General features: G+C 39.1%; 2 protein-coding genes across 6 annotated transcripts; one reads left to right on the top strand and one right to left on the bottom strand.

Annotated features, from left to right (window-relative positions):
• Positions 1 to 29,305: 29,305 nt before the first annotated feature.
• On the bottom strand, positions 29,306 to 93,735 carry XKR9 (XK related 9). Of its 4 annotated transcripts, XM_025393553.1 has the most exons (6): positions 93,562 to 93,702; positions 89,638 to 89,719; positions 80,170 to 80,280; positions 77,005 to 77,554; positions 51,802 to 52,022; positions 29,306 to 30,001 (listed from the first exon to the last, which is right to left on the bottom strand). In XM_025393553.1, exons 4-6 carry the CDS (start codon positions 77,274 to 77,276, stop codon positions 29,373 to 29,375), a joined length of 1,122 nt encoding a protein of 373 aa, XP_025249338.1. In that variant the 5' UTR covers positions 77,277 to 77,554; positions 80,170 to 80,280; positions 89,638 to 89,719; positions 93,562 to 93,702; the 3' UTR covers positions 29,306 to 29,372. The 4 variants fall into 4 exon arrangements, with proteins under 4 accessions (XP_025249338.1, XP_025249336.1, XP_025249337.1 ...); XM_025393551.1 differs by lacking the exon at positions 80,170 to 80,280 and having other exon boundaries at positions 93,562 to 93,735; XM_025393552.1 differs by lacking the exon at positions 80,170 to 80,280 and having other exon boundaries at positions 93,626 to 93,653.
• On the top strand, positions 93,727 to 127,698 carry LACTB2 (lactamase beta 2). Of its 2 annotated transcripts, XM_025393556.1 has the most exons (8): positions 93,727 to 94,091; positions 101,501 to 101,664; positions 105,543 to 105,669; positions 118,395 to 118,573; positions 121,499 to 121,647; positions 123,613 to 123,694; positions 124,339 to 124,427; positions 127,194 to 127,698. In XM_025393556.1, the coding sequence occupies exons 1-7, from the start codon at positions 93,970 to 93,972 to the stop codon at positions 124,380 to 124,382; spliced, it is 867 nt and encodes a 288-aa protein (XP_025249341.1). In that variant the 5' UTR covers positions 93,727 to 93,969; the 3' UTR covers positions 124,383 to 124,427; positions 127,194 to 127,698. The 2 variants fall into 2 exon arrangements, with proteins under 2 accessions (XP_025249341.1, XP_025249340.1); XM_025393555.1 differs by lacking the exon at positions 127,194 to 127,698 and having other exon boundaries at positions 124,339 to 124,692.
• The last annotated feature ends 14,526 nt before the right edge of the window (positions 127,699 to 142,224 follow it).

Here is a 142,224-nt window from a genome sequence, read left to right as displayed (position 1 = left end):
AAAATTCTTTTCTTTAAGAATGTTGAATATTGGCCCCCACTCTCTTCTGGCTTGGAGAGTTTCTGCCGAGAGATCTGCTGTGAGTCTGATGGGCTTCCCTTTGTGGGTAACCCGACCTTTCTCTCTGGCTGCCCTTAAGATTTTTTCCTTCATTTCAACTTTGGTGAATCTGGCAATTATGTGCCTTGGAGTTGCTCTTCTCGAGGAGTATCTTTGTGGCGTTCTCTGTATTTCCTGGATTTGAATGTTGGCCTGCCCTACTAGGTTGGGGAAGTTCTCCTGGATGATATCCTGAAGAGTGTTTTCCAACTTGGTTCCATTTTCCCCCTCACTTTCAGGCACCCCAATCAGACGTAGATTTGGTCTTTTTACATAATCCCATACTTCTTGCAGGCTTTGTTCATTTCTTTTTCTTCTTTTTTCTTTTGGTTTCTCTTCTCGCTTCATTTCATTCATTTGATCCTCAATTGCTGATACTCTTTCTTCCAGTTGATCGAGTCGGTTACTGAAGCTTGTGCATTTGTCACGTATTTCTCGTGTCATGGTTTTCATCTCTTTCATTTCGTTTATGACCTTCTCTGCATTAATTAGTCTAGCCGTCAATTCTTCCACTTTTTTTTCAAGATTTTTAGTTTCTTTGCGCTGGGTACGTAATTCCTCCTTTAGCTCTGAGAAATTTGATGGACTGAAGCCTTCTTCTCTCATCTCGTCAAAGTCATTCTCCGTCCAGCTTTGATCCGTTGCTGGCGATGAGCTGCGCTCCTTTGCCGGGGGAGATGCGCTCTTGTTTTTTGAATTTCCAGCTTTTCTGCCCTGCTTTTTCCCCATCTTTGTGGTTTTATCTGCCTCTGGTCTTTGATGATGGTGATGTACTGATGGGGTTTTGGTGTAGGTGTCCTTCCTGTTTGATAGTTTTCCTTCTAACAGTCAGGACCCTCAGCTGTAGGTCTGTTGGAGATTGCTTGAGGTCCACTCCAGACCCTGTTTGCCTGGGTAACAGCAGCAGAGGCTGCAGAAGATAGAATATTTCTGAACAGCAAGTGTACCTGTCTGATTCTTGCTTTGGAAGCTTCCTCTCAGGGGTGTACTCCACCCTGTGAGGTGTGGGGTGTCAGACTGCCCCTAGTGGGGGATGTCTCCCAGTTAGGCTACTCAGGGGTCAGGGACCCGCTTGAGCAGGGAGTCTGTCCCTTCTCAGATCTCAACCTCCGTGTTGGGAGATCCACTGCTCTCTTCAAAGCTGTCAGACAGAGTCGTTTGCGTCTGCAGAGGTGTCTGCTGCTTTGTTATTGTTTTCTGTGCCCTGCCCCCAGAGGTGGAGTCTACAGAGACAGGCAGGTTTCCTTGAGCTGCTGTGAGCTCCTCCCAGTTCGAGCTTCCCAGCAGCTTTGTTTACCTACTTAAGCCTCAGCAATGGCGGGCGCCCCTCCCCCAGCCTCGCTGCTGCCTTGCCGGTAGATCACAGACTGCTGTAATAGCAATGAGGGAGGCTCCGTGGGTGTGGGACCCTCCCGGCCAGGTGTGGGATATGATCTCCTGGTGTGCCTGTTTGCTCAAAGCGCAGTATTGGGGTGGGAGTTACCCGATTCTCCAGGTGTTGTGTGTCTCAGTTCCCCTGGCTAGGAAAAGGGATTCCCTTCCCCCTTGCGCTTCTCAGGTGAGGCAATGCCTCGCCCTGCTTCAGCTCTCGCTGGTCGGGCTGCAGCAGCTGACCAGTACCGATCGTCCGGCACTCCCCAGTGAGATGAACCCAGTACCTCAGTTGAAAATGCCGAAATCACCGGTCTTCTGTGTCGCTGGCGCTGGGAGTTGAAGACTGGAGCTGCTCCTATTCGGCCATCTTGCTCTGCCTACAATTCTCTTATTGCCATACTCTAAAAGATTCATGCTACAACAGGATTGGATCATCCACTTCACCCAAACCTCAAGAAACAGCTTGACAAGTGAGACTGGGTTCTCAAGAGGTGGAGCTACAAGACATCATTAGTGGACAGCATTGAGGAACATTTCAGCTATTACCACCCTACCAAAGAACATAGACCACATTTTCTTTTGACCTAGACCAACCCAATCGTCAATTAATGTCATATGCAAGCCAGAATGACTAAAACAGTCACTTGATCTCTGGAGAAAAAAGCATAATATTTTTTGAAGTATATTAACAGGTTTTTCTCTTTTACATTCCTTACAGACATACTAAGGTATCTATCTTCCTTGGAAAGTGAGGTGAAGAGATCAGTGTTGTCCCATTAATATAAAGAGAAAAAAAATTAGTAATCATTTGGACTACTAAATAAAAATTTCAAGTCAAAAAGGATAAAAAATAGTCTTGAAAGTCAGGCTTTGTAAAAATAACTTTCTAGATGGCCAAACAGGAACAGCTCCAGTCTGCAGCTCGCAGCAAGACCAATGCAGAAGGCAGGTGATTTCTGCATTTCCAACTGAGGTACCAGGTTCATCTCATTGGGACTGGTTAAGCAGTGGGTGTAGCCCACAGAGGGCAAGCTGAAGCAGGGTGGGACACTGCCTCACCAGAGAAGCACAAGGGGTCAGAGAACTCCATCCCCTAGCCAAGGGAAGCTTTGACGGACTATGGCATGAGGGACAGTGCTATCCAGCCCAGATACTATGCTTTTCCCATGGTTTTTGCAACCCACAGAACAGAAGCTTCCCTCAGGTGCCTACATCACCAGGGCCCTGGGTTTCAAGCACAAAACTGGGCTGTCGTTTGAGCAGAAACTGAGCTAGCTGCAAGAGTTTTACTTCTGTACCCCAGTGGTGCCTGGAACCCCAGCAAGACAGAAGTATTCACTACCCTGAAAGGGGGCTGAGGCCAGGGAGCCAAGTGGTGTTGCTAAACAGGTCCCACCCACACGGAGCCCAACAAGCTAAGATCACAGGCTAGAAATTCTCACTGCCAGCACAGCAGTCTGAAGTCCACCTGGGACACTCCAGCTTGGTGGGGGAAGGGATGTCCACCATTACTGAGGCTTGAGTAGGCAGTTTTCCCCTCACAGTGTAAACAAAGCCACCAGGAAGGTCAGACTGGGTGGAGCCCACCTCAGTGCAGCAGAGCTCCTGTAGCCAGACTGCCTCTCTAGATTCCTTCTCTCTGCACAGGGCCTCTCTGAAAGGAAGACAGTAGTCCCAGTGTGGGGCTTATAGATAAAAGTCCCATCTCCCTGGGACAGAGCACCTGGGGGAAGATGCAGCTGTGGGTGCAGATTCAACAGACTTAAACGTTCCTGCCTGCTGGCTCTGAAGACAGCAGCATATCTTCCAGCACAGTGCTCAAGCTCTACTACAGACAGACTGCCTCCTCAAGTGGGTCCCTGATCCCCATGCCTCCTGACTGAAAGAGACCTCCAAGCAGGGGTCGAAAGATACCTCATACAGGAGAGCTCCGACTGGCATCTGGTAGGTGCTCCTCTGGGATGAAGATTCCAGAGGAAGGAGCAGGCAGTAATCTTTGCTGTTCTGCAGCCTCCACTGGTGATGTCCAGGAAAACAGGGTCTGGAGTGGACTGCCAGCAAACTCCAGTGGATCTGTAGAAGAGGCGACTGATCATTAGAAGGAAAACTAGCAAACAGAAAGCAATAACATCAATATCAACAAAAAGGTCACACACAAAAAAAATCCAAAAGTCCTCTGCATTAAAGAGCAAAGGTAGATAAATCCATGATGATGAGGAAAAAACAGGGCAAAAAGTCTGAAAATTCCAAAAGCCAGAATGCCTCTTCTCCTCCAAAGGATCACGATTCCTCGCCATCAAGGGAACAAAATTGGATGGAGAATGAGTTTGACGAATTGACAGAAGTACACTTCAGAAGGTGGTTAATACCAAACTCCTCTGAGCTAAAGGAGCATGTTCTAACCCAATGCAAGGAAGCTAAGAACCTTGATAAAAGGTTACAGGAAATGCTAACTAGAATAATAAATTTAGAGGAGAACATAAATGACCTGATGAAGCTGAAAAACACAGCATGAGAACTTTGTGAAGCATATGCAAGTATCAAGAGTCAAATCAATCAAGGAGAAGAAAGGATATCAGAGATTGAAAATCAAATTAATGAAATAAAGGATGAAGACAAGATTACAGAAAAAAGAATGAAAAGGAATGAATGAAGCCTCCAAGAAACATGCGACTATGAACAAAACAAACATACAATTGATTGGTGTACCTGAAACTGATGGGGAGAATGGAACCAAATTGGAAAACACACTTCAGGATATTATCCAGGAGAACTTCCTGGATCTAGCAAGGCAGGTCAACATTCAAATTCAGGAAATACAGAGAACCATTAAGATACTCCTCGAGAAGAGCAACCACAAGACACATAATTTTCAGATTCACCAAGGTTGAAATAAAGAAAAAAATGTTAAGGGCAGTCAGAGAGAAAGGTCAGATTACCTACAAAGGGAAGCCCATCAGACTAACAGCAGATTTCTCTGCAGAAACCCTACAAGCCAGAAGACAGCAGGGGTCAATATTCAACATTCTTAAAAAAAAAAAAGAAGAAGAATTTTCAACCCAGAATTTCATTTCCAGTCAAAATAAGCTTCAAAAGTGAAGAAAAAATAAAATCCTTTATGGTCAAGTAAATGCTGAGGGATTCTGTCACTACCAGGCCTGCCTTACAAGGGCTCCTGAAGGAAGCACTAAATATGGAAAGAAAAAATAGGTACCAGCCACTACACAAACATACCAAAATATATAGACCAATGACACTATGAAGAAACTGCATCAACTAATGTGCAAAATAACCAGTTAGCATCATGATGACAGAATCAAATTCACACATAACAGTATTAACCTTAAACGTAAATGGGCTAAATGCCCCAATTAAAAGACACAGACTGACAAACTGGATAAAGAGTCAAGACCCATTGGTGTGCTGTATTCAGGAGACTCATCTCATGTGCAAAGACACACATAGGCTCAAAATAAAGGGATGGAGGAATATTTACCAAGCAAATAGAAAGCAAAAAAAAAAAAAAAAAGAAGCAGGGGTTGCAATCGTGTCTCTGATAAAACAGACTTTAAACCAACAAAGATCAAAAAAGACAAAGAAGTGCATTACATAATGTTAAAGGGATGAATGCAACAAGAAGAGCTAACTATCCTAATTATATATGCACTCAATACAGAAGTACCCAGATTCATAAAGCAAGTTTTTAGAGACGTACTAGACAAAAATAGACTTAGACTCCCACACAACAATAGTGGGAGACTTTACACCCCACTGTCAATATTAGACAGATCAATGAGACAGAAAATTAACAAGTATATTCAGGCCTTGAACTCAGCTCTGGACCAGGAGGACCTAATAGACATCTACAGAACTCTCCACCCCAAATGAACAGAATATACATTCTTCCCAGCACCACATAGCACTTATTCTAAAATTGACCACATAATTGGAAGTAAAACACTTCTCAGCAAATGTAAAAAAATGGAAATCATAACAGTCTCTCAGACCACAGTGCAATCAAATTAGAACTCAGGATTAAGAAACTCACTCAAAACCACACAACTACACAGAAACTGAACAACCTGCTCCCAAATGACTACTGGGTAAATAACGAAACTAAGGTAAAAATAAATAAGTTCTTTGAAACCAATGATAACAAAGACACAACATACCAGAATCTCTGGGACACAGCTAAAGCACTGTTTAGAGGCAAAGTTATAGCACTAAATGCTCACATCAGAAAGCAGGAAAGATCTAAAATTGACACCCTAACATTGCAATCAAAGAACTAGAGAAGCAAGAGCAAACAAATTGAAAAGCTAGCAGAAGACAAGAAATAACTAAGATCAGAGCAGAACTGAGGAGATAGAGACATGAAAATCCCTTCAAAAAAATTAATGAATCCAGGAGCTGGATTTTTGAAAAGATTAACAAAATAGATAGGCCACTAGCCTGACTAATGAAAAAGAAAAGACAGAAGAATCAGGCCGGGTATGGTGGCTCATGCCTGTAATCCTAGCACTTTGGGAGGCTGAGGCAGGCAGATAACCAGGTCAGGAGATTGAGACCATCCTAATAACACAATGAAAACCTATCTCTACTAAAATTACAAAAACAAAAATTAGCCAGTCATGGTGGCGGGCACCTGTAGTCCCAGCTACTTGGGAGATGAGGCAGGAAAATGGCGTGAACCTGGGAGGCAGAGCTTGCAGAGCCAAGATCATGCCACTGCACTCCAGCCTGGGCGACAGAGTGAGACTCCATCTAAAAAAAAAAAAAAAAAGAAAGAAAGAAAGAAGAGAAAAGGAAAAGAGAGAAGAATCAAATAGACAGAATAAAAATGATAAAGGGATATCACCACTGATCTCACAGGAACACAAACTACCATCAGAGAATACTATAAACACCTCTATGCAAATAAATTAGAAAATCTAGAAGAAATGGATAAATTCCTGGACACATACAATCTCCCAACACTAAGCCAGGAAGAAGTCAAATCCCTGAATAAACCAATAACAAGTTCTGAAATTGAGGCAATAATTAAAAGCCTACCAACCAAAACAAAAGCCCAGGTCCAGATGGATTCATAGCCGAATTCTACCAGAGGTACAAAGAGGAGCTGGTACCATTCCTTTTGAAACTATTCCAAACAATAGAAAAAGAGGGACTCCTCCCTAACTCATTTTATGATGCCAGCATCATCCTGATACAAAAACCTGGCAAAGACACAACAAAAAAAAGAAAATCTCAGGACAATACCTCCGACGAACATTGATGCGAAAAGTCCTCAATGAAATACCAGCAAACAGAATCCAGCAGCACATCAAAAAGCTTATCCACCACAATCCCAGTTTCATCCCTGGGACGCAAGGTTGGTTCAACATACACAAATCAATAAGCATAATTTGTCACATAAATAGAACCAATGACAAAAACCACATGATTATCTCAGTAGACGCAGAAAAGGCCTTCAATAAACTTCAACCCCCCTTCATGCTAAAGACACTCATTAAACGAGGTACTGATGGAACATATCTCAAAATAATAAGAGCTATCTATGACAAACCCACAGGCAATATCATACTGAATGGGCAAAAGCTGGAAGCATTCCCTTTGAAAATTGGCACAAGACAAAGATGCCCTCTCTTGCCACTCCAATCAACATAGTATTGGAAGTTCTGGCCAGGGCAATCAGGCAAGAGAAAGAAATAAAGGGTATTCAAATAGGAAGACAGGAAGTCAAATTGTCTGTGTTTGCAGATTATATGATTGTATATTTAGAAAACCCTGTCATCTCAGTCCCATAATTCCTTAAGCTAATAAGCAACTTCAGCAAACTCTCAGGATACAAAATCAATGTGCAAAAATTACAAGCACTCCTATACACAATAATAGACAGAGTCAAATCATGAGTGAACTCCCATTCACAGTTACTACCAAGAGAATAAAATGCCTAGGAATACAACTTACAAGGGATGTAGAGGACCTCTTCAAGGAGAACTACAAACTACTGCTCAAGGAAATAAGAGAGGACACAAACAAGTGGAAAAACATTCCATGTTCATGGGTAGAAAGAATCAATACCATGAAAATGGCCATACTGCCCAAAGTAATATATAGATTCAATGCTATTCCCATCAAGCTACCACTGGCTTTCTTCACAGAATTAGAGAAAACTACTTTAAGTCTCATATGGAACCAAAAAAGAGCCCATATAGCCAAGACAATCCTAAGCAAAAAGAACAAATCTGGAGGCATCACGGTACCTGACTCAAACTATACTACAAGGCTATAGTAACCAAAACAACAAGACTGGTACTGAAACAACTATATAGACCAGTGGAACAGAACAGAGGCCTCAGAAATAACACCACACATCTACAACCATCTGATGTTTAACAAACCTGACAAAAACAAGCAATGGGGGAAAGAATTCCCTATTTAATAAATGGTGTTGGGGTAACTGGCTAGCCATATGCAGAAAACTGAAACTAGATCCCTTCCTTACATCTTATGCAAAAATTAACTCAAGATAGAGTAAAGACTTAAATGTAATACCTAAAACCATAAAAATCCTAGAAGAAAACCTAGGCAATACCATTCAGGACATAGGCATAGGCAATGACTTCATGACTAAAACATCAAAAGCAATTGCAACAAAAGCCAAAATTGACAAATGGGATCTAATTAAAATAAAGAGCTTCTGCACAGCAAAAGAAAGCAGAGTGAACTGGCAACCTACAGAATAGGAAAGTGAACATCATCATAGTAAACAGGTAACCTACAGAATGAGAGAAAATTTTTGCAATCTATCCATCTGACAAAGGGATAATATCCAGAATGTATGAGGAACTTAAATTTACAAGAAAAAAAAACCATTAAAAAGAGCAAGACTCCGTCTCAAAAAAAAAAAAAAAAAAAAAAAAAAAAAAAGTAGACAAAGATATGAACAGACATTTCTCAAAAGAAGACATTTTTGCAGCCAACAAACATGATAGAAAGCTCACCATCACCAGTCACTAAAGAAATGAAAATCAAAACCACAATGAAATACCATCTCACGCCAGTTAGAATGGCGATCATTTAAAAAGTCAGGAAACAGCAGATGCTGAACAGGATGTGGAGAAATAGGAATGCTTTAACACTGTTAGTGGCAGTGTAAATTAGTTCAACCATTGTAGAAGACAGTTTGGTGATTCTTCAAGGATCTAGAACCAGAAACACCGTTTGACCCAGCAATTCCATTACTGGGTATATTCCCAAAGGATTATAAATCATTCTACTATAAAGTCACATACACATGTATGTTTACTGCAGCACTATTCACAATAGCAAAGACTTGGAACCAACCCACATGCCCAACAATGACAGACTGGATAAAGAAAATGTGGTGTTTACACACCATAGAATACTACGCAGCCATAGAATCATGTCTTTTGCAGGGACATGGATGAAGCTGGAAACCATCATTCTCAGCAAACTAACACAGGAACAGAAACCAAATACCGCATGTTCTCACTCATAAGTGGGAGTTGAACAACAAGAACACATGGACACAGGGAGGGGAACATCACACACCAGGGCCTGTCAGGGGGTAGGAGGCAAGGGGAGGGATAGCATTAGGAGAAATACATAATATAGATGATGGGTTGATGGGTGCAGCAAACCACCATGGCACATGTATACCTATGTAACAAACCTGCACATTCTGCACATGTACCCCAAAACTTAAAGTATAATAAAAAGATAATTTTCTAAATGTTTTTATCCTCCTCTTTAACAAATGAAGAGGCAGTTCTGGTCATCTTAATCATAGACTTTTATATAGAAGATGTATACATAGAAGAAGTCCAAATAAGACAGAAAGAAATGTGACAGCTTATTCTTTTGTTTGCCAGTGAACTTTGGGAAGAGAAAGAAAACCGAGAGAGAGAAAGCAGCAAAAGAAACAGGTACATTTTCTGATCTACCTTCTCCAAGCTGAAGTTCCAGAGAGGAGAAACTTTTAGATAAGATGAAAGGAATGTTGAGAGTAAAAGAGGTTTTGGCCCTTTGGGACTCAAGAGCAAAACTGCTGTGCAAGGCAAACCTGTGCTAATATGGTATAGTCCCCGCAGAGTAAAGAGGGCGGAGAAGGAAAGTTGAGCAGAAAAAGGCCTAATTGTCATTATCTCTCATTTGGTGGAATAAACCTAAAGTTGTCCAAATATCCCTAAGAAAAGAATGAGAAGATCCCAAGACAGCAGTCATGACATAGGTTATCTCATAATGGGAAGCAAGGAGAGCTCATCAATAAGGCTATAGACTCAAAACTATCTGCCGTACTTGGCAAAAAACTTGAGACAGACGCAGCATCAGTGGGAGTCAAGATAAATCCATGTCACACAGGTTGGCCTACCAGGGCCTGAAAAATCTGAATCTAAACTTCCATCAGGAATTATATCATTTGCAGACTCCAGAGGCAGATGCCAATATATTGCCTAGGAAAGCAGTCTACTAATCCAGCTCACCAGTTATCAGTATTTATATACCCAAGGACCAGCAACAAGGCCAGGGAATAAGTTCCCCTCCACCAGTACACTTGAATAATACTTTGAAGAGGAGCAACACCACTGTTTGCATTTCTGCTTCAAATAGGGGATGGAGACAATTCACTGCCCTTATATCTACTATAATATGAAAGGGAAAAAAATAATTTCTTCAGAAATTAGTTTTAGATCTGCTTTTTAATTTGAAATTTCCTTTTAGGCCAAGAAGTTCAAACACCTGTAAACTGAATATATACATTGTTTATGGAAATGATGTATTATAAATAGAAGAATTATATTAATGAGAACTGCCAAAGGCCAAAGCAGTCAACCATGAATTCTCAAATTCTATTTCAGTTGAAGTCCACAGGGGGATTCTTACCTCACACCCAGATCTCTAGGAATGCTAAAAAGCAGTAGAACATCAACCCACAGACACCTTAGAGTTATCTGAAAGATGTTAGCTGGATGATCCCTGCTGTATTCTACAAAGGCCAAAAGAGTCCACAAACATGTAGACTAAGTAAGCAAGGCCACCGCCTCAGGATATTTTTCAAAATTAACCATCATGCTTCTGAAGTAGAATGAATCTCATTCTACCCACAGATGTATTGAGCTCTTACTCAAATTCTAGGCAGAAACTATACTACCAAAGACCCCTTAATCCATTTTATAGCCCACAATTTTCCCTCTTTTCATCCCTTTCTCACAGACTACAGCCTGAGATTCCTTTTTGCTTAGATCATATAAATGGTAGGAATTACTATACAATTAAATCCCTTTTTATATCCTCTAGTCACAAAATTATTCAGGATCTGGTCACAAGACTATTAGATCAACCTTCCTTTACCAAAAAAATCCACCACATACAATTCATGATTTCAATAGTGTCTCTATATATTTTATTGGAGGAATAACAAAAGTATGAAAAACCTATTTCTGCTTTGTAACACGAATAAATAAAGTTCATTGAGTTTTACAGCAGACTTGAAACTATTACTAGTGGCTGAATTATTAAGATTTGGGAACTGCAAGGGTCCCTTAAAATTTAGGGATTATATCTTATTTATCTTTATGACATCACTGCACCTAGAACACAATTAGTTCTCTTTAAATATTTGTTGACATGAACAGCTGAAACTAACCTCTTTATATATCATTATTTTCAAAAAATACCATAACTTAAGATGACTGTATTACTGAACAGAAAGAATGACACTTTTAATAAATTCCATGGATGCAGGGGAGGTGAGGGAATGGTTTCAGGATAAAATTGTTCTACCTTAGATCATCTGGCATTAGTTAGATTCTCATAGGGAGCACACAAACTGGATCTGTTCACAATACAGTTCATGCTCCTATGAGAATCTAATGCTGTGGCTTATGGGACAGGAGGTGGAGCTCAGGTGGTAATATTCACTTGCCCTCTGCTCACCTCCTACTGTGCAGTCCAGTTGCTAATATGCCACAAACTGGCGGTCCATTGCCCAGGGGTTGGTGACTCCTGAAACAGAAATTACGAGGAGCTGGAAAAAGAGGGGATGGAAAATTACTGTTTAATGATTATATAGTTTTTGTTTGGGATGATTAAAAATGTTCAAGTCTAGAGAAAACTATTTTAAAATTCATGTGGAACCAAAAAAAAAAAAAAGCCCAAATACCCAAGGCAATCCTAAGCAAAAATAACAAAGCTGGAAGCATCACACTACCCAACTTCAAACTATACTACAGGGCTACAGTAACCAAAACAATATGGTACTGGTGCAAGAAAAGACACACAGACCAGTGGGACAGAAAAGAGAACGAAGAAATAACACCACACACCTACAACTATCTGATCTTCAACAAACCTGACAGAAACAAGCAAAGGGGAAAGGATTCCCTATTTAATAAATGGTGCTGGGAGAACTGGCTAGCCATATGCAAAAAATTGAAACTGGACCCTTTCCTGACACCATATACAAAAACCAACTCAAGATGGATTAAAGACTTACATGTAAAACCCAAAACTGTAAAAACTCTAGAAGAAAACCTAGGCAATACCATTCAGGATATAGGCATGGGCAAAGATTTCATGACAAAGATGCCAAAAGTAATTGCAACAAAAGCAAAAATTGAAAAATGAGATCCTATTAAAGAGCTTCTGCACAGAAAAAAAAAATTAACAGAGTTAACAGACAGCTTACAGAATGAAAGAAAATGTTTGCGAACTACATCTGACAAAGGTCTAATATCCAGCATCTATAAGGAACTTAAACAAATTTACAAGAAAAAAAGCAAACAGCCTCATTAAAAGGTGGGGCGAACAGACACTTCTCAAAAGAAGACACATGTGACCAACAATCATATGAAAAAAAGCTCAGTGTCACTGATCATTAGAGAAATGCAAATCAAAATCACAGTGATATACCATCTCACACCAGTCAGAATGGCTTTTATTAAAAAGTCAAAAAATAACATGCTGGTGAGGCTGTGGTGAAAAAAAAGAACACTTTTACACTGTTGGTGGGAGTGTAAATTAGTTCAACTATTATGGAAGACAGTGTGCTGATTCCTCAAATATCTAGAGACAGAAATACCATTCAACCAGGCAATCCCATTACTGGGTAAATACCCAAATGAACATAAGTGTTCTACCATAAAGACACATGCACGCGTATGTTCATTGCAGCACTATTCACAATAGCAAAGACATGGAATCAACCTAAATGCCCATCAATGGTTGACTGGATAAAGAAAATGTGGTATATAAGCACTATAGAATATTATGCAGCCATAGAAAAGAATAAGATCATGTCTTTTGCAGAAACATGAATAGAGCTGGAGGCCATTATCCTTAGAAAAGTAACACAGCAACAGAAAACCAAATCCTGCATGTTCTCACATATAACTGGGAGCTAAATGATGGGAATACGTGGACACACAGGGGGAACAATGCACACTGGGCCTACTGGAAGGCAGAGGGTGGGAGGAAGAAGAGTATCAGGAAAAATAACTAACGGATACTAGGCTTAATACCTGGGTGATTAAATAATCTGTACAACAAGCCCCCATGACATACATTTACCTATGTAACAAACCTGCACATCCTGCACATGTACTCCTGAACTTAAAATAAATTTTTTTAAAAGCTCAGGAAATAGATAGTGGTGGTGGTTGTATAATTGTGAATGTACTTGAATTATACACTTAAAAATGGCTAAAATGGGCCAGGCATGGTGGCATTTGCCTGTACTCCCAGCTACGGGGAAGGCTGTGTGGCAGGAGGATCATTTGAGGCTAGCCTGGGAAACACAGCAAAACCCTTCAAAAATTGTTAAAACAGTAAGTTTAGTTGCATATATTTTACCACAATAAAAAAGGCATAGTGACTACTAAATATTAAAATAATACCTCACAAAGTGCTACGTAACAATTCACTCTACAAGTGTGAAGACTCTAAGGTGTACATACTGTATAAATTACCTATCTTATTTACCCCAAAAGAAACAAATACTAATCAGTAATGAGCAAATAAGTAAAATAGCTGAATATTAAAAATAAAGATGGACTACAATTCCCTTATCAGTAGCCTTACCACTTTACAAAGTAGTTTGAGAGCACTGTGTGTTTTATTCTTACTTACAAGTAAACTGAATAAGAATGGGTAAAAATATGTTGTCCTAACAGAATTTGAAATAGCTATAGAATAATGACTGCTAAAGATACGCTAATTTGATAATTGAACAAATATTTTTAAAGGTCATTAGATTCATTCTGTAACAAGTCACATGTGAATATTAAAATCTACATTATTTGAAAACAAAAATATAAAGAATATGGTTGAAACAGACAAGTTAGAACTCTAAGTCCTCCAAAGGGTTAAAATAAGCTGTAGTCTTTGACCAATCACCCTCTAGAACCATGTCTTCATAAATTTGATTCATTTATAGAGTGTTTTTGATGATAGGCAATTCTTTGTTGAAAGTTAAGTGCTCTTTTATATGAATAAATAAAAAAGGCTTTGGTTTGAACTAATACATTATTTTGACAAATGTTTATTGGAACCCCAGTTATGGGTTCATAAATCAGAGTTCTTTGTGGTCCATCAGGTGAGCTCAGCAATGCCACCAGATGTCACGGCAAATACCAATAGGGTAATTAAAACAAGTCCATGGAATGCAGTCCCTCTCCTACACAATGACAGTAGTCAAAACAAGAAGAAATAGCTTATTATCTTTAATTTAACCTACTGAAAATACTTCTGCAAGATGTCATAACCATACCTTCAAAGAAAAAAAAATTTGTTTTCTATTTACTATTGTATTAAAATGACAAGGCCAGGCATGATGCATGATCTGTCAGACAGATTATTTCCAAATCTATCTCACAATAAAAAGGAGGAAAATCATCTGCATGCAGTAACTAAACTATATACTTAGAAAAATTATTCCTCTTTTTTTCTTTCTTTTCTTTCCTTCCTTTCTCTCTACCTGCTTTTCAAAATAGCTCTTATTTCCTGAAAAGTGAGTCCTATTAATAATACCTAATGTACCTGGCCCAATGCACATCCAGTTGCATATTGCATGGGCCTGAATTGTTTTTAAAAATTCCATGATTAAAAGCTTGCATTCTTTTCTATCAAATAGAAAACATTTGGCAAGAAAATTCTAGCAAAACACCAAACCCATTTATGACTAAAAACTGGAAAGACTTTTTACTCTGGAGACTTTTGAAAGTCTCTGTACAGTCCTGGCACTACCAGCCATAAAAAGGAAGGGGAACAAGGCTTTTAATTAAAAGAGTCATTTGCATAATATAGCTTACAGTGGGAAATTTTCTTGAAGGATCCCTGCCTGTCGGAATGATAGGTAGACCTCTGCATAATTCATCCTAAACAGTCACAAGTAACACAGCGAGCACATTAGAGATTGCTTCTAAACCAACCAGGCAGCTCCATTTAAAGGGCCAGTATGGTAAGGCCATATAAGGAGAGCTTTGCTATTACTCTATAACTTCACTGCCCATGCCTGCTGGCTTCACTATTGATGATAATATAAATAGACAGCGAGTGACAATTTAAAATGCTAGCTATTGAACTACTCTAATCTTAAACCAAAGAAATTATGTCATCAAGACTGACTTAAAAGAGCAATGTCTAAATACAGCTGTTATTTGTGAACAACAAAAATGTTGCCATTATATCATAGGATAATGTTTAGAAAGAACTGAACTGGGACCTGGGTCTTCCAGAGCATCTCTGATTCCACATTATCTGGGTAATCCCATATTTTTAAAAAAGTTTCTATTAAATGGGTGCCTAAACTATAAAGGCAGCTAATTTGCAAGAAAGAACTGGGGAATAAGACAGCCGGAATGAGCTCTGTCAACATCAAAACAAATATTATACATTGACCTCAGAAACTTTTCTGTCCAAAGAACCACAATTTGATGGGATTAGTGTATAGAGAAATTTATATTCCAAGGCATTATTATAAACAATAGAGCAATAGTCCGGCAATTACTGGAGTTTAACAGCTAAGTGTGGTCAGGGAAAGAGTGAGAGAGAGCACTACCAGTGCTGCCGTCATCCCAAGCTAATTGTGGGCATACTCAAAGCTGTGTCTCCCTAAGGAACAACATCAGAGGCTTAACAACGTAGGGGTGGGAGACATATAGCAGAGAGAACAAGGGAGGGACTTTAATAATCTAGCCAATCACTAAACAAATAAATAAGAAAATAACAATAACCAGCCCCAGGGTAGTGCCCAGAGTAGCTATATTATCAAAAATAGTTACCAACAAAAAATGATGAGGCAAGCAAAGAAACAGGAAAGTAAGATCCATTCTCTGGGAGGTGGGAGAGCAAACAACATAAATTTCCTGTCAAAACAACCAGATGTCAGATTTAACAGAAAAATAGTTCAAAGTAGCCATTACAGAAATAAAGGAAAGTGGCCGAGCACAGTGGCTCACACCTGTAATCTCAGCACTTTGGGAGGCTGAGGTTGACGGATTACCTGAGGTGAGGAGTTTGAGACCAGCCTGGCCAACATGGAGAAATCCTGTCTCTACTAAAAATACAAAAATTAGTCACACGTGGTGGCATGCGCCTATAGTCCCAGCTACTTGAGGAGGCTGGGGCAGGAGAATCACTTGAACCCAGAGGCAGAAGTTGCAGTGAGCCAAGATTGCGGCACCACACGCCAGCCTGGGTGACAGAGCAAGAGTCCATCATAAATAAATAAATAAATATATAAATAAATATATAAAAGCATGATTAAAGAAGTAAAGAAAGATGTATTGACAATGTTATACCAAATAGAGAATACCAATAAATATAAATTTTTTAAAAAAGGAACCAAATCAAAATTCTGGAGTTGAAAAGTGTAATGACTGAAATAATGTATTTGCTAGAAGGTCTCAACAGGATGTTTGAACTGAAAGAAAAAGGAACTCGTAAACTGGAAGATAAATTGACAGAGATTATGAAAGCAAAGGAACAGAGAGAAAAAAAAATGATGAGGAAAAAATAAACGGGCCCTCACAGAAATATGGGACACCATTAAATGCACCAACATGCACATAAAGGGAGTATCAGAAGGAGATGAGAAATGAGAAAATTCATAACCAAATGAGATTTCACCAAGAATTCAAAGTTAAACATCCAAAACTCAAATAATGTAGTATGTCACATAAGTAAGCTAAGAAACAAAAATCACATGATTGTCTCAATAGACACAGAAAAAGAATTTGAAAAAAAATCTATTACCCTTTCATGATAAAAACATTGAACAAATAGGAATAGGAAGAAATTTCCTCAACCTAACAAAGAGCATCTATAAATATCCACAGTTAACATCATACTTAGTGGGGCAAGACTGGATGGTTCCCCTTAAGATAAGCCACAAGACAAAGATGTCAACCTTTACCACTTCCATTTGACATTGTACTGATGTTCTAGACATGGCATTAAAAAAGGAAAAGAAATAAAAGGTACACAAATTGGAAGAGGAGGCAAATGATCTCTATTTGCAGATGACATGATCTTATATGCAGAAATCTTAAAGTAGCCCAAAAAACTATCAGAGCTAGTGAATAAGTTCAGCAAGACTTCAAGATTAATATACAAAAATCAACAGTATCTCTATACATTTGCAATGAGCAATCCAAAAATGAATTAAGAAAACAATTCTATTCACAGTAGCATCAAAAAGGATGTAACACATAGGAATAAATTTAATAGAAGTACAAAACTTATACTCTGAAATCTATAAAAACATTGTTGAAAGAAACAAAACATTTAAATAAACAGAAAAGACATTTTATGTTCATGGACCAAAATATTCAACACTGCTTAAATGGCAATATTCCCCAAACTGATCCATAGATTCAATGCAAACCCAATCAGAATCCTAGTTAATTTATATGCAGGAAGTGACTGATTCTAAAATTCATATGAAATTGCAAGGGACTCTGAACAATTAAAATAATGCTGAAAATTGATAATAAACTGAGGAATCACACTTCCCAATTTCAAAACTTAGTATAAAGCAACAGTAATCAAAATAGTGTAGTACTGACAAAAGAATAGATATATAGAGTAGTCGAACAGAATTGAGAGGCCAGAAATAAATCCATGTATCTATGGTCAACTGATTTTCGATAAGGGTGCCAAGACTAGTCAATGAATAAAGAATAGTCTTTTCAACAAATGGTACTGGAGTAACTGGATAGCCATAGGCAAAGGAATAAAGAATAAACACTTATCTCACACTCAAATCAACTCCAAATTGATCAAAGACCTAAATGTAAGAACATATAATTATAAAAGTCTTAGAAGAAAACATAGGAGCAAATCTTTATGACCTTTTTTCATATGAAACCAAAATCTTGAGCAGCACATGAAAAAAAACTGATAAATTGGACTTTGCTATGGTTTGTCCCCACCAAAACTCATGTGGAGGCATGGTCCTCATTGTAGCTATGTTGGGAGCTTGTGCCTTTAAGAGGTGATTAGGTCCTTAAGAGGGATTAATGCCCTTTAGGGGTAAATTCTCACTCTCACAGGACTGGATTAGTTATCATGAGAGTGGATTGTAAAGTGAGGTTGCCTCTCGTGTTTGGTCTCTGCACATGCTCACTTCCCCTTCATCTTATCTGCCACATTATGATGCATCATGAGGCCCTCACCAGAAGCCAACCAGATGAGGCCACTCAATCTTGAACCATTCAGCCTCTAAAACTGTAAGATAAATAAACCTCTTTCCTTTATAAATTACCAAGACTCGGGTATTCAGATATAACAACAGAAAACAGATTAAAACAGACTTCATCAAAATTTTTAAATATTGTGTTTTAAAGAAGCCAGTCACAAAAGACCACATCCTATATGATTCTATTCATATGAAAGTCCAGAATAGGGAAACCAATAGACAGAAGGCGGATTGTGGTTGCTTAGGACTGGAATCAGTGAGAGGGAAAATGGGGTGGAGGAGCAAGAGTTGTATTAATCATGGTTCTCCAAAGACAAAAAAATCAATGGAATGAATATATAGAGAGATTTGCTTCAAGGGATTGACTTACACAATTGTATTAATCAGGGTTCTCCAAGGAAACAGAACCAATATGATATAAAGACAGATACATGAGACGGGCTTTATTATGGGAATTGGTTCATGTGATTATGGAAGCTGAGAAGTCCCACAATATTGTGTCTGCAAACTGGAAAATCAGGGAAGCTGGTGGCATAGCTCAGTCCAAGTTCAAAGGTGTGAGAACAAGGGAAATGGGTGGTATAATTTTTACTTCGCGACTATGGGGTGACAGAGCAGGTGTGGAGGTTTTGTTACAATTCTGAGTCCAAAGGCCAGAGAACTTGAAGTTCTGGTGCCCAAGGGCAGGAGAAGATAGATGTCTCAGCTCCAGAAGAAACGGCAAATCATCTTTCCTCTGCCTTTTTGTTCCATTCAGGCCCTCAAATGATCGTATGATACCTACACATTGTGGAGGATGAGGGCACATCATCCTTACTTAGTCCTCTGATTCAAATGTCAATCTCTTCAAGAAGTATCCTCACAACCATACCCAGAAATAATGCTTTACAAAGTATCTGAGTATCCCTTTACCCAGTCAAGTTGATACCTAAAATTAACTATCACAGGCCAGGCACGGTGGCTCACACCTGTAATCCCAGAAATTTGGGAGTCTGAGTTGGGCAGATCACTTGAGGTCAGGAGTTCAAGACAGCCTGGCCAACATGGTGAAACCCCATCTCTACTAAAAGTAGAAAAATTAGTAGAAAATGGTGTCAGGTGCCTGTAATCCCAGCTTCTTGGGAGGCTGAGGCCGGAGAATCCCTTAAACCCCCGGGAGGTGGAGGTTGCAGTGAGCTGAATTGTGCCACTGCACTCCAGCCTGGGCAACAGAGTGAGACTCCGTCTCAAAAATAATAATAATAATAACTATCACAATTATGGAGGCTGGCAAGCCCAAAATCAGCAGGGTGGGCCAGCAGGCTATACACAGCATGAACCAATACTGCAGTTCAAGTCTGAAGGCCAGAATTCTCTCTTGCTTGAGGGAGATAAGTCATCTGTTTTTTCAGGTGTTCAGCTGATTCGATAAGGCCCAACCACACTATGGAAGGCAAAATGTTTTGCTCCAAGTCCATTCGTTTAAATATTAATCTCGTCCAAAAACATCTACACAGAAATATCCATAATAACATTTTTGACCACTTACCTGGGCACCATGACCCAGCCAAATAGACACATAAAATTAACCATCACAGAAAGGATAAAAGTAAGAGTTTATTTTTTTTAGGTGATGAAAATGTTCTAAAGTTGATTGTGGTGATAGTTAGAGATTAGAAAAGTTTAATGGTTTTAGTCTATTTTGATGACTAGGCTAAAAACCATTGTATTAAATAAACAGTTGAATTGTATTAATTATATATCAAGAAAGCTGTTTTCTAAAAGGAAGAGCAGACTCCAATGGAAATCTTCATATCCTTGGAGAATGAAAAAAAGTTATTTTACCTGCATTTTTTTAAAAAGCTGCACATCTACAGATACCATGAAAACTTAAATTACTCCTCTGGAATGGTAACCAATCAGTTATTTAACAGGTATTTATTAAGACTTATCCCAGAACATTGCTGAATACATAGACAGCCCTCCAAAGCACATGCTGATGGATTGATTTATTGCTCCCATAGTGGAATCGGATGATTTTCCTAGGGAAAAAAATATACTCCATTCAATTATCTAGGAGCTTAGAAAAAACTAACAGTATTCTGCTGCTAATAGTAACCCTTGGAAATTCCATGCAAAGTTCACTGAGCAACACAGAAATGCAATCCCTAATCTATATGAGCTTATATTCTAGTTAGCAAGACACACTACCAGACACAAAACAAAACTATAAATAAAACCATTGTTTAACCTTAAAGCGACCATAGCTAAAGGGGCTCCAGTCCAGAAAAAATAAGAGAAATAATATTTATCATTAAATACTTCATGAAATCCTACCATGCACATTAGTGGATTCATGCATATACACACCATACACACACGCATTTATACATACTTCCAAAGCCCAGAAAATAATTTGCAACTTAAGCCTTATTCCTGATCTAATCACTACTACTACTTGTATTTAACAGTCTCTGTAGATTATATTTTCTAAATATCAGGAATAAATACAACACACAACAGTCTAATGAAAAACTAAGATGTTATACGCAAAAGGATTCAGCTTATTTGTTATATAGTCACAATGACACCCTAGGGTGACTGGTCTGTCACCAGCCAGAAACCTCTGTGGCCAGTAATGCCTCTGCTTGGGGTTTGCTTGCACCTGCTGGGCTCATCCACCCAAACGGCCTGGCAGGCTGCGCTCAACTCGCACTACCGGCCTGGATCCAATGCCTGCCAAGGGTGAGTCAGGCATTGAGTGGTGAGAGGTGTGTGACTGAGCAAGCATGGGTCCAGCCACTGTGCACAGCCAGGCATGCCAGCTGTGGCAGGGGGGCAGCTCCAGGCACTGGCATAGATGCCGGCTCCATGTGAGGCTGTGACTGGACCAAATGTAACACAAGTGGCTTCTGCTGCAGGCACCAACATCTAGATAAAGGAAATGTGGTGGCACCTGAAAGCTTGGAGGCATGAGTAACCACGGAACTCCAAAGAGGGTGTTACAGTGTGTCACAGCCCTAGACTGGGGAGCCCTGAGGTCTGGACTCCCGGAAGGGCCACAGCTCTTCTCTCCTTCTCATCACCCACAATGTGGCAAGCATGGAACATGTTTCAGCCCCGTTTGTATTACAGCTCTTTCAGTCCCACCATTCAGCAGGCCCCAAGTTTTTGTCCCACATCCAGGAAGAAGGAGATACACAAACAACTGGAGGGTGAGCGATGCAGAGAGGATCTTCATTGAGCAACAGAAAAACTCTCAGGAGACCTGAAGTGGGTCACTCCTTTGGGTAGCTCCTTTCTGTAGCCAGGTCATTCTGATGAATGTCCAGCTCTCAGCAGAGAGGAGACCTATGGTGGGTAGCACCTTTCCACAGGCAGGTCATCCAGGTAAGTGTCCAGCTCTCAGCAGAGAGCAGAGCTATGGTGGGTAGCTCCTTTAGGCAGGCAGGTCATCCTCAAGAGTTGAGGAGACCTGAAGTAGGTAGCTCTTTCTCACAGCTTATAGTCCCAATGTCTGTGTTAGTCTGGCTGAGTCTGGGGTTTTTGTGGGCTCAGAAAGGAGGAAGTGCATGCTGATTGGTCCATGGGCAGCCATGGAAAAAAGCACCATAAAGTTCTCATCTGGGCAGTGGATTCTACCCAGAACTCACAGCCTGACCTCCAGGCTTCAAGCTGTCCCTGGTTAGATGGCGGGGTTTCACTGGGGACTTGCCCTTTTCCACCAGGAACCTGTCTGCCTCCTGCCATCATTGACATGCCATCCACAGTGCCCAGGCTCCTCATGCCAAGGGGCACCTGCAGGCCTGCACAGAGCCACCCTCAGCCCCTACCAGCCTCCCTCCAATGCTCGTCAGCACCCAAAGTCTAGAGGGAGCCAAGGTTGCAGGGGGCTAGCATTTTAGTGCCTCTCTGAGTGCTCACACATGCAGCTAGGTCACAATAGCACCCAGGCTTGGCTACAACTTTGCTCCACACCAGAGAAGGTGCCGGGAGTGGGGAGAGACAAGGAAGCAGGAGTGGGCACTTCCAAGCCTGTGGGGGGAAGGGGGCTTCCTGGGCCCCTAAGAGTGCAGGAATCCCCAGGTCTAGAGCCACAGCTGGGAAGCTACAGCTGCACCCAGGAGCACAGGTCTCCTGCCCTACTGACTCAGTAGAGGGCAGGGCTCTCACCTGCTCCTGCCCCCGCTGGCTCTGCAGAACAGGGCAGCCTCAGCCACACCTCCCCCGCTGCAGCCCACATCTTCACAGAGACCATTCCAGATGGGCTGCCACTGTCATTAATTTAATTCTAAAATTTTTTATATAATTATTGCTATCTTGTACATGTGGAAGTAATTTTACAAAGATATAATAACAACATCAAAATCAAGTTCAATAATACTATATTGGTGAAAGAATATCAAAAACATAAAATTTCAGGGATAGTAACAGTCTGCAAAACACCATCACATACAGGATCTCACTGATTTTTCACAACAGTCATTGGAGACATTATTATTATTATTAAATATGTAATTCTTATTTTACATATGCAGAAACTGGGACTTAAATGACTCATCATCCAAAAAATAATGTCAAATCTAGGAATCAAACTCCAGTCTTTGGACTTCAAATAAAAATTTCTACATTGCAACTGAAAGTAATTGTTGCCTCAAGCCAAGAATTAAGACTACTCAGAAAGGTGTCTAAGACTCTACTTATCTATCTTAATCTGTTTTCTGTTGATTAAAACAGAATACCTGAAACTGGGTAATTTATAAAGAAACTAATTATTTCTCACAGTTCAGGAGGCTGGGAAGTCTAAGGTCAAGGGGCCACATCTGGTGAGGCCCTTATAGATGGTGGGAACTCTCTGCAGAGTCTCAAGGCCATACAGGCATCCCATAGGAAGGGTGCTGACTATGCTAGCTCAGGTCTCTCTTCTACTTCTTATAAAGTCACCAGTATCACTCCCATGATAACCCATTAATGTATTAACCTATTAATCCACTAATCCATGAATGGATAAATCCATTCATGAGGCAGTGCCTTCATGACCATCAATCCTCTGTGGAAAGCAGTTTGGAGATTTCTCAAAGAACTAAAAATAGAATTACCATTCAACCCAGCAATCCCATTACTGGGTACACATCCAAAGGAAAATAAGCCATTCTACCAAAAAGTCACCTGCACTCATGTTTATCTCAGCACTATTCACAATAACAAAGACATGGCATCAACCCAGGTGTTTATCAATGGTGGACTGAATAAAGAAAATGTGGTAAATACACACCACAGAATACTACACAGCCATAAAAAAGAACAAAATCATGTCCTCTGCAGAAATATGGATAGCTGGAGGCCATTATCCTAAGTGAATTAACACAGAAACAGAAAACCACATGTTCTCACTTATCAGTGGGAGCTAAACAATGGGTACACATGGACACAGAGATGGGAACAATAAACACTGGATTCCAAAAGGGAGAAGACAGGGAGGAGGGCAAGCGTTGAAAATTTACCTATCAGGTACTATGTTTACTACTTGGACAATGGGATCAATAGACACTAAAACCTCAGCATCACACAATATACCCATGTAACAAATCTGCACATATACTGCTGAATCTGGAAAAAAAACAAAACAAAACAAAAAACCGGCCCCACCTCTCAGTACTGCCACATTGGGGATTAAGTTTAAGAATGAGTTTTGGAGAGGACAAACATTCAAACCGTAGCACTATCAAGAGAGAGTTTTTAAAGTGCAGCAACAGCAGCAGTGAAGAAACTTTCAAGTTCTGTACCAGTCTAGGCAAAAAGAAAATACAACATTTCTGCAAACTACATCTTTTCATTTTCCTCTAGTCCTTTCCTACTATCAAAGCAATATATCTAAAAGAAAGAAACTGCAAATTCCCTATACTCTGTGATCTTTATATTCGATGAAGAATATAATTAAAATATATAATTATATTTTATATATTATATTTTATACATTTTATTATATATTTGTATATAACACATTTATAATATATTTTACTTTATGTTTTATATATAATTATATTTTATATTATATATAATTATATTCTTTATATTCTACATTCTTTATTCTGTTTCAATAAGCACTTCAGGTGATTCTGAGGCACACTAAAGGTTGAGAACCACTAGTCTATGAGAAGCATAGTATTCATATTTGAAGATATGAATGTATAATCATATTCTTTATGGAATATAATTATATACTACATGCTGTTTATTTTACTGTATATAACATATAATTATGTATTATATTCTGTTTAACATTTTTTAAAAGTACTTAAGTCCCACTTTCACAAAATAAAAGGCACAAATCTTAAAACAAAGGATACCATTTAACTACATAATCATCTCTATAACAAACTAGATCTAATAGCAAAATATAGCCTCTTTGGGAAACCACAAATGGTTCATGTTAACTCCAAAGACTACTATGTATATGTGCAAATGCTCACCTAGAAAAGTCCAACTTTGAATTTATTATAATCATTAAGTGGGGCATCAGCCAGCAGAGTTAGAGACGTATTATATATCTCTGACCCCCACAATTACAAGGACAAGATTTACAATTGGAAATGAGCATCAAGATATTGTGCTAGAAATTAATGTTTGGCTTTGGTGTTCTCCTGGCTTGCAGCAATATATAGTTGATCATATAAACCAGGGAACAAATTAAGCAGCACGTCCAATTTCTCTGTGGTTCCACTGCCCTCTAGTGGCTGTTTTGAAACTAGTTATTAACTGATAGCCTTCAAAAGTCAACGTGGATTCTCAAAGAAGGGAGGGGAGAACACCAGCATCAGCAACATCCGGGAACTTTTTTAAACATGCATATTTCAAGTCCTACCTAATGCCTGCTAAAAAGAAACTCGGGATAGGGGCCAGCAATGTGTTTCAATAAGCACTCCATCTTCATATTTAAAGATGTGAATGTATATAGGTGCATATGAGCGTTCTTTTATGAAAATATTGCTCATAATTATTTTTCTGCTTTTTTAAATTTCAAAAGGCCTCTTATATGCACATAATAATCTAGAAAAATCTCATAATTTAGTTGTGGAAATTTAAGTGTTGTAAAGCCATGACCGAACCATATAGAACATAAGAGGATAAAATTAATTAAGTTCATTCTATATTAAAAGTTCATTTTAAAAGCTTACTATTTAGCCAAAACATCTGACCAGGATCTTCCCCTTTATTTCTTGGCTATAAAACCAATAAGAAAACGTTTGTTGGATGGAATGAATACTTAATCTATGTTTCTGTGGGATACTTAGCATTCGAACTCCTTAGTAGATGTATAATATATTATTTCCTACCCTTTTTCCCATTACATATATTGTTAACGGGATTGTTCAAGCTAACAGAGACACAATTCCAGCTCTACCTTGAGCTAAAGCTGGAAAATATGTAGGCTAAACGTTTTTAAAAATTATATCATAGGCAAATAAATAATTTAGGCCTGGCATGGTAACTCATGCCTGTAATCCCAGCACTTTGGGAGGCCAAGGCAGGTGGATCACTTGAGGCCAAGAGTTTAAGACCAGCCTGGCCAACATGGCAAAACCCAATCTCTACTAAAAATACAAAAATTAGCCAGGCATGGTGGTACACACCTGTAGTCCCAGCTACCTGGGTGACTGAAGCACGAGAATCACCTGAACCCAGGAGGTTGAGGTTGTGGTGAGCCACGATCACACCACTGCACTCCAGCCTGGGTGACAGAGCAAGACTCTATCACAAAAATAGTAATTTTTAAATCATGCATAACTTAGCATAGCTCTAGGTAACCTACTCATCAGATAAAGACAGCATGGTTTCACAAAAAATAAACTGGATTTGAGGTGAAAAATCCTGAGATTTGATCTGTGTGAACTTTGGCAAATTATTTAAACTCTATGAACCTTGGTTCTCCCAGTTAAAGGGTAGTGATGATAATAATATCTATATTGCAGTTTTTATCAGGGTCATTAGAGATGAGAGAGAACCAAATGTTAAATTTAAAAAGCTTTATACATCTTGTCCAAGTAAATATTACAGAAAGATTTTACTTTTGAGGTGAAGTCTCGCTCTGTCACCCAGGCTGGAGTGTAATGGCATGATCTCTGCTCGCTGCAGCTTCTGCCTCCCAAGTTCGAGTGATTCTCCTTCCTCAGCCTCCCAAGTAGCTGGGATTAGAGGTAGCCGGGCTAATTTTTGTATTTTTAGTAGAGATGGGGTTTCACCATGTTGGCCAGGGTGGTCTTGAACTCCTGATATCAGATGATCCACCTGCCTCAGCCTCCCAAAATGCTGGCAGAAAGACTGGCAAATATTACAGAAAGATTACTGAAAATGTTATAGATTAATAAGAAGGTAGGTATATCTCTTATTGCACAAATCCTCTCACAAATAACCACTATGAACTCTGGACAAAATACTGACAATTACCTGAAAGCACTTGACAGCAAAAAAAAAGCAAGCAGACACTAGAGAGTGGTCGACATCTGGAAGAAGGAATGGCACTGAGTCAGAGCAGACCCCACTCAGCACATCAACTACACAAAATCCAGATTTAAAAACCTACAGTTTTAGTGGTTTTAAGGCCCAGAGAATGGAGTATGCGATGACCACAACTGCTGAAAAATGAGGTGGAAAATCTAGGAGAAAAATAGAACCAACAGAAAGGAAGTCTCACTTCATATATTAATTCTGCCCAAATTTTAGGCTGACCTTGAACTATGCATATAAGGGAACACCCTATGCAGCCCACTGAAGGTTAAATAAAGATTGTTTAGAATTCAGAGCTTAAAGTTCAAGTTACTGCCTGCTGAAAAGAAAAAAAAAATGTTCCTCTGAAGAACAAAAATAATCAAGAGGATCTAAAATGTATCAGTCATACCATCAAGGACACAATTCAAAAATAGTAGCCATATGAGCAAACGTGAAAATGTAACCCATACTCAAGACAAAAGGCAATCAATGGAGACCAAGCAGCTTAACTTCTTTTCTCACCTTCACCCCACAAACATACATGCAAACATATACACCAAACATGCAGAAAACAGGGAGCTATGTAATTATACAAGAATTATGTGCCCAAGGTAAACCAAAGATTTCCTGCCTCCTACAAGAGTATATGGTTCACACTGATTAACTTTCTCAAAGAGTAGTATAGGGGACATATTACTGAGTTTTTGCCCAGTTTTAATCAGGTTATTTAGGCTTTTTTGTTGTTGTCCAGTTATAGAAATTATTTACATACTCTTAGAAATAGACAGTTCTCAAAGAAGATATATGAATGGCCAATAAGCACATAAAAAGATGCTTAACATCACCAATCATTAAAGAAATCCAAATCAAAACTACAAAGAAATATCATCTCATATTCATTAGGGTGACCATTATCAAAAGAAAAAAAAAACAGAATACAACATGTGTTGGTGAGGACATAGAGAAACTGGGGCATTTATGCACTATCGGTGGGATTGTAAAATAGTGCAGCCATTATGGAAACAGTATGAAGGTTCCTCAACACAACTAGCATATGACCAAGAAATCCTACTTCTGAATAGGATTTAAAACAGAATTACCATGTGATCAAGTAATCCCACTTCTGAGTATATATCCAAAAGAACTGAAAGCATTATCTCAAAGAAGTATTTGTAAATCCAAGTTCACTGTTGCACTATTCACAATAGCCAAGAAGTGGAAGCAACCCAAATATCCATTCGTCAATCCATTCATCAATGAATGAATGGATAAAGAAAATGTGGCACATACATACAATGGAACACTATTCAGCCTTAAAAAAAAAAAAAGTAAATCTTGTCACATGCTAAAATATGAAGCTCAGAGACATTATACTCAATGAAATAGGCCAGTAACAAAAGACAAATACAATATGACTACACTTATATGTGTCTTAGTGTGTTTTCTCCTGAATACCAGGGACTGGGTAATTTATAAAGAAAAGTTTACTTTACTCATGGTTTTAGAGCCTGGGAAGGCCAAGAGCATAGCACTGGCATCTGGTGAGGGCCTCTTTGTTGTATCATAACATGGCAGAGGGCATCAAATAGTGAGGGCAAGAGTGTGCTAGCTCAGGTCTCTCTTCCTTTTCCTATAAAACCACCAGTCCCATCATGGGGAACCCATCCTGATAACCTTATCTAATCTAATCTTAAATACTGCCCAAAGTCCCCACCATTTCCAAATGCCATCAACATACATATTTGGAGATTAAGTTTCAAACACATGAAATTTTGGGGGCACATTCAAACCATAGCAATAAGGTATCTAAAGTAGTCAGACTCATAGAAACGAAAAATTATAATCGTGGTTGCCAGGGACTTGGGAAAGGAGCAAATGGGGATTTGTTCAATAAATAGAGAGTCTTAGCTTTACAAGATGAAAAAGTTCTTGAGATCTGTTGCACGAGGTGAATACAGTTAACACTGGTGAACTATACACGCAAAAGTGATTAAGATGGTAAATTTTATATGTTTTTACCATAATTTTTTAAAAATAAAAACAATTTAAAAATATGACTTAGATACAACTATTCTAGCACAAATAGGAATAATATAATTATGTTAAGAGTGCATTAATTCAGACAAGCTAGGAAATCAGTAAATAATGAAATGTCAAACCTCTCAAATGCATACCAATTCTCTTTCATACTTATGAATTGGAGATTTCATGGATGAAAGCATAGCAGATGCTAAAAATTTGTTTTCTTCTTTCCCTTCCTTCCCTTTTCCTCTACTCAACCTGTCCCCAACTGCAAATATATGCAGTGAAGACAATAAAGGAAAAAATCATAAAGTGTTCTGCTTTTCTCTCCCCTTTGCAGTCCTCCACAACAGGTACAGTAGTATTAGTTCAGGAACAAGGAAGAAAAATGGGAAGGAAGCTCAATTCCAGCCTTCTCATTATGAAAACCAGACCATTTCTTACATTTCAGGCTCAAGATGGCAGCTCTACCAGGCAGCAGAAAGATATCTGAGTACCCAAGATCTTCAAAACCAAATGAGAAATTAATTTTAAAAATAAAATACTACTATGTACCTCCTATTTCACAGAATTAATTTCAAATTAAAGGTGGCAAAAATAAGAGACAATACACTCACATAATACACATTTTCTTTACTAACCAATGAAATAAAATATAAGAAAATACATATCATAAATGAATAGCTTATTCCATTAGGAAATATCTCATTCTACATTCTCTTAGAACTGGTTTTCCATCAATTTCATCACATTTTGTTTCTTCACTTCTGTTGGGGTGAAAAGTCCCATAATAAACAATAAGAAAAAGAATTCCAAGAAGAAGAGTAAGAACTATAGTGATACTGATAGGTATAAAATAGTCTGAATTAAAAATAGTGAGAGGGCAAACCCAGAATACAATCAATATGCCCAAAGTGCCCAGTACCCTAACAATATAATAACAAGACATTGGACACTTGGTATTCTGTCCCTTAATATTAAAAAACGTAAAGATAAGAATGAATCCAACAACAATCCTATATAAGAATTCCATACTTACAGAAGTACAAAACTGGGTGTTCTTTTTAAATGCCCATATTACACCTAACAACCAAAGAAATAACAACATAAATAAAGCAATCTTAACATTTAAGAATAGTAGAAGTACAACACTCAGCATCCACGATAATAATGTAAAAAACTTGTAAAAGAGATATGTGATTTTGGGACATAATCCATTAAGAAGCTTTTTGTCAGGTAAGGATTTTCTTAAAGCTACTTGATAATCAACAGTTGACCAAGAAATAGCACAGCAAGAGACCATGGTAGCCGCATCTACAAAACAAAAAAATAAAAAAGATATTGTTATAGGAATAATAATAAAATATTAAATTACTATATCCCATACATGCTATATCTACATACACACACCCACAAACACGTCAGGTACTTTACTCATCTCATCTAATCTTCTGAAGTAGACATTAATACATCATATATTACATATGAGGGAACTGAGGCTTGGAGAGATACACTGCTTGACCCAAGCTGCGAAGCTAGCAAGTTGCGGAACTGAGATTTGAACCTGATTCCAAAATGGATAGATTTATCCACTATATTAGACTGCTTTATTATGATTTTTTTTAATTCATGGGAAAAATTTTATTGAGCAACTGATATGCTCTGTGAGTTAAGAGACTACACTTATAATCCCAGTTTTTCTAGGTTTTTTGACCGCGATTTTAGGCATACACCCAATTCACTAAAAGATAATAGCTTCAAGCAGGGGTAAGGGAAGGAGAAGAGGAGGGGTAGAGAGAGAGAAAGAGAGTTAAACAGAAAATTTAATATGAGATATTAAACAAGCCCAACTTCCCATATCCTGAAGATATTGAAACAAGTGAATGAGTATGTTCGAAAACTTACAAATTTCTGTAGGATTTACATCTCCACCCCATTTTTTCTCAACAAATAACAGAAAAGTAAGTTAATTGCCACTTTGTTTCTTTCTTTCCTTCTTTTTGAGATGGAGTCTCACTCTGTCACCATGGCTGGAGTGCAGTGGTGCAATATCGACCTCCACTTCACAGGTTCAAGTAATTCATCTGCCTCAGCCTCCTAAGTAGCTGGGACTACAGGCCCACACCACCACACCCACCTAATTTTTGTATTTTTAGTACAGATGGGGTTTCATCATGTTGGCCAAGCTGGTCTTGAACTCTTGACCTCAAATGATCCACCCAGTTCAGCCTCCCAAAGTGCTGGGATTACAGGCATGAGCCACTGCACCTGGCCTACCACTTTCTATATAATATGATTGAAAGGCAGACTTACAAAAATTTATCTATTGATGAAGAAAATTAGGACAGGACCTTTACAAATGCATTTGCATGCTCTCTTGGTTTTAGCATACACCACTGTACCTCATTAGTCAAACTTTATTGGAGACTGATGTGAGTAACAATAAAACTCCAGTCTACTGCAAAGAAGGCTCTGCATGAATTACTCTTTCTCTATTGTAATTCCCATCATGATAAATTGGTTCTGTCCACACAGCGGCAAGGTGAACCCACTGGGTGGTTACAAATCTGGGGCCTCATCCAGCAATGCCCTTGTGACTACCAGCACATGGTTCAGTAGTCCCACTCTGGCAATGGATCCAGAGGCCAGCCCAAGTGGCTGCCTAGTTCTCTTGGACTGGGGGCTGACTCTACTACTCTTGGCAGTGCTGCCCACCCAATGTGCATGGATTTAACTATAATAAAGAAATAGTCCTGGTAAGACATCCCATTACTGTAGCCCCCTCACAGGGTATCTATAGCTCCATGGCAGAGTGTCTGTAGCTGTAACCCCATTACAAGGTGTCTGGTTTGGTGAGTATCCTAGGCACTGCCAATGCCTCCTTCCTTCTCCCAAATGGTTCTGTAGCCCCATGATGGGGTGTCTGTCCACAGCCCCATTGTGGGGTATCTGTTTGTAGCTCCACCATGGGATGTCTATCTCAATTCAGCTCCTTCGGGGGTCTTGGTTTGTCTATAGCCCCACTGGGGGGTGTCTGTCTCAGTTCAGCTCCTGGGGAGTCATGGTTGGCTCTCCCTAACTAGTAGGAAGTCTTGGTTCAGGAGACTTCTCCTCAGTCAGGAAGATTTCAGGGAGATTTCTCAGACTGAGAATAGGAGGATAGTTTGGATGAGATACTCTTGGAGTTCTTGATTAGGAATCTGATTTGGAAGGCCTTCTGTCCTTCTTGTCTTAGCGTATGTTTGTACATGTGGAGGGGATCTCAGAAGGAATTGTCTACAGAAGTTCCACAGTCCTAACTCAGAGAACTTTCCTTGTCTGGTTACATTCCATGAGCCTGAAAGAATGCTCAACAGGCCTGTCTCAGGGTGACTATCCACTCTTCACCTGCCCAGAGACCACCCGTTGTGAATTACCATTCAGAGGTCATCCTTCCCCACCTAGAGCAGATCAAAGTCAACAGGGGACCAACAGGAGAAAGTTTGAGCTTTGACAGGTTGATATTGGATGCTGAATGAGGTGACTGGTGTCTGTTTTGTTATGTGTATTTTGCTAGAATGGAAAATGTTAATTCGGTTCCTCATGCAGCCCATTAGGCAACATCTTGCAAAATTGAGAATCTTTTGTCTATGATTCCATAAGACAGAAAAAGTGGCTTTTGTAAAGTGGCTGGAACCCCACAGCTATGGCACATCAAGCAGGATCATCAAAAGTTGCTCCATTCTTCTGGAAGCTGCAGAGAAAAGGAACCTGGAAACCTGGTATGCCAGCAAAAAAAAAAAAAAAAAAAAAAGCATATGAAATTCTTACCAGCCAAGTTTCTGGTCTCTTTCTCGCTCCTTCTCTATGTGTGTATGTAAATGGTAGAAATCACTATTTGTCTCCTCTGCATGAGTCTGATTGATAGAAAAAAGGATTTGTGAAACTAGCCTTAGGCTGTAGCAAATCTGGTGTGCTGTGTGCTAAGAATTTGTCTTTCTGTGTTATTCTGTAATAGGTATCACAGGATACAATGAGGGTTTAGGGCCCCTATAAGGCTGCTTTTCAAGCCAGCCCCAGCAGGCTGGTCATTTACAAACTTTGCTGTGGGTCCCTGAAACCAATACTCGATGAAATTTCTCTATCTTGTTTTGTGTCCTTAAGAACTTAAACCTTGCAACCATGTGGGGATACTTTCCCTTGGTTTCTGCCATCCAGAGGACAGAAATTTTACGGTTCATATCATAGCCCTAAAATTATCTTAAGCAATCAAGAGCCTTTGCAAGCTTGAAATTGACTGCTCTAGACTTCTTCTGGGAAGAGGAATAGAAACTGCTCAATGCTGTGTAGCTCAGTAGCTAAGGCTTTGTTTTTTTGACAATGGTAGTCCAGATTCAATTCTTGGCTTCCAGAATAATTTCTCTCCGGTTTATTATGTGTGTAACTTTGCCACATATTAAGGTTTTTTTTCCCCTCAACAATCACTTCTGATTTCCTGTCTTGAATTTTCCTTTCTCTGAACTATCCTTGGGGAGATTATAAATCTTCTTTTTTAAAAAAATGCTTACCATCTCTTTAAAACACTTTATGCATCCATGGTTAAGTTATAACCTTAGTTAAAAGTTATTAATTTCATGTGGAAAGTTACTTGTGGTAGAATTCAAAAGCCAGAAATATTGGCTCTTCTGGCTAGAGTCTGGTAACAAGAAATTTAAAAGAATTTTTCTTTAGAAAAAAAAGAGCTCTATGGAGAAAACTGTAAAGGGTTCTAAAAAAGTTTATAAAAATATTACCTTATGGTCAAACTAATTTAAACTATATAGATTTATAATACTTTATATAAAAAACTAGCTTTAACATTGAAGATGCACTAATGCAAACATGAAATTTCGTTTTCTCATTTGAAAAAGATTTTTATGTAATATTAAAAGATAATGAAAGGGGGTTTTTTGCCCCTTTGGGTAAATGGCAGGGAAAAAGGGGGAGGAAGGACAAGATATTAGTTGGCCTCTTGCTATCTCCATTGGGTCTTGTTTGGAAAACTAAAACTCTTCTATCAGAGTAAAGGGTTTTGCTTTAAAAATATTTTTTTTGAGTTACCACCTCGGATAAGTAAACAAACTGTGATCCCATTTTGTGATATCCAGTGTTTTATGCCTTTGATATCTGACAAACTTTCCAAATCAAATTATAAAGTATGTCACTTTCTGACCTAATTAATCCTTTAGACATTAGGTCCCCTGAAGTCCAAAAATGATGTGTTGGCTTATTTGGTATAAAAATCATACAGGAAGCACTGTCAAATTTAAAATGGTGTTTGGCTTTCTTTGGGCTATATTTGTGTAAATGTGTTATAGGTATATGCTCCAAAATTATGTGAAACTCCTACACTTCTGATATGACTTAGTATATGATATCATTAATAATTATAATTATGTTAAATTATTGTGTGCCACAGAGGTAACACATTTTCTTGTCAATTGTGTCTTTAACTATGGCTGCCTTAAGATTTTTTGTCATCCATAGGCAATTGTTGCCTTATTTTGATCCTCTTTAAATGGTGGTTTCCTAATCAGCTATAAAACATTGACAGGTGCTCTTGAATGCAAGTTTCTTATAACTTTGGGGATTATGACATTAGAATAAAGAGAAAAAACTTCCAAGACTCCCATGGAGAGCTGAAATATTCATAAATATCAAGCAGAACAGGGGTTAACTGAACTATTAGAAGACTAAAGTAATCTTTTTCTGACTTTTTTGCATAAAACATTGCTGATCCTTTTTGTTTCCAGAGCCAAGAAAACTTTTGAGCTATTTACAGCTTTTAACAATTTAGTAAAATATATTCCTATGAACAAAATTTGGAGCATATTTGTTTCTCTACCTAATTTATCCAGAATTTGGAAACTATTTGTGAGTATTCTCAACTTATGGCAGTATAGTTATTTGCATAAGTGCAATAAGAATCTGTTTTCTTTTGTAACAGGACACAATTGGAGAAACTGGTTATTTTACCAAGACTTTGACTGGAATGGCATACTTTCTTTAAATAATCAAGGTTGACTTATAGAGCCAATAACAGCCCCTAGGGAAATCTGGCCTCATACTCTGTCTACACAGTCCCTGTACAAGGTTCCTGACCTGTGGTAAGAAAAGAATGTCACTTTCTAACAGGCCTAGGAGCCCCAAGTTATCCTGGGACCTCAAGAGGAGAGGAATTTTCCCAGCTCATAGGTATTTGAGGTACAAGACCATGGCTGGGCTCGGCTTTAAAAAAATCTTATCTGAGATTCCCTATGGAACAGAGTTCCACCAAAGCCAATTTTAAAAAGCCTATGTGAAAAATAATCTTGCCGCACTGTATGCAATAATCAGGCCAATTACAATAAGACTAAAGTTCATTTTGTAAACAAATTAGTTCTATTTTGATTTGTTTTTCATAAAAATGGGGACTGGAGAGAGAAAAATTATGCTTCAAAAGAAAAAACTATAGAACACCTGCTGTTAACTGTTCTTGAGTTTTTTTCTGCAGTTTGGACAAAATCCTAAATTCTTTGTGGGCTACAAGTTCCCAAACTAATGCTCCCAGATTTTTACTTTTAAAACTGGGAACTGCACTCCTTATCTTAGAGCTCATCATTTAGCTTATAGTATGCTACTCCCTTAAATGCTGTACTAAAACTATAGATGACAATACTAACGCCTTTAACATGCAACCCTTGGAAGCCCAGCCTGCTCTGTGTGAATATGATCAGACAGTTGCAAAGTGGTTCCACTCCTCTCACCTTGGGGTCAACACCTACCACCACTACGCCCCTGATCAGCAGGAATAAGTTAGAGAAGTCTTCGCCCTTTTTCCATCTTCGTTAGCCAACACCTTAAGATTAAGAGGTATAAAACCTAAAGAGAGGGACTGAAATTGCCACTGCAAAATTACACCTTAGACAGTGAAAGAGACCTGACGTAACCAACTCCATCTTGCTTCTAACCTCCAAGCTCTCCTTGTTCATTCCTAGGCATAGGTTGATCTAACTTTGGGAGGAGCATAGTTTCTAGTTTTTAGTTTAAAAAAAGATAACAGGCCTTTCCCAAAACAAGCCTCTTTCTTGCCTGGGGACTAAACAGCCTTTGTAGGACTAACAAATTAGCCATGAGATTAGAAATTATGGTTTAGGAGTCATGCAGCTGAAGGTGACAAGATTCTGACCCTACCTGAACTGCTCCTAAGAGCAGTGCTTGAGATATTTTGCAGACCCTGCACTTGATGGATCAGGTGGCACTACCCAGATCAATAAACTGGCTCATCTGATCTTGTAGCCCCCACCCAAGAACTGATTCAGCACAAGAAGACAGCTTCTACTCCCTATGATTTCATCAGTGACCTGACCAATCAGCACTCCCAGCTCGCAGGCTTCCCCTACCCACTAAGTTGTCCTTAAAAACCCTGATCCCCAGGCCAGGCATGGTGGCTCACGCCTGTAATCCCCGCACTTTGGGAGGCCAAGGCGGGCAGATCATGAGGTCAGGAGTTTGAGACCAGCCTGGCCAATATGGTGAAACCCCATCTCTACTAAAAATATAAAAATTAGCCGGGCATGGTGGTGTGCGCCTATAGTCCCAGCTACTCAGGAGGCTGAGGAAGAAGAATCAATCGAACCCGGGAGGCGGAGGTTGCAGTGAGCCAAGATCATGCCACTGCACTCCAGCCTGGGTGATAGAGAGAGACTCGGTCTCAAAACAAACAAACAAAAAACTCTGATCCCCAAATGCTGGGGAAGACTGACTTGAATAATAATAAAACTCTGAAGTCCTGAAAAAAAAAAAACTTGTCTTTTTAATTCAAAAACATTTTAGTTAAAACATAATTTTCCCCTAAATTGCCCCATGATATCTTTTTTATAATCAGTTTTAATTTTTATCAAATTAACACAAAGGGACTTCCAAAAGTTCATGGAAAATGGAACTAAAAGATAAAAACAAAAAATATAAACTTTATTTTTTAACATAAGCTCCATCAAGATCAAGACATTTCTATAAACCATGATACCAGCCACATAGTCCATCCCTAAAGAATCGAGGGTCCTGGAAATTTAACCATGTCAATGCAGTCTTTTTTTACATTATTAACTCAAGAAAAATGGGTACCTTTTAACAGATTTTTTTAAGGAAACAAAAAGAAATCAGAAAAAGCCAAATCAGGACGGGCGTGGTGGCTCACACCTGTAATCCCAGCACTTTGGGAGGCCAAGGCCGGTTGATCACCAGGTCAGGAGATCGAGACCATCCTGGCTAACACGGTGAAACCCCGTCTCTACTAAAAATACAAAAAATTAGCTGGGCGTGGTGGCGGGCACCTGTAGTCCCAGCTACTCAGGAGGCTGAGGCAGGAGAATGGTGTGAACCTGGGAGGCGGAGCTTGCAGTCAGCCAAGATCGCGCCACTGCATGCCAGCCCATGCAACAGAGCAGACTCTGTCTCACAAAAAAAAAAAAGAAAAGAAAAAAAGGAAAAAAAGCCAAATCAGGACTGTAAGGTGGATGTCTAATGCTTTCCCATCAAAACTCTCACAAAATTGCCTTTGTTTGATGAGAGGTGTAGGAGTATTGCTATGATGGAGATGGACTCTCTTGTGAAGCTTCCTTGGGCATTTTTCTGCTACAGCTTTAGCTAACTTTCTCAAATACTCACCATAAGCAGATGTTATTGTTCTTTGGCCCTCCAGAAAGTCAACAAGCTAAATGTCTTGAGCATCCCAAAAAACTTTGGCATCTTTGCTCTTGACCAATCCACTCTTGCTTTGACTGGACCACTTCCACCTCTTAGTAGCCATTACTTTGATTGTAATTTGTCCTCAGAATCATACTGGTAAAGCCATGTTTCATCTACTATTACAATTCTTCAAAGAAATGCTTCAGGATCTTAATACCATTTGTTTAAAATTTTCATTGAATGCTCTATTCTTACCTGCAGCTAATCTGGGTGCAACAGTTTGGGCACCCACTGAGTGAAAAGTTTGCTCAACTGTAATTTGTCATTCAGAACTCTGTGTGCTGAACCAAGTGAGATGTCTGTGGTGTGGGCTATAAATGTTTCTGCTGTTGTCAGTCCTCTGCAATTCAGGAACAAACAAAATAATTTTTTCTTCATGTACTGACGTGGATGATCTGCCACTAAGGTGTTCAACATTGTTTCATCCATTCTTAAAATGAGTTATCTATTTGTAAGCTGCTGATTTCTTTGGGGCATTGTCCCCATAAAGTATTCATAAGTATCAATGATTTCACTATTCTTCCAACCAAGCTTAACCATAAATTTGATGTGTGTTCTTGCTTCAATTTGAATATTAACAGAATTCATATTGCTGTGATGGGGCACTTTTCAAACTGCTATCTTGTCCTTCTTAGTGCCTCAAATTGGATTCTGCTTAGACACATTATAACAAGTTAGACTGAGTTTATCTGGGGAGAAAGAAAATGTAAAATCCATTCGTAGTTTTTTTTCATAATATGCATTTCCCCAAACGTTTTGTTGTTTTTTTGTTGTCGTTGAGATGGAGTCTCACTGTGTCACCCAGGCTGGAGTACAGTGATGCAATCTAGGCTCACTACAACCTCCACCTCCTGGGTTCAATTGACTCTCCTCCTTCAGCCTCCTGAGTAGCTGGTATTACAGGTGCCCACTACCATGCCCAGCTAATTTTTGTATTTGTAGTAGAGACAGGGTTTTCCAGTGTTGGCCACGCTGGTCTTGAACTCCTGACCTCAAGTGATCTGCCTGCCTAAGCCTCCCAAAGTGCTAGGATTACAGCCATGAGCTACCACACCCAGCCCCATGAACTTTTTTAAGTCCTCTCGTACATCGTTTTTAAAAGTCAAAAAGTTCTACAGAGTATATAAGAAAAATGGTACCTTGCTCTACATCGCCTCACCCCTCAATTGTAAACCCCAGAAGAAATCACTATTAACTCTTCTAGCTTTTCTCCTGACATCTATTGCCATATTTATGAATAAAATATATATTGTGCTTAATGTATTTTGTACACTGTTTATTGATTTCCTATTTGGAAAAGGAAATGTTAACATATACACACATATATTCACACACTTCTTCCATTTTCCTCTCCCTCCCCCATCCACCCAAAAGAGCAACATCAAAATTTTTGGTAAATATTTGGTGTTTGCCTTATGATATGGTTTGGCTTTGTGTCCCCACCCAAATCTCATCTTGAATTGTAATCCCATAATTCCCACATGTCATGGTGGGAGATAATTGAATCACAGGGGAAATTTCCCCCATGCTATTCTCATGATAGTAAGTTCTCATGAGATCTGATGGTTTTATAAAGGGTCTCTGCCTTCATTTTGCTCTCATTCTTCCTCCTGCTGCCATGTAAAGAAGGATGTGTTTGCTTCCCCTTCCGACATGATTGTAAGTTTCCAGAGGCCCCTACCAGCACTGCAGAACTGTGAGTCAATTAAACTTTTCTTTATAAATTACCCAATCTCAGCCAGTTCTTTATAATAGCATGAGAATATACTAATACAGTAAATTGGTAACAGAAGTGGGGTGCTGCTATAAAGATACCCAAAAACAGAGAACCCAGACTAAGATGGCCGAATATGAAAAGCTTCGATCTGCAGCTCCCAGCAAGACCAACGCAGAAGGTGGGTGATTTCTGCATTTCCAACTGAGATACCAGTTCATCTCATTGGGACTGGTTAGACAGTGGGTGCAGACCATGGAGGGTGAGAAGAAGCAGGGTGGGGTGTCACCTCACCCATGAAGTGCAAGGGGCCAGGGACCTCCCTCACCTAGCCAACGGAAGTCATGAGGGACTGTGCTACCAGGTCCAGATACTATGCTTTTCCCATGGTTTTTGCAACCCACAGAACAGGAGAACCTTCATGTGCCTGCACCACCAGGGCTCTGGGTTTCAAGCACAAAACTGGGCAGCTGTTTGGGCAGACACCAAGCTAGCTGCAGGAGTTTTGTTTTTTTTTTTTTCCTAGCCTAGTGACACTTGGAACCCCAGCAAGACAGAACTGTTCACTCCCCTGGAAAGGCAACTGAAGCCAGGGAGCCAAGTGGTCTCACTCAGTGGGTCCTACACCCAGGGAGCCCAGCAAGCTAAGAATCACTGGCTTGAAATTCTCACTGCCAGCATAGCAGTCTGAAGTCAGCTTGGATGATCAGTGCGGGGAGGGGTGTGCACCATTACTGAGGCTTCAGTAGGCGGTTTTCCCCTGAGAGTGTTGAGAAGTTCAGATTGGGCAGAACTCACCACAACACGGCAAAATGGCTATGGCCAGGGTGCCTCTCTAGATTCCTTCTCACTGGGCAGGGCATCTCTGAAGAAAACACAGCAGCCCCAGTCAGGGGCTTGAGGATAAAATTCCCATGTCCCTAGGACAGAACACCTGAGGGAAGGGGTGGTTGTGGGTGCAGTTTCAGCAGACTTAAACATTCCCACCTGCTGGTTCTGAAGAGAGCAGTGGATCTCCCAGGACAACATTTAAGCTCTGCTAAGGGATAGACTGCCTCCTCAAGTGGGTCCCTGACCCCCATGCCTCCTGACTAGGGGGTACCTCCCAGCAGGGATTGACAGACACCTCATACAGTAGAGCTCCAACTGGCATACGGCCGGTGCCCTCTAGGATGAAGCTTCCGGAGGAAGGAGCAGGCAGCAATCTTTGCTGTTCTGCAGCCTCTGCTGGTGATACCCAGGAAAACAGGGTCTGGATTGGACCACCAGAAAACTCCAGTAGATCTGCAGAAGAGGGGCCTGACTGTTAAAAGAAAAACTAACAAACTGAAAGCAACATCAACATCAACATCAACATAAAGGACACCCACCCAAAAAACCACATCCAAAGGTCATTAGCATCAAAGATCAAAGGTAGATAAATCCACAAAGATGAGGAATAACCAGCATAAAAAAGCTGACAATTCCAAAAGCCAGAATATCTATTCTCCTACAAAGGATCGCGGCTCCTCTCCAGCAAGGGCACAAAACAGGATAGAGAATGAGAATGAGTTTGACGAATTGACAGAAGTAGGCTTCAGAAGGTGGGTAACAACAAACTCCTCTGAGCTAAAGAAGCATGTTTTAATGCAATGCAAGGAAGCTAAGAACCTTGATAACAGGTTACAGGAACTGCTAACTAGAATAATCAGTTTAGAGAAGAACATAAATGAACTGATGGAGCTGAAAAACACAGCACGAGAACTTTGTGCAGTATACACAAGTATCAATAGCCAAATCAATCAAGCAGAAGAAAAAATATCAGAGTTTGAAGATCAACTTAATGAAATCAGTCAGGCTTAAAGACAAGATTAGAGAAAACAGAATGAAAAGGAATGAACAAAGCCTCCAAGAAATATGGGACTCTGTGGAAAGACCAAACCTATGATTGATTGGTGTATCTGAAAATGATGAAGAGAATGGAAGCAAAGTTAAAAAAAAAAAAAAATTCACGATATTATCCAGGAGAACTTCCCAAACCTAGCAAGACAGGCCAACATTCAAATTCAGGAAATACAAAGAACATGACTAAGATAATCCTCAAGAAGAGCAACCACAAGACACATAACCATCGGATTCTCCAAGGCTGAAATGAAGGAAAAAATGTTAAGGGCAGCCAGAGAGAAAGGTCAGGTCATCTACAAAGGGAAGCCCATCAGACTAACAGCAGATCTCTCGGCAGAAACTCTACAAGCCAGAACAGAGTGGAAGCCAATATTCAACATTTTAAACAAAAGAACTTTCAACTCAGTATTTCATACCCAGCCAAACTAAGTGTCATAAGTAAAGAAGAAATAAAATTCTTTACAGACAAGCAAATGCTGAGGGATTTTGTCACCACCAGGCATACCTTACAAGAGCTCCTGAAGGAAGCACTAAATATGGAAAGGAAAAACTGGTACCAGCCACTGCAAAAACACATGAAAATATAAAGACCTATGACACTATGCAGAAACTGCATCAACTAATGTGCAAAATAACCAGCAAGCATCATGATGACAGGATCAAATTCACACACAACAGTATTAACCTTAAATGTAAATGGGCCAAATGCCCCAATTAAAAGACACAAACTGGCAAGTTGGATAAAGAATCAAGACCCATTGATGTGCCATATTCAGGAGACCCATCTCACATGCAGAGACATACATAGGCTCAAAATAAAGGGATGGAGGAATATTTACCAAGCACATGGAAAGCAAAAAAAAAAAAAAAAAAATCAGGAGTTGCAATGTTAGTCTCTGATAAAACAGACTTTAAACCAACAAATATCAAAAAAGACAAAGAAGGGCATTACATATTGGTAAAGGGATCAATGCAATAAGAAGAGCTAACTATCCTAAATATATATGCACCCAACTCAGGAGCACCCAGATTCATAAAGCAAGTTCTTAGAGATGTACAAAGAGACTTAGACTCCCACACAATAATAGTGGGAGACTTTACACCCCACTGTCAATATTAGATCAATGAGACAGAAAATTAACAAGGATAATCAGGACTTGAACTCAGCTCTAGATCAAGAGGACCTAATAGACATCTACAGAACTCTCCATCCCAAATCAACAGAATATATATTCTTCTCAGTGCCACATAGCACTTATTCTAAAATTGACCACATAATTGGAAGTAAAACCCTCCTCAGGACATGCAAAAGAATGAAAATCATAACAAACAGTCTCTCAGACCACAGTGCAATCAAATTAGAACTCAGAATTAAGAAACTCACTCAAAACTGCACAACTACATAGAAACTGAACAACCTGCTCCGGAATGACTATGGGGTAAATAACAAAATAAAGTCAGAAATAAATAAGTTCTTTGAAACCAACGAGAACAAAGACACAACGTACCAGAATCTCTGGGACACAGCTAAAGCAGTGTTTTGAGGGAAATTTACAGCACTAAATGCTCACATCAGAAACCAAGAAAAATCTAAAATCAACACCCTAACAACACAATTAAAAGAACTAGAGAAGCAAGAGCAAACAAATTCAAAAGCTAGCAGACGACAAGAAACAACTAAGCTCGGAGAAGAACTGAAGGAGATAGAGAAACGAAAAACCCTTCAAAAAATCATTGAATCCAGAAGGTGGGTTTTTGAAAAGATTAACAAAATAGACCACTAGCAAGACTAATAAAGAAGAAAAGAGAGAAGAATCAAATAGACACAATAAAAAATTAAAGGGGATATCATCACTGATGACATAGAAATACAAAATTCCCTCAGAGAATACTATAAACACCTCTATACAAATAAACTAGAAAATCTTGAAGAAATGGATAAATTCCTGGACACATACACCCTCTCAAGACTAAACTAGGAAGAAGTCAAATCCCTGAATAGACCAATAACAAGTTTTGAAATTGAGGCAGTAATTAAGAGCCTACCAACCAAACAAAGCCCAGGACCAGAGGGATTTGCAGTTGAATTCTACCAGAGGTACAAAGAGGAGCTAGTACCATTCCTTGGTAAACTATTCCAAACAACAGAAAAAGAGGGACTCCTCCCTAACTAATTTTATAGGACAGCATCATCCTGTCACCAAAACATGGCAGAGACACAAAAAAAAAAAAAAAAAAAAGAAAAGAAAATTTCAGGCCAATATCCCTGATGAACATCAATGCAGAAATCCTCAATAAAATACTGGCAAACTGTATCCAGCGGCACATCAAAAAGCTTATCTACCATGATCAAGTCAGCTTCATCCCTGGAATGCACAGCTGGTTCAACATAGGCAAACCAATAAACGTAATCCATCACATAAATGGAACCAATGACAAAAACCACATGATTATCTCAATAGATGCAGAAAAGGTCTTCAATACAATTCAACACTCCTTCATGCTAAAAACACTCAATAAACTAGGTATTGATGGAACATATCTCAAAATAATAAGAACTATTTATGGCAAATCCATAGCCAATATCATACTGAATGGGCAAAAGCTGGAAGCATTCCCTTTGAAAACCAGCACAAGAAAAGGGTGCCTTCTCTCACCACTCCTATTCAACATGATATTAGAAGTTTTGGCCAGAGCAATCAGGCAAGAGAAAGAAATAAAGGGTATTCAAATAGGAGGACAGGAAGTCAAATTGTCTTTGTTTGCAGGTGACATGATTGTGTATTTAGAAAACCCCTCATCTCAGCCCAAAAACTTAAGCTGATAAGCAACTTCAGCAAAGTCTCGGGATACAAAATCAATGTGTAAAAATTACAAGCATTCCTATACACCAATAATAGACAAACAGAGAGCCCAATCATGAGTGAACCACCATTCACAATTGCTACAAAAAGAATAAAATACCTGGGAATACAATTTACAAGGGACGCAAAGGACCTCTTCAAAAAGAACTACAAACCACTGCTCAAGGAAATAAAAGAGGACACAAACAAATGGAAAAAACATTCCATGCTCATGGATAGGAAGAATCAGTATTATGAAAATGGCCATACTGCCCAAAGTAATTTATAGATTCAATGCTATTCCCATCAAGCTACAACTGACTTTCTTCACAGAATTAGAAAATCTACTTGAAATTTCATATGGAATTTTTAAAAAGCCCATATAGCCAAGACAATCCTAAGCAAAAAGAACAAAGCTGGAGACATCATGCTACCTGGCTTCAAATGATACTACAAGGTTACAGTAACCAAAACAACATGACTGGTACCAAAACAGATATATAGAACAATGGATCAGAACAGAGGCCTCAGAAATAACACCACAGGTCTACAACCATCTACAACCATCTGATCTTTGACAAAAACAAGTAAAGAGGAAAGGATTCCCTATTTAATAAATGTCGTTGGGAAAACTGGCTAGTCTTATTCAGAAAATTGAAACTGGATCCCTTCCTTAAATGTTATACAAAAATTAACTCAAGATGGATTAAAGACTTAAACCTAAAACCCAAAACCATAAAAACCCCAGAAGAAAACCTAGGCAATATCATTCAGGACATAGGCATGGGCAAGGACTTCATGACTAAAACACCAAAAGCAATTGCTATAAAAGCCAAAATTGACAAATGGGATCTAATTAAACTAAAGAGGCTCTGCACAGCAAAAGAAACTATCATCAGAGTGAACCGGAAACTTACAGAATGGGAGAAAATTTTTGCAATCTATCCATCTGACAAAGGGCTAATATCCAGAATCTACAAGAAACTTAAATTTACAAGAAAAAAAACAACCCCATCAAAAAGTGGGTGAAGGATATGAACAGACACTTCTCAAAAGAAGACATTTATGTGGCCAACAAACATATGAAAAAAAAAATTCATCATAATGGTCATTAGAGAAGTGCAAATCAAAACCACAATGAGATACCAACTCACACCAGTTAGAATGGTGACCATTAAAAAGTCAAGAAACAACAGATGCTGGAGAGGATATGGAGAAATAGGAACACTTTTACACTGTTGGTGGGAGTCTAAATTAGTTCAACTATTTTGGACAGAGTGGTGATTCCTCAAGGATCTAGAACTAGAAATATCATTTGACCCAGCAATCCCATTACTGGGTGTATACCCAAAGGATTATAAATCATTCTACTATAAAGACATTCACATATATGTTTATTGCAGCACTATTTCCTACAGCAAAAACTTGGAACCAACCCAAATGCTCATCAATGATAGACTGGATAAAGAAAATGTGGCCCATATATGCCATGGAATACTATGCAGCCATAAAAAAGAATGAGTTCATGTCCTTTGCAGGGACATGGATGAAGCTGGAAACCATCATTCTCAGCAAACTAACAACCATCATTCTCAGCAAACTAACACAGGAAGGGAAATCCAAACACCCCATGTTCTCACTCATAATTGGGAGTTGAACAATGAGAACACATGGACACAGGGAGGGGATCATCACACACTGGGGCCTGTTGGGGTATCAGGGGCAAGGGGGCAAGAGCATCAGGACAAACAGCTAATGCATGCGGGGCTTAAAACCTAGACGATGGGATAATAGGTGCAGCAAACCAACATGGCACATGTATACCTACGTAACAAACCTGCACATTCTGCACAAGTATCCCAGAACTTAAAGTAAAACAAAAAAAATAGGCCGGGCGCGGTGGCTCAAGCCTGTAATCCCAGCACTTTGGGAGGCCGAGACGGGCGGATCACGAGGTCAGGAGATCGAGACCATCCTGGCTAACACGGTGAAACCCCGTCTCTACTAAAAAATACAAAAAACTAGCCGGGCGAGGTGGCGGGCGCCTGTAGTCCCAGCTACTCGGGAGGCTGAGGCAGGAGAATGGCGTAAACCCGGGAGGTGGAGCTTGCAGTGAGCTGAGATCCGGCCACTGCACTCCAGCCTGGGTGACAAAGAGAGACTCCGTCTCAATAAATAAATAAATAAATAAATAAATAAATAAATAAATAAATAAAATAAAATAAACAAAGATACCCAAAAATGTGGAATCGAGTTTGGAACTGGGTAACAGGCTGAGGTTGGAACAGTTTGGAGGGCTCAGAAGAAGACAGGAAAATGTGGAATAGTTTGCAACTTCCTGGAGAATTGAAGGACTCAGAAAACTGGAAGATGTGGGAAAGTTTGGAACTTCCTAGAGACTTGTTGAACGCCTTTGACCAAAATTCTGATAGTGATATGGACAATAAAGTCCAGGATGAGGTGGTCTCAGATGGAGATGAGGAATTTGGAGGGAACCGGAATAAAGATTACTCTTGCTTTGCAAAGAGACTGGCAGCATTTTGCCCCTGTCCTAGACATCTGTGGGATTTTGAACTTCAGAGAGATGATTTAGGGTTTCTGGTGGAAGAAATTTCTAAGCAGCAAAGCATTCAAGAGGTGACAGAGCATAAAAGGTTGGAAAATTTGCAGCCTGACAATGCTGTAAAAAAAGAAAAATCAATTTTCTGAACAGACATTCAAGCACACTGCAGAATTTGTGTAAGTAATAGGCAGTCAAATGTTAATCACCAAGACAATGGGAAAAATGTCTCCAGAGCATTCCAGAGACCTTTACTGCAGCCCCTTCTATCACAGACTTGGAGGCCTAAGATGAAAAAATGGTTTTGTAGGCTGGACCCAGGACCCCCGTGCTCTGTGTAGCCTCAGGACACGGTTTCCTGCATCCCAGTTGTTTCAGCTCTAACTATAGCTAAAAGGGGCCAATGTAAAGCTTAAGCCATTGCTTCAGAGGGTGCAAGTCCCAGGCCTTGGCACCTTATAAGTGGTACTGGGCCTGCAGAAGCACAGAAGTCAAGAAATGAGATTTGGAAACCTCCACCTAGATTTTAGAGGATGTATGGAAATGCCTTGGCTTCCAGGCAGAAGTTTGCTGCAGGGGTGGATCCCTAACTGAGAACCACTGCTATGGCAGTGCAGAAGGGAAATGTGGGGTTGGAGCCCACACACAAGGTCCCCACTGAGGCACTGCCTAATGGAGCTGTGAAAAGAGAGCCACCATCCTCCAGACCTCAGAATGGTATCTCCACCAACAGCTTGCACAGGGCACCTGGAAAAGCCACAGACGCTCAACGCCAGCCCAGGAAAGTAGCCTGGAGTGGGGACGTACCCTGCAAAGCCACAGGGGCAGAGCTGCCAAAGGCCATAGGCGTCCACCTCTCGCATCAGCATGACCTGAATCTGAGACATGAAGTCAAAGGGGATCATTTCAGAGCTTGAAGATTTGACTGCCCCACTGGATTTCAGACTTGCATGGGGACTGTTGCCCCTTTGTTTTGGCCAAATTCTCCCATTTGGAATGGGTGTATTTACTCAATGCCTGTACCCACATTGTATCTAGGAAGTAACTAACTTGCTGTTGATTTCACAGGATCATAGGTGGAAGGGACTTGCCTTGTCTCAGATGAGACTTCAGACTTGGACTTTTAGGTTAAAGCTGGGATGAGCTAACATTTTGAGGGACTGCTGGAAAGGGCAGGATTGTGTTTTGAAGTATGAGGACATGAGATTCGGGAGATGCCAGGAGAGGAATGATATGGTTTGGCTTTGTGTCCCCACCCAAATCTCATCTTGAATTGTAATCCTATAAGCTCCACATGTCATGGAAACGACACAGTAGACGTAACTCAATCACAGGGGCAGTTTCCCCCATGCTATTCTCATGATAGTAAGTTCTCACAAGACCTGACGGTTTTATAAGGGGCTTCCCCCTTCATTCAGCTCTCATTCTTCCTGTCACCATGTGAAAAAGGATATGTTTGCTTCCCCTTCTGCCATGTTTGTAAGTTTCCTGAGGACCCCCCACCACAGCACTGCAGAACTGTGAGTCAATTAAACCTCTTTCCTTTATAAATTACCCAGTCTCAGGCAGTTCTTGATAGCAACATGAGAATGAACTAATACACATTGTTATAACTACATAAGTGCAGTGTTTTTATTGCTTACTTTTCAAAAAAAAAAAAAAAAACACACACTATATTTCCTTTCTTTTAAAATGTTTCATTATTCCTGGAGTTGACAATTGCCTTGTTTCCCTACTTGGTTAGTTTCCATAACCCTATAATTATTTCTTAGCAAAATCTTCAAATTAATTAATAAAACTCTTCTATATACATCTACTAGTTCTTTATTTTTCTGGTTTTTTAGAACACTATCCTCCCGCTCTAAGCCAGTTGCTCTTAAGTCTTGCTTCCAATCTTCCTGCAACTTCCCTTCACCTCTCTTCTACATTGCCTTCCTATTTCCTTGTTCTCCTATCATCTTTCTTGGTTTACTCTCACGTTTTGATTAAACTTTTGTCAGGCCTTCCAGAAAAAAATTTCTCAGAAGCAAAATTTTTTGAGACTTTGTATATCTCAAACATCCTAATTCTACCCTCATACTTGATACAGTTTTGCTAGAAATAGAATTCAAAATAAAAAAAAAAAGTTTTCCATTGAAACCTTAAACTTACTGTTCTATTATGTTTTAATTTCACTGTTATGGTTAAAAATTTCATGCCATTCAGTTTTTCTATCTTTAGTACATTACCTTTTTTTTCCTCTCAAATCTTCTAGAATCATCTTTCTTTGCTTCTCTGAAATGATATAATGATGTGCTTGATGTGAGCTATTTTTATTCACTCTTTCAATCTAATAACTCATATCCTTTAATGATATGCCCTGTTTTTATTCTTTGGTGATTTCTCTAGAAATCATAACATGAATATTAAGCATATCAAAGTTTAAGGCTAATCAATATTGTTACCTCAAAGATGAATATATCAATAAGATGGTGAAGCTAAAATTTCAGGGACTCTTACTTGCCCAGTCTCCTTCCAACCCTAGCAAAGCCTCATGTGTTCACTTTGTCACGTATTTTTATAAAATTTGCAAAAATAAGACATTTTAATTGCAGTTGATTAAATTCCCTGTCTCTTTCTACTCTTGCTTACTTTCTCTCACATATTCCCCTAGTATGTTCAAGTGACTGTGGGCATTTTGGGGATGTGGCTAGGGAAACTAAGTTGAGACTACATTTAGTTTAAGCATAGGGGAAATGTTTACATGATTTGCTTCAATATGTATGATTAGTGAGTGGCGGAGCTAGGATTCCAAGGCAGTGCACCTGATCTTAACATTTATTCACTAAATTGTCTTTCAGATGTCAACAGGTCTTTCATTCCTAATGTGAGGGCACGATAGTCTATTCTCATCTAGTTGACACTATTATTTGACATTTTTGCCAATTTCCCACTTTCCTACCTGCTTCTAACATTTTTTCTATCATATTGCTGCCCTAACCTGTATCTTACACTCTGTTCAAACTAAATTTGTGCCATTGTCAAACTATGCCTTTGTTATGCCTTTTCCTCAGTCTAAAATAACTTTGTCCAATGACATTATTCTTAATTCTGTACTTATTAATTCAGAGATTTTTATTAATTTATTTGGCATTAAGTACCGACATCAGTGAAGAAAGTAGAGAACTCCCATGTTCACTAAATAAGACATCAACAGGGAAAGGACTGTCTATGCAATAAATGGTACTGGGATAACAGGCTAGCCATATTTAGAACACTGAGACTGGACCCCTTGCTTTTACCATATACAAAATCAACTCAAGATGGATTAAAAACTTAAACATAAAATGTAAAATTATAAAACTCTAGAAGAAAATCTAGGAAATACCATTCTGGACATAGGCCTTGGCAAAGATCTCGTGACAAAAACTACAAAATGATTGTAGGTTGCGTGCGGTGGCTCACGCCGTAATCACAGCACTTTGTTGAGGAATTTTGTGTCTATGTTCATCAAGGATATTGGCCTGGAGTTTCTTTTTTTCTTGTGTCACTGCCAGGTTTTGGCATCAAAATGATGCTGACCTCAGAGAATAAATTAGGGAAGATTCCCGCCTCAATTTTTTGGAATAGTTTCAGTAGAATTGATACCAGCTCTTTTTTATACATCTGATAGCATTCAGCTATGAATCCATTTGGTCTAAGGTTTTTTCTGGTTGGTAGGTTTTTTGTTACTGATTTAATTTCAGAATTCATATAACATAATTTTGTACATAGTTACTACAGAAAATTTGGAAATTCAGAAAAGTATTTTTTAAATGAAAACAATCATTCATAATTCCTCCACCCAGAAGCAGACACACTTAACATTTTGCATATTTTCTTCCAGATATTTTTCTATATAATAATCTCTTTGTAACCTTAAAAATGTGCTGGCAGAAAATTTTATAAACTGTTTTTTGGCTACATTCTATGTTATAATCGCTTTCTTGTGTCATTAAAAGTTCTTTGTAAACACTCTAGTGGCTACATAATGTTCCATATTAACAGCCTACAATAATTTATTTACTAATTTCTCTATTGTTAGACAATTGAATTATATCTCATTTTATGCTATTTTTGAATAACTTATCTCAATTTCCTACTTCAATAAGAAACTATATAGATGAAAACTGAACATAAAGATAGCTATCACTGGATCTCATAGATAGTCCAGATGCTATGTATCCTTGGGAATCATCATGAGATCTCCCATAATACAGGCTGTAAGGTCTACATTTTGAACTTCTAACTTCAGAACTATATAACAAAGAACTGTTAAGGGTTCTGCATCACATAGAACCCAACCCATGAATTATTTGCATCAAAAAAAAAAAGATCTCATACACAATAGAGATCTCATACACACAATCATTTTGTGTCTTCCTAACAATCAAAGTAAAGGTAAAAATATTAGAAGGGGCTATGTACTAGAGGTTTAAAAGAAAATGGGAACAGAGACACTGTTTAACTGATATCACGTGTGAGTCTAGGACAGCAAGAACTCCAGGGAAGATAACAATCTTACTCCCTGAAATGAATCCCAGAATAAATTGAACCCTAGTCATTAATGCAATTTGGGACTATTATTTAGCAAATAAATCGTTTTTTAACATCTCAAGTTAATTATCTATAAAAGGACTTTTCAAAAAGGAAGATAGAAATAAACTTTTCTTTAAAAAATGAACATTTTTACCTTAACGAGCAAATCTACTGTAAAACAGCAAACACATTGGCCAACTTGTAAAACATTCATTAGTTTTTTAGTATTTACACTTTTACCCAGTAATTCCACTTCTGGGAATTTACCCAATGGATATATTTTTTACATGCAAGTGATTTATGCATAAGATTACTCGTTGCAGCATTTTTTCAATGGTTAAATATAAGAAACAACCTAAATTAACACAAATAGGGAGCTTGTTAAATAAATTATGGTACATTCATAATTTGCAACACAATGCAGAAAATAAAAATGAATGTGGGAAATTTTTCTGTACTAATATGAACGGATCTCCAAGATATACTATGAGGCACAAAAAACAAAGACAGTTTTTATTTTATGTTACCATTTGTGTTAAGGAAAAAAGAAAAAAAAAGGACATATGCTTTAAAAACTTTTCTGAAGGAATCATCAAATAACTAACAATAGTAGTTTTCTTTCTGGGCAGATGGATACAGTATATATCCATATATTTTTTGATATTTCAACCATATTACCGTACTTCCTTTTCAAAAGAATAAATGATTTTTGAAGTATTAAAAATTTCTAAAGTCAGCCAAAGATTTATATAGTTGACATAAGGTCTCAGTGGCATCCATCTAACACAAGGAGTTAAGAAAAACTTACACTGACTGAAATTCGCTTGTCCATGCTCCAGAAGAATGTAGAGTTGAAGAATAAGTTGTGGGCAGCCTTCCAGGTAGGTCTCAAATAGTCTGAGCATGCTCAAATCAGTCACTCTATCTATAACTTCTTTATGTAGATCGATTTGTTCTTCCATGAAGTTAGTAGTATTGCTGTCATACGTAAAAGCTGCATGGTAACCCCTTTTCAAGGCAAACCAATACCTATAAAGTAAACATAAACATTTTTCTTTAGTCTTATATTCTTTATAACATGTCTGTTAATACACATAATAATTTGGGAAAAGGAATATATGGGTTTTTTTTATTATTATACTTTATGTTCTAGGGTACATGTGCACAACGTGCAGGTTTGTTACATATGTATACATGTGCCATGTTGGTGTGCTGCACCCATTAACTCATCATTTACATTAGATATATCTCCTAATGCTATCCCTCCCCCCTCCCCCCACCCCACAACAGGCCCTGGTGTGTGATGTTCCCCTTCCTGTGTCCAAGTGATCTCATTGCTCAATTCCCACCTATGAGTGAGAACATGCGGTGTTTGGTTTTCTCTTCTTGCGATAGTTTGCTGAGAATGATGGTTTCTAGCTGCACCCATGTCCCTACAAAGGACATGAACTCATCCTTTTTTATGGCAGCATAGTATTCCATGGTGTATATGTGCTATATTTTCTTAATCCAGTCTGCCATTGATGGACATTTGGGTTGATTCCAAGTCTTTGCTATTGTGAATAGTGCCACAATAAACATACGTGTGCATGTGTCTTTATAGCAACATGATTTATAATCCTTTGGGTATATACCCAGTAATGGGATGGCTGGGTTAAATGGTATTTCTATTTCTAGATCCCTAAGGAATCACCACACTGTCTTCCACAATGGTTGAACTAGTTTACACTCCCACCAACAGTGTAAAAGTATTCCTATTTCCCCATATCCTCTCTAGCATCTGTTGTTTCCTGAGTTTTAATGATCACCATTCTAACTGGTATAAGATGGTATCTCATTGTGGTTTTGATTTGCATTTCTCTGATGACCAATGATGATGAGCATTTTTTCATGTCTCTCTTGGCTGCATAAATGTCTTCTTTTGAGAAGTGTCTGTTCATATCCTTTGCCCAGTTTTTGATGGGGTTGTTTTTTTCTTGTAAATTTGTCTGTGTTCTTTGTAGGTTCTGGATATTAGGCCTTTGTCAGATGAGTAGATTGCAAAAATTTTCTTCCATTCTTTAGGTTGCCTGTTCACTCTGATTGTAGTTTCTTTTGCTGTGCAGAAGCTCTTTAGTTTAATTAGATCCCATTTGTCAATTTTGGCTTTTGTTGCCATTGCTTTTGGTGTTTTAGACATAAAGTCCTTGCCCATGCCTATGTCCTGAATGGTATTGCCTAGGTTTTCCTCTAGGGTTTTTATGGTTTTAGGTCTAACATTTAAGTCATGAATCCATCTTGAATTAATTTTTGTATAAGGAGTAAGGAAGGGATCCAGTTTCAGCTTTCTACATATGTCTAGCCAGTTTTCCCAGCACCATTTATTAAATAGGGAATCCTTTCCCCATTGCTTGTTTTTGTCAGGTTTGTCAAAGGTTAGATGGTTGTAGATGTGTGGTATTATTTCTGAGGGCTCTGTTCTGTTCCATTGGTCTGTATCTCTGTTTTGGTACCAGTACCATGCTGTTTTGGTTACTGTAGCCTTGTAGTATAGTTTGAAGTCAGGTAGCATGATGCCTCCAGCTTTGTTCTTTTGGCTTAGGATTGTCTTGGCAATGAGGGCTCTTTTTTGGTTCCATATGAACTTTAAAGTAGTTTTTTTCCAATTCTGTGAAGAAAGTCATTGGTAGCTTAATGGGGATGGCATTGAATCTATAAATTACCTTGGGCAGTATGGCCATTTTCACAATATTGATTCTTCCTATCCAAGAGCATGGAATGTTCTTCCATCTGTTTGTGTCCTCTTTTATTTCATTGAGCAGTGGTTTGTAGTTCTCCTTGAAGAGGTCCTTCACATCCCTTGTAAGTTGGATTCCTAGGTATAGGTATTTTATTCTCTTTGAAGCAATTGTGACTGGGAGTTCATTCATGATTTGGATCTCTTTGTTATTGGTGTATAAGAATGCTTGTGATTTTTGCACATTGGTTTTGTATTCTGAGACATTGCTGAAGTTGCTTATCAGCTTGAGGAGATTTTGGGCTGAGATGATGGGATTTTCTAAATATACAATAAAGTCATCTGCAAACAGGGACAATTTGATTTCTTCTTTTCCTAATTGAATACCCTTTATTTCTTTCTCTTGCCTGATTGCCCTGGCCAGAACTTCCAACACTATGTTGAATAGGAGTGGTGAGATAGGGCATCCCTGTCTTGTGCCAGTTTTTAAGAGGAATGCGTCCAGTTTTTGCCCATATTGTATGATATTGACTGTGGGTTTGTCATAAATAGCTCATTACTTTGAGATACATTCCATCAATACCTAGTTTACTGAGAGTTTTTAGCATGAGGGGCTGTTGAATTTTGTCAAAGGCCTTTTCTGCATCTATTGAGATAATCATGTGGTTTTTGTCTTTCGTTCTGTTTATGTGATGGATTATGTTTATTGATTTGCATGTGTTGAACCAGCCTTCCATCCCAGGGATGAAGCCATCCTGATCAAGGTGGATATGGTTTTTGATGTGCTGCTGGATTTGGTTTGCCAGTATTTTATTGAGGATTTTCAAATCGATGTTCATCAAGGATATTCAACAAGGTTCTAAAATTCATCAAGGTCTAAAATTCTCTTTTTTTATTGTGTCTCTCCCAGGCTTTGGTATCAGGATGATGCTGGTCTCATAAAATGAGTTAGGGAGGATTCCCTCTTTTTCTATTGATTGGAATAGTTTCAGAAGGAATGGTACCAGCTCCTCCTTGTACCTCTGGTAGAATTCAGCTGTGAATCCATCTGGTCCTGGACTTTTTTTGGTAGGTAGGCTATTAATTATTGCCTCAATTTCAGAGCCTGCTATTGATCTATTCAGGGACTCAACTTCTTCCTGGTTTAGTCTTGGGAGAGTGTACGTGTCCAGGAATTTATCCATTTCTTCTAGGTTTTCTAGTTTATTTCTGTAGAGGTGTTTATAGTATTCTCTGATGGTAGTTTGTATTTCTGTGGGGTCAGTGGTGATATCCCCTTTATCAGTTTTTATTGCGTCTATTTGATTCTTCTCTCTTTTCTTCTTTATTAGTCTTGCTAGCAGTCTATCAATTTTGTTGATCTTTTCAAAAAACCAGCTCCTGGATTCACTGATTTTTTTTAAGGGTTTTTTGTGTCTCTATCTCCTTCAATTCTGCTCTGATCTTGGTTATTTCTTGCCTTCTGCTAGCTTTTGAATGTGTTTGCTCTTGCTTCTCTAGTTCTTTTAATTGTGATGTTAGGGTGTCAATTTTAGATCTTTCCTGCTTTCTCTTGTGGGCATTCAGTGCTATAAATTTCCCTCTACACACCTCTTTAAATGTGTCCCAGAGATTCTGGTATGTTGTATCTTTGTTCTCACTGGTTTCAAAGAACATCTTTATTTCTGCCCTCATTTCATTATGTACTAGTAGTCATTCAGGAGCAGGTTGTTCAGTTTCCACGTAGTTGAGCGGTTTTGACTGAGTTTCTTAGTCCTGAGTTCTAGTTTGATTGTGCTGTGGTCTGAGAGACACTTTGTTATAATTTCTGTTCTTTTATATTTGCTGAGGAGTGCTTTACTTCCAACTATGTGGTCAGTTTTGGAATAAGTGAGATGTGGTGCTGAGAAGAATGTATATTCTCTTGATTTAGGGTGGAGAGTTCCGTAGATGTCTATTAGGTTCGCTTGGTGCAGAGTTGAGTTCAGTTCCTGGACATCCTTGTTAACTCTCTGACCCATTGATCTGTCTAATGTTGACAGTGGGGTGTTAAAGTCTACCATTATTATTATGTGGGAGTCTAAGTCTCTTTGTAAGCCTCTAAGACTTGCTTTATGAATCTGGGTGCTCCTATATTGGGTGCATATATATTTAGGATAGTTAGCTCTTCTTCTTGAATTGATCCCTTTACCATTATGTAATGGCCTTCTTTGTCTCTTTTGATCTTTGTTTGTTTGTTTTGTTTTTTTTTTTTTTCTTTGAACACCAAGTGGTTTCTCACTCTTTTTTTTTTTTTCTTTTTTTTTTTAATTATTATTATACTTTAAGTTCTAGAGTACATGTGCATAACGTGCAGGTTTGTTACATATGTATACTTGTGCCATGTTGCTGTGCTGCACCCATCAACTCGTCAGCACCCAACTACTCGTCATTTACATCAGGTATAACTCCCAATGCAATCCCTCCCCCCTCCCCCCTCCCCATAATAGGCCCCAGTGTGTGATGTCCCCCTTCCCGAGTCCAAGTGATCTCATTGTTCAGTTCCCACCTATGAGTGAGAACATGTGGTGTTTGGTTTTCTGTTCTTGTGATAGTTTGCTAAGAATGATGGTTTCCAGCTGCATCCATGTCCCTACAAAGGACACAAACTCATCCTTTTTTATGGCTGCATAGTATTCCATGGTGTATATGTGCCACATTTTCTTAATCCAGTCTGTCACTGATGGACATTTGGGTTGATTCCAAGTCTTTGCTATTGTTAATAGTGCCGCAATGAACATACGTGTGCATGTGTCTTTATAGCAGCATGATTTATAATCCTTTGGGTATATCCCCAGTAATGGGATGGCTTCTTTGTTGGTTTAAAGTCTGTTTTATCAGAGACTAGGACTGCAACCCTTGCCTTTTTTTGTTTTCCATTTGCTTGGTAAATCTTCCTCCATCCCTTTGTTTTGAGCTATGTGTGTCTCTGCACATGAGATGGGTCTCCTGAATACAGCAAACTGATGGGTCTTGACTCTTTATCCAATTTGCCAGTCTGTGTCTTTTAATTGAAGCATTTAGCCCATTTACATTTAAGGCTAATATTGTTATGTGTGAACTTGATCCCGTCATTATGATGTTAGCTGGTCATTTTGCTCATTAGTTGCAGTTTCTTCCTAGCATTGATAGTCTTTACAATTTTGCATGTTTTTGCAACGGCTGATACCTGTTGTTCCTTTTCATGTTTAGTGCTTCCTTCAGGATCTCTTGTAGGGCAGGCCTGGTGGTGACAAAATCTCTCAGCATTTGCTTGTCTGTAAAGGATTTTATTTCTCCTTCACATATGGAACTTACTTTGGCTGGATATGAAAATCTGGGGTGAAAGTTCTTTTCTTTAAGAATGTTGAATATTGGCCCCCTTTCTATTCTGGCTTGTAGAGTTTCTGCCGAGAAATCTGCTGTTAGTCTGATGGGCTTCCCTTTGTGGTTAATCCGACCTTTCTCTCTGGCTGCCCTTAACATTTTTTCCTTCATTTCAACTTTGGTGAATCTGACAATTACGTGTCTTGGAGTTGCTCTCCTCGAGGAGTATCTTTGTGGCATTCTCTGTATTTCCTGAATTTTAATGTTGCCCTGCCTTGCTAGGTTGGGAAAGTTCTCCCGGATAACATCCTGCAGAGTGTGTTCCAACTTGGTTCCATTCTCCCCAGCACTTTCAGGTACACCAATCAGATGTAGATTTGGTCTTTTCACTTAGTCCCATATTTCTTGGAGGCTTTGTTCATTTCTTTTTACTCTTTTTTCTCTAAACTTTTCTCACTTCACTTCATTCATTTGATCTTCAATCACTGATACTCTTTCTTCCAGTTGATCGAGTCGGTTATTGAAGCTTGTAAATTTGTCACGTAGTTCTCGTGTCATGGTTTTCATCTCTATCAGGTCGTTTATGGACTTCTCTGCGTTGGTTATTCTAGTTATTCATTCATCAAATCTTTTTTCGAGGTTTTTAGTTTCTTTGCACTGGGTTCGTAGTTCCTCCTTTAGGTCTCAGAAGTTTGATCGGCTGAAGCCTTCTCTCAACTCATCAAAGTCATTCTCTGTTCAGCTTTGTTCCATTGTTGGCGAGGAGCTGCGTTCCTTTGAGGGGGAGAGGCATTCTGATTTTTTTAATTTTCAGCTTTTCTGTACTACTTTTTACCCATCTTTGTGGTTTTATCTACCTTTGGTCTTTGATGATGGTGACGTACAGATGGGGTTTTGGTGTGGATGTCCTTTCTGTTTGTTAGTTTTCCTTCTAACTGTCAGGACCCTCAGCTGCAGATCTGTTGGAGTTTGCTTGAGGTCCACTCCAGTTAGGCTACGCCCAGTTAGGCTCTCCCAGTTAGGCTACTCAGGGGATCAGGGACCCACTTGAGCAGGTAGTCTGTCCATTCTCAGATCTCAACCTCTGTGCTGGAAGAATCACTACTCTCTTCAAAGCTGTCAGACAGGGACATTTACATCTGCAGAGGTTTCTGCTGCTTTTTGTTTAGCTATGCCCTGTCCCCAGAGGTGGAATGTACAGAGGCAGGCAGGCCTCCTTGAGCTGCAGTGGGCTCCACCCAGTTCGAGCTTCCCAGCAGCTTTGTTTACCTACTTAAGCCTCAGCAATGGCAGGCGCCCCTCCCCCAGCCTCAATGCCGCCCTGCAGTTAGATTTCAAATTGCTATGCTAGGAATGAGGGAGGCTTTGTGGGCATGGGACCCTCCGAGTCAGGCATGGGATATAATCTCCTGATGTGCCGTTTGCTAAGACCCTTGCTAAAGTGCAGTATTAGGGTGGGAGTGACCTGATTTTCCAGGTGTTGTGTGTCACAGTTTCCCTTGACTAGGAAAAGGAATTCCCTTTCCCCTTGCGCTTCCCGGATGAGGTGATGCCTCGCCCTGCTTCAGCTCTCGCTCGCTGGGCTGCACCCACTGTCCTGCACCGACTGTCCGACATGCCCCAGTGAGATGAACCCGGTACCTCAGTTGGAAATGCAGAAATCACCCGTCTTCTGTCACTCACGCTGGGAGCTGGAGGCTGGAGCTGTTCCTATTCGGCCATGTTGTCACCCCACCTCAGGAATATGTGTTTTTAGTACACAATTCTTCCACAAACTCTCTCTACTACAGATTTTTTGTGAATATCTCATAGTGGCTTTATTGAGATTCAGACCCTGTAAACCTTTATTGCATGTTTCATGTGCCGGTTGTGTGGTAGTTCTATTAAGTATACATAATCTCATTTCATCTTTACAATAATTATGTGAGAAAAGTAGGCATTATTCCATTTCACAGATGGAAAAACTAAAGCTGAGAAAGATAGAGTGATGTGCTGAAAGTTACAGAGATAGTAAGGGGTAGACACAGGGTCCAAACCCAGATCTTATTATTTCCAGTCTTAATCACTACTTTCTGAAAGACAAACTGCAATTTTCCATTCATGCAATTGATCTGAACTACAACACAGATAATTTCCCTTATGAGAATATCAAGGTTGAAAATGAGATTGAATTGTCCCTTAATTTAATCTAGAAAACAATTACTCAATACTTACAAGGTGCTAGGCTCTTTGACCATTACCATCCCAGAAAATATATAAAACTTCAAAGACTCTTGAAATATCCCTGTTCAGGCTCTTGTTTTCAAACAATTGTAAAGTGAACACAAGTTATCATCCCATAGATAAAATCGATAACAAAAAAAATTGAAACATTTATTTAGAAGAAATCTGAGGCTAGCAGTAAGGCAACCAGTATTCTACCCCCAAAGCTTATCAAAAGTCTTTATCTATGTCTCAGTTTCCTCATGTATAAAATAAAGGCAGTGATATATGCCCTGTTTCAACCTGTTCCTTCTGCCAACGTTTCCCATTTCAGTAAATGGTAATAACATTCACAATATTGTTCAGACCAAAAATGTGGGAATAATTCCAACTCCTCTTTTTTCATGCGCTATAAAAATTCCTCAGCAAGTTCGCTTGGCTCTTGGTTCTAACTTCAAATATATCCAGAATCTAAACACTTCTTACCACTTCCACTAGTACCACCCTTGTTTAGGCAGCCAACTCTCTGGCCTGTTATTTCAACAGCCTCATAATTGGTCTCTCTGATTCTACTCTTGCTTCCCATATAAGCTATTCCCTACACAGCATTCAGATTAAACTTTTTAAACATAATTCAGATATCACTCCTCATTGGGGTAGAAAATGTTTCAATGATTTTCATCAAACTTAGAATGAAATCCGAAGTCCTTACCATATGTTATAAGGCCCTCCATGATCTACCTCCCACATATGCTACCACCACAACCACCTTTCCATCTCATTTCTCTCCCACTTCCAGTATGGCCTCCTTGCTGTTTTTCTCAACTTAAAGGCCTTTGTCTTTGCTAATTCTTGTGTCTAGAACTCTTCTAAACTTCATATATTTTCAGTTTGCTCCTTAACTTCATTCAGGTCTCTACTCAAACATTACTTACTTATAGATGCCTTCCAGATCATACCATCTAGAGTAGTACTCTCTACCATATTCTATCCCTTTGTCCCATATTATTATTCTTCGAAGTACTTATCACCACCTAGCAAATTATTTATTTTGGTTTATATCTTTACCTTCTCACAAGAATGTAATCTACATGAAAGGACAGACTTTGTTTTATCCATTGCTATATCCTAAACAACCAGAACAGTATCAGCACATAATAGGTGCTCAAGAAATATTTACTGAAGTAATACATGAAAGCTCATGACATTTTTTTCCATAAAGATAAATAGATGGTAGATATGAAAGGACTTTGGAAAGCTGAAAGTAAAACACAAATATAAAGTATTCCCATTGTAAACAAGACAAATATATGGATATGCAAAGATTCTTTGTCTGGCAAAAAGAAGCATATTTTTACCATCACAGTTCTGGAATAACATGATCTATTTTACTCAATGTGGACTGATGCCAGGGTAGGGAAGAGTGTCAACAAAAATGATGAAGGCATGGTCTCTACCCTCAATGACCTCACAACCCAATGGGAGGGCCAAGCCTATAAACTACTAGCTGCAGTATAAGGCAGAAAAAAAATAGTCATTCATCAGAAAGGCAAACGCTGAACTCTAAGTACTGAAGAAAAAATGATTAATACTGCCTAGGATTTATAAGCAAGATTTCTAAGAAAAGTTGTGTTTTAGCCTTTTCTGGGTATCTGACATAGTAGAGAGTATGTGATTACTGTTCTTGAAGTGGTTTATAATCCAGTAGGGCAGATACTATTGAAAAACTTGAGAAATTCACAAGTATAAACATACCCAGAGCATAATTATTACACGCAGCAGAAACTGAGAGAGGTAGCAGAGCAAAGTAGTTAAGAATGCAGACTCTAATAATGCCAGAATGCCATGGTTCAAATTCTGGCTCTGCTACTTCCTGGTTTAATCTCTCTGTGCTTCAGTTTCCTCATCTGGAAAATAGGGCCAATCATCACACCTCCCTCATTGGGTTGTTGTGAGAATTAAATGAGTTAATATATGTAAAATGCTTAGACCAGGACCTGGCACATGTTAAGTGTCTGTTAAAAACAAAACAGATAGTGTTGCCTACAAATGTACACATTTTAATTTCCAGTGTCTTTAGGTAGAAATATTTTCTAATTCTGAAACAATTAATGGCAAATATATACAAAGTTCTGCTTATCTGAGGGTAATTTCATCAAAAAGGGAATATGAATATAATTTTTAATCAATAGGACACTGTTTCACTTTTTTATTTATTTATTTATTTATTTTTTGAAATGGAGTCTCCCTCTGTCACCCAGGCTGGAGTGCAGTGGCATGATCTCTGCTCACTGCAAGCTCCGCCTCCTGGGTTCACGCCATTCTCCTGCCTCAACCTCCAGAGTAGCTGGGACTACAGGCGCCTGCCACCATGCCCGGCTAATTTTTTGTATTTTTAGTAGAGACAGGGCTTCATCGTGTTAGCCAGGATGGTTTCAATCTCCTGACCTCGTGATCCGCCCACCTCAGCCTCCCAAAGTGCTGGGATTACAGGCATGAGCCACCATGCCCAGCCTACTTCACTTTTATGAAACAAATGACAAATAGGCCAAAAAAAGGAAAAAGCAGAGAGGGCTCTCTTAACATAGTGTATTCCCATATTTTTATCCCTATATCTTCTTTTATTTGAAATAAAAAGCCACCAGCTTCCAGTAATGATGAATTACATTGTATCAGGCTGACTCCCCTACTGATTACAAATATAAATTCCAGACAAAATATAAAAGAAAACAAGGCAGAAAAGAGCAACAAAAGTAGGATTGGTGAACGCGAAGATAGGTGCAATAGACTGTCTGTGTTACCTCAAAATTCATTTGTTGAAACCTAATCCCCAATGTGATGGTATTTGAGGTGGAGAGCCTTTGGAAGATGATAAAATGAATGGCATTAGTGCACTTACAAAAGAGGCCCTAGAGAGCTGCCTTGCCCATCCACCATGTGAGAACACCACGAGAAGGCACCATCTATGACACCAAATTTTCCAGCACCTTGCTCTTGGATTTCCCAGCCACCAGAACTGAGAAATAAATTTTTGTTGTTTAAAACCTGTATTTTGTTTTATAGCCATATCACTAGACTAACACTCAAGAGACTTAAGACCTCACTAGACTATGACTAAGGGTCAAAAGAAATCATCCAAACTAAAGCACAAAGCGAAAAAACTTAGGAGAAAAAAAAATGAACAGAACAACAATAACAGGTAAAATTGAAGTCCTAGAAGAAAAGATAGAGGGGAAAAAAAACACTTGACAAAATATTAACCCAAAACATTTGTTAAACTTCATCAAAACCAGTAACATACAGACTCAAAAAGCTCAATGAACCCAAGCAAAATAAATACCCAAACACCCTACATAGGCACATCTTACTGAAATTGCTGAAAATCAAATGTAAAAAGAAAACCTGAAAAATAGACAGAGAAAAAAGACATATTCCTCACAGGGAAACAATGAGAATGCTGGCTGACTTCTCACCAGAAAAAACCAAAGTCAGAAAACAACTATATTAATAATTACACTAAATGTAAATGGATTAAACACGCCAATTAAAAGAGATTAACAACCTGGATTTTTAAAAAGAAAGACACAAATTCATGTGTTTTGCAAGAGACTCTCTTTAAACATAAAGACTCAGATAGTTTGAAAGGAAATCACCAAATAAAAAACTTGATATGGCTATATTAACATCCCAGACAAAACAGACTTCAAATCAAGGAATACTACCAGACATAAAGAGGATCAACATGTCATAATAATATAAGAATAAATTCATCATGAATACATAATATTTTAAAATCTGTATGCACCTAATGGAGCTTTAAGATACACAAAGCAAAAATTATCAAAGGTAAAGTGAGAAAAAGATAAATCCGCATTCTCAGTTGAGGATTTTATCACCTGACTCTCAGTAATTGAGAGGAAAAGGAAACCTTAAAAAAATCAGTAAAGATATAATTTAACATTATCTGCCTAATTGACCTAATTGACATTTATAGAACATTACATTCAGTAACTGAAAATATAGAAATTCTTTTCAAATGTACATGGAATATTCACCAAGTTAGACTACATGCTGGGCTATAAAAACAAGTGTTAATAAATGTAAAAAGACTGTAATCCTATGAAGTATGTTATCATAATAAATTTAAGTGTGAAATCAATAACCAACATATTTTTTAAATCCCCAAAGAGTTGGAGACTGAGGTAAAATTTATCCTAAAGTTTTATAAATATTGAACCCTAATAAATTTGAACATGACTACATGACCTCTCTCTAAGGATATTTAAATTGAAAAATAGGTAAGAAAGAGAGTGCAACTATTTAATGCCCATTTAACTTCATAGAAGGGCCTAAGAATCTGTGGGAGGAGGGAGATTCAACTCTCATTGTATTCATTTTTATATAATTTAAACTTTTTCATATGTACTAAAAAGAGCAAAAGTCATTTCCATATTTTAAATAATTCAAATGCCTTCCATATATCCATCAAAAGAAAACTCTCCTTTGGCACAGAGAGGTTTTTACCACAAATCACACATAAATAGAAATGCAAAACTGTCATTTAATTTATATTCTGGAAAATGAAACATCCCACTCCACAGACCCCTGAACAGTAATGGCATACATAGTAGTAAGAGGCACACATACCTAATAAATAATTCATGTTGCTATCCCTTGTCTTTCATCTACCAACACAAATTCAATTTTTCTATTCCTTAGGGAAACAAATCCACAATTCAGCAAATCTCAGGTTTTGCAATACTTAGCCTGGACAAATCTTTGGACAATTTGGCCCATTTTTATGAACTGTTCTAATTTTTGCTCATTTCTCACTATCTACCTCAGTATTCTGCCTCTTCCTGAACTAAAAATATACAAAGAGAAAGGAAAAGCATTGGGATATGAAGTGGCCAAGATGGCTGACTAGAAGCAGTTAGTGTGCCTGGCTCTCAGAGAGAAACAGAAGGGGCAAGTAAATACAATATCTTCAACTGAAACACCCAGCTACTCACATTGGGATTAATTAAGGAAACAACCTGACCCACAGAGAACAAAGAAAAACAAGGCAGGACAACAGCCACCTGGGAACAACACAGAGCCAGGTGATTCTCCCCAACCTAGGGAAGTGGTGAGTCAAAGAGCAACCCGGGGAAATCATGATTCTCCCACAGATCTTTGCAACCCTCAGGTCAGATCTTGTGAACCCACTCCACCAGGGCCTTCAGTCTTCAGTCTGACAGACAGAGCTATGTAGAGTCTCAGCAGAGCAGCCACTCAGGCATGCATGGAGACCCTGGAAGCTTAGATACTAGGGCTTTCCAGCAAAAGTAGCTGCAGCTATGGCAAAGTAGGACATTAGACTCCTGTACATACCCCTAGAAAAGAGGCTGAATCTACGGGGCTGAACAGCATCAGCCCACAGGCCCCATTTCCACAGCACCTCACAAGTTAAGACCCACTTACTTGGAATTCTAGCCAGCTACCAATAGTGGCATTGCACCTCCCTAAGGAGGCACTCCTAGGAGGAGGGGCAGGCTGCCATCTTTGCTATTCAGGCACCGTAGCCATTCTAGCCTTCAGGTTTCGGGAAGTCTGAGTCCACCCAAGGCAGAAGGGATTCCCACAGCACAGCAGAGCCGCTCTATCAAAACATGGCCAGACTGCTGCCTTTAGCAGGTACCTGATCTCATTCTTTTTCACTGGGCAGGACCTCCCAACCAGGGCCTCCAGCCACCCCCAACAGAGCTTTCCAGCTGACACAGATCTGAATTCCCCCTGAAACGGCACTCCTAGAGGGAGGGGCAGGCCACCTTGTTGTTTGGGCAACTTAGCCATTCCAGCCTTTGGACTTCAGAGTGTCTGAGGCAACCAAGGGCTGAAGTGGACCCCCCGCACAGCCCAGCTGCTCTACTAAAATATGGCCAGACTGTTTTAAGTGGGTGCCAATCCTGTTCCTCCTCACTGGGTGGGACCTCGCAACCAGGGTCTCCAGCCACTTCCTACAGGTGCCTTTAAGCTGGCAACAGCTTTGCTGTTTCACAGCCTTCATGGTAACACCTTCAGGTTCTGGAAAATCTGAGGTGACTAGGACTGGACCAGGCCCCAAGCATACCACAGCAGCCCTACAGAAAAGTGCCCAGACTGTTAAATGGGTACGCATATCCCATATCTCCTCACTGGGCAGGTCCTTCAGCCCTGGGCCTCCAACCACCCTGCCAGAGCTACCAAGTCAGTACCAACTCAGTAACACCATAGACAGAGCTTCCAGGGGCAAATGAAAGCCTCTTTGCCACTGCCTCTGCAGTGGAACATGCCTTGCCACCCTCGGACTAACAAAGGAGCAAAGATCCCAAGTGCCTTATCCACGCCTCCAGTGAGCTGCAGTCAACCTAAGGAGAAGAGGCCAACCAATTTCCCACAAGTCTCCCATACCCTACCTAGCTTGTCACCAGACAGAAAACCCCTGGCTTGGACCCATAGCACAAACCCTCCATCTTGGGTTGACAGCACTGAGCAACTGCTGACCTTCATCTCTCTGGGGTGGAGCCCCCAGGAGTCAAGCAAATGACCCTTGACCACAATCACTACTATGATCTTTTCCTCTGCTGCCTCTAACCTGGAGAAGGAAAATAAACACTAAGACTGTCCCAGAGCTGCAGTGGGCAGCCCAGGAGTGACAAGTTGTGAACTACAGCCAGCACTCAAGGGAGAGAGGAACCTACACTTTCAGAGCACTGACAGGGAACACAGCTGCAACTGTGAGGAAACATAGGGAAGCCACATAACCAAGCAAGAGTCTACCTAAATGACTGATAAGCCTAAATGTCACCTGCTGGATCATACCCCAAAGCTTCAACACCAAAAATATCTCACTAATATACCCCCACTGAAACCAGAGACAAGAAGTCAGCTTCAAATAAAGACCCTACACAAAGCCTCAGCCAGGTGAAAACATCCAGAAAAGAAGTCTACTGACTATACTCAATCTGCACTGCAGTTAAAGAAATACCCACATGCAGAGATGAGAAAGAGCCAATACAAGAACTCTAGTAACTCAAATGCTGAGCATCATCAAAAAGCTAATCTACCATGATCAAGTAGGCTTCATCCCTGGGATGCAAGGTTGATTCAACATATAAAAATCAATAAATGTGATTCATCACATAAACAGAACTAAAGACAAAAACCACACAATCATCTCAACAGATATGGAAAGGGCTTTTGATAAAACTGAACATTCTTTCATGTTAAAAACTCTCAATAACCTAGGTATTGAAGGAACATATCTCAAAATAGTAAGAGCCATGGCCAGGTGTGGTGACTCACACTTGTAATTCCAGCACTTTGGGAGGCTAAGGTGGGCAGACCACGCGAGGTTGGGAGTTCAAGACCACCCTGGCCAACATGATGAAACCCCGTCTCTACTAAAAATCCAAAAAACTAGCCGGGTGTGGTGGCGGGCACCTGTAATCCAAGCTACTCAGGAGGCTGAAGCAGGAGAATTGCTTGAACCTGGGAGGCAGAGGTTGCAGTGAGCCGAGATCATACCATTGCACTCCAGCCTGGGAAACAAGAGCAAAATTCTGTCTCAAAATAATAATAATAAGAAGAAGAAGAAGAGCCATCTATGACAAACGCACAGCCAACATCATACTGAATGGGCAAAAGCTGGAAGCATTCCCCTTGAAAACTGGTACAAGACAAGGATGCCCTCTCTCTCCACTTCTATTCAACATAGTATTGGAAGTCCTAGCCAGAGCCATGAGTCAAGAGAGAAAAAAAAAATAAAGGGCATCCAAATAGTAAGAGAGGGAGTCAAATTATCTCTGTTTGCAGATGACATGATTCTATATCTAGAAAATCCCAGTGTTTTGGCCCAAAAGCTCCTTTAGCTGATAAACAACTTCAGCAAAGTTGCAGGAAATAAAATCAATGTACAAAACTCACTAGCATTCCTATGCACCAATAACAACCAAACTGAGAGCCAAATAAGAAAGGCAATCCCATTCACAGTTGCCACAAAAAAAATAATAAAACACCTAGGAATACAGCTAATCAGGGAGGTAAAAAGTCTCTACAGTGAGAATGACAAAACACTGCTCAAAGAAATCAAAGAAGACACAAGCAAATGAAAAAACATCCCATCATCATAAATAGGAAGAATCAATATCATTAAAATGGCTATAGTGCCCAAAACAATTTATAAATTCAATGCTATACCTGTTAAACTACCAATGACATTTTTCACAAAACTAGAAAAAAATATTTTAAAATTTATATGGAACCAAAAAAGAGCCCAAATAGTCAAGGCAATCCTAAGCAAAAAGATCAAAGCTGGAGGCATCATGTTATTTGACTCCAAACTATACTATGGGGCTATAGTGACCAAAACAATATGGTACTGGTGACCAAAGCAATATGGTACTGGTACAAAAACAGACACACAGACCAATGGAACAGAATAAGGAGCCCAAAATAAGGCCACATATCTTTGACTATCTGATCTTTGACAAAGCTGACCAAAACAACCCATGGGAAAAAAATTTTCCTGTGCAATAAATGGTGCTAGGATAACTGACTAGCCATATGCAGAAGATTGAAGTTGAACCTCTTCCTTACACCATATACAAAAATCAACTGAATACAGATTAAAGACTTAAATGTAAAACCCAAAACTGTAAAATACTCTGGAAGACACCTAGGCAATACCATGCTGGATCTAGGAACAGGCAAATATTTCACGATGAAGACACCAAAAGCAATTGCAACAAAAGCAAAAATTGACAAATGGGATCTAACTAAACTTAAAAGCTCTGTACGGCAAAAGAAACTATCAACAAAGTAAACAATCTACAAAATGGGAGAAAGAATTTGCAAACTAGGCATATGACAAAGGTCTAACACCCAGTATCTATAAGGAACTTAAACAACTTTACAAAAGAAAAACAACCCCATTAAAAAGTGGGCAAAGGACATGAAAAGACACTTCTCAAAAGAAGACATACATGTGGCAAACAAGTTTATGGCAAAAAGCTCAATACCACCAATCATTAGAGAAATGCAAACCAAAACCACAATGAGATACCATCTCACACCAATCAGAATGGCTATTACTAAAAAGTCAAAAAATAACAGACGCTGGTGAGGTTGCAGAGAAAAGGGAACCCTTATACACTGCTGGTGGGAATGTAAATTAGTTCAACCATTGAGGAACTGTATGACAATTCCTGAAAGAGTTAAAAGAACTACCATTCAACCTAGCAATTCCATTACTGGGTATATACCCAGAGCATTCTACCATAAAGACACATGCACATAAGTGTTCATCAAAGTACTGTTCACAATAGCAAAGACATAGAATCACCTAAATACCAATCAATACAGACTGGATAAAGAAAATGTGGCATATATACACACCATGGAATATTATGCAGCCATAAAAAAAGCAAGATCATGTCTTTTGCCAGAACATGGAAGGAGCTGGAGGTTATCATCCTTCGCAAACTAACATAGGACTAGAAAACCAAATACTGCATGTTCTCATTTACAAGTGGGAGCTGGCCAGGTGCAGTGGCTCATGCCTGTAATCCCAACACTTTGGGAGGCCGAGGTGGGCTGATTGCCTGAGCTCAGGGGTTCGAAACCAGCCTGGGCAACATGGTGAGACGCCCGCCTCCACCCATCTCTACTAAAAAAAAAAAAAAAAAAAAAAAAAACTAGCTGGGCGTAGCAGCGTGTGCCTGTAGTCCCAGCCACTCAGGAGACTGAGGCAGGAGAAAGAATTGCTTGAACCCAGGAGGCGGAGGTTGCAGTCATCTGAGATCGCACCACTGCACTCCAGCCTAGTGACAGAGTGAGACTCCGTCTCCAAAAAAAATAAAAAAACAAGTGGGAGCTAAATTGTAAGAACTTATGAACACAAAGAAGGAAACAACACACACTGGCATCTACTTGAGGGGGAGGGTGGAAGGAGGGAGTGGAACAGAAAAGATAACTATTTGGTACTGAGCTTAATACCTGAGTGATGTAATAATGTGTAATAACAAACCCTCGTGACACGTGTTTATGTAACAAACCTTCACAGGTACCCCTAAACCTAAAACAAAAATTCTCAAAAAGAAAACCAAAGAAAGAAAAACAAAAAAAGAGTAAAGTGTTTGTTTATCTATCTGGCATCTTCCACTAATGCCCAATCTAATTCAATTTTCTTTTTCTTCCTTTTTAAATGGACAAAATATTTAAATAATTCAAAAAATTAGAAAGTTATAAGTGAGAAAACTCTATCCTACTCCTATAACCCACTATCCAGCTTTTACCCTTCCCCATGACCACAGGAATTCAGTTATTAGTTTCATGTGTACCCACCTAGAGTTTCTTCATGCAGATACAAGCAAACATAAATATACATTAGTTTTCACCATCTTTTGTTACACAGGAATATTGTATCATACTAAACCTCCTGTCTGCACCTTGTCTTTTCACTGAAAAATAAATTCTGAATATCTTTTCATTTCACTATATAAAGTACTTTAACATTCTTTATGATAGTTATGTAGTATACCATTGCACAGTATAATACAAACTCTATGAAAAGACACTAAAATTGTTAATATTTTTCTATTACAAACAACGCTACACTTAAAAATTGTGTGCAGATATCACTTTACATGTATGCAAGTATGATAAATTTCTAGAAGAGGAAGCTCTGGGACCAATATACATATATATATAATACATATATATGTGTGTGTGTGTGTGTGTGTATATATATATATTTGCAATATGGTCAAGCTACTTTCCACAGAAATTATACCAATCCATACTCTGATGAACAAGGTATGAAAGTATCTGTTTTCCCATACTTTACCAAGAGAGTATATAGTCATTCAGATTTTTGTCAATCTAGTAAATGAGGAATAATATCTCAATGTAGTTTTAATTGGAATTTTTCATGAATGAGGCTTAGCATCTTTTAAACAACTTAAGGCCCATTTGTATTTCCTTTTCTATGAACTATTCTTTTTCTCTTCCCATTTTTCTGTTGGGCAGATGGTCTTTTACTTTTTGATTTCCAGAAGCTCTTTAAATATCAGAGGACTAGCCCTTTTATTGTTATAAGTTTACAATTATTCTTTCCTGTTAATGTTGTTTTTCTTTGTTATGCTTTTGTTGTGTGTGTGTTGGGATTTTTGCTTTTGTTTATTAGCATGCATTTTTATAGTCAAATCTACAATTGTTAATAGCTTCTGGATTTTCAGTCATGGTTACAAAGGCTTTCCCCATTTCCAAGTTATAAAGGATTTCTCCGATGTTTTCTTTCATAGTACTTTACACTAATATTTGATTCATTGGAAATTTATCCTGCTATCTGGTATCCTACCTAGAAGTACAACATGCTATCTTAAAGTATCCCAACTTTATAAGTTAACAAAGTTTTTACTGTTCTCATGCTGCATATACTGGCTATTGTTTCCTTTTTTTTCCAATCAATTTCAAAAAAAAAAAGACCGGGAGCAGTGGCTCATGCCTGTAATCCCAGCACTTTGAGAGGCTGAGGCGGGCGGATCACAAAGTCAGGAGATCGAGACCATCCTGGCTAACATGGTGAAACTCCATCTCTACTAAAAATACAAAAAAATTAGCCAGGCATGGTGGCAGGCACCTGTAGTCCCAGCTACTCAGGAGGCTGAGGCAGGAGAATGGCATGAACACAGGAGGTGGAGCTTGCAGTAAGCCAAGATTGCACCACTGCATTCCAGCCTGGGTAACAGAGCAAAACTCTATCTCAAAAAAAAAAAAAAAAAAAAAAAAAAAAATATATAGTCTGTGTATTCATATGCCATACAGAGAAAAATTCGTTTATTGCCCTTGTAGTTTGGATGGGTGATGAGGAGAACTCTTGCAGATTATCCTTTCAAACTTTCTCCTGGGTAGGAAGAATTAGAACCCATATTTTGTCACATCAAAAACTGTGACATGCCAAAGACACATACAACATTGCACATTTCTCCCAGTGTCTACCTCTATGTTTCTACTAATATACTTCTGAAGATTTCACCATCACTTCCACAGAATGAAGATACCTCTTTTCTAGATCATGTGCCATGGTAGGGCATAGCCTAAGACTGACCTCTGTGTGAAAACTATTATCGCCAAATAAAATTTACATATTTTGTTTCCTTCTAAATGGTTACCCAGTTTCCCCAATACTTATAACAACTAAGCATAATATCAGTAAAACTGTACAATGTCTGAATGGCACTATCAACTACACTTACTAAATTTCATTTATAGAATACCAGAATAACTGCAGAAACACGTGTTTCAAGTGTACATGAAACATTCATAAAGATGGACCATATGTTAGACAATAAAACAAGTCTGAATAAATTTCAGAAGACTGAAATCATAAGAGTATGTTATCTGAACACAAAAGAATTAAATTAAAAATCAACATTAAAATAACCACAAAAGACCCAAATATTTGAAAAAACATTTATTAGTCTAACCCTTTAGTAAAAGACAAAATCACAAGGAAGCTAAAAAATATTTTGAACTGGACTGGGCACAGTGGCTCATGCTTGTAATCCCAGCACTTTGGGAGGCCAAGGCAGGAAAACCACTTGAGGCCAGGAGTTTGAGACCAGCCTGGGCAATATACTAAGACCTCATCTGTACAAAAAAATTAAAAATTAGCCAGACCTGATGGCACATGCCTGTGATGCTAGCAACTCAGGTTGCTGAGATGGGAGGATCACCTGAGCCCAGGAGTTCAAGGTTATAATGAGCTATGATGACCCTGTCTCTATTTAAAAATAAAGAAAGAGAGAGAGAGGAAAGAAAGAAATCCTGTCATTTTCATTTGCAACAACGTGGATGAAACAGGAGAACATTATATTAAGTGAAAAAAGCCAGGCCAGGCACAGAAAGACAAATTTCACATGTTCTCACTCATAATGGGAGCTAAAAATTGAAACAAACTCATGGAGTTAAAGAGTAGAATAATAGTTACCAGAGTCTGGGAAGGGTAGCAGGGAGTCAGGTAGAATAGGGATGGTTAATGGGTGCAAAAATGTAGTTAGAATGAATAGGCTGTAGCATTTGATAACACAACAGGGTGACTAAAGTCAACGATAATTTACTGTATATTTTTAAATAACTAACAGTGAAATTGGAATGTCCCTAACACAAAACAATAAATAAATACTTGAGGTGATAAATACCCCAATTACCCTTTAGTGATTATCACATATTGTGTATGTCTGTATCAAAACATTACATGTACTCCATAAATACATACACCTATTATGTACCCATAATAATTAAAACTGAAAAAAATTTTTAAAAGAAGCCAAAGAGGAAAAAACACCTAAAGGAGTAAAGGTAAAAATTACATGCACTTTCTCCTCAGAAACCATTCAAGCAAGAAGAGAATGGATTTGAGAGGCCAAAGGAGACAGATCACTTGAGCCTAAGAGTTCAAAACCAGCCTGGGCAACATGGTGAAACCCTGTCTCTACAAAAGATACAAAAATTAGCCAGGTGTGGTGGCACATGCCTATAGTCCCAGCTACTGAGGAGGCTAAGGAAGGAGAATTGCTTGAACCCAGGAGGCAGAGGTTGCAGTGAGCCAAGATCGCCCACGGCACTCCAGCCTGGGCAACAGAGCAAGAATCCATCTAAAAAGAAAAAAGCACTCTGTCTCTACCAAAAAATATATATATAAATTAGCTCGATGTGGTGGCACACACCTGTAGTCCTAGCTACTTGTGGGGCTGAAGTGGGAGGATCACCTGAGCCCAGGGAGTTAGAGGCTGCAGTTATCTGTGACCGTACCACTGCAGCACTCCAGCCTGAGCAACAGAGTGAGATTCTGTCTAAAAAAATAAAAAATAAAAAATAAATTTTTAAAAAAATGGAGTGAAATACTTAAAGTGTTGAGAGGAAAAAAAAGAAGAAAGAAAACACCACTCTGAATTCTGTACCCTGTGAAATTATACTTCGAAAGTGAAGAATAAAGATTTCCACAAACACTGGGGAAACTTGTTGCCAGTAGACTTGCCTTGCAGGAAATGTTAAAATAGATTTTTCAAAGAAAAGGAAAATGTTACAGGTCAGAAACTTGGATCTATTAAAATATATAAAGAAAGGAAGAGCACTGAAGAAGGAATAATTGAATATAAACAAAAACTTACTTTTCTGATTTTTAATTGATCTAATTTTAAATTATTTAAATATAATTCTTACATTTAATTGATCTTAATTTTAACTGATCCAGATAACAGTTCAAAATAATATGACAATATATTTGATTATGTATGCTTATGTGTATATATTTATATACTTATGTATACTTACTATAAGTGAAATGAATGACAGCAATGATATAAGGAATGAGAGAGAGGAATTTGGATTATAACATTCCACAGAATGTATCAGAGAGAGTTAAAAAATAAGAATTTTTAAAATCTAACATTTAACAGTTATGTTAAACACAGCAAGAAGGTATAACTTACATTTGACTGGCATCCCAGAAGGGAAAGAAACACAAAACATAGTAAAGAAAACGTTAAAAAAGATAATGGCTGACAATTGTGTAGAATTAATAGAAGATAATAATCCACAGAATCAAGAGGACCAACAAATCCTAAGCAAGAGAAATAAAATCTACATCTAAACATATAATTAAACTGCAGAAACCCACAGGTAAAGAGAAAAATCTTAAGAGCAGCCAGAGGAGGAAGACAAAACACTTTCAAAAGAGCAGCAATGAGACTAAAATCTAACTCCTCCAGAGCAACAATAGAATCCAACAATCAATCAAATATAATATGCAGAGAGAAAATACTACTCATCTAGAATTCTATAGCCACTAAAATATCTCTCAAGAAAGATAATGAAATAAAGATATTTTCAAACAACCAAAAATTGAGAGATGATGTCACCAACAGCCCCTCAATAGATGAAATTCTAAAAGGCAGGCCTCGGGAAAGCAGAAGTAAAGTAATTCTAGGGCCAAATGTAGTGGCTCACGCCTATAATCCCAACACTTTGGGAGGCAGAGGTGGGTGGATCACTTGAGGTCAGGAGTTCGAGACCAGCCTGGCCAACATGACGAAACCCCATTTCTACTAAAAATACAAAAATTAACCAAGTGTCATGGTGCATGCCTGTAATCCCAGTTACTCGGGAAGCTGATGCAAGAGAATCTCTTGAATCCAGGAGGCGGAGGCTGCAAAGGGCCAGGAAGGCGCCCCTGCAGGTCAGCCTGGGTGAGAGAATAAGGCCCTGTCTCAAAAAAAAAAGAAAAGAAAAGAAAAGTAATTCTAGGTAGAAGTCCTGAGATTCAAGAAGAAATAAAAAAGAGAATAGTAAATATATGGGTAAACATAAATAAAATTTAGTAGAATTTAACTACATAAAGTAGAAAAATACATAATAATATCATCTAGTGGGATTTAAAACAGGCATTAAAATGACAACAATATAAATATATTAGTTGGGAGCATAGCAAATCAAATTCTAGTGTTTTGAGGTTTTTAAATTATCAATGTTAACAGCAAAGGTTTTGTTTTACTTTATACTCAGAACAATTTAAGACCACACATTATGCACTGTACTTCTAGGTAGGATCCAGTATATTGGAACAGACCAATGCGCCTGCCAAAGCAACAAGAGAAACTATAAACTGGGCTGATATATCTACAAATGCTGATTGCTTGGAAATACTTGCTGATTCTATTACTCAGAACAAAAGGCTGAAAACCTGGATTTTGCCCAAGCAAAGGGCTGTTGTTAGGCAAGAAGAGAGGCCTAGTTCAATAGATTATGGTACATCCATACTAAAGGATACACCATGCAGCCTTTAAAAAAAGTAAAGCAGTTTGTATGAACTCACTCCAGAAGATCTTCAAGATGTTTAAGCTAAGTTTTAGAGGTCTGTTACTGAGGGACCTCAACTCAATCAATTTTTCCGCCAACATATGTGCCAAATTTTGAAACTACACCATAGAGGCTAAAAGCTAAGCAGAAAGTCTTGAAAAAGCAAAACAGGCTTTCTGGTAGTCTTGTGGTGCCAAGATAAAAATCAGCGTTCAGGACTTGTGGAGGTGCGATGACCACACCATACTCTCAGTTCCCTAGAGACTGCAAACCAAAAGCAGACTGAACCTTAGTCTAAATGCCTACCAGAGAAAAATAGCAGCATTTGGAACTTCTATCATCTTTTGTATAGAATGTGTAATATTCATTCAAAAATTACTAGGTGTATCAAGAGACCCTGGAAATCAAGGCAATTTGACCTTTCTTTTATAATACAATTTATAATTTATAACACAATGTACCTTAAGGTCCTCATTTGAATGCTGATGAAAATAGTTCTGCAGATGTGCAAATTTTCCACTATTAGAATGGCAAATAACAGAGAATTTACCATATTTCTAAATTCCTTGCAAAAGCAACTTTTGTCTTTCTTCAATATTACAACTACATAATTCTCAATATTTCTCATACAGAATACTCATTTAATCTTACCTATTACATATGTATTTGTTCATCAGCACTTTTACTGTATTTCTTTAAACATTTGCATCTTACTGAGAATGTGCAGTTTGAAAATTGACTTCTAATACCAACAACTAAAGCACTTTCTTTCCAGCTTTTCCTAAAACCTGTAAACTTCTTTCTCATTGCACATTCTGTTTCTTTTACTTATTAAAAACATAGTAACTATGGCTTCAAAAAGGCAAAATATGTGAAAATACTTTGAAAATTATAAGTCTCCACGTATATACAATGACATTATTCCCATTAATTAATATAAGAAAAGCCTGGAATTTTTTTTTTGAGACAGAGTCTCACTCTGTCACCCAGCCTGGAGTGCAGTGGCGCAATCTCGGCTCACTGCAAGCTCCGCCTCCCGGGGTTTACGCCATTCTCCTGCCTCAGCCTCCCAAGTAGCTGGGACTACAGGCACCCGCCACCTCGCCCGGCTAGTTTTTCATATTTTTTAGTAGAGACGGGGTTTCACCGTGTTAGCCAGGATGATTTCGATCTCCTGACCTCATGATTCGCCTGTCTCGGCCTCCCAAAGTGCTGGGATTACAGGCTTGAGCCACCACGCCTGGCCTGGAATTTTTTTAATACATTCAACTAAGGGTCATGAATTTGCTGCTTTTTAACAGGATAGAATCAAAAGTAGAATTACTTAAAGGAATAATGGAGAGGTCATATAAAATGAACTATACAGAGAATCATGGAATTCTGAGGGCCTATTTAGAGTCTAGTTTCTCTACCTATAACAAGATGATTCTTAAGGTTGCTTTAGTTCTATGACTCTGTACCTAGCTAAGCACATAGCTACTGCATTATTGCAGCAAAAATTTAATTTAGTTAAATCAATGATAAGTATAAAAAAGTGACTACTCTCTCAGTTACAAGTGAAATGTCATATTTACACAATCAGACTTAGAATATACAGAGAAGATAAAAGTTCTGTACAACACAGAAATGTCTTTTTCCTTCTCATGAAAACTGAGTTCATATCAGAAAAAGTAACCTAATTAGATAAATTTAAACATTTTTATTAATGACCCTGGACAATTCTGACAGTATGGCAATGACTTACATAAGCACAATAGTGAGGAGCAAGTAACCTTTGTGCTTCATGCAAATAAGGGATCTTTGTACATTTGACTATCCAGATACATAAAGGTAGCTTCTGTTTGGATAAAAGAAACACAGTGGTAATGATTAAACATGTATGCTTACCTTGTAAAAATTCCTCCTTGCAAGCAATGAAGTAGAAGAAAACAATGCTGACTTTCTTGGCCTGCTTTCTTTAAATCAGCCTTGAACCAAGAATAACTGAAACACTGAACCACAAGTGTTCCAAAAAGCATAAAGCTTAATGCTAAAACACTAAAAACATACTGTCCTTCATGGAAAAATCTGACAGATACCCATATGTCCACAATTAAATCAGTTATGTAGATTATAATGCCAAGAACTGACATCATAAAATTCTGTTTAGTATATTTCATTATGAATGACTATAGCTTTTTGTTATCTACTTTTTTCTCCCTCACAAAAAGGGAAAAAAAGCCGAACAAATATTAGTATATCCTTTGGTATAGCATTGAATTTTAATTTCTACTCCCTAAATCTATTTAGAAGAAACAATAAATATTATGAAATGGGAACACTAACACCAAAGTGACTAATTTTGACTTTCTTTTCTAAATCTCTAATCTAGGTCCAATGTTACAAGGCTTTAATCAATCTTCTGTTTCACAATGATCTTCATTACAGATGACAAGACCTAAAATAAAACAGATATTTAAGTTCTAAAATATCCTAAGTATAATATTAAAAACCCTTAGCAATGATTTCATCAAAGCTCTACTTTTTCTAAAAATAATATATTGCCACTAAATACAGTTCTTATAACAACTTTGAGAAAGTCTCAGAAATATACTTGATAGTTGATAACTTCCTCTCAGACTATTTATCTTTTAAAAATATGACCTACCCACAAAGATATTTATCACATGACTATTTATAGTGGCAAATTGGAAACAACCTAAATATTTCAACATAAGGAAATGGTAAAGTAAATAAAGGTAGATTCATAAAATGGAATATTACAAAACTACTAAAATATATGTAACAAAGGTGCAATAGTTGTAAAAATTCTTAATATGCTTTTGGTCCAGCAATTCCATCTAGATTCTATCCTAGGGAAATATTCAAAAATGTGCAAAAAGATAATCTTTGCAGAGCCTTTTTTATAAGAGCGAAATATTGAAAACTACCTAAATGACAATTGAGAGGCCTAGTTCAACAGATTATGGTACATCCATACTAAAGGATACACCATGCAGCCTTTAAAAAGAGTAAAGCAGCTTTGTATGAACTCACTTTGGAAGATCTTCAAGACGTTTTAAGTGAAAAAAGCAAATCCCAGAAAGATAAATACCATACACTATTTATGGTTTTTAATTATATATGGAGAGAGGAAGAGGGTTGAGAGAAGGAACAAATGCAACTTCAGTTGTTGTCTCTCTATATTGCTATATTTTTTGAGTTTTTTTAACAACAGACCTGTACTGATGTTGCTAGGTATATAATTTTTTTAAATAAAAACAATAGTAAATGATACTTAACGCAGAATCTCAATGACTGGAGAAAATGTTTACGCTACTAATAAAAGTTAACATTTACTTACCACTATGTGCCAAGCACTGAGCAAAATGTTGTATATAAAACGCCCCAATTTAATTATTCTATCACTTAAAATGTAGATTCTACTATTATTACTATTTTATAAACAGTCTGAATGAATGCAATCTGTATACAAGATTTGTCTGACTCATTGGTGGTTTTTTGGTTTGTTTTCCTCATTAATTGCCAACATTTCACAAAAAAATGCAAATGTTTAACTGCTATCAAAAAACAGAAAGATCCTCTATACTAGATTACTCCTTCATGAGCAGGGGCTGCCCCTTTAGATGGGCATGCTCTCTCCTGTTCATCACAGTAGTCATATGGCCCATTTCAGGCATTTCAACAGCTGGGTTTCAATGTTAATGCAGCTACCTACTAGCTGTGTGTCCTTAAATGTGTTCTTTTCAGCCTTATACCTTATTTTCTTCATCTAAAATGTGGAGAGAATAATGGTATATATCTTATGGGGTTGTTGTGAAGGTCAAGATAAACAAACCCCTAGAAAAGTACTTGGCACACAGTTAGGGCTCAATAAATGCTAAGTTATCATTATGACCTTGCTGACCGCTTGTCTGGCCTCTGTAAGCATATGAGTTTGCAATCTCTGACTTTACATCATATAATGTTATGTGAAAAAGTACTATGGGTACGATCTCAAAGGTAAGGAGGGAGAAATGAGCTCTGGGGCCCTGATGCAACAGGACTGGTGTTCTTACAAGAGGAAGCAACACCAGAGAAAAGGCCACGTGAGGACACAAGAAGGCAGCCATCTGTAACCCAAGGAGAGAGAACCTCACCAGAAACCAACCCTGCTGGCACATTGATCTTGGACTTCCAGTGTCCAGAACTGTCAAAAAATAAATTTCTATTGTTTAAGCTAACAAGTCTGCGGTATTCTGCTATGGCAGCCAGACCAATTAACACACTATATTTCTATAAAAAATATTTATTACTTTAAACACACCAAGGTGAATGTTTACTAAAAAATACACACACAAACTAATACTTACTGTGTTCTCATCATTTTATCACTTATAAGTATTTAGTTTAAAAGTCTTCAGAATAATATTAAAAGGTATTTCATTCTTCTCACAGAATAAAGCAACAGTTATGATCACTGCTTCTGCTGTCAAGAACATTGTGACCAACAGGACAGAAAAAAACAGTTTAAAAACTGAGTTTTTAAAATCTAGTGGTCCATGAATTTCCCTGCAGTAGGTTTCTTATGTTAACATGAAAGACCTCAAGCCAACACACACATGGGGTTTAGGAGGATGAGATTAATTGGGAGGTTCTGCTCAATTGAACTAATTAAATATTTACTTAGAACCTACCTTGTGCTGTTTTAGGCTCTTCTGGATATATCAAGTGATGAGAGACAAGTATTCCTGCCCCTGTGGAACTTATATCCTAGCACAGAAAGATAATCGAGGAGTATCTCAATTACAATGATTTGATTTTTATAAATTATATTAATGTATTAAATTATCACATGCACCTCAAAAATATGTACATTATGTATCATTTTTAAACATAAAATTTGAAATATAGTCAATTAACAATAAAAATAATGAATAAATAAATCAAATATTAGAAGGTGGTAAGTGCTATGAAAAAAAAAAAAGCATAGTAAGGAAGATCAGCAATTACAGTAGAGATGGGTATATCATGGGCTGTGACATTAATTAGATTGGCCAGGGCAGGACTCACTGAGAAGGTGGCATTTGAGTAGTGAAACTGGCCATGTGAATATGAGATGGAAAAGTTTTCCAGCTTGAAGGAACAGCTAGTTCACAAGTCTAACGCACTAGATTTTGAATCCTCCAAAAACAAATTTCATAAAATATTGGCAGAAATTCCTTAGCATGGTTCTATTGGATATGTTTAATGTGTATACAAATCCTGTTCTAATATCATTCTTCAAAACATAATTTCTTAAGCTTTACTAAGAAAAAAATTGCATATATAAAAGAACAGATGGTAGTAATAATAGCTACTACCGCTAGGTGTTTACTAAAAGTGAAGTTTTTTGGCATAAATTATTTCATTTAATCCTCACAAATCCCTTTGAAAACAGTATTATTGACTCTATTTTGCAGATCAGAAAACTGAGGCATAGAGGTGTTTGGTATTTAGGTGAGTTATCTCTAATGAGTAAAATCTGTTTGTCTCCAATGCTTAGGTCCTACCCACAATATACTTACACAGTATCTGAAGAGAAAACAGAAAACATTTACAGTTGTGTGAGTATAACACTTAGGCATAGCAGTCTATAGATTTGAGATAGACTACACATTATTATTATTATTATTATTGTATATTATTCTTTTCTGTAGTGAAATTAAAGGGAGAGAGGAATATAGTTAGAATTGCAAATGATGTGATCTAAGCCTTTCTAAACAAAAATCTTGGCCAGGTGCAGTAGCTCATGCCTGTAAGCTCACTTTGGGACGCTGAGCCAGGAGAATCACTTGAGTCCAGGAGTTCAAGACCAGCCTGGGCAATATGGTGAAACCCCGCCTCTACAAAAAAAAAAAAAAATTCAAAAATTAGCCAGGCATGGTAGTGTGTTCCTGTAGTGTCAACTACTTGGGAGGCTGAGGTGGGAGGATCATTTTAGCCCAGAAAGTGGGGGTTGCAGTGAACTGACACAGCATCACTGCACTCTAGTCTGGGCAACAAAGTGAGACCCTGTCACAAAACAAAACAAAAAAAAGATTTTTTGTTAATTTTCTTTTTCTCTAACTTATTTTCCACTGCCTCTTCTCAGCAAAACTTTATAGTTTGAGAACATATTCAAAAGAATAAAAGTTGACTAAAACACAATAGTTAAGCTAAAATTTTGCTTTAAATGATTTTAAATGTAGATAATTTCCTTAAAATTACAGACTATAATACTTCAGTATTCCATATGTGCATTTCTTAATCTCTTAACCCATAAAGAGAGCTTCCTTTACCTGGCATGAGTAACAAAAATGTAGTAGCAGGTTTGGGTTGTTTGTTGGTTTGTTTGTTTGCTTGTTTCAAGACAGGGTCTCTCTATATTACCCAGGCTGGTCTTGAACTCCTGTGCTCAAATGATACACCCACCTTAGCCTCCTGAGTAGCTGGGACTATCAGCACAGGAACCATACCTGGCCAACACTAGCAGTTTTGAGTCAACTTTTACAAGATGGAAAGAATAATTTCCAAGAAACAGAAACTGTTACTGGCAGAACATTAGATGCAATAGATTAATCTAATATGGTAATATCCATATTCCTAATTTAGTCAGGCAGAACATAACACCAAGTAGAAGGAAACCTACACAGCAAGCTAATACATATAGCAGATCTGATAAAGAGAGCCTGCAGGTCTTTCAATAACCACATAGTTGTATAACTTGTATTAAGAATAGTTCATCTCTATTTCTATGGTTGATCACTATTCCGGTACCACTTTAGGTAAAATAATGCCACCTACAAAGTTTGGCTTCATAGGGGACTTCTTACACTTACTGACTTAATAGGACAATGATATAGTTTGAATATATGTCTCTACCAAATCTCATGTTGAATTGTAATCCCCCATGTTGGAGGTAGGGCCTGGTGGGAGGTTTGGGGTCATGGGGTGGATCTCTCATGGTTTGGTGCTGTCCTCATGATAGTGAGTGAGATTTGGTTGTTGTAAAGCGTTGCGTCTCCCCCACTACTTTCTTTTTTTTTTTTTTTTTTTTTAAATTTATTTATTATTATTATACTGTAAGTTGTAGGGTACATGTGCATAACGTGCAGGTTTGTTACATATGTATACTTGTGCCTTGTTGGTGTGCTGCACCCATCAACTCGTCATTTACATCAGCTATAACTCCCAATGCAATCCCTCCCCCCGCCCCCCTCCCCATGATAGGCCCCGGTGTGTGATGTTCCCCTTCCCGAGTCCAAGTGATCTCATTGTTCAGTTCCCACCTATGAGTGAGAACATGCGGTGTTTGGTTTTCTGTTCTTGTGATAGTTTGCTAAGAATGATGGATTCCAGCTGCATCCATGTCCCTACAAAGGACACAAACTCATCCTTTTTTATGGCTGCATAGTATTCCATGGTGTATATATGCCACATTTTCTTAATCCAATCTGTCACTGATGGACATTTGGGTTGATTCCAAGTCTTTGCTATTGTGAATAGTGCTGCAATAAACATACGTGTGCATGTGTCTTTATAGCAGCATAATTTATAATCCTTTGGGTATATACCCAGTAATGGGATGGCTGGGTCATATGGTACATCTAGTTCTAGATCCTTGAGGAATCGCCATACTGTTTTCCATAATGGTTGAACTAGTTTACAATCCCACCAACAGTGTAAAAGTGTTCCTAATTCTCCACATCCTCTCCAGCACCTGTTGTTTCCTGACTTTTGAATGATCGCCATTCTAACTGGTGTGAGATGGTATCTCATTGTGGTTTTGATTTGCATTTCTCTGATGGCCAGTGATGATGAGCATTTTTTCATGTGTTTGTTGGCTGTATGAATGTCTTCTTTTGAGAAATGTCTATTCATATCCTTTGCCCACTTTTTGATGGGGTTGTTTGTTTTTTTCTTGTAAATTTGTTGGAGTTCTTTGTAGGTTCTGGATATTAGCCCTTTGTCAGATGAGTAGATTGCAAAAATTTTCTCCCATTCTGTAGGTTGCCTGTTCACTCTGATGGTAGTTTCTTTTGCTGTGCAAAAGCTCTTTAGTTTAATTAGATCCCATTTGTCAATTTTGGCTTTTGCTGCCGTTGCTTTTGGTGTTTTAGACATGAAGTCTTTGCCCATGCCTATGTCCTGAATGGTACTACCTAGATTTTCCTCTAGGATTTTTATGGTATTAGGTCTAACATTTAAGTCTCTAATCCATCTTGAATTAATTTTCGTATAAGGAGTAAGGAAAGGATCCAGTTTCAGCTTTCTACTTATGGCTAGCCAATTTTCCCAGCACCATTTATTAAATAGGGAATCCTTTCCCCATTTCTTGTTTCTCTCAGGTTTGTCAAAGATCAGATGGCTGTAGATGTGTGGTATTATTTCTGAGGACTCTGTTCTGTTCCATTGGTCTATATCTCTGTTTTGGTACCAGTACCATGCTGTTTTGGTTACTGTAGCCTTGTAGTATAGTTTGAAGTCAGGTAGCGTGATGCCTCCAGCTTTGTTCTTTTGACTTAGGATTGTCTTGGAGATGCGGGCTCTTTTTTGATTCCATATGAACTTTAAAGCAGTTTTTTCCAATTCTGTGAAGAAACTCATTGGTAGCTTGATGGGGATGGCATTGAATCTATAAATTACCTTGGGCAGTATGGCCATTTTCACGATATTGATTCTTCCTATCCATGAGCATGGCATGTTCTTCCATTTGTTTGTGTCCTCTTTTATTTCACTGAGCAGTGGTTTGTAGTTCTCCTTGAAGAGGTCCTTTACATCCCTTGTAAGTTGGATTCCTAGGTATTTGATTCTCTTTGAAGCAATTGTGAATGGAAGTTCATTCATGATTTGGCTCTCTGTTTGTCTGTTACTAGTGTATAAGAATGCTTGTGATTTTTGCACATTAATTTTGTATCCTGAGACTTTGCTGAAGTTGCTTATCAGCTTAAGGAGATTTTGGGCTGAGACAATGGGGTTTTCTAAATATACAATCATGTCATCTGCAAAGAGGGACAATTTGACTTCTTCTTTTCCTAACTGAATACCCTTGATTTCTTTCTCTTGCCTGATTGCCCTAGCCAGAACTTCCAACACTATGTTGAATAGGAGTGGTGAGAGAGGGCATCCCTGTCTTGTGCCAGTTTTCAAAGGGAATTTTTCCAGTTTTTGCCCATTCAGTATGATATTGGCTGTGGGTTTGTCATAAATAGCTCTTATTATTTTGAGGTACGTTCCATCAATACCGAATTTATTGAGCGTTTTTAGCATGAAGGGCTGTTGAATTTTGTCAAAAGCCTTTTCTGCATCTATTGAAATAATCATGTGGTTCTTGTCTTTGGTTCTGTTTATATGCTGGATTATGTTTATTGATTTGCGAATGTTGAACCAGCCTTGCATCCCAGGGATGAAGCCCACTTGATCATGGTGGATAAGCTTTTTGATGTGTTGCTGAATCCGGTTTGCCAGTATTTTATTGAGGATTTTTGCATCGATGTTCATCAGGGATATTGGTCTAAAATTCTCTTTTTTTGTTGTATCTCTGCCAGGCTTTGGTATCAGGATGATGTTGGCCTCATAAAATGAGTTAGGGAGGATTCCCTCTTTTTCTATTGATTGGAATAGTTTCAGAAGGAATGGTACCAACTCCTCCTTGTACCTCTGGTAGAATTCAGCTGTGAATCCATCTGGTCCTGGACTTTTTTTGGTTGGTAGGCTATTAATTGTTGCCTCGATTTCAGAGCCTGCTATTGGTCTATTCAGGGATTCAACTTCTTCCTGGTTTAGTCTTGGAAGAGTGTAAGTGTCCAGGAAATTATCCATTTCTTCTAGATTTTCCAGTTTATTTGCGTAGAGGTGTTTATAGTATTCTCTGATGGTAGTTTGTATTTCTGTGGGGTCGGTGGTGATATCCCCTTTTTCATTTTTAATTGCGTCGATTTGATTCTTCTCTCTTTTCTTCTTTATTAGTCTTGCTAGTGGTCTGTCAATTTTGTTGATCTTTTCAAAAAACCAACTCCTGGATTCATTGATTTTTTGGAGGGTTTTTTGTGTCTCTATCTCCTTCAGTTCTGCTCTGATCTTAGTTATTTCTAGCCTTCTGCTAGCTTTCGAATGTGTTTGCTCTTGCTTCTCTAGTTCTTTTAATTGCGATGTTAGAGTGTCAATTTTAGATCTTTCCTGCTTTCTCTTGTGGGCATTTAGTGCTATAAATTTCCCTCTACACACTGCTTTAAATGTGTCCCAGAGATTCTGGTATGTTGTATCTTTGTTCTCATTGGTTTCAAAGAACATCTTTATTTCTGCCTTCATTTCGTTATGTACCCAGTAGTCATTCAGGAGCAGGTTGTTCAGTTTCCATGTAGTTGAGCGGTTTTGATTGAGTTTCTTAGTCCTGAGTTCTAGTTTGATTGCACTGTGGTCTGAGAGACAGTTTGTTATAATTTCTGTTCTTGTACATTTGCTGAGGAGTGCTTTACTTCCAATTACGTGGTCAATTTTGGAATAAGTACGATGTGGTGCTGAGAAGAATGTATATTCTGTTGATTTGGGGTGGAGAGTTCTATAGATGTCTATTAGGTCTGCTTGCTGCAGAGATGAGTTCAATTCCTGGATATCCTTGTTAACTTTCTGTCTCGTTGATCTGTCTAATGTTGACAATGGAGTGTTGAAGTCTCCCATTATTATTGTATGGGAGTCTAAGTCTCTTTGTAAGTCTCTAAGGACTTGCTTTATGAATCTGGGTGCTCCTGTATTGGGTGCATATATATTTAGGATAGTTAGCTCTTCCTGTTGAATTGATCCCTTTACCATTATGTAATGGCCTTCTTTGTCTCTTTTGATCTTTGATGGTTTAAAGTCTGTTTTATCAGAGACTAGTATTGCAACCCCCGCTTTTTTTTGTTCTCCATTTGCTTGGTAAATCTTCCTCCATCCCTTTATTTTGAGCCTATGTATGTCTCTGCGTGTGAGATGGGTCTCCTGAATACAGCAGACTGATGGGTCTTGACTCTTTATCCAGTTTGCCAGTCTGTGTCTCTTAATTGGAGCATTTAGTCCATTTACATTTAAGGTTAAGATTGTTATGTGTGAACTTGATCCTGCCATTATGATATTAACTGGTTATTTTGCTCATTAGTTGATGCAGTTTCTTCCTAGCCTCGATGGTCTTTACATTTTGGCATGTTTTTGAGATGGCTGGTACCGGTTGTTCCTTTCCATGTTGAGTGCTTCCTTCAGGGTCTCTTGTAAGGCAGGCCTAGTGGTGACAAAATCTCTAAGCATTTGCTTATCTGTAAAGGATTTTATTTCTCCTTCACTTATGAAACTTAGTTTGGCTGGATATGAAATTCTGGGTTTAAAATTCTTTTCTTTAAGAATGTTGAATATTGGCCCCCACTCTCTTCTGGCTTGTAGAGTTTCTGCCGAGAGATCTGCTGTGAGTCTGATGGGCTTCCCTTTGTGGGTAACCCGACCTTTCTCTCTGGCTGCCCTTAAGATTTTTTCCTTCATTTCAACTTTGGTGAATCTGGCAATTATGTGTCTTGGAGTTGCTCTTCTCGAGGAGTATCTTTGTGGCGTTCTCTGTATTTCCTGGATTTGAATGTTGGCCTGCCCTACTAGGTTGGGGAAGTTCTCCTGGATGATATCCTGAAGAGTGTTTTCCAACTTGGTTCCATTTTCCCCCTCACTTTCAGGCACCCCAATCAGACGGAGATTTGGTCTTTTTACATAATCCCATACTTCTTGCAGGCTTTGTTCATTTCTTTTTCTTCTTTTTTCTTTTGGTTTCTCTTCTCGCTTCATTTCATTCATTTGATCCTCAATCGCTGATACTCTTTCTTCCAGTTGATCGAGTCGGTTACTGAAGCTTGTGCATTTGTCACGTATTTCTCGTGTCATGGTTTTCATCTCTTTCATTTCGTTTATGACCTTCTCTGCATTAATTAGTCTAGCCGTCAATTCTTCCACTTTTTTTTCAAGATTTTTAGTTTCTTTGCGCTGGGTACGTAATTCCTCCTTTAGCTCTGAGAAATTTGATGGACTGAAGCCTTCTTCTCTCATCTCGTCAAAGTCATTCTCCGCCCAGCTTTGATCCGTTGCTGGCGATGAGCTGCGCTCCTTTGCCGGGGGAGATGCGCTCTTGTTTTTTGAATTTCCAGCTTTTCTGCCCTGCTTTTTCCCCATCTTTGTGGTTTTATCTGCCTCTGGTCTTTGATGATGGTGATGTACTGATGGGGTTTTGGTGTAGGTGTCCTTCCTGTTTGATAGTTTTCCTTCTAACAGTCAGGACCCTCAGCTGTAGGTCTGTTGGAGATTGCTTGAGGTCCACTCCAGACCCTGTTTGCCTGGGTAACAGCAGCAGAGGCTGCAGAAGATAGAATATTTCTGAACAGCAAGTGTACCTGTCTGATTCTTGCTTTGGAAGCTTCCTCTCAGGGGTGTACTCCACCCTGTGAGGTGTGGGGTGTCAGACTGCCCCTAGTGGGGGATGTCTCCCAGTTAGGCTACTCAGGGGTCAGGGACCCGCTTGAGCAGGGAGTCTGTCCCTTCTCAGATCTCAACCTCCGTGTTGGGAGATCCACTGCTCTCTTCAAAGCTGTCAGACAGAGTCGTTTGCGTCTGCAGAGGTGTCTGCTGCTTTGTTATTGTTTTCTGTGCCCTGCCCCCAGAGGTGGAGTCTACAGAGACAGGCAGGTTTCCTTGAGCTGCTGTGAGCTCCACCCAGTTCGAGCTTCCCAGCAGCTTTGTTTACCTACTTAAGCCTCAGCAATGGCGGGCGCCCCTCCCCCAGCCTCGCTGCTGCCTTGCCGGTAGATCACAGACTGCTGTAATAGCAATGAGGGAGGCTCCGTGGGTGTGGGACCCTCCCGGCCAGGTGTGGGATATGGTCTCCTGGTGTGCCTGTTTGCTCAAAGCGCAGTATTGGGGTGGGAGTTACCCGATTCTCCAGGTGTTGTGTGTCTCAGTTCCCCTGGCTAGGAAAAGGGATTCCCTTCCCCCTTGCGCTTCTCAGGTGAGGCAATGCCTCGCCCTGCTTCAGCTCTCGCTGGTCGGGCTGCAGCAGCTGACCAGTACCGATCGTCCGGCACTCCCCAGTGAGATGAACCCAGTACCTCAGTTGAAAATGCCGAAATCACCGGTCTTCTGTGTCGCTGGCGCTGGGAGTTGAAGACTGGAGCTGCTCCTATTCGGCCATCTTGCTCCGCCCCCCGTCCCCCACTACTTTCTTGCTCCTGCTCTCACCATGTGAAACACCTGCTCCCTCTTCACCTTCTGCCATGATTGTAAGCTTCCTGAGGCCTCCCCAAAAGCAGATTCTGGCATTTTGCTTCCTGTACAGCCTGAAGAACCATGAGCCAATTAAACTTCTTTTCTTATAAATTACCCAGTCTCAGGTATTTCTTTACAGCAGTGCAAGAATGGCCTAACACAGAAAATTGGCACCAGTAGTAAAGTTTTGGTATAAAGATATCTGAAAACATGGAAACAGTGTTGGAACGGAGTAATAGGCAGAGACTGAAAGAGTTCGTAAGACTCAGAGGAAGACAGGAAAATGAGGGAAAGTTTGGACCTTCTTAGAGACTGGTTAAAACTTGTGAGCCAAATGTCAATAATGATATGGACAGTCAAGTCCAGGCTGCTGATGTCTCAGATGGAAATGAAGAACTTATTCAGAAGTGAAGCAAAGATCACCCACGTTATGCCTCAGCAAAAAGCTTGGTTGGATTGTATTTGTGCCCTAGAGATCTATGGACGTTTGAACTTCAGAGTGATGATTTAGGGTATCTGGCAGAAGAAATTTCTAAGTAGCAAAGCATTCAAGATGTGGACTGGCTGCTTCTAACAACCTATGCCCAGATGTGGGAGCAAGGAAATGACTTAAAATTTGAATTTATATTTAAACAGGAAGCAGAGCATAAAAGTTTGAAAAATGTGCAGCCTGGTTAGGTAAAAAAGAAAGAAAAAGCTTCTTCGGAAGAGGACTACAAGCAGGCTGTAGAGCAACCACTTGCTAAAGATACTTGCGTAACTAAAAAGGAGCCAAGTGCTAATATCAAAGACAATGGGTTCAAGTGATTCTCCTGCCTCAGCCTCCCCAACTAGCTAGGACTATAGGCGCACGCCACCACACCTGGCTAATTTTTGTATTTTTATTAGAGATGGGGTTTCACCATATTGGGCAGGCTGATTTCGAACTCCTGACCTCAAGTGACCCAACCACCTTGGCCTCCCAAAGTGCTGTGATTACAGCCATGGGCCACTGCACCTGGCCCTCTTTTCTTATAAATTATCTAGTCTCAAGCATTTCTTTACAGCAATGCAAGAATGGTTTACCACAGACAATTTCAATCCAATTCCAAATATCGACCTAGCTATGTGGCTACCTGGTTGCCAGTCAAAATACACAACTTTTGCCCACTGTACAACTATCTGAGATAAGGCAGCTATTTAAAGAAATTAAAACTAGGAAACTTTCCCTTGTCAACCAAATTTAACACATATAAAACACAGACTTACTTGTCAAATATAAAAAGCCATCTTTGATTCCAAGTCCCTTCTGGAAAAATCTTCATCTTGTGAATATTTTACTTCTTCTTCACTAAAAACAAGTATAATTAAAGGATGTGTAAACTTTTAAGATCGAATACTAAAATGAAACTGAAATCACCTGTTAGTCACATGTGGCATTTTCTAATCTAGTGATAAGAGTCTGTGTCATTATGAATTCAGTACACCCTTTTATAACTATCTCATTGAGGGGAAGAAATAGCATAGGTCCTTTCATGGGCTGACTAGGTTCCAAGCTTTCACTGTATTTGTCAAATAAGTCTAGAAAATACAATTTGCCTCACAACAAATCCAAATGGATAACATGTCATGTTTGAAAAGGAGGTTCTTAAATTTGAAGTACTCTAACAAAGTATCATTAACTTAGCCCTACCTACTTTTCAACCTTACACATTCTCAAATCGTATGCCCCCCAGAGCATATGATTGTTGGTCTGTATTCCCAAAATAAGCGCTGCTTTTCTTCTATTTCCAAGCCTTTGCTCAAGGTTATTTTCTGCTGCCTAGAATAACTGCCATCTATCTGACGAAATTCTGTCAATCCTTTAAGAATCAGCTCAAAACCCACTGTCTTTATGCTTTCCCAGATCATCCCAATAAATATGTTTCTCCCCTTTCTCCTTGCAATCTCATCACTTCAATTGTACATCTCTTCTAGTATTTACCCATATATGCTTTTTTTTTAAGAGACAAGGTCTTGTTCCATCACTCAGGCTGGAGTACAGTGGCACAATCACAGCTCACTATAACCTCGAACTCCTGGGCCCAAGTACTCCTCCAGACTCAGCCTCCCAATAGTGCTAGGATTACAGGTATGAGCCACCATACCTGAACCCACATATACTTTAAAAGTATCTCCTTCATGGTTATGACCCTCTAGAAAGCAAAGACTATCTTATTCATTTTTAACATGCCCTCAATATGTCTACAACATTACTTTGCATGTTGTAAGTAGATAATAAACTATTGTAAATGTGACTGAACAGAACGTAAAAAATCTTTGCTCTGATTTCTTGGAGAGGAACTTAAAAGTTCAAGTCACATTTCTAAACATATTCACAAAGACTTAACTTTGTATCTTTTTTTTTTTTTTTTTTTTTTTTTGGAGACAGAGTCTCTGTCGCCCAGGCTAGAATGCAGTGCCACGATCTCAGCTCACTGCAACCTCCGCCTCCTGCCTCAAGTGATTCTCCTGCCTCAGTCTCCCAAGCAGCTGGGATTGCAGGTACCTGCCACCATGCCCAGCTAATTTTTGTATTTTTAGCAGACAGGGTTTTGCCATGTTGGTCAGGCTGGTCTCGAACTCCTGACCTCAAATGATCCTCCTGCCTCAGCCTCTGAAAGTGCTGGGATTACAGGCGTGAGCCACTGCACCCGACCAAAAAATGTATCTACTTGTCTATAGGTTTCTTCACCTGGATATACCACAATCACCTCAATTTTATCTCATCTAAAACATAGTTACTATCTACCCTCTATTTGTACTCTTCTTCTAGTATCTCCTTGTATGACCCTATGCAAGTTGCCTTACTGTTAAATCATTTGGCCTATTTCTTCATCTGCCAAATGAGGAGCTTGGCAATTGATTAAATGGAATCCAAAAGGAAAGTGCAGGTGAAAGTTTAATTTTTAAAAAAAGCTAAAGAAACTGGACCCTGTCTCTCAACATATGCAAAAGCCAACTCAAGAAGGATTAAACATAAGACCTTAAACTATAAAACTACTAGAAGAAAACATAGGTAAAATACATAAGGACATTGGTTCAGGCAAAGATTTTGTGGCTAAGACCTCGAAAGCACATACAACTAAAATAAAAACAGACAAATTTGACTCTATTAAATGAAAAAGCTTCTGCACAGCAAAGGAAACAATGAACAGGGTGCAGAGACATCTGCTGAACAGAAGAAAGTATCTGCAAACTATTCATCTGACAAGGGACTAATATCCAGAACATACAAGAAACTCAAACAACTCAACAAGAGAAAACACAAATAATCCCATCAAAAAGAGGGCAAAGAACATGAATAGACAATTCTCAAAAGAAGACATACAAATGGCCAACAAATATATGAAAAAATGCTCAACATCACTAATCATCAGGGAAATGCAAATCAAAACCATAATGAGATATCATCTTACCCCAGTTAGAATAGCTGTTATTAAAAAGACAATAACAAATGCTAGAGAGGATGTAGAGAAAAAGGAACTCTCATACACAGTTGGTGGGAATGTAAATTAGTACAACCGCTATGGAAAACAGTACAGAGATTTATAAAATACACACATACACACACACACACACACACACACAAAAATAGAACTACCATATGATCTAGCAATCCCACTACTATTTGTATATCAGAGGGAGAACTGCACCTGCATGTTTATCGCAGCATTATTCACAATAGGAAAGATATGAAATCAATCTAAAAGTCCATCAACAAACAAATGGATAAAGAAAATGTGATGTATACACTCAATAAAAAACTATTTAGCCCTAAAAAATAATGAAATCATGTCATTTGCAGCAACATGGATGGAACTAGAGGTTACTGTGCTAAGTGAAATAATCCAAGCATAGAAAGACAAATATCACATATTCTTATTTATATGTGGGAGCTAAAAAGTTTATTTCAGCCAGGCATGGTGGCTCAGGCCTGTAATCCTAGTGCTTTGGGAGACCAAAGCAGGAGGATCACCTGAATCGCTTGAGTTCAAGAGTTCAAGGTTACAGTGAGCTATGATAGTGCCACTGCACTACAGCCTGGGTGAAAGCCAGACCCTGTAAGTAAATAAGTAAGTTAAGTAAGGAAATTAATTAACCTAAAGGATAAAAGAATGGGTGTGCCCCGATTCTCAGGAGAACTTTTCAGCAGAGTTCTTAAAAAGGGAAGATGTGCATAGCTTCCTGCCTGAATAGCCATTAATTGATGGCTATAGTAAATACATATTGACAGATTGAAATGCCTGATGTAGGAGAATGAACTCGATGAACTCACTACAGGATCTGTGTATTTTCTTTTAGGTAATTTATAACTCAACTTTTTTAATGGGAAGCGGTAGTTAACACTGGATAGTTAATACTTGGCTGATTAGAAACCGACTTGTTACAGAGAAAATGAGTCCCTGCCATCTTGGACATAAAACAGCTCCACAAGACCAGCCTAGCTCTCTGGGCAGGCGGGTAACACTGGGAGGCGGAGGCACGCTCCTTCAATCTCACAGAGCTGGGCAAGTGTTAGTGCGAGGCAGGTAGGAGCAAGGCTGCACACGCAGACTCTGTCAGCTGGGCAGCCGCCCAATCCCCGTTTTTCATTTGTAACAAAAATAGTGTCCACCTCTTAATAATGTTTTGAGGATTAAGGGAGTTAAGTGGCATGTTTGTAGAAAGCACTTAGGCACAGTAAGAAGTACTAAGTAAATATGTCTTACCAGTATTTATTATAAAAGATGAACAGGCTGGCCAGGCGTGGTGGCTCACGCCTGTAATCCCAGCACTTTGGGAGGCCGAGGCAGGTGGATCACCTGAGGTCAGGAGATCGAGACCATCCTGGCCAACACAGTGAAACCCCATCTCTACTAAAAATACAAAAAACTAGCCGGGCGTGGTGGCAGGTGCCTGTAGTCCCAGCTACTCAGGAGGCTGAGGCAGGAGAATGGCGTGAACCCGGGGGGCGGAGCTTGCAGTGAGCCGAAATCGCGCCACGGCATTCCAGCCTGGGCGGCAGAGCGAGACTCCGTCTCAAAAAAAAAAAAAAAAAAAAGATGAACAGGCTACCACTACTACACACATACACACACACAGCCACTGCCTAAAAGTCTGACTGGCAATCCTTCCTGGGATTTATTACTGAATAACGAACAGTTACCAAACCTGTCTGCCCCATCACAAGACTCTTCCAGATTAAAATGTCTCTCGCCCACTGGGATCCACTCGCCTGTCTAGGACACAAACCCGTGAAGCACCAGCCCCCGTGACAGAGCCAGATTCCCGCTTCGCCTCACGCCACCTCACGCCTCGCGCCAGCCTTCCCACCACTGCCGGCGCAGCCCGCGCGGCGTCACGTGACCTCTGGTTCTGCCCCCGGCCGCGCTGCCGTATCCCCGCCCCAGCGCGCCCGCGGTGTCACATGATACCTGCCCCCCTCTCCCCCGCTAGCCAATCCCCTCCCTCCCGGCTTGCGCGGCGTCACATGGACGCTACTCGCTGTCCGCGGCCTGTTGGTTTGTTCCGCGGTGGAGTATCCAGATAGGCAACACTGCGGCGCCGGCTGAGGCGGGAATGGCTGCTATACTGCAGCGCGTCGAGCGGCTGTCCAATCGAGTCGTGCGTGTGTTGGGCTGTAACCCGGGTCCCATGACCCTCCAGGGCACTAACACCTACCTAGTGGGGACCGGCCCCAGGTAAACGTTCTTCTCCAACTTCCCCAACGTACGCGGCCGGCCGCGGAGCCCGGGCTGTGACTGATCGCGGGTGTGCGGGCAGTGGAGAGCACCGCGTCCTGTCCCTAGCAGGGCAGCCCCGCGCCTAGCGGCCCGCCGGGACTGCACGCAAGACACTCGGATCTCGAAGCTAGCTAAAATACGACCACCCCGGGTGATAGCTCTCTAATTTAGCGAGAAATGGAAAAAAAAAAAAAAGAAAGAAAGAAACTTCCTGTTTTGAAACCCGATTTACTCTGCTTGATGTTTGAATGCCAGAGTGTGCGTGTTTAAACCTGAGGAAATTCGGGTGTCAAGAGTCCAAGAAAGGGTTTACTTTGCTCACTTGACTTTAACTGGTGTTTTGCCCAGAGTGGAACTTCCCTTCTCAAAAGCGATTATGTTGAGGCGATTCCCTCAACTCAGCAGCAGAGGGCAGGATTCTCTTGGCTTCCAAATTGGTTGTCTGTAGCCTGTGGGATCCTAAGAGGAGCTGACGTAACTAATTTGGAGAAGTTTTTTGTTTCAGTTGTTTGAGTTTAATTTGCAGACACAGTAACACACCTGTATTTCTAAGAAGATACTTTTGCTCTTGTTTAACTGCGTTCTGTTTTAGTGAAATTATGCAGGAATGGGAGATTTGGTTTACTGCATAGTAAGTCTTAGGCATTTAGCAACTTTTGTAGTCTTTACTGGATGAACCAAGAAAATGTAGTGTCTCTTGAGCGTAGAGTTTAATTGTGGAGTCAAGACATAAATAATTTTTAAAATATAATTGATTACTAAAAACGATTTAGTAAGTACAGTTAATTGAGTTTTCCTTGGAAGTGTCTACTGTTTGGCGTTTTTCCAGTAAATAAGAATTTTAGAAGCAGCAGACCTACAAGGTGGGCAGGTAAAAGATTAAGCTCAGAGTAAACAAGGCAGGGTCAGGTAGTTACCAAAGGTTTAGGCTACCACCAGAATCTAGGAGGATAGAGAATTAAGCAGGAAAAATGCCAGATCTCTAGGTTACAGTCTGTCTTGGCTGGAAGTCCCTCAACCAAGTAAATCCATAGGCGGTCTCTCTTCAGTGTGTCATCTTAAACTAGTCAATACCTCAGACAAAAGATGCATATTATCAGAATTACCCTGGAAAGTCTCTTAGAAGAACACCATGTTGGAGATCAGTGTATTGTCTCAGTAAGTTCAGCACAACCTGCCTTTTTTCCAGCGTTGAAACAGATGGCTGATTCTGTTTGAAAACCAGATGAAGAAATTGGCTTGTGTTTAGGGGCTATGTTGTACGAAAAATACACACTGTATCTTTAAACACTAGAATCACACTCAACATAGCAAACTGCTAGTGCTAAAAGAGACTTAAAGACTAACTGAGGGAAAAGCAGATTCATAGTCTCCTGTCTTAAATTACTTAACACTGTTGCTCACGTAAATTAATGGAGTGGAATGGCCAGTGGAATTACTTGCACTATGTAAATTATTTCTCCAAATAGTTGAACTACAGAGTCTGTATAGTTGAGCTAGAAATAAGTGTAGATGATGCTACTGTATACAGTAAAACATGTACAGTAAAAGGTGGCTAGAAATTAATATTAATTGACCTCTTGTCAGATGTTCTGAGATTGGTGTCCACCCACTCCGCTTCACAAAACAGTTCTAAGATCACAAGCGGCTTTTGTATCACTAACCTCAATGGTATTTTTTCTGTTCTCATCTTCCTTGAACTTCAATGCTTTGACACCATTGACCACTCCCTCCTTAATTTGCCAACACCACATTCTTCAGGTTTCCTCTTACCTCTCGAGCTGCTCTTTCTCTTTCACCTTGATAGAGTCACCTTCTTTACCAAATCTTTAATGATTTTAGTTATTCAAGATGTAATCCTCATCTCTCATGTCCTTCTACTGTTTTCTCTAGGTGACCTCATCTACTTCTTTGGCTTTACCTTTATTATCTGTTTATTATTAACTACCAAATATATAGCTCCAGTTCAAATTCCAAACTTGATCTTCAGACTAAGTAGCCAACTTTTAAATCTATTTGCATGACTCACTGCTGTCTGGAACTCAGTGTTTTCCATACTGAACTCATAAACTTTCCCAGAAAACTGCCAGGTCCTCCTCCAGTTGTTCATATCTTGGTAAACAAAACCATCAAAGGAAATGCCTAAATACCCTCCCAGACATTTATTTGCTTCCTACTGCATATCCAAGCCATTATGAAGATCTATTCATGTCCCCTGCTACCACTCAGTCCAAGCCAGCACAACTCTTGCTTAGGCTACTGTAATAGCCTCCTAACTGGCTTCTGTACGACTACTTCTGTCTCTCTCCAATCCAATCTTCCCTATGTAGCCTGAGTGGTATGTTAGGAATGAAAATTGGAAGGCCTTGTGTATTCTGACCTCCATCAGTCTTATCGGGCTCCTGTCAAACCTCTCCCATTCCAGCCATGCTGGCCTTATAGTGTTTCAGATGAGGTTTATGATACCCTGTCTCAGGGCCTTCATGCATGCTTTCCTCTTTCTTCCACTCTTCCCTCCCTTCTTTATCCAGCTAATCTCATTCATCCTTTAGAGCACAGCTGAAATACCATTCCCTCATGGAAGTCTTCCCTGACCCATCAGACTGTATTAGAAGCACTCCATACTTTTCATGGTCCTTATCTCAATGATAATGAAATGATTTTTTTGTGCAAGAAGCTTAGTGTCTTTCCACACCTTCATACCCCACTATAACATCAGTTCAGTGAAAGCGTATTCATGGCTATATCCCCAGCACCTAGCACAGAGCCTTATACATGATACAGGTGGAACACTAAATAGTTGCTGAATGAATGAGCATTCTGTACATTTTCTCCTAATTTTCACTATAATGACTCCAAGACTGCTGGATAACTATAGTTTTAGCTAGTCTTCCTTTCTCATCTGATCAGCCCATGGATGCCAAATGAATTTCACTAAAACACTGCTAGACCTAACTGTGATGCTTAGTACATAGGCACTCCATAAGCATTTGAATCAACTAATGACAGCCAAATTGTCCAGTATTTTCACTTTCCTCCTCTGCTCAAGAACCTCTAAAAGCTGCAATTTTAACCTTTCCTATCAAAATTGTACATACTTTGTGGGCAGATAGTGTGGCTGATAATAGAAAAAGGCAGTCAAGTGGAATAGAATTAAAACTCTGGACTCTGGTTACCTAGATTAAAATCCTGGTGCCATTTACTAGCCATATGACTTTGGACAAGACAGCTCTAAGCTTCAGATGCCTGATACAACCCAGTGAAGGTTGTATAGTACCTACCTCATTAGATGTTATGAGGATTCAGTGAAATTTAAGTGAAAAAACATATATGAAAAGTACTTAAGTTGTAGCACATGGAAAACATACCATGTTAGCTATTATTTTTATCACTTCTGCTTTCCTCATAACATCTAGACAACACTGGGCTCATAGTAAGTGTTCAGAAAATATCTAATAGGCCGGGCTCGGTGGCTCAAGCCTGTAATCCCAGCACTTTGGGAGGCCGAGACGGGCGGATCACGAGGTCAGGAGATCGAGACCATCCTGGCTGACACGGTGAAACCCCGTCTCTACTAAAAAATACAAAAAACTAGCCGGGTGAGGTGGCGGGCGCCTGTAGTCCCAGCTACTCGGGAGGCTGAGGCAGGAGAATGGCGTGAACCCGGGAGGCGGAGCTTGCAGTGAGCTGAGATCCGGCCACTGCACTCCAGCCTGGGCGACAGAGCGAGACTCCGTCTCAAAAAAAAAAAAAAAAAAAAAAAAAGAAAATATCTAATGATTTTGTAAGAGTGACAGCAAATAGAGACCAGTTAATACCTATCTTAATATTGACATAAAATACATATAACAAGGAATTTGATTCTACTAATTTTCCATCAATTGAACATTTTTTTCTTCATTCATGTAGCAAATAGTTATTGTGTGCCTACTGTGTGCCAGACACTTTGCTCTAGTGAATAAATCGTTCATAGACCTATACAGATTCATCTATTTTCTTTAGCCCTTGATTAGCATAATTTGCATTTGCAAAATGACCTCCTAAGATACAGGATATTATTGTCTTGACCAAAAAGAACAAAGTCAGCTAGCCCATGTAGAGATGATACTATCCAATCATCTATTATAACTATTCACAGACATCATGTTTAGAGTAACTGTTTGCTAAGGGAGAAACTAATAACATTTTTTTCAATTTCAAAACTGTTAACAGTTTTTTTCAAATGTATAGCTGAAGTTTTATTTTTGCCACATAAAGAATGATTCTAAGCATTTAACCTAAGCAATCCCCTTCTGCTAGAGAGGCCGTGTTTTCAATGGAGAAGTCACTGACCTTGCATCTGAACATCTAGTGCTTCCCGGCACTGCCTCTTGCTAGTTATATGACCTGGAGCAAATCACTTAGCCTTTCTGAAGACTAGTTTTCTTAAAATAAATAATTAATAAAGTAATAATTCCTCCCTAGAGTTGATATGAGGATCAAAAGAAATAGTAAATATGAAAGCTCCAAATGGTTTAAATTGCTCTGTCAATGTAATATGTTATCAGTGTGACTTTTTTTTTTCCCTCAAAGCTTGTTGCAAACTCATGTTTTAGGTTTGATAGCATCTAGACACCCCTCCTTTGTTCTGAATAGATTGTATTAATTCCAGAACTTTTTTCTGTTTTCTTTCTTTTGAGAGCCCTTCTTTTGTCAATTCCAATTTTGTTAGACCAAGACAGGACCATTAAGAGACCTAAAACTGGAGGCCCAGAAACATGTTCTTCAGTACCACAGTCATATGGTCACTCAAACTTTCAACTGCAAACAACCAGCACAGGCATTCTAAAAGATCTGTTTTCTTTGCTACTAGATTTTATCAAATTCGTGTATCAACCCTGTTAATTTTGTCATGATCAGTGTGATGTGATCTGGTCTTTAAATTACAGAGATTTATATTCATTTTTAGATTATGAGATATTTCAAAACAGAGTTTCTTGGGAGGACGGGAAGGCAAGGATTAAGATATAATTTTAAAAGTGGTGGGGCCTTGATGGATTGAAAAAATTTGAGTCTTACATGAAGCGTGGAAGGATTCTTTTTGAGGACCAGAAGACCCACAAAAATAGTCCCAGTGACTCTACTCTAGGGGCAGTGAGAATTTGTGGTAAATAACCCCAAATGCATGGAGGCAGCCAAAATCTAGGATGGGTGGGCTAGAGAGTGTTATTGGAGGTATCATAGTATTATAGTTTTGTCTATTTTTAATTTAGCATGACTAAATATGCACAGTGCTAAGTGCAGTACAATGTATTATAGATAAACAAATAAATCCATAAATTCCTTGAACCAAACAGACAAGCTTTCTGCCCTGAAGGGACTCAAATTTGTAGGGTAGTATTGGGTGTGGAAATAGGCAATAAAAAAATAAATATGTAAATACATAATATGTTACATGGTAATAACATGTAATAACATTTTTTTGCTATGGAAAAAAAGCGAGGTACAATGACTAGGAATAGCATCGGAATTCTCTCTGACCCAAATCACACTCATCTCAAATTTGCTCCCTCCAGGGTTTACCTTCTTGATTAATGGCACACCAATCCTCCCACCTAGAAACCTCAGAATCGCCAACTGTTTCCCTCCTTCCACATCTAGTTGTTTAACAAATATCCTGTTGGTTGGTTGATTGTACCTTCTAAATGTTCTTTAAGCCATCTCTTCCTTATATTTCAACTACCAACAGAACCCTATAATAAATGCCCCCTTGGTCCAATGTGACCACCTGGGCTCCTGTCTCCGGATAGGATAGTTCAACACTGTGTTTCTGAAGGACATCTACTGTGCTACAGAACATAGGGTGCAGATAGAAGCCAATGGGCTATGAGGCCATTGCCCTCCTCCCTTATGAGAGGCCAGTTTGTTTTTGTTGGCTCTGGGTCTCAGGGAGTAGGGTTAGGGAAACAAACCAACCAATAAAAAATAGCCATCCAGTTACTCACTGTTTAATTTTAATGCTTTGCAAAATGCTTTCTATTGTATGTTACTTTTATTGTTTATTTCCAGTCATATGCAGTTCCCCTTCTCACCAACAGTTGAATGTAAGCAGGGTTGTTTTGTCCTGCTTACTGCAAGAACAAAGTTGTAGCACATATTACGTAATCCGTAAACAGTTATTGATCAATGAATGAATAACTCAGACTTTTCATCGAGGCTAATCTGTCAGCCAGCATGAATTAGTGAGGTGTTACTGTGAAACAGAACGAGTAAAGAAGTTTGTGAATTGGATCTTGAGCTGGGCATGGTGGCTCAACACCTGTAATCCCAGCACTTTGGGAGGCTAAGGTGGGAGGATTGCTTGACCCCAGGAGTTAAGAGACCAGCCTGGGCAATATGACGAAACACCATCTCTACAAAAATGAGCCGGGCTTGATGGCGCATACCTGAGTCCCAGCTACTCAGGAGGTGGATGTGGGAGAATCGCTTGCACCCGGGAGGTCAAGGCTGCAATGAGCTGAGATCACATCACTGCACTCCAGCCTGGGTGACAGAGCAACACCTTGACTCCAAAAAAAAAAAAAAGTGGATCTTGAGGCACATGTCACCCTGATGTCTTTAGTTCAGCAAAACTTCATAAAGGCCACCTCATGAAACCATGAGGAAGGGCAAACAAAATATAAGGAAGATTCAGAACCACAAGCAAAAAGAAAAAAAAAAAAAACAGCTAATTGGGTTGTCTAAGTAAAGAATGAAAATAGCTCAGACGTTTTTCCCATGCTTCACTAAAGCCTTCATTTTCATGTGTCAGGGTGCTAATGTAAAACTTCAGTGATAAGTTCTATATCTAGTGCCAAAGACTAGTTCCTTTAGGGGTGCCATCGAATCAAAATCTTTCATATCTATAAAACTTTTGAAATATACTGAGATATGAGATCTCAAAGGCAGATAGATAAGAGCACATATTCTGGCATCAGAATACCTGGGTTTGAAAGATGTTTCTGCCATTTGTCTGTAGAGTAACCTGGGCAAGTTACTTCTAAATATAATGATAAAATATCTATGATAACCAGTTGTTATGAGGAATGCAATTGTTAAAATATGTAAGGTCCTTGGAATGGTGCCATGTTTTCTTTAATTGCTATGTAAATGTTCAAGATTATTGCTATTATTCCTTGTTTAGACTTAGATTTAGCTCTAATTTTTTTCAGAAAACTTTCTTAGGGTGAGATTACTGTAGTTAAGCTGAAGTGACATAGCTGTTTTTTGAGCATGTTGAAAGTAAAATAATTTTTGCAGTTTCTTTAATGTAAATTATCTGTGTACAAAATAATGCTAATATCAACTCAGCGTTCCAATTGTGTGATTATCTTCCATTTAATTTTCAGGAGAATCCTCATTGACACTGGAGAACCAGCAATTCCAGAATATATCCGCTGTTTAAAGCAGGCTCTAACTGAATTTAACACAGCAATCCAGGAAATTGTAGTGACTCACTGGCACCACGATCATTCTGGAGGCATAGGAGATATTTGTAAAAGCATCAATAATGGTAAACAGAAAACATTCATTAAGCTCATTGAGGAAAGCCATGTTTGGAGAATAATTTATTTCAGTTACAGAGCTAAGTAGTCTATAAACCATTTACTAAATGCCTCAGTTTTAAATGGTACTTTTAGAAATTGATGAGACTGTTGAATATTGTGCCTAGTTTTAACAAAGGAGGAACGGAAAGTCCTGATTTCTGTTTCAAATCCTCAATTTTACTTTAGTCTGTGAGTTACTATTCAGACTCAATCATAACCAACAACTGTTGAGCATTTACTCTGTGCCAGGCACTGCACTAAACAATTTATGTGGATACTGTGAGGTAGGTGCTCTTATTGTTCACATTCTAACAGATTATCTCAGGCCTTCTATAACTTTAAGGCAGTTACTAAGATATGCTGAAATTCAGGGAAGATATCATTGTATTGATAATTCATTGTCCCTGAAACCTATACAGTATTGATATTTTCCATCTCTTTATTTCCTCATCCCACCATCATATACCTAAATTTGTTCATTCATTCATTAAACAAATATTCCTTTTACTGTTATACGTCAGACAGTGTTCTTGGCACAAGGGGTATGGCAGTGAACAAAACAGACACTGTTCTCATGGAGCTTTCATTCCAGTAGGGACGTTAATGGTAAATAAATAATAGATCAGTCTGGGTGCAGTGGCTCATGCCTGTAATCCCAACACTTTGGGAGGTCAAGGTGGGTGGATTGCTTGAGCTTAGGAGTTCAAGACCAGCTTAGGAAACATAGCAGGACCCTGTCTCTCCAAAAAAAGTGCAAAAGTTTCCCAGGTATGGTGGCATGCACCTGAAGTCCCAGCTACTCAGGAAGCCAAGGTGGACAGATTGCTTGAGCCAGGGAAGCTGAGGCTGCAGTAAGCCATCATTGTGCCACTGCACTCCAGCCTGGGCACCAGAATGAAAAAAAAAGAGAAAAAAATAGATCAGATCATCATGGGTGCTATGCAGGAAAATAAAGGTATAATAAGAGAAAGGGAAGAGAGAGTAAAGTGGAGAAGGGCAAGGGCTGTTATATCCAGAGTGGACAGAGAGAAGGAGCAAGCTCCTGGCAGTAAGGCCTGCCAGGCAAACAGCATTGCAAGAGCAAAGATGCTGGAATGAGAGTGTGGTTGGCACATTCGGGGCACAGTAAGGAGGTCAAGAACATTCATGCTCATTTACATTGAGCTAGTATTTTTAAACATTTGTAAAGATCTGCTTTTTTAGGCCTTGTGACTATAATTGGGACATCTCAGCTACCACACCCAATATCACCAGGCGGCCAGTTATTAAAAAAACTGGCAACCAAGCTTCCTTACCCTCTTAGCTCCTTTCTTCCAATCTAAGGGCACTGTATACCACAGGAACTTATAATCTCTCAGTCTGACTTTTCCTTCTCTTGTCTTGCCTCTTTTAATGTTGTCTTAAACCTCTTCTTTTAATCTACCTATTAAATCTTGTGAATTAAAAAACTATTTTATGCCAGAGACGGTGGTGTGTGCTTATAATCCCAGCTACTCAGGAGACTGAGGCAGGAGGATAGTTTGAGCTCAGCAGTTCAAGACCAGCCTGAGCTACAAAGTGAAACCCTGTTTGCGGGGAAAAAAAAAAACACTATTCTGTGATTTCTTAATTAGCTTTGTCACCTCAGCCAACTCTTCAGATTTTTCAGTTTGAAAAATTAAAATGTTTATAGCCCACTTTTTTCCTTCATAAATCAATTTTATTGAGCTTTAATTTATATACATAAAATATGCCCATTTTAAGTGAACAGTTTGGTGAGTTTTAACAAACATGAATACCTACGTGACCATTCCAGTCAAGATATGGAACACTTCCTCCATTCCAAAAACAGTCCCCTCGTGCTGCTTTGCAGTGATTTCCCCCATCCCCAGCCTCCAACAACCACTCAAATAGGATATGTGTTTTCATTTATATTTGCACGTAAGTTTGAAAACAGATACAAAGTTATAGTATGACATTGATTTTGTAATTTTGATATAATTGTGATTTTTTAAATTGTCTACTAAAGGTCTCATAAGCAGAAATGTAACGCCTCCATTTCTTTACTGAAAGATAAAATTATACAGCTTATAAACAAAACAAACAAAAAAAAACTCAGTATCTCAATCTTGTTATATGATGTCAATTCCCAGAAAAGCATATCATTGTTTTCCTTTGGCCTCTAAGATACAAAATAATAGAGTTTGGGGTTGGAAGGGGAAGTGGTATTTGTTGTTGTTTCTTTTCTTTTTATTTCAGTGTTTCTGTCTCCTTTATCCTCAAACTAGCAGATTCGTGTGCCTTGTCCATTTTTCTTTGAAATATCTCTTTCTGCTTTCATATTTCCAGTGCTACCATCTTAACCCTAATATTCAGTACCTTCCAGCTGGGAAATTGCAGTCATTGCCCTCCTGGGCTCTCTGATCTCCTTTTGGTCTCCCTACCCACAGCCGCCATATTTATCATGAGTTAACACTATTTCATTATCTTACTAAAGAATATGTAGTGATTACACATGATAAAGTTTATATTCTTCTATTTTGTAGAAGGTAATTTAAGACCCTTTCTGATCTGAGCTCATCTTACCTATCTAACTTTATCTCCACTCTTCCCAGCCAGTATTTTGCAGTAGAAAAATTGATAGCATTATGTTGTCAGACATATGTCATGTTTATTCTTATTTTAATGCATTTGTTTGTTTGTTTGTTTGTTTGTTTTGAGACAGAGTCTCACACTGCTGCTCTGCCTGGAATGCAATGGCGCGATCGTGGCTCACTGCAACCTCCGCCTCCCGGTCTCACCCGATTCCCCTGCCTCAGCCTCCCTAGTATCTGGGACTACAGGCACACACCACCACACCTGGCTAATTTTTTTGTATGTTTAGTAGAGATGGGGTTTCACTGCATTGGCCAGACTGGTCTCGAACTCCTGACCTTGTGATCTGCCTGCCTTGGCCTCCCAAAGTGCTGGGATTACAGGTGTGAGCCACCATGCCTGGACTTAATGCCTTTCCTAATGCAGTTCCCCTTACCTACAACTCCTTCTCTGTACCTTTACCCATCCTGCTCATCCTGTAAGTCACACTTCAAGTTCTATCATATTTATAAATCGTTTCCTAACTCCTTTCTCTGAACTCCTGCTGCCTTTATTAGCCGAATTGTCCATTTAATATTCATTAAATGGTACCAAGTATAGTTCTTTGTTTCATGTTTGTAAGTTTTAGTTTCCCAATCAGGGCAACTTTTAAGAACTTTGATATCACATTGATTGTATTCAGTGTACCTAGTATACTGGTTAGTTAATTGGCACTCAATTGTTAATTGGTTAATTAATTTATTTTCTTTGTGTCAGTGAGGGGTGGTATAGATTAAGCTTATTTTAAAGGTTTAATATCTTAGCCACTGGTTTGGGGCTTCATTTCAGTACTCATAGCAAGGACCTCATGCTATCATCCTTTTGTTATTAATTACTGTATGACACCTTTGCTACATGTTAGGCACCTGGATAAAGTTTCCAGGTTCTGTATTACTGCCTCTTCAACACTTGTCGGGATGCCAAAGCTAGCTGAGATTATGAAGAACTACTTTTAAATGTTTTATATAAACTAGGAGTGACTCAAAAAATATAGAGGCTTTCTTGTAAACCTAGAGGGGCATGAAAGAATGAAGAGCTGTTTGGTTGAAAGATATGAAATAGTTACATCCCAGAGATAACCTGCTGTAATTCATCCCATTTTCTATTGTCTCTTAATGTTAATATTTTATGCAGTCATTCACAAGTGTTAGCTCTATGAAAGTTGATCTCTTAAAAGCCTTAATTATAATTTAAAGTGTGAATCAATATATTTTATATGTTTTATGACTAGACACTACCTATTGCATTAAAAAACTCCCACGGAATCCTCAGAGAGAAGAAATTATAGGAAATGGAGAGCAACAATATGTTTATCTGAAAGATGGAGACGTGATTAAGACTGAGGGAGCCACTCTAAGGTAAGTAAATGTCCCTTAGCCAGGGAAGGTGAAGGGTCTGTGTATACGTGTCATAAAAAAGCATGGAAGGATCCCAGCACTTTGGGAGGCAGAGATGGGAAGATCGTTTGAGCCCAGGAGTTCAAAGACCAGCCTAGGCAATATAGTGAGACCTTGTCTCTACCAAAAAAAATTTAATTAGCTGAGCATGGTGGCATATGCCTGTAATCCTCACTATTCAGGAGGCTGAGATGGGATGATCGCTTGAACCCAGGAGGCGGAGGCTGCAGTGAGTCAAGATTGTACCACTACACTCCAGCCTGTGCAACTGAGTGAAACCCTGTCTCAAAAAAAAAAAAAAAGAACAGAAGGTTTATGCATATGTGCTGGTATGTGTAAAGAGTACATCAGGAAGGATACAAAAGAAACCCAATAACATTGCTTACTCTGGGAGGAGAAAATGAGTTGCTTGAGAAATGAGAAAAGAAAGACCTCACTCTTTATTAAATTGTTTATTTGAATCATATGATTACCATTTTTTTGAAAAATGGAATTTACACTTTAAAAAATTAGTGTTGTCTCCTAAGGAGGCTTAGGGATCTACCTATCAATTCAATTCAGGGCTTTCCCATATTCTCACTTCCAAAAGATGACCCATACCTAAATTAAATAAGTTTTAGGCTTGACCAATCATACCTCATGACCTATCTGAGGGCTTCAAAATGGTATTTCAAACTCGGTTGTTTTAAAACTGAACTCCTCTCTCCCCCACAATCTGTACCTGTTTTCTGATCTCAGAACATCCACTTTTCTCAGTATGTAAGACTTTACTCATTCTTCTAGACAGAGGCTTCAGGATTACCTTGCACTGCTCTTGACCTTTACCATACCCCTCCCCTTGCCCACTACACTGATCAGGTTAGTTTTTACATCAAAAATATTTGTCAGCTGACACAAACAAATGGAAACATATCCCAAGCTCATGTTTGTGTAGGATCAATATTGTGAAAATCATACTGCCAAAAGCAATCTACAAATGCAACACAATCCCCATCAAAATACTACCATCATTCTTCACAGAATTAGAAAAAACAATTCTAAAATTCACATGGAACCAAAAAAGAGCCCACATAGCCAAAGCAAGACTAAGCAAAAAGAACAAATCTGGAGGCATCACACTACCTGATTTCAAACTATACTGTAAGGCCATAGTCACCAAAACAGCATGGTACCAATATAAAACAGTCACATACACCAATGGAACAGAATAGAAAACCCAAAAATAAACCTAAATACTTACAGCCAACTGATCTTTGACAAAGCAAACAAAACCATAAAGTGGGGAAAGGACACCCTTTTCAATAAATGGTGCTGGCATAATTGGCTAGCCACATACAGGAGAATGAAACTGGATCCTCATCTCTCACCTTATACAAAAATCAACTCAAGATGGATTAAGGACTTAAATCTAAGACCTGAAACTATAAAAATTCTAGAAGATAACATTGGAAAAACCCTTCTAGACACTGGCTTAGGCAAGATTTTATGACCAAGAACCCAAAAGCAAATGTATTAAAAACAGATAAATAGTTGGGACATAATTAAACTGAAGAGCTTTTGCATGGCAAAAAGAACAAACAGCAGAGTAAACAGACAACCCACAGAGTGGGAGAAAATCTTCATAATCTATACATCTGACAAAGGACTAATATCTAGAATCTATAATGAACACAAATCAGTAAGAAAAAACAAGGCCATCAAAAAGTAGGCTAAGGACATGAATAGACAATTCTCAAAAGAAGATATACAAATGGCCAACAAACATGAAAAAATGCTCAACATCACTAGTGATCAGAGACATACAAATCAAAACCACAATGCAATACCACCTTACTCCTGCAGGAATGGCCACAATCAAAAAATCAAAAAACAGTAAATGTTGATGTGGATGTGGTGAACAGAGAATACTTTGTACACTGTTGGTGGGAATGTAAACTGGTACAACCACTATGGAAAACAGTGTGGAGATTTCCTTAAATAACTAAAAGTGGAACTACCATTTGATCTAGCAATCCCACTACTGGGTATCTACCCAGAGGAAAAGAAGTCATTATACAAAAAAGATACTTGCATACTCATGTTCATAGCAGCACAGTTTGCAATTGGAAAATCATGGAACCAACTCAAATGCCCATCCATCAACGAGTAGATAAAGAAACTGATATATTTATATGATGGAATACTACTCAGCCATAAAAAGGAATGACGGGCCTGGCATGGTGGCTCATGCCTGTAATCCCAGTACCTTGGGAGGCCAAGGCAGGTAGATCACCTGAGGTCAGGAGTTTGAGAGCAGCCTGCCCAACGTGATGAAACCCCATCTCTACTAAAAAAAAATACAAAAATTACCCAGGCCTGGTGTTGCATGGCTGTAATCCCAGCTACTTGGGAGGCTGAGGTAGGAGAATCGCTTGAATCCGGGAGGCAGAGATTGCAGTGAGCCAAAATTGTGCCATTGCACTTCAGCCTGGGCAACAAGAGCGAAACTCCCTCTCAAAAAAAAAAAAAAAAAAAAAAGGAATTAATTAACGGCATTTGTAGTGACCTGGATGAGATTGGAGACTATTCTTCTAAGTGAAGTAACTCAGGCATGGAAAACCAAACATTATTTGTTCTCACTGATGTGTGGGAGCTAAGCTATGAGGACACAAAGGCATAAGAATGATACAATGGACTTTGGGGCCTTGTGGGGAAGGGTGGGAGGGAGGTGAGGGATAAAAGACTACAAATAGGGTACAGTGTATGTTGCTCAGGTGATGAGTGCACTAAAATCTCACAAATCACCACTAAAGGACTTATGTAACCAGATACCACCTATACCCCAATAACTTATGGAAAAAATATATTTGTCAGCTGAGCACAGTGGCACATGCCTGTAGTCCCAGCCACACAGGGACTTAGGCAGGAGGATCACTTGAGTCCAGGAATTCTCGGCTGTAGTGCACTATGCCAATCACATGTCCATGTTAAGTTCAGCGTCAGTATGGTGACTTCTGAGACCTTAGGAGCTGGGGACCACCAAGTTGCCTAAGAAGAGGTGAACTGGCCCAGATAGGAAACAGCAGGTCAGAACTCCCATGCTGATCAGTACTGGGATCGAGTCTGTAAGTAGCCACTGCACTTCAGCCTGGGCAACAAAGTAGAAACCCATCTCTGGCCGGGCGCGGTGGCTCACACCTGTAATCCCAGCACTTTGGGAGGCCGAGGCGGGCGGATCACAAGGTCAGGAGATCGAGACCACGGTGAAACCCCGTCTCTACTAAAAATACAAAAAATTAGCCGGGCGCGGTTGTGGGCGCCTGTAGTCCCAGCTACTCGGGAGGCTGAGGCAGGAGAATGGCATGAACCTGGGAGGCGGAGCTTGCAGTGAGCCGAGATCGCGCCACTGCACTCCAGCCTGGGCGACAGAGCGAGACTCTGTCTCAAAAAAAAAAAAAAAAAAAAAAAAGAAACCCATCTCTAAAAAAAAAAAAAAATAGGTAAATACACACACAAACACACACACGCACACACATATTTGTCAGTGCTATCCCTTCTTCATATCCACTACCAGTACTTCCTCCTTTATCTTACTGTCTCCAGCTCTCCCCTTTAGCCTACCATCCTACATTGTGCTACTTGAAATTTTTAGTGACTCTCGCTGCATACAAGATAATGTTTGTTCTCTTTACCATACCGCAGTCTGACCCCAGGCCACTTTTCTGGTCTTAGTTCCCACTCCCCTCACAAAAACACTTAGCCAATATACAAATACTCCTGGGCATATTATGCCTGTTTATGCCTTTGTTTACATCACCCCTTTCCACTACTTGTCTCCCTGGTAAATTCTTATCTATTCTTCAGAGCCCAGTTCACATGTTACTTATATCAAAAACGCTTTCTGGGCAAAATTAACTGCTCTTATCCAGCTTTTGTATAAATGTTATTCTATAATAGCATTTATCAAGTTGTATTATGGTTTTGTGGAGGAGGGTAAGTGTCTCCTTAAAAAGGAATCAGCTCCTTAAGTTCACAATATTAGTTAATGTCAGTTGTGATAGCAAAATAACTCAGAAATGTTTAACGGCTCAAATAGGAAACAAATTTATTTCTTGGTCCCATAAAGTCCCAAAAAGGTTACCAGTTAGCCAGTGGCCCTCTGCAAGTAATGATTTATGCTCCTTCCATCTTGTGATTCTACCCTCCTCAAGACTTTTTTTTTCAAGGTTGCCATGCGCAGCTTAATCAATCCAGCAGGTAGAAAAGCATGGAAGGGATATTGCATGGGAGGTTTTCATGGACCAAGTCTTCTGTTGCATTGGCTGTCAATTCAGTCATAAGCCACCCCTAACTGTAGGGAGTCTGGAAAATATACTTTAACTGTATGCCCAGCAAAATAGAGGAAATGGGTTTAGTAACTAGATAGCCATTCTCTGATACAGGCAGATACCAGGTTCATCCTCACATCCTCGCCTCTAGCACACAGAAGGCACTGAATATTTATCTTACATATAGTTAGTATCTTTAAAGAGGCAAATAGATGAACAGATGAGTAAGAGAAAATGAAGTAGTAGATGTCCATGTCCTCTTTTAAACTGGTGCCCCCTTTTTTCTACTTGCTGTGGTTTTCAAAATGTAGTTTAGAAACCTGCTAGTTTCTGGGCAGTTTCCTTACAATGCTGTTATTGAAAATATAGCCAGGTGTGTTTTCTCACACCTGTAATCCCAGTACTTTGTGAGGCCAAGGCAAGCGGTTCGAGACTAGCCTGGGTAACATGGCAAAACCCCATCTCTACCAAAAATACAAAAAAAATAGCCAGGCATGGTGGTGTGTGCCTATGGTCCCAACTACTTGGGAGACTGAGGTGAGAGGATTGTTTGAGCCTGTGAGGGCAGAGGTTGCAATGAACTGAGATAGTGCCACTACACTCCAGCCTGGTGACAGAGCGAGACTCCGTCTCCAAAAAAAAAAAGAAAATATAATAGCATGTTATATAATTTGCCCATGACATCAAAGGAAAACAAACGTTATATTACTGCTTCTCAAAAAGTATTCTTGATAGTACTGAAATTTCCTCCAAAGCACTCCAGCCCTAGGCCAAGTTAATGAAAGGGGTAGAGATGGTTTATTGACTCTTCTGTCTCAAAGATTTGGAAATCACAGTACTGGTTTATCACAGTCATCATAGAATCATGGGTATTCATTAGAGCTGTACCTAATTTTCCAGATTAAACATATGCCGCTGTTGGATGTTAACTGCCATCCAGGTGGAACAGGACATTTTTTTAAAAACTTCTTATCAAAGTATAATATATAAACAGGAAAGATCACATAGCATAAATGTACAAAGTAATGCATTTTCAGAAATTCAACAAGGCCCGTAAGCAGCATTCAGATGAAGAAACAGAACAGTATCAGTGTCCCAGAAATCTCCCTTATGCTTACTTCCCCTTCAGTTGAGTACTGTCTTGGATTCCTGGAGTGAATTGATGCCAAAGATTTCAAATATTATATGAATTCTATTTAATTTCTGTTTTACTGTACTCTGATGGGAATCTATGTAAAGATTTAAGGGGAAAACCGACAAAAAGAATCAAAAACAGACACATTTTAAAGATGACTAGTTGTATATAATCTTTTCTCAAAATATAAATTATCATTATGCTAAAGCCTGGATAAAACATGTAATTTCCTGATGACCATGGTTTTCAATTTTCACTTTTATGAAGTCAGAAAAGCCCAATTGTTTTCAATATTAACATGTAATATTTTAAGCAAAACCTCTGTTAAGCTAGCTGGTGAAAAGACATTTGACAGAGTTCAACTCTACATAAATAACAGCACTTAAGAGTTTTGTTCAGCAAAAGTTGCATAAGTAGAAGGTTAAAATCTGCCTCAGTCCTCATGTATTCATTGGCCAGTTGATCTTGCCTACTTGCCAACTTTGAAAAAATAAAATAAAATGTAATAGGGACAGAGATAATATCCACCAAGAACGCTTGCAGTAAAAAGCAGAAAACTAGAAAGGTTTTTCGTAAGAATTTGATTCTGGATGTAAACTAGCAAGCTAAGTTAAATTTCTTGAAGAAAAGTCAATCTGACAGTTTTTGATCACTGTCCCGAATTCTCTAAGAGAGTCATCCTTACAAAGTCCACTCTATCACAGAAGTAACAAAACCAGATAAATTTTCTACCTGCTAAATAGGAAGGCCACAGCTGCAGTTCCTGTGACCTTTAGCAAAGCACCTCTGATGTCATTTCCTTTTCTCCTCCTGCCTGTGTGAAGTGAATTTTAACAGGTTTATGCAAATTACAGCAGCCACCCAGGTGACTGGAGAATTGAGATTACTGATTCCCCAATTTAAGAAACCCTGGTGCTTGTGTTCTGTTTATAGCACAGAAAACAATTAAGTTCTGGTGTGTTAGGGGGTCAGGGAGGGCTGATAATGAAGGAGACATTGCAAGCAAGACAGTTTTCAGATGAAGAGTGGTTCTCCAAGTGAGTTTTTGTAGATTAAAAAGAGAAAGATTGGGGTTCTGTTTGTTAATGCATTCTATGTGTTCATAAGATTGTCCACAAGATATGACACATCCCCACACACAGACACATATTTATATAGTTGGCTGGAAATACACCCCTTGGAATTATTTTCATATAACATTGAATATTTCTATTAACAGCTTGCAACAGGTTTAACCAGACAAAAGAGATGATTTCTAACAGCTCTTTAATACCTTGCCATTGGATCAACTATAATATAGTAATTGTTTGCAATATATGAAATATACCCTTGGAAACTATAAAAGCATAATAGTTCTTAATGTCAGACACTGGCCTTTCAAAAATAATTGCTCCCATTAGTATCTAATATCTTATACCTTATATCTATTATATTATTCGATTTTTTTAAAGACTTTACAGTTTCAGTATTTAATATTAAGGATTTGGTTGATTTTTATATTTATGGCAAAGGAGAAACTTCCCTAAGTTATAGTCATTTCAGTTCTCTTAAATACTTTTATTTAAGAGTTGGATTTTATCAAATGTCTTTTCACTGTCTAGGGAGATGAACTTATTAGTTTCCTCCGTATCTTTACTATGATTTTCAGGCGTCTTATAATACTGGAGCATTCTTGCATTTTTTAATAAACCTTATTTGGTCATGATCTTTAAATGTGCTTTTGGATTCTCTTTGTTAATATTTTGGTTATTATTTTTAGAATATTAATAAAATTGGGTACTATTTTTCTTTTTGTACCTTTGTCAGTTTGGGGCTTTATCTGTTTCTTTTTTTTTTTCGAGACAGAGTCTCACTCTGTCACCCAGGCTGGAGTGCAGTGGTGCGATGTTGGCTCACTGCAACCTCCACCTCCTGGGTTCAAGCAATTCTCCTACCTCAGCCTCGTGAGTAGCTGGGATTACAGGCATCTGCCACCACGCCCAGCTAATTTTTGTATTTTTAGTAGAGGCGGGGTTTCGCCATGTTGGCTAGGTTGATCTCAAACTCCTGACCTCAGGCCTCAGCCTCCCAAAGTGCTGGGATTACAGGTGTGAGCTACCGCACCTGGCCTTTTTCTATGCTTCAGGAGAGTCTAAGTACATAGTAGTGAAATTATCTGACCTTTAAATGTTTGGTAGAATTATCCTATGAAAATACTGAACCTTTAGCTCTAATGACAGTCACACATCTTTTTACTAGAGCTTCACTGTTGCTTATTAATTAATAATGTGGTCCTGTGAGTTAAGCTTAACACAAATAGCTCTATACTTTTTTCTGTATACTACTTTTTATAGATTATTTTTTAATATAAGGTTGGCCTAAACGAGTTTTGTATTCTAAATTAAACTATAATCAGATCGTTTTGTAAAAAGACAGGTTTACATGGTGGCTCACACCTGTAATCCCAGAGGATCCCTTGATGCCAGGAGTTCAAGGCTGCAGTGAGCCATGATCACTCCACTGCACTCTAGACTAGGTGACAGGGTGAGACCTCATCTCTTAAAAATAATAATACAATTTTTAAAAAAACATGTTTCAAAAGGTTTACTTATTAGTGTGGCTTCTAGAATCTAAAATCCAAACTTGAAAATATTTACATATCATGACTAGGCTCATCAAGGTCTCAAGGAAGAGAGATACACATAATTACCTTTAATGGTATAGTTTTGTTGTATAGGAACATACAGAAAAATGACATAAATGATTAGCTAAGAGGTGAAAGTGGTTGCATCTAGGGAGAAAGAAATTATACAGTGGGGGAGTAACAGTTACAAATCTTAGAGGACTATTTGATTCTTTGCTACATCTTATTTTTCAATTTGAGATATTTATTAACTTTCCACTATGAAAAAATTAGAATTGGGTTTTCCTCTTCTCCCACTTTTGAACACCATTCCTGTCCTCTAACCTGTCATAATGCTGGTTAGATCAGCATTCGGTGTTGATGTTGTTACCACTGTAGACACTTTACAGCTGAACTGTGTAGTAAACTATGCTTACTTTTCCTGCTTTCCTGCAATTAGTCATTGTTTTGGCTTTGTTATTTTGGATAGTTTTCTGTGTATTTATCACTAATTTAACTCTGAGTATATAAATCTTCCCTTAGGGTGTTTAAATGTATCATGGATTCTCTCAATTTCATCTTCTGAAAGAACCTTCCCTTTAAGCCTCCCAGCTAATAACTTGCTCCTGTCTCGGCTTGTTTTCCTCCAGGCCTGGTGCTGGTGTCATCTCAGAATTCTCTGCACTCTCACCTGGGGCTTCTGGAACTTTGCCTCTCTCCAGTGCCCCATAACTTTCTTAAAACCCCCTCTGTTTTAGAGGAACCCACCTCCAATGGCTTCCTGAGAAATAGTGAATTTTTGAGACCTTAGATGTCTAAAAGTAGCCTTTTTTCATCTAACTTGATTTAAGGTATTTATGAGTATAGATTCTAAGTTGAAAGTCTTTTTTCTTCTCAGTATTGTCTGCAAGGTTTCATTTCCTTCTGGTTTCAATATTGCAATAGAGAAAGCTAAAGCCCTTCTGTTGCTAACTTTTTTGGTCCCTGGCTTTTGCTTTTTTCCTTCTTGTCCACTGTATCCTGAAATTTCACAGTGATTCCTTCATCTTAAAATACTCAGCATGCAAAGGTGCCATATTTTGGCGGTGGTGTGTTCTGAGTCCCATCATCAGAAAAAACTCAGAGGAGTTGACTATAGTTTTAGTCAAAGCAGAGTATTTGTCAATCCGTGATAGGCCTTTTCAGTCTGGAAACATGTCCTTCAGTTCCAAAACTTTTCTTGAGGTGCATATTTTCTGTCATCTCTTGTGTGCTGTTTCATTTACTAAAATTCCTATTATTTTGTTAGAACTTCTGTACTACTCTAACTTTATTTTTTTCTCTCTCATTTTTCATCTTTTTGCCTTTTTACTATACTTTCTGGGAGATTTTTGTTAACTTTATCACCTAACCTTACTACATGTTTTTATTTCTGTTCTCAGATTTGTAATTTTCAGGAACCCTTTTTGTTTCCGAAATGTTCCTTTTATACTACCCTATTCTTGTTTCATAGTTGCAATTTCTTCTCTTTTTGCTGAGGATATTATATTCTATGGGGTTTGGTTCTTTTGGAAATTTTCTTCATAACTGCTTTGCTTGTTCGTTTTTATTCACTGTCTTCAACATGACTTTCCTTAGATGACTAGTAATCCTGATTATCTTCTGATGTTTACTAATTGTGTTCTGATGGAAACTACAGAGCTATTTGGGAGCTCTGAGAATGTGAGGGGGAGTCTTCTGTAGGCTTTAAGCCTCACTGTAGGATAATCTGGATGAGCTCTTCAGTTGGGAACCTTCCATCATTGGTATCGTAGAGTCTTTCTTCCTGAGTTGGTAAAATAACTTAGAAAAAGACTCTTCTAATCTTCATGTAGGGTAAAGGCCTGGCTGCCAGAATTATAGAAGCTGAGTGTGGAAAGAAGGCATAGGAATCTACATATATTCTTGTAATCTTCCTTTTTTTTTTAGTATATTGTCTCTTCCTCCATCTGTGCCTTGTTTTACCCTCTTCAAAGATTAAACCTCCAGCGTTTCCCTTAGTGAGACTGGGGCACTTCTCAACTCAAAGTGGGAAGAGACTCTGAGGATCTGAATGTTTGTTAAAAAGACTTTCAATAGACTTCTTATTTCAGCCACCTTCCTTCCACTTCACTCTCCACTTCCAGATTTCCCAAATCCTTAGACTTTGAGGAATTCTGCAGTGCAAATCTGATTGGTTCTCAGCTTTCCCCGCTGCTTATTTAGGCTTCCATTTTCTCCTGTCTGATAAGTCACTTATCACTCATCTATATGTCATCACATTTACCCTGTTCCCACAAAATATTCCGTTATTGTGAAGATTTATTAAGTATATTCCAAGCATGGCTGGGTACAGTGGCTCATGCCTGTAATCCCAGCACTTTGGGAGGCCAAGGCGGGCAGATCACTTGAGGTCAGTGAGGTGTTTGAGACCACCCTGGCCAACATGGTGAAACCCCATCTCTACTGAAAATACAAAAATTAGCCAGGCATGGTGGCGAGCACCTGTAGTCCCAGCTACTTGGGAGGCTGAGGCAGAAGAATTGCTTGAACCTGAGAGGCAGAGGTTGCAGTGAGCCAAGATTGCACCACTGCACTCCAGTCTGGGTGACAGAGTGAGACTCTGTCTCAAAAAAATAAAAACAAAAAGTTGTATATACAGATAGAGAAATAGATATATATTCCAAGCACATAATAACTCAATACTGACTAGAATAGACAGGTAATTATCCTCTTAAACTAAATAAAATATAATTTAAACTATATTCCTTTAGACATTTATTACTATTTGCTGTGATTTATTTATATAAAATGTAAAATAGAGAGGTTAATAATGCCTAACCCAAAGTAGTGTAAGGATTAAATGTGTAATATGTGTAAATCCCTGAAGACAGTGCCTGGCACATGGAAAGCAATCTATTACTAAAATTAGCTACTACCGAGTGCCAAGTACTGGGTATATAAAAATGAAAATGAGATGAGAGTCCTGCCCTTCTGGAACTCATAATCTTGTGAGGTAGAATAGTAAACAAAACAATCTGAAGCCTACAGAATAGTATATAATTCAAAGTAGAATAATAATGTAGAGGCAACGGTGACCAGTACAGAGAATTAAGTCTGTATATTGCTGAGAAGTCAGGGGGTGCTTCGCAGAACAGATTATTTGAACTCAGCTTTTTGTTTATCTGGTTTCTTGTTGGCATAGTTACAAAACAATATAAATGTAAATAAGAAATTTTGAAATAAAATACCTGTCATACTTTAAAAGTATTATAATCAGTTTTGTCAACAAAAACTGAAAATTGGAGGAAAGGAAAAAGGAAACAAAAGCATATAAATTTCTTATGTAGGGTAAAATTTATTAAAAAAAAAAAAAAGCTCTGTTCTTAAAATAGATTAAAGAGTCTTTTTCTGACCACCTGCTGCCTGTTAAGAAAGTTTCTTTTAAGCTTTAAAATAAATTTTTTATTTTAAAAAAATTTAAATAAATTTTTTACCATTTATTAAGCATGCAACTTTGTGCCACCTACTGTGCTAAGCACTTAAATACTTGTCTTTGAAAAGTATATACTGATGCCAGCCTAGGCAACATAGACAGACCTTGTCTTTACAAAAAATAAAAATAAATTAGCCAAGCGTGGTGGCACATACCTGTGCTCCCAACTACTCAGGAGGCTGAAGTGGGAGAATTGCTTGAGCCCAGGAGGTCAGGGCTGCAGTGAGCCAGGATCACGCCACCATACTTCAGCCTGGGTGAGAACAGCTTGGAAAACATAGCAGGACCTTGACCTATCTCAAAAATAAACAAACATATATATGTGTGTGTGTGTGTGTGTGTGTGTGTATAAAATGATGTAAACATATAATGATGTAGGAAAATACAATATAGTAAGTTAAGAATTCAAAAATCAGGTATTAAAACAATATCACAGTTTTGTTTTTAAAATATAAATATGCATAGAAAATAAATGTATATTCTATAATAATAAAAGCACTCCCTCTGAGGAATAGAAATGATTGTTGATGTTCATTTCTTTTAAATACTTTCCTTTTCTCTTTTCCAAATTTGTTATAATCAGTGCTTATTACTTATAAAATAAGAAAAAAGGTAGGAGGCCAGACGAGGTGGCTCATGCCTATAATGCCAGCACTTTGGGAGGCCAAGGTGGTAGGATTGCTTGAGTCTAAGAGTTCAAGACCAGCCTGTCAATTTTGTGAGCTCCTGTCTCTACAAAGAATAAAAATAAATTAGCCAGGCTTGATGGCCCGCACCTGTGGTTCCAGCTACTCAGGAGGCTGAGGTGGGAGGATCACTTGAGCCTGGAAGATTGAGCCTGCAGTCACCTGTGATTTTGCCCCTGAACTGCAGCCTGGGTAACAGAGTGAGACCCTGTCTCAAAAAAAAAAGAAAAAAAAAAAGGGTGGGAAAAGTATTAAATTTTACTTCAGAGTGAGAATCTTCATTTAGTTGAAGGAGAGCATTTTCTAATGATAATTTTCAGTGGGTACAAGAAAAAAAAGATACTTTTTAACTCATCTGTTTATTTGTGTCTAAAGATAAGGATAGAGAATAATTTACTTCTCAAAATTTCTTCTAAGCCTGAGTTCATAATTGTTATTATTCCTTATTTCTTCTTTCAACCAGAGTTCTATATACACCTGGCCACACTGATGATCATATGGCTCTACTCTTAGAGGAGGAAAATGCTATCTTTTCTGGAGACTGCATCCTAGGGGAAGGAACAACGATATTTGAAGACCTCTATGATTATATGAACTCTTTAAAAGAGTTATTGAAAATTAAAGCTGATATTATATATCCAGGTAGGTAATTTTTTAATTTTTTTGTATTTTTAAATAGAGACAAGGTCTTGCTGTATTATCCAGGCTGTTCTCAAACTCCTGACCTCAAGCAGTCTTCCCACCTCAACCTCCCAAAGTGCTGGGTTTACCGGCATGCCAAAGTGGATAGTTTTTCAAACCTAGCAAACCATTTGTGTCAGATGATGAGGAAGGTTCATTTTGGCTTGTCTCTGTATGTATTTGGCCTTGAAGAGATAACATATAAGGCCAGGCTCGGTGGCTCACACCTGTAATCCCAGCACTTGGGAGGCCAAGGCGGGCAGATCATGAGGTCAGGAGTTCGAGACCAGCCTGGCCAACATGGTGAAACCCCGTCTCCACTGAAAATACAAAAATTAGCTGAGCGTGGTGGCACACGCCTGTAATCCCAGCTACTTGGGAGGCTGAGACAGGAGAATCGCTTGAACATGGGAGATGGAAGTTGCAGTCAGCCGAGATCGCACCGCTGTGTGCCAGCCTGGGTGACAAAAGCAAGACTCTGTCTCGGGGAAAAAAAAAAAAACATATAAACTACTTCTTTAAAATATACCCCTCTTTGGGAGGCCTAGGTGGGCAGATCACCCGAGTTCAGGAGTTCGAGACCAGCCTGGCCAACATGTTGAAACCCTGTCTCTACTAATAATAAAAAATTACCCGGGCATAGTGGCAGGCACCTATAATACCAGCTACTCAGGAGGCTAAGGCAGGATAATTGCTTGAACCTGGGAAGTGGAGGTTGCAATGAGCCAAGATCCGCCATTGCACTCCAGCCTGGGCAACAGAGTGAGACTCTGTCTCAAAAAAAAAAAAAAAGGAAAAAAATACACCCCTAAGTCCTCTCTAGCTGTGCAGTTAAAGAGAAGGCCGAGAGCCATATTAATAACTTTTGATAAAGATATGAGGGTTATTTTTCAACATACAGTTATTAATAGAACTGTGCAAAGAAATAAGCTTACATTGAAATGGGAAAATATTTTCATTCCATAAGCCACCGTCATTTTTGTTAACTTGATTTGTATTTGTACCACATTTTAGCTGTGTAACTTTGGGTAATGTTTGACCTCTGAGCTTTAGTTTTTTTAATTTACAATATTGAAATACCAATAGCTTCTATATCAACTATAAAATGGTAATCCTCATTTCCATTCTCCAGAAAGAGAAACATATTAGTATCTCAGATCTCACTGGACTCTTCTACAATATCAATCTCTCCTTCATCTTAAGAGCTAAGAAATGGCCAGGCGCAGTGGCTCATGCCTGTAATCCCAGCATTTTGGGAGGCCAAGGCAGGCAGATCACCTGAGGTCAGGAGTTCAATACCAGCCAGGCCAACATGGTGAAACCCCATCCCTACTAAAAATACAAAAATTAGCCAGGCATTGTGGCGGGCACCTGTAATCCCAGCTTCTCAAGAGGCTGAGGGAGGAAAATCACTTGAACATGGGAGGCGGAGGTTGCAGTGAGCAGAGATCACGCAACAGAGTGAGACTCCTTCTCAAAAAAAAAAAAAAAAAAAAAAAAAGCTAAGAAAGGACCCAACAAAAAGGCCCAAAAGGAAAAAGGGACTAGGTCACTTAATTTTCTAAGTTCTTCTAACTTGCTCCTAACCCATTGAAAGATCCATCCATCCAGTATCTTCAACACATTTATACTCTGTGATGAGTTCCTACTGCTGGGGAAATAAAAAACATACAGTAGAGCTAGGCATTTAGATTAATATGATGACATTAAAGGATTGCAGGCTGATAGCTTTGGGGGTTTTGTTCGTTTTGCTTTGTTTTTGCTAAAGACAGCTATTTTTAAAGAGAAGAGGGCAGACGTTCGGTGAATTCACATTCAGGCTAAGCTAATGAGAGGCTGCCTAGTAAAGATTCTAGAGTGCTTTAATGAATCCAGTGAAGTGGCTTACTAGCACAGCAGTTGTTTATATGTAAATTATGCTCTGTAGCCATAGCTACCATAATATTAAAGCCTTCTAGCCATCAGGTTTTGTGCAAGGGCCTTTATAGTTGTCATCCTCACCAAAACCCTGTAAAGTAGGTAGTGGTTTCCTCACCACACATCAGAAGAAACAGCTTGGAGAGATTCAGATAATTCCTCATTTATTAGCCACACAGCAAATAAATGATAGGTCTGTGTCTAACCAGATCCCATAACAGGTTAGCCTGCTTCTGAATATTTTGTTCTCAAATATTCAAGAACATCATTCTTCCAGACTTGTATAATATATACTATTAATATGTACTATCTTAAAGGGGAGGTAAATTATAGTATAACTTAATCTGGGTTGTCAAAATTTCTGACATACATAAGCGTATAGATAGGATTCTTAAAGTTCTACTGTGGGTCTTGTGAATTTTTAATAGAGCTTGGTCATGTACATGAAACTGCTTTTTACATTCTCCTTTTGCAGTATTTTATAAGCTTAGCCTAATGGTCAAGAGCACAGAGTGGTTAAGAGATCCCGTCAGAATCCTAACTGTACCCCTTCTTAGCTATGTAACTGTGGACAGATTATTTACCCTCCGTATGCCTCAGTTTCTGCCATAAGAAAGGTATAATAATTGTACCTACTTCATGGGATTCTTGTAAGAATAATGTATGTTAATCATTTAGGGCAGTGCCTAGCACATAGTGAGCACTCCATAAACCTTACCTATTGTTATTATTGTAGTTGCTATTTTTATTGCAATATTTTATTGTTAAATTTTTATTCCTATTTTTAATGTACACAATATTTTCTATAGATTGTATTTGCTATAATTTTCTAATTGGGGGGCATTGTACATAATTTTTAAATCTCTTTCATCTGTATAGCTTTCCAAATAGTTCATAGAGTGAGTTAGCTTCTGTTGTACTTAGTATTTTTTTATCTGGCTGAAGTAACTCATAATTATTTTCATTCAGGACATGGCCCAGTAATTCATAATGCTGAAGCTAAAATTCAAGAATACATTTCTCACAGAAATATCCGAGAGCAGCAAATTCTTACATTATTTCATGAGAACTTTGAGAAATCATTTACAGTAATGGAGCTTGTAAAAATTATTTACAAGGTAATTTTCAGTTTTCTTATTTGTATGTAGTCACAGATTTATCAGAATTATCTATTTAGTAGACTATAGAAATGGTAAACTTATCATATCCCAGATCAGAAGTTATGCCACTTTTCTAGATGTGAGACCAGCAGCCTAAACTTTCTACAGCGCTAAAATTAAACAAAAACTGGCCTTAGAGAACAAAGATAGCCATTTTGAGCCATCATTGAACTTTATATACTTGACTATTGTAGGAGAAACTGCCTATTTAGGAGGAACTACCAAGAGCCTGATGATTACATTTTGTAATAATTTTTGGATTATTCTAGCCATCTTGATTATCTCGTGTGCTAGCCTGCACCAAGAAAGGAGGGGTGACCTGCTAGCACAAATATTGGGATGGTAACAGTGAGAAGTAGTAGCAAAGCAGTGAGAAGTAGTAGCAATGCCAAACAATGGAGAAAAAGGAAAAAAAAAATCAAAGAACATGAGTAAAGTAGTATGTAGGGAAAGAGCCTTACACGTCAGTGGCCTCTGAGAATATCACTGTATTGACAGCACTATATAGCATTCAGTATAATTCAGTTTTTCAGCAAATGTTTATTAGATGTCTGCTGTCTAGGTAGCATAGCTTAGAGGTTAAAAATGTAAGCTTTTGTGGCCAGGCATAGTGGCTCACCCCTGTAATCCCAGCGTTTTGGGAGGCTAAATGGAAGGGTTGCTTCAGCCCAGGAGTTCATGACAAGCTTGGGCAACATAGTGAGACCTCAACTCTACAAAAAATTTTTTAAATGAGCCGGGCGTGGTGGCACATGCCTGTGATCCCAGCTGCTCGGATGGTTGAGATGGGAGGATCACATGAGCCTGGGAAGTAAAGGCTGCAGTGAGCCAACATCGTACTGTTGCACACCAACCTTGGTGACAGTGCAAGACTGTATCTCAAAAACTTTTTTTTTTGAGACAGAGTTTCTCTCTTGTTGCCCAGGCTGGAGTGCAATGGTGCCATCTCAGCTCACTGCAACCTCCGCCTCCCGGGTTGAAGCAATTCTCCTGCCTCAGCCTCCCGAGTAGCTGGGATTACAGGCATGTGCCATCACACCTGGCTAGTTTTGTATTTTTAGTAGAGACAGGGTTTCTCAGTGTTGGTCAGGCTGGTCTTGAACTCCCGACCTCAGGTGATCCGCCTGCCTCGGCCTCCTAAAGTGCTGGGATTACAGGTGTGAGTCACTGCGCCCACCCCAAAAACTTTTTTTAAAAAATTAAATTTAAATTAAACTATACAAAGATATTACCGTGTAACCTAATAAATAAATTATAGGGCCAACTGTCTGTAGCATCATGAAAACATTCTAAGAATAATTTTTACATTTATTCATTCATAAAATATTAATGTGTTTCTGCTATGTATTATTATGCTAAACACTGAATATTCAGTAATGAACAAAACAGATACTGCTGCTGGGCCGGGCATGGTGGCTCACGCCTGTGATCCCAGTACTTTAGGAGGCCAAGGCGGGTGGATCACCCGAGGTCAGTAGTTCGAGACAAGCCTGGCCAATGTGGTGAAACCCTATCTCTACTAAAAATACAAAAATTAGCCAGGCATGCTGGCACACGCCTGTAATCCTAGCTACTCAGGAGGCTGAGGCACGAGAATAGTTTGAACCTGGGAGGCGGAGGTTGCAGTGAGCTGAGATCGCGCCATTGTACTCCAGCCTGGGCAACAAGAGTGAAACTCTGTCTCAAAAAAAAAGAACAGATACTGCTACTGTCTTTATGGCACTTACAACCTATTCTATCTATAGGAGTATAGATAGAATATAAAACAAGATGTATACAAAGTGAAATTGTGAAAAATGTTAAGTTAAAAATGTGTTTAAGATAAACTTTTGTTACATTTTGCTTTTCTTCAAAGCTTTCAAAAAAATTAACTGTTCTTTTTTTAAAAAGAAGGAATTTTTTTCACCTTCATTTTTCTTTTAGAATACTCCTGAGAATTTACATGAAATGGCTAAACGTAATCTCTTGCTTCATTTGAAAAAACTAGAAAAAGAAGGAAAAATATGTGAGTATGCTTCCAAATTTTCTTCTGTTACCAGCATTTAAAATATTTTTGCAGATGCCTTAGTTTCCTTCGAGGAAAAATAATACCCATCAGAGTTCTCCCATGAACATCACTTTAAATTGGAGAGAGACAGGCGCTAGGAAGGTCAGTAGCACAGGGCCAGTTGACCACAAGTTGGAACCAAAGGCTCCCATGGGAATTAGAATCTCAGTTGGAATTCCAATCCTTACTCACCAGAATGGCAATCAAAGACATGTAGTAGGAAGATAACTTCTATTCTCCCAGACCCAAAAACCATGAAGAATTTTACATGTGGTAGATTTGGGAACAGCCAAAGGTTTTAAACAGTGGTAAAGGTAGTAAACTCAGAGATGTTAAAGCAGTAATTATGTAATTATTTTCTAGTGTTAGTTTGTCAAACTAATAATTTATAGAAATGTAATCCTTAAAAGCCAGAATTCTAAGCTTGAATTTGATATGGAAGCCTTAGCAATGTTTTTACATGTACCAAAAATACCCAACTTTATATTGAGCAACAAAATTATTTTAAGAATGAGTGCTTTTTCTAGCCACAAGGTAACTTAAAATCCAGTGCATTTACTTATCTATTGTTAAATTTTTACTCTCTGATTTTCTTTCTACAGTTAGCAGCACAGATCCTGACAAGAAATGGAAAGCTCATCTTTAGTTTCAGATTAAAGAAAGCTTTGTTTTATTTTGCTTTGAGAGAATGGTATGTTTTCTTAACTATAGGCTATTTTATAGACAGTATAAAAGTATAAAACATTGAAAATAACCCTAGATATGCTTTAAAATAATGTTATATTTATGCTAAAATATATGAATTACACTATACAACCATATGATAGGTTATTTCTCTAACCTTGGTCTTATAACGTTTTACCAAAAATTCAGAATCTAATAGTTTATCAGTTTTCAATAGATTCAATAAAATGGTTACTTTAAAATTCAGAATCTAATAGTTTATCAGTTTTCAATAGATTCAATAAAATGGTTACTTTAAAAATAATAAAATTTATCCAATTTAAACTTGATGTTATTTTTGGTGGTCAGTTATCTATTATTAGTGATCAGTAATACTGTTTTCTATAGCTACTTTATTTAACAGCACAGATTTCTATGCACCCTTACTCTTTTCTCAACCCTTGTCTCTATCTGTACATAATTGCTTTGTCTTGATGTTTCTATCAACTATATCATGACTATCTATTGGTTCCATAACTCTGTATCATGTGTATTTTCTTATTCTGGTATACCACAAATGATTCATGCAAATGAATTTTTGGTGATTGAAAAATATTAAATTCCTAATTTAAAGTATTATATAATGAGTAATTATTTCTGTAATCCATTAATGCAACCAACATACTTCCCAAGTTTAAATTTTAGTATGTAAATAGTCATCAGCTTATACATGAATTATATACCAAAAGTTTACATTTAAATTAAAGGATTATAACATAGGGCATTTTTTATATTTTTATATAAGTAGTGTTCCTATATAGTGGTTAGGTTCACAAGGCAGTCCACCAGTGCTTACTTATACAGTTCTCAAACTACAATACTAAAATATGCCCAGAATTCTGAGTGCATTTTGTTTACTCTTCTCTAAAGAGTGAGACTTTAAAAAGTTTTTTGTTTGTTTTTGAGACAGTCTCTGTCACCTAGGCTGGAGTGCAATTGTGCAATCTCAGCTCACTGCAGTCTCTACCTCCCAGGCTCAAGCAATCCTCCCACCTCAGCCTCCTGAATAGCTGGGACTACAGGCACACAGCACCACACCTGGCTAATGTTTTTATTTTTTATACAGATAGAATCTCACTGTGTTGCCTAGGCTAGTCTTGAACTGGCTCAAGCATTCCTCCTGCCTCAACCTTCCAGAGTGCTGGGATGATAGGCATGAGCTACCACACCCAGCCAGACTTAACATTTTTTTAGTTTTCTTTGGCAGCTTCATCTCTTTCTGCCTCTTTTCCCAAAGTCCCTAGAATTTTCATGCCATTCTAATACACTTATTCTCATGCTTTGAAGACCTAGACCCGTATTCCTAGAACTGGTTCTTATTACAAAATAACTATAAACTCAAAAACAAAATCATCCTAATTGAAAAATAGGCAAAGAACTTGAATAGACATTTCTCCACAAAAGATATACAAGTGGCCCATAACACATGAAAAGATATTCATCATCACTCATCATTAGATAAATGTTAAAACCCTGAGATACCACTTCAGGCCCATTAGGATAGCTGTTATTAAAAATTAAAAATTAAAATAAATAAATAAATAAATAACAAGTGTTGGCAAGAATGTGGAGGAATCCTTGTGCATTGCTGATAGGAACATAAAATTGTGTAGCCACTATGGAAAACAGTATGGTACTTCCTCAAAAAAACCTTTAGAATTACCATATGGTCAGCAATTTCTCTTCTGACTATATACCCAAAAAATTAAAAGCAGGGACTTGAACAGACATTTGTACATCCATGTTCACAGCAACTTTATTCACAATAGCCAAAAGGTGGAAGCAACCTAAATGTCTGTTGAAGGACAACTGGATAAATAAAATATGCTATACACATATAGCAGAATGTATTTCTTCTTACAAAGGAGGGAAATTCTGACATGTGCTACAACATGGATGAACCTTGAAGACGTTATGCTAAGTGATACTAGCCTGTCACAAAAAGATAAACACTATACAATAGTACTTATAGGAGGTGCCTAGAGTGGTCAAATTCATAGAGAGAAAGAAGAATGGTGGATACCAGGGACTAGGAGGAAGGGGAAATGGGAAGTTAGTGTTTCATGTAAGAAGTTTTGCAGTTTGGGTAGATGAAAAGAGTTCTGGTGATAGGTGGTAGCGGTGATTGCAAAACACTGTCAATGTGCTTAATATCACTGAATGATACTATGTTAGGGTTCTCCAGAGGAGCAGAACCAATAATACAAATGTATATCTAAAAGGGAGTTTATTAGGGAGAATTGGCTTACGCAGTTACAAGACAAAATCCCACGATAGGCTACCTGCAAGCTGGGGAAAAAGAGAAGCTGGTAGCATGGCTCAATCCAAGTCCAAAAGCCTCAAAACCAGGGAAGCCAACAGTGCAGCCAAGGCTGAGGCCAAAGGATTTATTCTTTTTTTTTTTTTTTTTTTTTTTTTTTTTTTTGAGACGGAGTCTCGCTCTGTCGCCCAGGCTGGAGTGCAGTGGCCGGATCTCAGCTCACTGCAAGCTCCGCCTCCCGGGTTCACGCCATTCTCCTGCCTCAGCCTCTCGAGTAGCTGGGACTACAGGCGCCCGCCACCTCGCCCGGCTAGTTTTTTGTATTTTTTAGTAGAGACGGGGTTTCACCGTGTTAGCCAGGATGGTCTCGATCTCCTGACCTCGTGATCCGCCCGTCTCGGCCTCCCAAAGTGCTGGGATTACAGGCTTGAGGCACCGCGCCCGGCCTTTTTTTTTTTTTTTTTTGCGCAACAGAATCTCACCGTGTTGCCCAGGCTAGAGTGCAGTGGTGCGATTTTGGCTCACGGCAACCTCTGCCTCCTGGATTCAAGCGATTCTCCTGCCTCAGCCTCCCGAATAACTAGGATTATAGCCCCAGCTAATTTTTGTATTTTTAGTAGAAACACGGTTTTACTATGTTGGCAAGGCTGGTCTCAAACTCCAGGATTCGTTTTTGATATGCTTCTCTTCCTCCTCTTATAACCAAATCTTCACCAAGTACTTAATGCCTATTCCACCTCCAGAATGTATCACTACCTCTTACCCCACCAATACTCCTTAGTCCAGGCCATCATCCTCTCTTGCCTGAACCAGTGCAATTAATTCTGGACTTCCTACTTCTATTCTTGGAAGAAGTTGGGAAACAGGGATGAGAAGGGCATTCTGAGCTGAGGAAATCTTACGTAAAAGCCATGGAATCATTGTCTTTTTATAGTACTGTGGCCCACTTCAGATACTGCACACTCTAATTAGATATATTGGAAGAGGGGTGATAATGGAAGACTAGTACATTTATTGTTTATTGAAAGAGTCTAGCAACTGAGAGCTTTAACCAAAACAATGGCATTCATTAAATGTCTGCTTTGTCCTGGGTACTGGGCCAGGCCCGGGGATACAAAGGTAAACAAAAGAAGCTCATATTTTATTTATGAAGACATACAATTACCATGTGCTAGAGTAAAGGAAGAGGAGCTTACCTGGCTGAGTTATAGAAAGCTGCTTAGAGGACCTTGAGCTCAGTCTTAAAAGATGGGTACATGGTAGGCAAAGTTAGGGGTTTTTGTATGGTAGATGGGAGAATTGTTCCAATTGGAGGAAATCATGTATGCACATAGATATGGCAGAGCATCATTTTGTTGGGGAACTAATTTATACCACTAGAATTTATGTTATTGTGTGTTGAGGCCATAGGGATAACAAGAATCTCATGGGAACACAGAAATCACACAGGAAGCAACATATTGTTATCCAGCCGTGTTTCATACAGGTTGAGGTATGTATACTTTAGGAATTGGAAAGCATTTCAGGTTCTGGGGCAGTTCTAGTATTATTTTGTTGTATCCTCACAGCAAGAGTTGGTCCTCTTCTATTATGGTGATTTCATTCCTCTATTCATTTCCAGTACTTCAGACAATCACTTTACCTTCCGTTCAGAGCACCTGGAAGTTTTTGCTTACTCATGTTCTGTTTATTCAAGAGTTTCCAAAGCCTGCTTGTTGTCACCTCTGCCTTCTCTCTGCATATCTTCAGCCTCTGTTTGGCAACTGTGTAGCCCTCTTCATGTCTCAGGTACTGATCTCCTCATAGAAAACGATCTGATTGGTGTATTTGTTCTCTGTTTGAGAGAATTTTCTTGCCACACTTTCTTATATGTTACTGACCAGCCTTTATGCTGACTGCTCTGGACCAATCATCAGGGACCAGAAGTTTTATCAGAAGGGGACAGGGACCCCATTGAACAGAGGCAGTGGGGAGCCTAAGCATTCTAAGATTTGATGTTTTCAGTATCGTGGGGGAAGGAAAAAAACAGAAGGGGTATCAAGGATACTAGAATGAGGGATAAGATATAGGATAAATATTAAAGAAGAGGAATAGCTCTTAGAAACCTATTAGTTATTGAGAGATGGGGGATCAGGTAGACAGAGAGAAGTCTAGAAGAGCTATAGATTTCTGGCTTGGGCAGCTGGGTAGATGTTGGTAACCAGATTGAGAGAATAGAAGAAACGGGACAGGTAGAGTACAGAAGAGAAGAAAGATGCGTTTTACTACAGATACAAGTTTGAAGTACCAGGAAACATCCAAAGGGAGATACCTAGTAGGCACTCCGATGTATGGAACTGGAGCTGAGCAGATAAGATATATTTTGTTACAGGTAACAGAAACTTATTTCAACAAGCTTAAGCAAAGGGGGAAGTTGGTTGGCACATGTAACCAACCTGAGAAGAATAAGGGTAAAGTCAAGCCTGTGAACAAGAACAGATGTTGACATTCCCATCAATACAACCCCAAACCTCTCACCTCTATTTATCTTTGCAGGTAGGAGACCCCACATTCAACTGGGTTCTTCACATGATGAAGGACATGGACACGGTTAGGGGAGCTCTGGGCTCACACTACTTTTTTTGGGGGGGGGAGGGAGATGGGATCTTGCTATATCACCCAGGCTGGAGTGCAGTGGCACAAACATGGCTCACTGCAACCTCCACCTCCCAGGCTTAAGTGATCCTCCCACCTTAACTGCCCCAGTAGCTGGGACCACAGGTGCAGGCTACCATGCCTGGCTAATTTTTATTTATGTATTTGGTTTTTGTAGAGATAAAGTCTTGCCATGTTGCCCAGGCTGGTCTTGAACTGAACTCAAGCAGTCCTCCTGCTTCAGTCTCCCAAAGTGCTGGGATTACAGTCATGAGCCCCCATAACTGGCCTCTAGGCTCGTATTCTCACCATTCTATAACCAGCAGAAAAAACTGATTTGTCTAGCTTCAAGATGAAAAATCCTAGGGGAAGAATTCAGTGATTTATACTGGTTCATTACCCATCCCTTAGACCAGTCCCTGTGGTCAAGGAAACATTAGGTACTGTATTTAGCCCAGCTACCCCCTGTGGCTGGAGTGAGCAAAATCTGTTTCCAGAAGAAGACTGTCACAGGAAGATTCTGGACCAATATAGTTAGCTTACTGAATAACTTTGCCTTCTTTCCAATTTGTGTAAAATATATAATAAATAAATCCAATTATTCTGCAGCAACTCAAAGAATGACTGGGTCATCTCTGTGCAACCTTAATCATTTCTGTGTATTTCTCTCGAGACTTTGAGTATTTTGAAGTCATCTCTCCAGATTGTCACTTCAATTAAAAGTTGGTGAAGTGGCTGGTAGCAGAGAAAGTAGAATCCTGGAGAACATGTGAAAAGATTCAAGGGCAGATAGTCTTATTTCTGCTAGTGCTGTTTATCAGTGCCCCCTCTGAAGTCTGTGCTTATAATAATGCAACACACATCAAAATGAGACCTGCCACCAATTTCCAGGGAATGGTGGAGGAGGAAGACTCTCATTATTATCAGTCTTTCCCTCCTATTCTATTTTTGGGGGTGCTTGGGAAGATACTTTTGCTTTAATTTTTATTTTAAAAAATAGAGACTGGGCGCAGTGTCTCACGCCTGTAATCCCAGCACTTTGGGAGGCGCAGGGGGGCATCATGAGGTCAGGAGATCAAGACCATCCTGGCTAACACCATGAAACCCCGTCTCTTCTTTAAAAATACAAAAAATTAGCCGGGCATGGTGGCGGGCACCTGTAGTCCCAGCTACTCGGGAGGCTGAGGCAGGAGAATGGCATGAACCCAGGAGGCAGAGCTTGCAGTGAGCCAAGATCGCACCACTGCACTCCAACCTGGGCGACAGAGCGAGACGCCATCTCAAAAAAAAAAACAAAATAGAACTCCTAGACTCAAGCAATCCACCGGCATCAGCCCCCCAAAGTGCTAGCACTATAGGCACAAGCCACTACACCCAGCCAATACTTGTGTTTTGTTAGGGGATATACGTTCAGTATTTGAAATATTGGGGGATCCATTCCAAGATGACTGAATAGGAACAGCTCTGGTCTGCAGCTCCCAGCGTGATTGATGTAGAGGACAGGTGATTTCCGCATTTCCAACTGAGGTACCTGGTTCATCTCACTGGGAATGGTTGGACAGTGGGTGAAACCCACGGAGGGCAAGCTGAAGCAGGGTGGGGCATCGCCTCACATGGGAAGCACAAGGGGTCAGGGGATTTCCCTTTCCTAGCCAAAGGAAGCTATGACAGACTGTACCTGGAAAAATGGGACACTCCCACCCAAATACTGCAATTTTCCCAAGGACTTAGCAACTGCCAGACAAGGAGATTCTCTCTCATGCCTGGCTCAGCGGGTCCCATGCCCACGGAACCTTGCTCACTGCCAGCGCAGCAGTCTGAGATCAAACTGTAAGGTGGCAGCCTGGCTGGGGGAGGGGCATCTGCCATTGCTGAGGCTTGAGTAGGTAAACAAAGCAGCCAAGAAGCCCGAACTGGGCAGAGCCCACCACAGCTCAGCAAGACCTACTGCCTCTAGACTCCACCTCTGTGGGCAGGGCTTAACTGAACAAAAGGCAGCAGACAACTTCTGCAGACTTAAACGTCTGCAGCTCTGACATCTCTGAAGAGAGCAGTGGTTCTCCCAACACAGCATGTGAGCTCTAAGAACGGACAGACTGCCTCCTCAAGTGGGTCCATGTAGCCTAACTGGGAGACACCTCCCAGTAGGGGCGAACAGACACCTCATATAGGCGGGTGACTTTCTGGGATGAAGCTTCCAGAGGAGGGATCAGGCAGCAATATTTGCTGTTCTGCAATATATGCTGTTCTGCAGCCTCCGTTGCTGATACCCAGGCAAACAGGATCTGGAGTGGACCCCCAGCAAACTCCAAAAGACCTACAGCTGAGGGACTTGACTCTTACAAGGAAAACTAAATTAAAAACACAAAGGAATAGCATCAACAGCAACAAAAACAACATCTACACCAAAACCCCATCTGTAGGTCACCAACATCAAAGACCAAAGGTAGGTAAAACCCACAAAGATGGGGGGAAACCAAGCAGAAAAGCTGAAAATTCTAAAAATCAGAGCACCTATTCTCCTACAAAGGATCACAGCTCCTCACTAGCAAAAGAACAAAGCTGGACAGAGAATGACTTTGATGAGTTGACAGAAGTAGGCTTCAGAAAGTCAGTAATAACAAACTTCTCTGAGCTAAAGGAACATGTTCGAACCCATCGCAAGGAAAATATAAACCTTGAAAAAAGGTTAGACGAATGGATAACTAGAATAAACAGTGTAGAGAAGACCTTAAATTACCTGATGGAGCTGAAAACCATGGCAAGATAACTTCGTGACACTTGCACAAGCTTCAGTGGCTGATTCAATCAAGAGGAAGAAAGGGTATCAGTGATTGAAGATCAAATTAATGAAATAAAGCAAGAAGACAAGGTTAGAGAAAAAAGAATAAAAATAAATGAACAAAGCCTCCAAGAAATATGGAACTATGTGAAAAGACCAAATCTGTGTTTCACTGGTGTACCTGAAAGTGATGGGGAGAATGGAACCAAGTTGGAAAACACTCTTCAGGATATTATCTGGGAGAACTTCCCCAAGAGAGAAAGAAGACCATTACATAATGGTACAGGGATCAATTCAACAAGAAGAACTAACTATCCTAAATATATATGCACCCAATACAGGAGCACCCAGATTCATAAAGCAAGTTCTTAGTGAACTACAAGGAGACTTAGACTCCCACACAATAATAATGGGAGATTTTAACACCCCATGGTCAATATTAGACAGATCAAGGAGACAAAGGGTTAACAAGGATATCCAGGACTTAAACTCAGCTCTGCACCAAGCAGACCTAATAGACATCTACAGAACTCTCCACCCCAAATCAACAGAATATACATTCTTCTCAGCACCATATCACACTTATTCCAAAACTGACAACATAATTGGAAGTAAAGCACTCCTCAGCAAATGTAAAAGAACAGAAATCACAACAAACTGTCTCTCAGACCACAGTGCAATCAAATTAGAACTCAAGATTAAGAAACTCACTCAAAATCGCACAACTGCATGGAAACTGAACAACTTGCTCCTGAATGACTACTGCGTAAATAATGAAATGAAGTCCAAAATAAAGATGTTCTTTGAAACCAATGAGAACAAAGATACAACATACCAGAATCTCTGGGAAACATTTAAAGCATTGTGTAGAGGGAAATTTATAGCACTAAATGCCCACAAGAGAAAGCAGAAAAGATCTAAAATTGACACCCTAACATCACAATTAAAAGAACTAGAGAAGCAAGAGCAAACACATTCAAAAGCTAGCAGAGGACAAGAAATAACTAAGATCAGAGCAGAACTGAAAGAGATAGTGACACAAAAAATCATTCAAAAAATTAATGAATCCGGGAGCTGGTTTTTTGAAAAAAACAACAAAATTGATAGACCGCTAGCAAGACTAATAAAGAAGAAAAGAAGGGGGGCGGAGCAAGATGGCCGAATAGGAACAGCTCCAGTCTCCAACTCCCAGCGCGAGTGACACAGAAGACCGGTGATTTCTGCATTTTCAACTGAAGTACTGGGTTCATCTCACTAGGGAGTGCCGGACAATCGGTGCTAGTCAGCTGCTGCAGCCCGACCAGCGAGAGCTGCAGCAGGGCGAGGCATCGCCTCACCTGGGAAGCGCAAGGGGGAAGGGAATCCCTTTTCCTAGCCAGGGGAACTGAGACACACAACACCTGGAAAATTGGGTAACTCCCACCCCAATACTGCGCTTAAAGCTAACGGGCACACCAGGAGATTATATCCCACACCTGGCTGGGAGGGTCCCAAGCCCACGGAGCCTCCCTCATTGCTAGCACAGCAGTCTGTGATCTACTGGCAAGGCAGCAGCAAGGCTGGGGGAGGGGCGCCTGCCATTGCTGAGGCTTAAGTACGTAAACAAAGCCGCTGGGAAGCTCCAACTGGGTGGAGCTCACAGCAGCTCAAGGAAACCTGCCTGTCTAGGTAGACTCCACCTCTGGGGACAGGGCATAGTAAACAATAACAAACGCAGCAGAAACCTCTGCAGATGCAAAAGACTCTGTCTGACAGCTTTGAAGAGAGCAGTGGATCTCCCAACACGGAGGTTGAGATCTGAGAAGGGACAGACTGCCTGCTCAAGTGGGTCCCTGACCCCTGAGTAGCCTAACTGGGAGACATCCCCCACTAGGGGCAGTCTGACACCCCACACCTCACAGGGTGGAGTACACCCCTGAGAGGAAGCTTCCAAAGCAAGAATCAGACAGGTACACTCGCTGTTCAGCAATATTCTATCTTCTGCAGCCTCTGCTGCTGATACCCAGGCAAACAGGGTCTGGAGTGGACCTCAAGCAATCTCCAACAGACCCACAGCTGAGGATCCTGACTGTTAGAAGGAAAACTATCAAACAGGAAGGACACCTACACCAAATCCCCATCAGTACGTCACCATCATCAAAGACCAGAGGCAGATAAAACCACAAAGATGGGGAAAAAGCAGGGCAGAAAAGCTGGAAATTCAAAAAATAAGAGCACATCTCCCCCAGCAAAGGAGCGCAGCTCCTCGCCAGCAACGGATCAAAGCTGGATGGAGAATGACTTTGACGAGATGAGAGAAGAAGGCTTCAGTCCATCAAACTTCTCAGAGCTAAAGGAGGAATTACGTACCCAGCGCAAAGAAACTAAAAATCTTGAAAAAAAGTGGAAGAATTGATGGCTAGAGTAATTAATGCAGAGAAGGTCATAAACTAAATGAAAGAGATGAAAACCATGGCATGAGAAATACGTGACAAATGCACAAGCTTCAGTAACCGACTCGATCAACTGGAAGAAAGAGTATCAGCGATTGAGGATCAAATGAATGAAATGAAGCGAGAAGACAAACCAAAAGAAAAAGAAATGAACAAAGCCTGCAAGAAGTATGGGATTATGTAAAAAGACCAAATCTACATCTGATTGGGGTGCCTGAAAGTGAGGGGGAAAATGGAACCAAGTTGGAAAACACTCTTCAGGATATCATCCAGGAGAACTTCCCCAACCTAGTAGGGCAGGCCAACATTCAAATCCAGGAAATACAGAGAACGCCACAAAGATACTCCTCGAGAAGAGCAACTCCAAGACACATAATTGCCAGATTCACCAAAGTTGAAATGAAGGAAAAAATCTTAAGGGCAGCCAGAGAGAAAGGTCGGGTTACCCACAAAGGGAAGCCCATCAGACTCACAGCAGATCTCTCGGCAGAAACTCTACAAGCCAGAAGAGAGTGGGGGCCAATATTCAACATTCTTAAAGAAAAGAATTTTAAACCCAGAATTTCATATCCAGCCAAACTAAGTTTCTTAAGTGAAGGAGAAATAAAATCCTCTACAGATAAGCAAATGCTTAGAGATTTTGTCACCACCAGGCCTGCCTTACAAGAGACCCTGAAGGAAGCACTCAACATGGAAAGGAACAACCGGTACCAGCCATTGCAAAAACATGCCAAAATGTAAAGACCATCGAGGCTAGGAAGAAACTGCATCAACTAACGAGCAAAATAACCAGTTAATATCATAATGGCAGGATCAAGTTCACACATAACAATATTAACCTTAAATGTAAATGGACTAAATGCTCCAATTAAAAGACACAGACTGGCAAACTGGATAAAGAGTCAAGACCCATCAGTCTGCTGTATTCAGGAAACCCATCTCACACGCAGAGACATACATAGGCTCAAAATAAAGGGATGGAGGAAGATTTACCAAGCAAATGGAGAACAAAAAAAAGCAGGGGTTGCAATACTAGTCTCTGATAAAACAGACTTTAAACCATCAAAGATCAAAAGAGACAAAGAAGGCCATTACATAATGGTAAAGGGATCAATTCAACAGGAAGAGCTAACTATCCTAAATATATATGCACCCAATACAGGAGCACCCAGATTCATAAAGCAAGTCCTTAGAGACTTACAAAGAGACTTAGACTCCCATACAATAATAATGGGAGACTTCAACACCCCACTGTCAACATTAGACAGATCAACGAGACAGAAAGTTAAGAAGGATATCCAGGAATTGAAAAATGCTCACCATCACTGGCCATCAGAGAAATGCAAATCAAAACCACAATGAGATACCATCTCACACCAGTTAGAATGGCAATCATTAAAAAGTCAGGAAACAACAGGTGCTGGAGAGGATGTGGAGAAATAGGAACACTTTTACACTGTTGGTGGGATTGTAAACTAGTTCAACCATTATGGAAAACAGTATGGTGATTCCTCAAGGATCTAGAACTAGATGTACCATATGACCCAGCCATCCCATTACTGGGTATATACCCAAAGGATTATAAATCATGCTGCTATAAAGACACATGCACACGTATGTTTATTGCGGCACTATTCACAATAGCAAAGACTTGGAATCAACCCAAATGTCCATCAGTGACAGACTGGATTAAGAAACTGTGGCACATATATGCCATGGAATACTATGCAGCCATAAAAAAGGATGAGTTTGTGTCCTTTGTAGGGACATGGATGCAGCTGGAAACCATCATTCTTAGCAAACTATCACAAGAACAGAAAACCAAACACCGCATGTTCTCACTCATAGGTGGGAACTGAACAATGAGATCACTTGGACTCGGGAAGGGGGACATCACACACCGGGGCCTATCATGGGGAGGAGGGAGGGGGGAAGGATTGCATTGGGAGTTATACCTGATGTCAATGACGAGTTGATGGGTGCTGACAAGTTGATGGGTGCAGCACACCAACATGGCACAAGTATACATATGTAACAAACCTGCACGTTATGCACATGTACCCTAGAACTTAAAGTATAATAAGAAAGAAAGAAAGAAAGGAAAGAAAGGAAGAAAGGAAGAAAGGAAGAAAGAAAGGAAGGAAGGAAGGAAGGAAGGAAGGAAGGAAGGAAGGAAGGAAGGAAGGAAGGAAGGAAGGAAGGAAGGAAGGAAGGAAGGGGAAAGAAAGAAAGAAAATGTGGCACATACACACCATGGAATACTATGCAGCCATAAAAAAGCATGAGTTCATGTCCTGTGCAGGGACATGGATAAAGCTGGAAACTATCATTGTCAGCAAACTATCACAAGGACAGAAAACCAAACACCACATGTTCTCACTCATAGGTGGGAATTGTTCAACTCAACAATTGAACAAGCTCACTTGGACATAGGGCGGGGAACATCACACAGTGGGGCCTGTCAGAGGGTGGGGGCTGGGGGAGGGATAGCTTTAGGAGAAATACCTAATGTAAATGACAAGTTGATAGGTGCAGCAAACCAACATGGCACATGTATACCTATGTATCAAATCTGCATGTTGTGCACATGTACCCTAGAACTTAAAAGTATAATAATAATAAAAAAAGAAATATTGGTTGTGAAAGTCTTGGTTCCACCTGCATTGGTGCCTTGTAAAACAAATTTGGAATTAAAGTGACCAGTGGGGGAGAGGACACATACAAGTGGACTTACTTGTGTATGCAGAAAAGATATCATAAATATTAAAAGACCAATAACATTGGTTCCCTCCCAGGAGGAGAACTTATAAGTGGCTAAGGGATGGAGAATAGGACCAGAAATTTTACAGTATACCCATTTATATCTTTTGGAATTGAATTATTTGAATGTATTGCCTATTTAAAGTATAAATAATAAAACATTTTAATGAAAATTAAAGGTATCAGGGGAACCAGCCCCCAATATATCAACGTGGGTTCTTTCTATTTTCCCTAAGTGTCGGCTGGTCTGAGAAATAAAGAGGAAGAGTACGAAGAGAGAAATTTTACAGCTGGGCCTCCAGGGGTGACATCACGTATTGGTAGGACCGTGATGACAACCCCGAGACACAAAACCAGCAAGTTTTTATTAGGGATTTTAAAAGGGGAGGGGATATATGAACAGGGAGTAGGTCACAAGAATCACATGCTTCAAAGGACAATAAAGATCACAAGGCAAGGCAAAATTAGAATTACTGATGAGGATCTATGTCCTGCTGGGCACACATTGTCTTGATAAACATCTTAACAGGAAACAGGGTTCAAGAGCAGACAACCAGTCTGACTAGAATTTACCAGGCTGGAATTTCCCAATCCTAGTAAGCCTGAGGGTACTGCAGGAGACCAGGGCATATTTCAGTCCTTATCTCAACCACGTAAAACAGACACTCCCAGAGTGGCCGTTCATAGACCTCCCCCCAGGAGGGCATTCCTTCCCCAGGGTTATTCCTCACTGGGAAAGGAATTCAGCGATATTTCTCCTACTCGCACATTCATCTATAGGCTTTCTGCAAGAAGAAAAATATGGTTGAATACTGCCTGACCCCACAGGCATTCAGACCTTATGGTTATCTTCCCTTGTTCCCTGAAAATCGCTGTTATTCTTTTCTTTTTCAGGGTGCACTGATTTCATATTGTTCAAACACACATGTTTTACAATCAATTCATGCAATAGTGGTCCTGAGGTGATGTACATTCTCAGCTTACGAAGATAACAGGATTAAGAGATTAAAGTAATGCTGGGCATAAGAAATTGTAAGAGTACTAACAGGGGAAGTGATAAATGTCCATGAAATCTTCACAATTTATGTTCAGAGATTGCAGTAAAGACAGGCATAAGAAATTATAAAAGTATTAATTTTGGGAACTGATAAATATCCATGAAATCTTCACAATTTATGTTCTTCTGCCTCGGTTCCAGTTGGTCCCTCCGTTCGGGGTCCTTGACTTCCCACAACAAAAGGCCTGAGCTGTCTATGGGGAAGTAGATGACCACTGGGAACTAGTGAGAGCTAGTCTGCAGTGAGGAGTTTATGATAGAGGTCTGGGTTAGAGATAGAGATTGGGAAGTCATCAGCACTGAGGTTGCAATTGAAGCAATGAGTGAGTGTGGACAACCATGGGGTGGATACAGTAGTCCCCCGTTATCTGCAGTTTCACTTTCTGCAATTTCAGTTACCCACAGTCAGCTGGGTCTGAAAATAGGTAAGTACAGAACAATAAGATATTTTGAGAGAGAGAGACCACATTCACATAACGTTTATTACAGGATACTGTTTTAATTGTTCTACTGTATTGTTAATCTCTTACTGTGCCTAATTTATAAATTAAACTTGATCATAGGTATGTATATATGTATAGGAAAAAACAGCAATGCATATATAAGGTTTGGTGCTATTTGGTATGCAGTTTCAGGTATCCACTAGGGATCTTGGAATGTATCCCCAACAGTTAAGGGAGGACTACCGTATACAGGAAAAGAAGCTGCCAAAGGTTAGAAAGATTGAATCAAGGACAGGACAATCACTGGGGGAGTAGTGTTTACCAGCCAAGAGAGTTTTCTGAAAAAGGAAGGTCAACAGTAGTAAATGAGGACTCTATTTTACGTGCTGCTTATGCTTATTTTGTCCATTATTGGATGATATAACAATAAATTATCAACAAAGTGCTTGTTACCAGTTTTATCCAGATAAATTACTCATAATGCTAAATTTTAAGCAGTCTGAATCCCCAACAATCCACATTAAAAGCCATTAACATTATGTACAGTTTTTTAAAACATTAAGCATTATTCTTTGAAATAATACATATTATTATTGCTACTCCTTTCCCAGACCCAATAAAAAACAATAAGTATATAGAGGTATATATTAAAATAATAGTAAAAGAGGTTGGCATGGTAGCTCACACTTGTAATTCCAGCACTTTGGGAGGGTGAAGCAGGAGGATCACTTGAACTCAGACGTTCACAAGAAGCCTGGGCAACATAGTGAGACCTCCTCTCTACTAAAATTTAAAAAAAAAAAAATTAGGTGGGCATGGTGGCACACCTGTAATCCCAGCTACTGCGGGGGCTAAGGTGGGAGGATCCCTTGAGCCTGGAAGGCTGAGGCTACAGTGAGCTGTGATCATGCCACTGCTCTCCTGCCTGGGCAACAGAGTGAAACTTTGTCTCAAAGGGGGGGAAAAAAAAGGAAAAGAAAAATAGCTCTATGAAAAAGCTTTGGAAAATAAAAACATATATAACCAAAATAAACAGAAGTTTGAAAAACAAAGTTGAGAAATTTTTTAGAAATAGAACAACAAAAAACAAAGATGGAAAATAGAAAAGATAGAAGAATTTAGGAGGCAAGCTGGAAGTACAATATTAACGTAATGAGTCCCCCCAAAAAAAGAACTGAAAATAGGCAGAAATTATCAAAGAAGAAATATAAGAAAATTTCCCAGACCTGCAAAATGAGTCTAAATTGAAAGGGTCTACTTAATACCCAACAATAAAAAAGACAAAACAATCCAAACCAAGACATACTATTGTCAAATTTCAGAACATTAGAAATAAGGAGAAGCTCTTAAGAGATTGTAGGTTGTAGGTGTGGTGGTAGGATTAGGAATTTGTAATCACTTAGAAGGGAACACAAATCAAAATGGCACTGACTTTTTCAGTGCTGAGTAGGTATTAGGACAGAAGGCCTTCAAATATCTGAGGGAAGGGTGGGTACAGTGGCTCACACCTGTAATCCCAGCACTTTGGGAGGCCAAGATGGGAGGATTGCTTGAAACCAGGAGTTTGAGACCAGCCTGGCCAACATAGCAAGACCCCATCTCAAATAACTAATAAATTTTAAAAATCTGAGGGAGAAATTATTTGCATCCTAGAAATGCATAACCAACCAATAAATCATGTGTGAATGTAAGGACTCAAAAAGTGTATCTGCCATACAACTCTCTTTAGAGAACTACAGGATAATATACTCTAGAAAAATGGGAAAAAGGAAAGCACAAAATTGAAATAGTAAATCCACCACAGAAAAATGCCAAAAGGAAGTTATAAGACAAAGGTGTGCCCAAAGCCTTCTCCAGATTGGAGCAGGAGGAAGGAAGAGCTTCAGAGACAGAGATATCCAGGGGGAAAAAAACGAACCAATACATTATCTGATATATTTGAGCACTGGGGTTAAAAAAACTGCTGTTAGTCATACAACAGCTCTAGTTGAACAACTGAAATAATGAGTTCATAGAAAACTATGCAAGTAGAAAATATGAGACAACTGTTTATTCCAAAAAACTAAAGTAGTGCAAGGAAGGAAATAATCATGAAATATTTTCTGCCTCTGCATTTTTCGTAGGAAATAGTGTAAACACTGACCAAAAAATGGTGATATAGGATAACAGGAGATAGGAAGTGGGAGGTTAAGAATACTAAATCATCACCTATGATAATAGAAAGTCAATAAAGCCTAAAATTGGCAAATCAAGAAGTAGTAGAAGTGTTTTATTGGTTAATACTAGAACAAAAATGTCTAAAAGAGTTTAGTCGTTGCCTTTGGGAAGTGTGGGAGTGGGAGGAGAGAGAATGGAGAAATGTTTTTCCTGCTGTTACTATTTAATATTTAAATTAGGTCTATTTATTAGTTTGGTATAAATTTAAATTTTTAATGTCAAATACTGATAATATGCAATGGATGGGTTCCAACTTTTTAGTTCAGTGGAATAAGCATTTTTGTCCTAGAATTTTTATTCTGCAAAACCTATCAGGAATCGGAAACAATGAAAGGTACATGCTTATTTATTGCTCACTTAGGTTTAAAAATAGGAATTTTCAAATTCTTATTATTTCATAGATACTATTCTGAAGCACAAAGTTTTCCCTAAAAATAAATCCTGCACCTAGTATCTAGACTTAAGGACCTAGAGAATTAAGGTGAGTTGGAGTCAGACCTTTATGATCTTTGTTTACTGCAGTATGAAAACCACCTAAAGATAACTAGATCCAAAGTTACCTGAATCCAGCAGGGGGCTATTTATATGTCTATGGTAGATCCCAACTTTGTTTTTTAGTCACAATATATTACAGTATTAAAAATCTATGACAGTTCAAGTTTCTCTCACTGACAGTTGAATTGAATTTAGGATTCAATAACTAGTAACTAGATTCAATAACTAGTAAAGAGAAAAAGGTCCCTGCCTCTATTCCTTAGTCTTCAGCCAACACCACATTTTCTCTGTGTCTGGTCAAGTTACTACTAAATCTGTATGAATGCTAACATTTATATGGCAGATTCCCTTACTTATTTTTACTAGTGTTTTTAAGAAGTGTGGGATGACTATGACCACAAAGAAGCACTCCCCTTCAGAATATTTTTTCCTGATGTATTTGAAAATAATGACCAATCTTAAAAATTGTGTTGCTACAAATCAGATGTTTCCAAATATATTGGGCTGCAGCAATTCCGGACCGTATATATGATCTTATATTATGTATGGTTGTATTAACACAGTGATGTCTTTGGCTCTTTAATGTTTTGAGTGAAGTGCATCTCTACTAAAAGACTAGGAAATTCGTTTTCCCATGTTTCTATGCCATGAGTTTAAAAGGTTTTAATCCATTGAGTATGAATTT

This window comes from Theropithecus gelada, chromosome 8 (genome assembly GCF_003255815.1).
Source record: "Theropithecus gelada isolate Dixy chromosome 8, Tgel_1.0, whole genome shotgun sequence".
NCBI lineage: Eukaryota > Metazoa > Chordata > Mammalia > Primates > Cercopithecidae > Theropithecus > Theropithecus gelada.
Note: the sequence above shows the minus strand (reverse complement) of the source record. Positions and strands in the feature narration are given on the sequence as shown.

Excerpts from the sequence above, each read along its gene's own strand:
- XKR9 (XM_025393551.1), bottom strand. The coding sequence starts at position 77,276 with ATGAAATATACTAAACAGAATTTTATGATGTCAGTTCTTGGCATTATA. Across the intron at positions 52,023-77,004 it reads CAAGGAGGAATTTTTACAAG|GTATTGGTTTGCCTTGAAAA; the intron begins GTAAGCATACAT and ends TTTACTTTATAG. Across the intron at positions 30,002-51,801 it reads ACAAGCGAATTTCAGTCAGT|ATGCGGCTACCATGGTCTCT; the intron begins GTAAGTTTTTCT and ends TTTGTTTTGTAG.
- LACTB2 (XM_025393556.1), top strand. The coding sequence starts at position 93,970 with ATGGCTGCTATACTGCAGCGCGTCGAGCGGCTGTCCAATCGAGTCGTG. Across the intron at positions 101,665-105,542 it reads TTGTAAAAGCATCAATAATG|ACACTACCTATTGCATTAAA; the intron begins GTAAACAGAAAA and ends TTTTATGACTAG. Across the intron at positions 105,670-118,394 it reads ACTGAGGGAGCCACTCTAAG|AGTTCTATATACACCTGGCC; the intron begins GTAAGTAAATGT and ends TCTTTCAACCAG.